The 144,179-nt window shown below is 47.0% G+C and overlaps 1 protein-coding gene and 1 long non-coding RNA gene across 12 annotated transcripts; one reads left to right on the forward strand and one right to left on the reverse strand.

The window, feature by feature from the left end:
- The first annotated feature begins 2,505 nt into the window (after positions 1–2,505).
- LOC102410517 (core histone macro-H2A.1) lies at positions 2,506–84,527 on the forward strand. 10 transcript variants are annotated; one of them, XM_044947638.2, is made up of 9 exons: positions 2,506–2,629; positions 13,515–13,719; positions 35,353–35,459; positions 35,904–36,101; positions 58,708–58,818; positions 66,100–66,199; positions 72,763–72,852; positions 75,274–75,448; positions 79,302–80,445. In XM_044947638.2, exons 2-9 carry the CDS (start codon positions 13,548–13,550, stop codon positions 79,549–79,551), a joined length of 1,203 nt encoding a protein of 400 aa, XP_044803573.1. In that variant the 5' UTR covers positions 2,506–2,629; positions 13,515–13,547; the 3' UTR covers positions 79,552–80,445. The 10 variants fall into 10 exon arrangements, with proteins under 10 accessions (XP_044803573.1, XP_044803572.1, XP_044803575.1 ...); XM_044947637.2 differs by lacking the exon at positions 2,506–2,629 and adding an exon at positions 2,842–3,040; XM_044947640.2 differs by lacking the exons at positions 2,506–2,629; positions 66,100–66,199 and adding exons at positions 3,176–3,377; positions 67,926–68,016.
- LOC123335081 lies at positions 57,039–75,274 on the reverse strand. Of its 2 annotated transcripts, XR_006553384.2 has the most exons (4): positions 74,734–75,274; positions 58,240–58,358; positions 57,855–58,010; positions 57,039–57,174 (listed from the first exon to the last, which is right to left on the reverse strand). It is a non-coding gene; the product is annotated as an uncharacterized LOC123335081 (long non-coding RNA). The 2 variants fall into 2 exon arrangements; XR_006553385.1 differs by lacking the exon at positions 74,734–75,274 and having other exon boundaries at positions 58,240–58,368.
- Positions 84,528–144,179: the final 59,652 nt, after the last annotated feature.

Consider the following 144,179-nt stretch of genomic DNA (forward strand, 5'->3'; position numbering starts at 1 on the left):
GAAATGATGGGATATATCTGATTTGACACATGGTGAATGTGCAATAGGATGGAAAGAAAAACCAGTCTTGTAGGCTTGACCCACTTCCACATCACCAGGGAAACAAACTTAGAGACCAAAGCTAGGGTCGAGGTAAGCGAATTACTTCTTGGTCCGCTAGGGTTGCAGATCTCTAAGACAATCTTGCCCTGTGTTTTGCCTTCAGCATCACTTACGGACCTGGGGAGGAGGAAGCCTCAGGTCTGTAACCACTAGGGCAGCAGCAGGCTATAGGTGTCTCCCCCTCTCCGCACACGCCTGGGCTTTCCTCCAGCCCGGTTGGTCTCTCCGGTTAAGGTTTCCAGGAATACTGTACTGCTTACATTTCAGACCAGAACCTAGGCAGTGTGGGAGTGCACCTAGAGGGTTTTTCTCCTGGAAGGAGACTGGTCCACAGCAGGCATTCAGCAAGTGTTTGCTGAATGACTTACTGAGTCTGGCATCCTCCTGACTCGCTGTGGCCTACAGAAGCCTCACCTGGTAGCTGGCCCCTGCAGAACTGAGGGACCTCCCCAAGGAGAAGGGGAGCACAGAGCAAAGGTGGGTGGTGGTGGTCTCTGTCCCTCTTCTGAGACCTCTCTGCAGCTTCCGTGGGGGAATCCTCACACATCCTTAATGTTTTGTTTTTAGACCCGAAGAATCATCATTTCTGCAGTTTCATCTCCTGTAATTCTCCTTTCACTCATTCTACAACAGCCTCACACTTTAAAAGTTGAGATATTATTGACATTATAACATTGTGTGAGTTTAAGGTGTACAACCTGTTGATTTGTTACACTTATATACTGCCATATGATTACATAGTTAACACCTCTAACATGTTACACATTATCTTTTCTTGTGAACACACTCACTGTACTTTGATTTCAGAGATGCTTCTGTCTGCCTCATTTGCTGTTCCTGTGCTTAGAATACCTCCCCCACCCAATCCCCCAGATATCTACTTGGCTTGCTCCCTCAATTCCTTGGGCTTCCCTCATAGCTCAGTTGATAAAGAATCCACTTGCAATGCAGGAGACCCCAGTTTGATTCCTGGGTTGGGAAGATCCCCTGGAGAAGGGATAGGCTACCCACTCCAGTATTCTCGGGCTTCCCTTGTGGCTCAGCTGGTAAAAGAATCTGCCTTCAATGCAGGAGACTTGGATTCTATCCCTGGGTTGGGAAGATCCTCTGAAGGGAAAGGCTACCCGCTCCAGTATTCCAGCCTGGAGAATTCCATGGACTGTATAGTCTATGGGGTTGCAAAGAGTCAGACACGACTGAGCGAATTTCACTTTCACTCCGTTCCTTAAATGTCTCCTTCTCAATGAGGCCTTTTCTAAAATTTGAAGCTCCATCCCAACTTATATCCCTATCCCTCTTCCTTGCTTTGTCATCGAGCCCAAGCTCATATTGCTTGCTACATGACAGGCCAGTAAATCGAGAGATGAGATGTTGGGAGAAGGAATGGTGACTTATTTGGAAAGCCAGAAAACCAAGAAGATGGGGGACTCTTGCCTCCAAAGAACCATCTTGCCTGAGTTAGAATTCAGGCTTCTTTTATACTAAAAGGGGAGGGAGTAAAGTCAAACATTTCCTGGTTCTGGTCAGCCTGGAAAGGGGATGTGTTAATTTCTTCTTCCAAGAAGCCATTCACAGGTGGGCCTGGTCAGGATATTTCCCTTGAGTTAAATCTTAAGACAGAGTTACCAGAAATGGGCCATTTTGTATAATTTAAGCTTATAGGCAACACTCCTTTAGTGATTAACTTGTAATAGAATACAAAAGTTTCTTCCCAGTTACAGCTTTATTTTTCTGTATTGCATTTACACCATCTGATACATCATCTCTTTTGCCTGTAATCTTTCTTTCCCAGCTAGACTGCAAACTTCTGGAGTTCAGGGATTTTTGCCTGGTCTATTCACTGCTTCATCTTCATCACCCAAATTGATGCATGGCACGAAGTATGACCACAGTAGTTAAATGAATTAATGAATGTATGAGTGGCATGTATTGGACACTGCTTTGCAGACTTTTGCAGTACAGTGTAGAGCATCGTGGTGAAGGTAGGTTACCACCGTTGCTACAGGGGCAGCCTGAGGGAAGGGAGTGGTCATTAATGACTCATAATCTTCCACCACCAACTCAGCAGCCTCAGAACAACTCTGCAGGGTCTGTATTATTATCTAAATTTGGTTCAGCTGGGTGCTAATGCCTCCCCCCTCCCCCTCCGCCTTTGGTGGATGGAGGGGAGAGGAGGAGGAGCCGGAGGGCTCTTGGGATGGGTCACTAAGGTCTTAAGGCCAAAAACCAATTTAGAAATACAAGTTGGGTTTTGCAGCGGGCCCCTCTTGTTGCTTGTCTCAATCAAACCTAAATTAATTTTAAAAAATAAAGGGAAAGGGAAAATAATTAAAAAGCAAACAAACAAAAATGTGTGTGATGATAGAGAATCACTGTTTAGTGAATCTCAACTTGGGTCCAAGAGCGAACATTTGCTGAATCTAAGTAAAAGACTTCCATGCAACAAAGCAAATCCAGACTTCTAGGGGTCACTGCGAAGAACTCCAGGGGAGCCAGATGCACAACAGTTGGTCGTGGGGAAGACCAGGTTTGATAAGGGCTTGGGTCCAAAGACAGCGGGAGGTTCTGAGGTGCGAGGGAGGTTTGCATTGGTTGGGGAGGGGAAAATGCTTGCTGATAACAGCAGTTTTGCCTCCCGCCCTGCGTCAATGAGAAGGCTTCTAGAGATCGGCAGGGAAAGCCGCCCTCCCCCACCGCCCTCCCCACCACACCCCACCCGCTCCCAGTAGGCCCTCAATAACTGTTCCTCTAGACGCACAGGCTGGGACGCACGCTGGAGAAGTGCCTCTGCCCGGGGTCCCGACCTTTTCCCAGGACTTAGCTCAGGGCGAGTCCCCGGCTCGGGCGGGACCCTGCGTGCGGCGTCCAGGCCAGGTGACAGAGGACCAGAGCTGGGGCCGCCATGCGGCCGGGGAACTAACCCACCGACGTCCAGGAGGTACAGCACGGAGGGCCCCCGCGCGCGCGGCTGCGGGCTTGGGGTCAAGGCTGGGGCGCCCAGGTGGCGCGGGAGGGGTGGCCGGACGCATGGGGACGGGATGGGATGTGACGAGCGGCGCGCTGTGCATTGTGGGAATCCCGGGGCCGCGGCGACTGGTTCCAGTTCACTCGGCAGCGGAGCCGGGCGGAGGGGGCGATCGCGGGGCGCGCGGGCGGGAAGCGAGGAGGTGGGCGGGCGGGCCAGCGAGGAGCGCGGAGAGAAAAGGCGCGAGCGGCCGAGAGGGCACAGGCCGGACACCTTGCTGCAGCTGCCGCCGCCGCCGCCGAGCCGCCCCGTAAGTGCCCCCCGGCCCCCTCGCCGCGCCGCGTCCCCGCAGCCCGGGTCTGGCTGCCCCGCTCTTACTGCCGAGGGTGCATGGGAGCGGCCGGGCCTGGCGGGCACCTGGCGGCGCACTGCCGACTTGGGCTGCTGGGTTCAACACGGCCCACGCCGGGGCCTCGCGCGCGCACGGGGCCCTCCCAGGCCCTGCCCGGGCCGCGCGGGATCCTCTGGTTTTGTTCAAAAAGCAAACCCGGAAGCCAACTTGTCTTAGAACCGGGTCCTCCTGCCCGCGCCTGAGCGCTTTTGTGGCCAGGAGACAGCCCCGGCTCGTGCCCCGGCGACCCTTCCTGTAACGGGCTGGCTGGACCCGAGGCCGGGGGAGGCGTCGCGGCGGGAGCCGGTCGGCCTGGGCCTGGGCGCCCGGGAGCTGTTGTGCGCGGAGTTGTACTTGGTGAGGCGCCCGCCCGCTCGTGAGTTGCCTGCCCGGGGCACAATAAGTCGGGCTCGAGCCCCAGGTAGAGGTGGTGTAGGCGTCTGGGTGGTGTGCTGGGAGAGTGGGATGGGGGTTTGGGGGATAGTTGCAAGAGTGGAACCAAGGCGGGGCGGGGAGGGATTTGTCCAGGGACTGGCTGGAGAGGGGCCACAGGAACCCCCGCTGCCCTCTCGTTTTATGATCAGCCTTTTGTTTGCTTTGTGGTTGGGAGGTGTTGTTTGGTTTTTTTTTTCCCAAGGTAACTCCAGAAGGCTGTAGGCTCCTCGAGTGGAGAAGGCCAGGAGGGAAGTCTCTCGCTGGGGGGTGGGGTGGAGAGAGGAGGTGAGTGCGCAGGATGCTGCTGGTCATGTCACCTGACAACAGGTGTGCGGGATGGCGCGTCCCACCTGCACTACTGCAGGGACCACAGATCACTCACGAAGGATCTTGTCAGTAGATTGCTTGAAACGTTGTTTTAGACAAGATGTTAGGGAAAGATACTTTCCCGAGTGCGGAAATAAGAGACACACAGCTGAGACAAGCCTTAAATTCAACAATTACAGTTACCACGAAGTCCTTGTAAGACTTTAATAATCCAATAAACAGCGTATAAGAATAGACAATTAGAGGGGCGCTCCTGCTAGCTTCTCTCTCTCTTCTACCTATGTGGTTTGAGGTTTCATCATTAAAAAGGGGTAAGTGCTTTGTTCCAAGATTTCCTGCTCCAAGGACTCAGGAAATTTTGAAGTTTTAAATTTCAATGAGTGGGAGACTCTATTTGTGAATTAGAGGGAATCCACCTACTCCAGGCCACCTTTAGATTACTGGTCTGCTTTCAGAGGCGTTATTAGCTATGAAATGGACACTTCTTTGCTGCACCTGGAATTAATACCCATGTACACTACTAACCAAAGCTGGGCAGCGGCATCTCAGTCTTGCACAAGAGGCTCCCCAGTGAGGAGAGATGTATTTTTCAACCTATTTTTCTTTCTTCCTCTTCCTAAATCCTCAAGACTTGAAAATCTTATTTACTCTATTTTTAGGAGGAGAGTAGGAAATCTCTCCACTTTGTTACTCTTTTGATCTCTTACCATTGTTAATACTGATCCTTCGATAAAGGTATTTAGAAGGAGGGAGGGGGTTAAATAAGTGAAAATTGTTTGAGGCAGGGCCTTTAGAATGAGGATGGGGTGGCTTATGTTTTATTAAACTTTGAGTTGTCTAGACCATCACACACTACATTCTATACTTCATACAACTATAAGTCACTGGCTTGGTCTATACCCAGTGGGCCAGGGTCAGAGAATGGTACATCTCAGGCTGCCATTTTTTCTGGTCCTCCAGATAGCAGATCTCTGGAAGACCCTTTCATCTCTTATTTCCAAGAGAGGCTTGGACTGCATACATGAATTTTGGGACCTACCTCTAATATCTTCAAAGTTAATGCTACCCCAAGCCATTTAAAGGAGGTTTACTTAAATAAAAGCCCAAACTCACAAAAGCCCAACTTGACAAAACCCAACAAGAATCTATATGTGGTATTCATCAGAATGTCAGCAGCTTCTAGTTCTCTTTGGATTGTGGCCTTGGATTTGTGTCAGCTTTTTCAGAGCCCTGTTCTTGGCACATGGGCTGGGAAAGGGCAGAGGTCAGTGGGGCCCATGTCTGTCTTATAGGTCCTTCCCGAGTTCTGTAGGTTTAGAAATACGTTGGGCCCTACCTCAGCTCTTATGAGTGAGCCCAAGTGGTTAATTCTTCATTCCAGAGAATTGCATAGCTTGTTAGCTGGGATCAAGCCTTCTAGATCAGTGTCTTGCAGTCTTCAGGGAATATTTCTTGGGAATCAAGTCTCTTGGGGGTCAAGCACTAGGGACAGAACTGGATCAAGAAAATGTCCAGTTTTGCCATGTCCCCCTACCTCCTAAGAGGGGAGGGGGCTGGAGCTTGAATCAATCACCAGTGGCCAGTAATTTGGTCAGTCATGTCTTCTATGTAATGGAATCTCTGTAAAACCCCCAAAGGACAAAGTTCAGAGAGCATCCAGGTTGATGGACAAGTGGAGATTTAGAGAGTGGCACACTTGGAGAGGGCGTGGAAGCTCCATGCATGCCCTTCCCTGGACCACCCTATGTATGTATCTCTTCCATCTGACTATTCCCAAGTTATATCCTTTTGTTAATAAACTGGTATGTAGTTGAAAAGAAAAAAAGAAATGTCGAGTTCTTACCCTTGGGAAGCTGACATGAGGAGCAGAAGGCAGGCAAGTGTGCATTGCAAGGTCAGTGCAGGAAGCCACAGTAGCTCTCATAGCAGCTCCCAGGACAGTAACCTAGCCAGGAGCAAGCCCTTACTCGGCACGGAAAGATCAAGTAAGAGTTGACTGGGCAAAAGAGGGCAGGTAGGGACAAGTGTTTGAGACCTGGCCCATTTGTGCGAAGTCTGAGAACAATGAGAATAGAGGTCACATGGGGGAACTGCCAGAGGCTCAGGAAGTTGTGGTTCTAGAGGGAAACTAGTGAAGCCAGAGGGCAAAACAGACCAAATCACAGAGGGGAATCCTGATCAGAAACACACTGAGGGATTTAAACTTCTTCCTAAGAGCAATAATAAGGCTGCGAAGGCTCTGGATAGGAGGAAAATGTCTTTTCTTGGGGATGCTTCATCTGTTCAGCAAACACTGAATAGCTTCTAGATGCTAAGCCTGACGAGGGTCTTGCCCTACTGAAGCTCACATGTTCCTCTGATGGCCTTCCACTGGGGTGACTGTCTCCTAGTTGGCACGTCCTTTAACAGGGAGAGGAGGTTTGAAGGAAAATCTCCTTGCGAAGGAGGCAGGCAGTGCCATACCAACTATTGAAATGTAGTGCTGCTTCCTTTAGTGTCACTCAGGATGCATACCACAGAGTGGATTTGCAGAGGTGAACATTTTAATCCCAGACTGCCTTTCTGCTAACTGTTCCTGCTTATAGTAAATAACACTCTTCATTTTGGCTTTTGTTTTTTCCCACCACTAAAATCCTGACACATGAGAAGAGTAAAATCTGCTGGAACAAAGTGTTCGGTTTAAGGTTTATTTATTATCTCAATTTGTCCTTTTCTTCTTGTTTGCAGTCCCTTGGTTCACTGAGGATGGACCGTAAGTTCTTTAGTAATCCCTTTCATTTTGTGGTATAGTGTTTTATGAATGGAGAGAGATGTTTTTCGTGATTGGCCAAAGTACCAGAACAAGTCTCTGTTCTGAGCCAATCAGAGCGCATCTTGTGAACCCCAGCTCTGGGAGTGATAGTTGTGCAGTAGATCCGCATGCCTCTGGGGACACGGCAGCAGTGTCACCGCTGATCGTTTGGTATGATGGGAGTAGATGGAGGAGAATGCTGCAAACAGGATTAGTGTCCTGCACTTGAGAATTGAGTGTCTCAGGTTTGCCTTCATAATTCGAGTTGATGGGAAGGAGACAGATGCATGTGGACATGCAGGCACTTATCCACTGGCAGGGAATGGATGGGTCAGTCCTCACTCTGTAACAGTGACCTGAGCGCGGATAGCTCAGATTCTTTCATCCTTGGGGGCCAGAGATAGGGCTGTCTGACCAGCAGCCCCCCAGCAGTTCTAATCAATATTTTGCTCAAGATCAATATGCACACATTCATTGCTTAGATATAAAAGACTTTACCATTGACCATTCCAATGGTTTCGTGAGTGCCCTGATTTTTTGAGAGTTTTCTAGGCGGCAGCTTTAACAGAGGTCAGCATCTTACAGATATGAGGAAGGTAAGTCTTTTCTGCTGGTCTGTGTTACTGTGCCTGTCTTAACAGCAAAAAGGGAGATTGCTGGAGTCATAGGATGGTCACCGAAGGCCTCTGCATGCTCATACCTCAGCCATCAGGGAAATGGTGGTGGTCCCTTCTTGGGAATCCCCAAGGTAGCCCCACAAGCTTCCTGAATTTTGTGGGTCTGGGCTCCCACATGAATGGTCCCAGAGAAGCTCCCGGATTGGTGTCTCACTTGTCACATTTGAGTCCTGTGGTCCTGGCAAATGCAGCCCTCATTTTTGTCAAGAGAGCCCCCAGCCACTGTAACTTATCATTTACCACCCAGCTAGCACTTGAGGGCCTCTCAGGAACCAGACCGGAGAAGGCAATGGCACCCCACTCCAGTACTCTTGCCTGGCAAATCCCATGGGTGGAGGAGCCTGGTAGGCTGCAGTCCATGGGGTCGCTAGGAGTCAGACTCGACTGAGCAACTTCACTTTCACTTTTCATGCATTGGAGAAGGAAATGGCAACCCACTCCAGTGTTCTTGCCTGGAGAATCCCAGGGATGGGGGAACCTGGTGGGCTGCTGTCTATGGGGTCGCACAGAGTCGGACACGACTGAGGAGACTTAGCAGCAGCAGCAGCAGCAGCAGCAGGAACCAGACAGGGTGGTAGGTTCTAAGAGATACAGTCGGTGAGCAGAGTGGCCTGGTCCATCCCATCAAGACAGGCAAGAACAGAGACAGTGGTGATACAGTGTAACAAGTGCTAGGAGTGGGGTAGGTGGCTTTAGAATATTTGTATAAGTTGGATCCAGCATGACAGTCAGGGAAGGGCTGGAAACTGCTTGTAGAGAGCCTTTTATATAAGACTGAGAAAAACAATTTTACGTATTTCAATGGTGGCTGAGGTTCATTAAAAGGGATTTCTCACCGGACTCAGGGGCCGCTGCAGGAATGTCTACTGAGTAAATAGAGTGATTCAGCCTGGTGGAGCCCTCATGTGCTGGTAATAGGAAAGATAGGCCAGAGTTGGTTGGGTCTTGTACAAAGCCAGAGTCTGGGCATGGGGCTGCTGCACACTAGACTAGAACTGGGGGCCACATGGCTCAGCCACTGCAGAGAGGCAGAGGAGGGAGCTCCTTGATAAATCTCCATCATCAGAGAAATGTTGGATCCACTAGGCAGAATCGCCCCAGCCTGAGGGCAGGAGAGAGTGTTCCACACCGAGTGAGCGGCATGTCCCAAAGGGTGGAAGTGGGGATGAAGGTGGTTTGCAGCACATGGAGGAGCCAGTTGTGGTGCCCTGTTGGCGAGAACAACAGTGTAGTAGGGTGACCCTTTGCCCTCCTTGCCTCTGTTCCCCTTCCCTTTGTTTTCTTGTCTGTCTGATTCACGGGATCCTCACAGCCAGGCATCTCATTTGTCCTGTGCTTTGAGGACAGATCACGATGTCGCAGTCACATCTTGATCATTGGGGGGCTTGTTGTCAAAGACCTGCTTCTCACTGAGCCTGGCTCTTCTCTGTAGAGCCCCCTCCGCCTCTGTGTCTGTGTGAACTTTGGGTTTCTGCAAACAAGGTTCATGTCTATTGTGATTGATTTATAGCTGGAGGAGTTGCAGAGATAAAGACCACAGAGATCCCTTCAGGATCAACCACAAAATCTTCATTTCCTGATCTGATAACAGTCAAGCTAATGTTCAGTAATGAACAGATGCCAGGGTTGCCTGAAGACCTATCACTGTCTTCAAAGCATGTGGAACCCTCTGCAGGGCTGAGGGCTTCTGGTTTGCTGAATGGGGTGCCCTCCTGGCTGATGAATCCAGGAAGGAAGGACACAGTTTTGTCAGTTTGGCAGGGTACTGTTGCTGTTTCTCCTGTGAACAAGGTCAGGGCCCCAATGAGAAGCTGAATGCATGGGAAGCCACTTTCTGCATGACAAAGGACTGTCCACCTCTCAGAAAAGGCTCGACGCAGGACGTGGGTCAAAATAGGCTTTGACTGGTCACTCAGACCCTGGCTTCAGGGTCAGCTCTCAAGTTGGTTTGTCAGGTTACAGAGACTGGCTGTTTCCTCTTTTCTCTGTAGGAAATAGCTGGAGGACATTTTCCAACCTCTCTTGCAGTAGGTGTGGCCATGTGACCATGTTCTACTTGGTAGGTCATGATCAGGAGTGGTGTGCTCCACTTCCAGACCTGGCCTCTGAAAGCCGCCAGGTATTTTCCTCCATGACCCTTTACCTCCAGTGGTAACCCCAAATTGTGCATTGAAGGGTGGGAGGAGTCTGGACCCATGGATCATCCTGCAGAGAAACTCCAGTCAAGGACTTTCCCCAGGTGAGAAATAAGAAGTAGGGGCTTATTTGTTACAGCAGCTGGCCTAGGATATATAGGCTCTCAGTGGTAGAGCTGTGACTTGAATTGGGTTAGTCTGACTTTGGAACTCAAGTTATTAATCGCAGTGCTCAGCAGCCACTTCTGTCACAGCTACTCTTCCCACCCTGCCTCCCCATGCTGGTGCTTGGCGTTAACCGACCTTGTCTCCTAGACTTCTGAAGAGCAGGATGGACCTGCCACACTCATGCATTTATCTGGAGTTTGCACTGCTACAAGGCGATTTTCCAAATGATGTTTTTAAAATCACCATACATTATTGGATATCATGAGGCTGCGTGGCTCAGGTAGAATTCTTTCATAGCTGTGGCTACAGCTTAGGGATTTACTGCTAGAAGTGCAGCAAGAACATGAGGAGGGGCAAGGAACAGAACTTCCTCAGGGCAGTCTTGGGGAGGGAATGAAGACTCAGGGCTGTTTTATCAGAGGAGTCTGGTTCCAAATGAGACCTGAAGATGGCTCTGACGTTTAAGCACTGATGTATAAGGTCTTTCTTGGAACCTGGGGACCTGCAGATGACTGCAGCACCTGGCATGGAGTAGGTCCTAGTTGAGTCGAGCTAGGGAGGCAGGCACACATAGAGATGCCAGGGTATGTAGTGTGGGAATATGGAGCAGTGAACAATCCAGTCCATGGTCGGGACCAAGAGGAGAGGTTGTGTGAGCATCAATTCAGGTTTGGCAAGAGGACGAAGGGTGTTTCAGGCAGGAGAAGCAGCATGTGTAAAAACATTCTGGACATGGCTTCACAGGTCAGGAAGTCAAGGGCAACTTGGGCATCTGAGCCCAGGCAGGGATGATGGGAAGCAGTGCTGAAGAAGTAAAGGATGCTGTTTGTGGCTGGCTTGGGAGCTGGAGAGCCAGCAAAGTGGCAGAGATCCTCTGGCATCCATGGAGAGAGACTAGTGCTGTGGAGAACAGGCGAGGAGCAGGAGCTGAACCAAGGCAGGGAGGGCAAAGAGAAGGGAAGAGGCTTGTGAAGTTATGGAAGTGGGTTCAACAGAGCCTGGCTAATGACTGGGAGCTGTGGAGGTGGGCAGAGAGGTAGGGACACACTGGCCCCTGATTGGTAGCTTGATGCATGATGTTGCCACTGCTGGGGCTGAGAAACCCACAGGAGTTCACATGGGACTTAAAAGCAGGCCCTGCCGAGGGCAGTCAGAACAGAGCCCTGGGGCTCGGCAGCCAGGTGTACACTGGGATAGGGACTCGGGAGTCACCAGCTTGTTGACTAAAGACTCTTGGCTCGAATCAGAGGGGATCCCCAGGAATGTTACTTTTGAAGAATAGGCATGTCAGGTCCCTGGGTACTAGTGGTTCCGGTCTGGGACAGGACATTGTCCGATTCCCACAAAGTCAGCCCCAAACATACCCAGGCAGGTCCACCCAGAGACAGAGCTGGAGTCTGTGCACCAGGAAGAGCAGGGCTGAGCTGCATAAACCATCCCTGGTCACTGGCCTCTCCTGCTGGAAGAGGGGAACCATTAAAACTCTCAGTCTAAAGGTCTGGGGTTAATCTGTGCAACATATTTGTATTAAAGCCAAAGACTGCTGGGAGCCCAGATCCAACTTTTCCCTACAAACACATGCACACACAAGTACAAATACCATTTCCTGCTCAGAATGAGCGTGGGCACCTGTTTGCCAGGAATGTTTTAAAACAGAGCTCATTACAGAAGAAGTGGAGCCAACTATTTGTTTCAGAAAAACCAGACCCTTCTGGGACTCTCTTTAGCAATCAATGATCAATTAAGCCTAGGTACCTCCCTGGACAGGGTGAAATACAGGGTTCTCATCACACAGGCCTTGCGCTCCCTTAATTCTGATGAGCCTGTCAGAGTACCCAGAAATTCTGCCTTCTCCTGTTTTGGCCATCTCTGTCAGGCAGACCATCCAAGATGGTCTTGAGGGTCATACTGATGTTAGATATGGACCATGTATATCTTGAATGTAGGGTTGGGTGTCAGGAACAAGGACTCCTAACTCTGTGACTTCCACGGAGCTTGACCTCAGTTTACCAGTAAATGGGAGACTTGACCGTTTGGTTCAGTGGTCTGAGCATCTGTGTCTTCCAGGGAAGTCTTGTCTGGTGCCCTGGAACAGGCTGAGGCCTCTCACAGCCCCTTCCGCAGTGCCCTGCACTGGCCTTTCACAGTTCCCATTTGAGTGACTGAGGGTTATGTAGTATTTCTTGTGTCCACCAGCTCTGGGAGAACAAGGCCCCATCTGCCTTGTGCATTGTCGTCTCTGTCCCAAGCGTGATTCCTTAAGTGCATACGTGAATGACTCGATGCTCCTAGTAAACGTCTGCGACCTTGCTGTGTGGTACTGTGCCAGGAATAGTCAGGGGCAGCCCTTTGAGACCTCGCGGTGTGACGAGAGAGAGAGGGAGGGTGGGGGAGCGTGTGTATGTGCGCCCATCAGTGCCGTGGTGTGAAGCACATAGGAACCCAGAGGATGGAGCACGCGGGAGGGTTGGCAGAAGGCAGGAAAGCGTGAAGGATAAAGGAGGTCCTGGCTAAAGGGCACGACTACTGTGGAGGAGGACATTTGGGGGTACTCCCTGTGTTTGCGTTTAGACCTCAGGAAGGAAGCACAGGTGAAGCTCGATGGGTGTGGCAGGCCTAGATTTCTAGGGCATTGCATGACAGGCCAAAGGTTCTGATTGCGTCTTGGGAATTGTGGCAGCAGGGAAAACTTAAGAACAGTACCACAGCATATTCAGATTTGTGTGCATGGAGACAGCTCAGCCAGTGAAGAGCAGGTGGATTAGAGTGTGGCCTGTGGTGGGAAGGCCTTTTCAGGACCAAATGTGTGATCATTTGGTTAAGATAGTGGTGACCTGGGTCCAGTTACAGTCGGGGTGGAGAAGAGAGGACCCTACAAGAGGTATGGGACATTTTGGATGGTGAGTGGGTCGGGGAAGAAAGGAAGGACTCTCTTTTCTGAGGACAGGCCTGACTAGCAGTCAGGAAGTGCTCAGAGGGCCTCATATTCCAACCTGGCTGCCCGTTTAACTCTTGTGAGCAGTTCTTGCCTCTCACAGATAAAGGACTACAAGGGAGAGAGGCTGCTCTCATCAAAAAACCTAAGTGTCTGACTTAACGTCTTCATTGTAGAGGCAGGTGACATAGTTTTCTTTTATCAAGTGTTCAGCAAATGTATCAGCCCTGGTCTCCAGTGTATGAAAATACAATTATTAAACAAGCATATAGATCTCAGCCAAGAAACCCCATTTTCTTTACATCATGTGGCATAAAGGCGAGGCACTTAAAAGCAGTCGTTGTCAGAGTAACGTTTAAATGGAAGTGGCTGATAAAATTGATGTCATGGTATAAAATGTGAAAAGCTAAGCCATTCTTTTTTCCAGGGCTGAAGCACATGGGTGGAATGCAGAAACTGGGCTCGCAGGGCTCCGCGACTAGGCGGTGGCATCTGCCAGCACAGCCTGTTTCTTCCAGGGCCCAGAGGGTGTGGGGAAGGGGAGATGTCCCCAGTAATCCTGACCCGAGCATTCGCTTGCCTCCACAGTGAACTTGCTGATCCATCTCCAGGGCCACCGCCATGTCCAGCCGGGGTGGGAAGAAGAAGTCCACCAAAACCTCCCGGTCCGCCAAGGCGGGAGTCATCTTCCCCGTGGGCCGGATGCTGCGGTACATCAAGAAAGGCCACCCCAAGTACAGGATCGGAGTTGGGGCGCCCGTGTACATGGCTGCCGTCCTGGAGTACCTGACAGGTGAGTGTGCCTGAGTCACTGTGGACACACAGCTTCCAAGGATTGGGAGGACCTTGTTCATTTATTTTGAAAATGTTCAAACCTACGGAAAAGTTACAAGAACAGTGAGTGAACATTTTTACCTAGATGCACCATCTGTTAACATGTTGCCCCACTTGCTTTCTCTCTCTCCACTCTGTGTGTGTGTGTGTGTGTGTATGTGAGTGTGTGTGCATGCATGTGCATGCACACGTGTGCATTTATTTCTGGCTGTTACCTGTTTGGTTGTTACCTATTATAATAATGTCTGTTTTGAAATTTCCTCAATTGTCCCAATAATGTGCTTTATGAATTTGTTCTATTTTCTTTCCTGATCCAGGATCCATTTTAGGATCATACATTGCATTTGTCTGTCAGGTTTCTTTAGGTTTATTTAAAAAAATTCCCTAGTTTTCAAAAAAAATCTCTGATGACATGGATGTTTTTGGAGGGCACAGGCTGGATATTTCACAGAATGCCCTTTAATCTGTGTGGGCCTCAGGCTTGGATTCAGGTTAAATGTTTTGGCGGGAGAATTCCGTAAGCGATGTTGAACCCTTCTCTGGCCTCGTGTCAGGAGGCCCCTGCTGTGGGTTTGTCCTGTCACTGTTGATCTTCACTTTGGTCACTGGATTAAGGTGGTGTCTGTGCATTTTTGCACATCCTGGATCGCAGCCTTTCACCCATGGCGTTAGCATTCCTTGATGATCTTATTACCAGGATCTGTTATCACTGGGGTGGTTATAAAATAGTGGTTTTTCTATTTCTGTCCTTTCTCCTACATTTATTAGTTGGCAGTCTTCTGCTAAGAAGAGCTTTCTTTCTGCCCTTCCCTTCTTGTCTTTTTTCTCTATCAATGCTGGTTCGTGGATTTTTAGAATTTAACATGTTATGTACTGCCATGTCTTTACTCATTATTTTGGTCACATTGTCTCAAATTTGACCTTCAGGCTGGATTTTAGCCCTTCTTCCCCTTCTCCATCACTCTGTACATTTCTTTTCTTTCCAACAAAATGAGATATTCTCATCTCCTCCTGACCTTCCCCTGTCCCAGTCTAGGAATCAGCCATCCCTCTGGGGCGAGGTGGCGGGGGGTGGGGGGTCCTTGGTCCTTTTCCCAGATAAAATGTTGTTGGTCTTATTGGTGACTCCATAGCAACTGTGGGAGGTCAGCTGGGCAGGATTCACGCCCACCCCCCTGCAACCCCAGCCGCCATTTTTAGTATTGAGGAAACCAACCTCAGGGCATAAAAAGATTTGCCACGTATAACCAGGAAGTACTTGCAAAGGGGCACATCCTGCTGTCCCTTTGTAATGCTTTTACCAATTTTTTCTCCATACATCATCAGGGCAAGTGGCAGGTGGGGGCAGCTATCTCTCTAGAGAGAAAGGAGAGCCTGACTCAGCAAGACAAGGCTGGGTTGCTCCCTGCTCTCCCAGCCTTCTCGTTAAGACAAGACCCAAGGCTTCCCCTCACAACCATGAAGGTTCTAGAGTTTTTGTGTTCTGTTAAAAGTGTCTAGGCATAAAAAGTATTTGGGGTTCTAGTTGTGAGGCCTTTGCACGTATTTGGAACTTGGACCCTGTGCTTGTCAGAGACTCATAGGTGGCATGCCTGGTAGCATGACATAGGCATGGTTCTTCTCACTATGCAGATGAGGAAACAGAAGCCCAGAACATAGGTGTCACACCCAGGAAAACCACATGTAATGCTGGCAGTTGGCAGGGGAGACCAGGGGAGAAGTCACTGGGTGGGACCCAGAGGAGACTGTTAAGGTCTGGCTCAGCAGTTTACTGCTGTGTGACCCAGAGTCATTTAACCTCTCCGGATCCCAATTTCCTTTCAACTCATTTGGAGACAACAGTCCCTGCTTCACCAACTCCAGGCTGCTGTGAGATCCAAAGGGACTTTGTTTGAGCGCAATGGGGAAAGCTGACATGATGTGTAAATCCAGCCAACCTGTGTTTCCTGGCTCCTGAATCCTATGATGCCCCTGGCACAGGCATGACACTGGGCTGTTCACAAACACATTCATTAGGTCAAGTACCACAGCAGTTTCATTTCTTCCATCAAGCTCCCTCTTGTTAGTTAGCAGGGCATTGGTGGGGGCATACTGCTGCTCCATCATGTTTGAGGCCACAACTGTCTGTGCCACACAGAAAATCTGTATGTTTTCCTTGTCATGTCTGGTTGGCTCTGAAACTGAGCGCAGCGCACATGAGGGCCAGGTCAGCAGGTTTTTTCTCATGGGGGCCGGGCACCTTGACCCTGAACCCCCCCCAACTGTGCCCGTCTCTGACTGTCCTGGGTGCAGTAGTGGTCCCAAAGTGGGGTGGGAATGATCAGGGCGGTCCAGTGCTAGAGCTGGCCAAGTCACTTAAGGCAAATCCTTACTCTGGCGTTAGCCATGTTAACCCCTGTGTATTAAAAAGTAATACATATTTTGAAATTTTACCAAGTCCTTCCAGAAGAGCTATAGTTAGGTGAATCTGAGCCATCTTCTCTGCCTACACAGTGTTGAGTCATTGGAGTGACCACTGCCCGGGGCCCCAACTTGTCATCTGGTCTGTGGGATGGGGCCTTGGGGGATGTCCTGGGCCCTCGGTGCTATACTTGATTACTGCTAGCCGCTTGTGTCCGGTTGTCTGATGGGCAGGAGCTGAGTTTCAGGGCTGCATCAGTGGAGCGTTGCTGCACTCCACCCATGAGCGTTGCTGCACTGCACCCACGCCATGACTGCTCTCAGGAGGTGATCCGTCCTGAGCCCCTCGGGCTGGGCTGTGGGAGCCCATCTGCCTGCTCAGAACTTGGGCTTTGGTCCCTGAGAGAGAAGCAGAGGTGGCCCAGCTCTCTTTCTGCTCTGCTGTTTGCTCCTGTTTCACAGAAGACCCTTTCCCAGTCATTTCACATGCTTACTGAGTGCCTGCTCTGTGCCCAGCACTGTGCCAGCTCCAGAGCACAGGAGTGGCTGGGGCAGAAATAGTCTCTGCTCCATGGAGCTCATGCTCTAGTCTGGAAGGAAGAACCAGCCAACCCAGATGGTTCCGGACTGTGCCAAGTGCTGTGGAGGCTGTAAACAGGCCAAGGAGCCCCAGTGCCTGGGGGCCTGGAGGTGAACTGACCCAGGAGGGTTTTATTTGAGGAGAAGACATAATCAGCTGAGATCTGGAGAGGGAGATGGTGCCATCCAGCCCCGTGAGGGATAGGAAAGAGCTCTGCCACCTTCACAATGCACCTGCTGGGTGCCATCCTCTTCCCAGAGCTGGGAAACGCTAATGTAGCTTCGGGCTTAGACACTGTGCTCCAATACATGGCATCTGAGCAAAGTGCCACCCATTCCACAGGTCCTCAGGAGAGCTGCATTGTGTCCAGTGCTGAGAGTGAAGCCAGAGCAAGACCTCCCCTGACCCCCAGAAGCTTTGTCCAGAGGCAGGTACAAACCAGGAAAAGGTGGTGATGATGCAGGAACACATGTGCTGAGATCAGGCTTCAGAAAGCTTTTCCTGGAGGATGTGTGTTAACCTGCTGACCAGAGCTGCCCCGCTTGTCTAGTTGTCACCTGAAGGGTCCCCCTGGAGGATTTGTCTCCTTCTCTGACAGGTGGCACACAATTGCAGGCATGGTGATGGGGTGCGACCCAGTGCTCTTCTGACATGGCTGGACCTGGCCTCCTGTGAGAACACCCTGGTGGAGAGTTGAGGAGGGGTCTGGATGCTTGGGTGCCTGAGCTGCAGGGCCCACCTAGGACCAGGTAGCTCTGGAGCAGGGAGCTGACATCTCCGGCCAGCCTGCGGCACCACTTGGGGTGCCATGCTGTCCAGTAGAATCTGGTAGGGGCAGCAGAACCAGGTGGTTAAGAGTAGGGACCCTGGTGTCAGAGCTGCTGTTTCCTCATTATGGCCTAGGTAGCTCACTCACATCCCCAAGCTGTAGTTCTGTTATCTGTGAAATGGGGGTTACAGTGAGTGCCATGGACTTACTGTGAGGTGGGAATGAGAGGGTGCACGCGAAGTGCTTTGTTGGGTCTGCACAGTGTAGGTGCCCAGCTGTTAACCTGGTGACATTAGGGTGACAGCAGAGGGAGTAGTCCTGCTCTGGCTGCTGAGGTGACTGAGGGCGCCCGCTTGCCTTGGGGATTCTGGTGGGGCTGTCCCTGCCCACTTGGGTCGCCTGCTTGCCTTGGGGATGCTGGTGGGGCTGTCCCTGCCCACTCGGGCGTGGTGTCCTTTCACCAGGCACCTGCAGAATGCCCTGGCTGTTACAGAACTGCTCCCTCTGGTTTATTTCAAGCTGCCATTTGACTCCACTTCCTAAAGCTGGCTTAGACAGTAAACGATCTGCCTGCCAATACAGGAGACTCAAGTTCGATCCCTGGGTCAGGAAGATCCCCCAGAGAAGGGAATGGCAACCTACTCCAGTATTCTTTCCTGGAGAATCCCATGGACAGAGGAGCCTGGTGGGCTACGGTCTATGGGGTGGCAAAGAGTTGGACATGACTGAGCAGCTAACACACATACACGCCTAAAGCCAGACTCACCCTCAACACCAAGGTGCCCTATTACCAAACTCTTACTCTGTCTGGTGTTGAAAGCTACTTCTGTCTTGAGCTCTTGGCACACTCATGAAAACCTTGGGGGGTTTTCTAGTTAACTGAGAGCTGAGCATGCCCAGCCCTGGGCCTGGGTTAGGCCAGAGCTGAGGCCAGACCAGCACAAGAGCATCAGGACAGACAGCAGCCCTGCAGACCAGGGGCCATCAGAGTCCAGATAGACGATCCCCTGTGAAGAGCATGTCTTCAGGGGTGAGGGACCATGCAGTACTCCTCCTTATGGTCTGCTCCAGGCTGGGGTGCTTGTGGGAGGAGGTTGGGGCCTGCGTCTTCTCTGAAACTTGAAGCTGGCGTCTGTTTCTCCTCTTGGGTGCAGAGCCCAATCATCTGCCAAACTTAAAAGGAATAGGCAACATCTGGAACAGGCTTGAGTCTGGCGACCAGACAGCTCCTTCCCCAGCTCTCTGTGTGCCTGGCTTTGCAGCCCTGCTGACTCTTCCCAGAGCGCCTCCCGAGGAATGTTATGCTGTCTGCTGGGCTTCCTGGTGCCCCAGCACAGTCCATTCTCCACCCCAGGGCCCTTGACCTTCCAGCCAAGTGGTGATAGTAGCCCCAACTCTCAGGTTGCTGTGAAGATTGGTATTGCATCTTATGAATTTCGCCAGCATTCTTAGTAAACACTAAATAAATTATAGATAAAAAGAAGTATTATCATGGGGAAACTGAGGTAGTTTCTTTGAGGCATTGTCTTTGCTCTGGTATTACTGTGGTACTTCTTTTCTTAAGTGATATTTAGAGGAACTTGAATTCAGCTTAGCTCAGAAAGCCTCTTTGGAGTCTCTTCCCTGTGCCCAGCACAGCCCTGCTCAGTGCTGGGAGGTTTAGGAGATGTGAAATAGGAACATGTGACATGTTTTTTGCCCTAGGGAAAGTTGATGTTGGGAACACACAAGTCCATAGACCAGTAAGGGGATAGGGCAGGTCTAAGGGACAAGTTAAAAGCACTGGAGTCCTACAGTGGGGGTGGTAGGAGGGATGAAAAGTATATGTGGAAGAGTAGAAAGCAAGCATGCCATGACTAGATGGATGCAAAGCGCCCTGGGTCAACACTGCTCAAACGGTGTTCAGCAGAACCCAGGTATTTGGTGAAATGTAAGAGGTAGTCCATCAAAACACCGGGCTGTGTGGGTGAAACTGGGAGATGGCTGTATTCACATTCCCTGTTTTGAGATGGATATGTGAATACCTTTTGTTGAGTTCCTCAGTAAAGCAACTGGTTTTAGTTTGGGAACCACTGGGAAATAGCTTTCTTTACTGCAGCACTTTTGGGAGCCTTTAACATGTGGGTGTCCTTGTGAATCCCCAAGGGGAGAAACTTAGATATATAGTGGTTCCCAAACTTTTATCAGAGAGCCTTTCAAGAAACAGCTATGCTATAAACACCTTGCGTGATGTAGTGTGGGGACACTGGTGGTTTAGGATGTGAAAATGGGACCATGAAGAATGCCAGCTAAAGAAGCAAAGCTTAAGGCCACCATGGAGGATGCTCTGTGGTCTGGCTTGTGGCACTGAGGTGCAGAGCTTGTCTAATAGCTCAGGAGAGCTAGGTCTGCCACCTCCATACAGGGCTCAACACATTAGAAGGTGCTTCAGCGTTTGTGCCATGAGGCTGTGGCCTGGGGACGCTGTGCGCTTATTCTGCTAAGCTGAACCACTCACTTGCTGACTTGGGGAGGGCCCACCACTCTTCAGGGCTGTGCTTGTCACTGAGGTGCCAGATGAGAGTCCTTGCCCACTGGGCTTACCCTGGAGGGAAGTGCCTTTGGAGTCCCTCACCCAACTCCTGAGAGGACAGACCTGGTTCCTGGTCATCAAATCCAAAAGGATGTGCAATGACATCTTTTTTTGGGCGGGGGAGTCTAGACACACTACATAGCTTGATCACACAGCTGCCAACCTGCCTCCTGGGATGTAAGCCTGTTTGCAAAAATCACATCTATTCTCAGTTGATTTCTGGACAGTAAGGAGGATGGGAATTCGCATCTCAAGACTGAATGTCGACACTTTGTAATAAGTGTAGACCCTCTCAAGTTGATCACTGTGAGAGATCTGTTGATTTGGATACCCTGCTCTGGTCTGTTTAAAAACCTATGGTCATAGTATATTTCTACCTCTTATAGGATAAGGCCATGCCTACAATTTTTTTTTCTTCTGTCATCTTTGGCTGTAAGCTACAAAATAATGAAGACATCCAGGTTTGCATATTCTTCACCTACCAGTCCCTTTCCGTTTCCCCATTCCCTGCCCCTCCCCACACCCTATGTTTCAGACCTCGGTCTAATCTCTCCTATCTCCTGCTAGTGACCAGGAAGGACCTCCACACACTTCTAGCAGGCACCTGGCGTCTCTCACAGCAGGTGCTCCATTCTCAAGCTGTCTGTAGGAACTAGGCTAACCATGGTGAAGTTTTCAGGGTCAGGTCCTGGCCTGGGGAACAAGCAGGGTTCACCCGGGGGACCCTTATGGCCACTCTGCAAACTGGATGTGTCCTAGCCCTTGTGCCTGACTACATCCTGTAGTAAAACCCCAGGGAAAAGGGATGGTGTTAAAGATACACCTCTGCCTGGTGTTAGCTAGTAAAGTGATCATCCTCATCCCAGGTTTTTAGTTTGCTTGCTTTCTGATCTATAACTCAGGTCAGCTGTTGCATATCCCTTTGGTGTTATTCATTGTCTGCATTCCATCCCTGCCCCCCTCTCTTGTAGATATGACAGGGAGAGGCCTCCTCTGTCAGCAGTGTGTCCTGTTACACAGATATTCATTTCAACAAACATCCATCATACTTGGCATTTCTGGCCTGGGAAAGAAAGGATCCGACAAGCCTGGAAGATTAGGGTAGGAAGAGCCTGCAGTTGGCTCTGTCACTTACCTGGCCTTTGTTACCGCTTTCCTATCCGGAACAGCCAAGTGTGTCCTGTACTCACACAGCTAAAAATAGGGCAGGGAGAACAGGACAGGCTGGCTCTGTGATGCTCGAAGCCCTCTGAATGGCTGTCTCTCTCGCTTGTTTCCGTGGCCACCCAACCTTAGACTTAGACTTCTGGCCAGGACCCAGCTAACTCTTCTTGCTAGAGACTTCATGTATTCCTGAGGCTCCCAGAACCCCACAGGGCTCACTGTTCTACAAAGCCTGTCAGCAGATGAAATTGGGGTCTCGGGGGGACTGGATTTTAATAAGCCAGAGGGTTACAACCAGAAAAAAATCGGAAACACAGAAGTTGAAACCCCAGTGTGCTGGGTACCCAGTGTGTGCACACTATATTTAAATGTATGTTCCCTTTTCCAGTTATGTGAGTAATTTATGTCTGAAAATTTAAGAAGCGAAAACTCATAATCTCAGTGCCTAGAGATAGCAGCTGGCACCGAATGCCTTTTGTGTATATGTGTACATGCACGAAAGAGAGTTAGATTTTAGTCTGTTTTTATTAACATCTGCTCTTGATCACTGTACGTGATCATATGAAGCAAATCATGAAGTGATTAAGCGGGGAGCTACGTTGGCAGTCCTAGATGATTCCGTGGTGGATGAACCTTCAGGAGGTGCTTGGAGAAGCAGCGGTTTAGCATTTGCCATCCCCCTGGTGACTTGTTGTCAGATGGCCAGCCTGTTAGCTACCCAGGTAAGTCGGACCTCGGGGCCGAGGCCAGGCATGGAAAGCACTGAGGAGTGGGGCAGCCTAGCGCCCCACTTCTCCATCCACGGGGGTGGCAGCACAGCGTGAGGACGTGCTTCTCCCAGGGCCTCCTGAATCTGCTGCAGAGGCCAAAACCTGAGTTTTTATCTGGTCCTTCACCCAGTCCTCCTAAGGAGGCCATGCGGTTGTCCAGGAGAGTGTAAGTGTGATCTGGGCACCCTTCACAAAACAATGGCCCCATGTCCCCTGCTCTCCCAGCCCTATGGGTTAGACCAGAGAAAGGAAAGGTCTCATTGCTTTCTTTTGCAAATATTTTCTCCTGCTCTGTGACTTATCTTATTCTCTCAACACTGTGTTTCACAGAGCAGAAGGGTGTTTTTTTTTCTTTTTTTTTAATTAAAAAAAACCTTTCAATTCTTTCATGCATTGTGCCTTTGGTGTTGTATCTAAAAAGGCATCACCGAACCCAAGATTATCTAGATTTTTCTCCTATGTTATCTTCTAGGAGTTTTATAGTTTTGCATTTTACATGTAGGTCTCTGACCCCTTTTGTGTTAATTTTTGCAGAGAGTGTTAGGTCTGTGTCTGGATTCAGTTTTTTGCATACGGATGTGCAATTGTTCTACCACCATTGGTTGAAAACTGCTGCTTTCTTGAAGATAAGCTGCGTGGCCTAGTAAACCTCAGTGGTCAAGGAGTCTCGCTGTTACTCCATTATTTCTCTTTGAAGGGTGGTATGCAGCTTTTCATTTCTGTCATTGGGGTCTGCATGTACTTAGATGAGTTCTCATGAGGGGTTCTGTTTTTGCCTAGGCTAGTGGGAAGGCTCAGAGCGCTACACAACTGATTCTGGATGTGGGCAAGGAAAAGGGTGTGAGCCAAAATGTGCATACCTCTTTCACTTCAGGCCTTCTGCCTGGGTTCACTTTACATACATCCTTTAGAACGTCATTGACTAAGATCTTCTGGTGGTAAATTTTCTCTGATTTTGAACATGTCTTTATATCTTATCCATAAAGTTTTTAGCTGTTATTTCTTCAGTGTCTCTAGTCTCTCCCTATGGAACACAAATTAACGATTTGTTAGTGGTTTTTCTAAGCTCCATATCTGTTTATCTCATTCATATTTTTCATTTCTGTCTTTTCAAATTACTTTCTGGATAATTACTTCAGGTCTGTCTTGTAAAACTATCTCCCACTTTACTAACTCTCTCTTCAGCTGTGTCTTACCTGTTATTTAATTCAGTCACTAAATTTTTAATTTGTTTTGTTATTTTTTAGTCTAGAAGTTCTGTTTAGTTCTTTTGTGAATATACTTGGTCATTCCTCACGATATCTTGTTTTCTCTTCATTTTCAAATTTTTCTTTATATTTTACACATATTTTTCTTTGTATTTTACACACATTCTTATGTATTTATCTGAATAATTCTTTTTTCCCAAGCTTTATTAAGGAATAATTGACAAATATAATTGTATATATTTAAAACATACAAAATGATGACTTAATATGAGTGAAATGATTAGCCATTTTATCTGAATAATTTTAGTATCAGAAATTTTTATGAGACTGTTTTTGCTGGATTTTGAGTTATTGTTCAGAGTGTCTACCTCTCTCCAAGGCTGCAAAGGAATTCCCTCATGCTCTTGCTTAGTACTTCTTATGGTTTAATTTTTTACATTTTTACTTTGACCCATTTGGAATTTTTCCTGATATAGTGTGAGAGAGGAATCAACTTAATTTTATTTCATATGGTTACCCATTTATCTCAACACAATTAATTGAGTATTCCAGCTTTTCCCTGATGATCTAAGAGGCTGCTTTTATCATACATGAAATTTCTATATATACATAGGGCTATTTCTGGACTTTCTTTTCTGTTTCAATGGTGTGTTTATCTTGTTATACATTTTATAAGATGTTTCTCATATCTGGCAGGTTTTTCACTGTTTTAATTTTTATAGAAAGTAATTATTTTCTTTGGGCTTCCCTGCTAACTCAGTTGGTAAAGAATCCACCTGCAATGCAGGAGACCCGGTTCAATTCCTGGGTGGAGAAGATCCCTGGAGAAGGAATAGGCTACCCACTCCACTATTCTTGGGCTTCCCTGGTGACTCAGATGGTAAAGAATCTGCCTGCAGTGCGGAGACCTGGGTTTGATTACTGGGTTGGGAAGATCCCCTAGGGAAGGGAACGGCTCCCCACTCCAGAATTCTGGCCTGGAGAATTCCACGGACAGAGGAGGCTGGCGGGCTACGGTCCATGGGGTCACAGAGAGTCAGACATGACTGAGTGACTAAGCACGCAGCACATTATTTTCTTTAATAAGTAATATATACCAATGATAAAAATCATGTTCCCCAAAGACATACAGTGAGACATGCATTTCTTTCCCTACTCTCTTGCACACCCAGGTCTCCTCCCAGGGGACAATCAGTATTGCCAGTTTCTTATATATGCAATATATGTTTCTAAATATGTCCCTCCCCCTTTTCATTTTGAAATACATCTAAAAAATGTAATGCCAAAAAATAATAGTTGCATGTGAGATGCAGAGACTGACGTGTGTACGTGTATCTGAGCCCAAATCTGAGGGTGTTTCATCTGCCTCTAACCTGCCCCAGCATCCCTGTTCCATCCTACCCCCCACCCCCCTGAGCCAACCTCGCGTCCTGACTTGAGACTGTGAAGGGCGGCCTGCCTGGATCCTGGGCCATCCAGGGGCTGCTTCCCCTGGGGTGACAGCTTTGTAGTTCACACTGCAAGCCATGGATCCTGAGTGTGTGTTCTAATCCATGAAACCAGGCCAGTGCCTCAGATAGTGTCCCTGCACTTCCATCCTGCGTCACTCTCTAAATGCTGCCATGCTTGTTCAGTGGTTTAGTAATTCATCTGTAATGACCTATTTGTGAAAGAGTTACCAAGCTCTGACCAGGTACAAGATTGTGAGCTGGGTGCCGTGTGGGGTGGGGGGGGGGGGAGCCGGGGGGTGGGTCTGAAGAATCACTGTTGATTTCAACAGATGTGTATTGACTGTCTGACGGGCCAGACATTGCAGAGGACATATTAGTGACCCCAGGTCTGGGACTGTGCCGTTCTCACCCCTCTCTCATCATTGTATACTCTGCTGCTCAGCACTTGGATTTTTGTTGAAGGGGAAGAAGACCAGTTAGGGGAAGGATGAGTTTCTGGAGGGGAGGGGATGGTGCTAATGGCAGATGCTACCAGGAAATTGGTAAGAATGAGAGCTGAACTAGACCCCTGGAGTTTTTAATGATGAGTAATTAGGATTAACCTCAGGGCATCATGGCCCAGCCCAGCCTGAGGATGGGCCAGTGGCAGAGCAGCTGTTGGTGGCAAACAGGAAGACACTGGGGGTATTTCAAGAATTGATCTCGCACTCCCGCCAGAAAAGGATGTCTCAGCTGTACCTCGCATCGCAGAGGGAGCCAGGAGCTCTGGTTAAAGTGGCAGTGTCCCAGGAGGGGTGCTCAAAGTATACATACCCCCGGGTCCCCCTGTGAATGAACATCAAGAATGGCTTTAAAGGAACTGCTAACTTACTGAGAGGAAGAAGTGGGTAAGAATTCCACAAATATCTCTTCTCTCAATATCTTCCTATTAAAATTATCAGTAACTAATAAAGCATATGTATAGCCCCCTTACTTTCTTTCCCTGTCTCAAGGCTTCTGTGTCTAGTCAATCCAGCGGAAAATACTATAGAGCAAAAAGCCACTCCTTGGAGCTATAAGTAAGTTCTAGCAAGTAGACAAACGCCAAGGGGCACTGACCGCAGGCGGCCTCCCTCTGCCTCCTGGCCTGTCTCTCCCCACCGCCCCTCCAGCTCTGGTGCCCGATGATGACACCTTCTCCTCGGGTTTGCCAGGCTCAGCAGCCTACAGCTCTGACCTGCCTCCACCTTCCCTCCTTCCCTCTCTCTCCTTTCATCTTCCACCCTACCTTTTTCCTTTTCAGACAAGTGCCCTCCATCTAGTGGCCAGAAAGCGTTATGTTCCCTGGTACTTCGAGAGGCCTGTGGGGTCTCCCGGGGGACCTGTATCGAATTGCCTTGATAGAAGACTTTTATATATGTCTTCCTTAGAGAAGGCGGCTCCATCTCTGCCAGAGCCCACATTTCTTGCCTGCAGAACTGTGAGAACCACATGGAAATCCAGGGTCTCTGGAAAAGGTTAGCTTTCGGTTTCCCTTGCCGGCAGTGTCCTGATTGATGCTCCCTGTGGTAATTGGTACCTGAGGTAGTCTTTGGTTAACAGCTCTCTGTTGGCTCTGTAAATCTGGATGTTGACCGCCAAAAGTCAGTGTCTGCTGTTCATTCAGAAAATGCCAGTCCTTAACTCCAGTAGCATTGTTTTCTTTGCCCTTCCACCTCTGCCCCAGGCCCTGGCAGTCTCCCTCCCAGATTAAAATTGTGGCTTGTCAAAATGTGAGTTTGGGGGCACAGAGGGCAGTGGTTGAGTGCAGGCAAAGGCAGGGCGGTTTAGGTAATAAAATATCTGCCATACATGGAGCGTTTACTGTGTGTCGGGCATTGGCTAAGTGCTTTACATCGAGTAACTCACTGAATCCACAAACCACCTATTTTGCTTAGGAGGAAACTGACGCTCTGGGAGTTTGAAGTACTTCTCGAAGGTCACTGAACACAGTAACTCATCTCTACTACTACTACTAAGTCGTGTCAGTCGTGTCCAACTCTGTGCGACCCCATAGACGGCAGCCAACCAGGCTCCCTCATCCCTGGGATTCTCCAGGCAAGAACACTGGAGTGGGTTGCCATTTCCTTTTCCAATGCATGAAAGTGAAAAGTGAAAGTGAAGTCGCTCAGTTGTGTCCGACTCTTTGCGACCCCATGGACCGCAGCCTACCAGGCTCCTCCGTCCATGGGATTTTCCAGGCAAGAATACTGGAGTGGGGTGCCATTGCCTTCTCCTAACTCATCTCTAGCAGAGCATTTCTGTAGGCTCTCAATGGAGCTGAAACCTTAGCTGTTAAAAGGAGAACGCTGGACTTGGGACCACTTAGTCCACTTTGCCTCTCCTCTGGCTTCAGCAGATGTCTCCAGAAGATGGGATATGCCCAGTCCTCCACGCTGGCTCCCGTCCTCATAGCCCAGTTGGGGAGGCAGGCCCTTTGCAATTTCACATGAGTGCTAGAGGGCACGTGGTGTGGATGTGCCAGGCGGGAGACAACCCCGTGGCCTGGCATGGGCGAAGAGGACAGGGGTCCTAAAGGATGAACCTGGAAGGACACGTAGTCCCTGACAGGAAGGAGGAAAGTTGAGGGCTTGTGGGAAAGAAGTGCATGAGCACAAGAGGGGTGATGCTGTTGGAGTGACGGGTGCTGGGCTCTAGGAAGGGGCAGTCTGACCAGTGTGGGAGGAGCTGCCTATAGCAGCAACAGGACACAGAGGTCCTCGGGGAGAGGCTTGCAGATGGCCGCAGTGAGGAGAGCGGAGGGCAGTGCCCAGTCAGTGTGGGGTGGCTATAGTGCTCAGCAGCACCGAGAGTGGACCAAGAGCCAACTGAGAGCCAGAAGGCTTATTCGTGATGTCCTTCATTGTCCTCTTAGTGAACAAGAGGTGGAATCCTGGGTGACAGAGCTTAGACAAGTCCTTAGACCAGTGGGCCTCGCACTGGGAATCCATTTGGACAGATAGAGCTGGGGCAGGGCTATTAAAGGTGACCTCAGGCCCCTTCTAGGGGACCTCCCCTACTATGACACCCTTATGTGGCTCTAAAAAGTCATTTATGAAAGAACCTAAAAAGTCTTAATGTGCTCAGATTTTTTTTTTTTTTTAATCCCAGAAGCATGATTAAGCATGCCAGGACAGATGTCAAGGCGGGGGGTGCTTATGACACGCAGTTGCCAAGGCCAGTGGGGTGGCATCTAGCATAGTCGCTTCTTCTCGTTTATGCTATGTATTCAGTTTATTTTTTACATTTTGAAAAGATAAATTGCGCACAAGATAAGCTCAGTCAGCGCCCAAGTGGGTAGAGCAAAATGTCTCCCTCAGACCTGGTCGCCAACTCCACTCCCAGGCAGCAGAGCTGTGCCATAGCTCCTAAATGGCGTGTGTAAGCACGGGCGACAGGCATCGCCAGTGACGGGCATGCACCTCCCCGCAGGATGGCAGCCCACCAAAGCCCCACTCTACTCCTTGTTTCCGCTTCAGAAGTCTGTCTCAGAAATGGCACCATGTCAGGGTTCTTTAAATGAGTTTCCTCTTTACATCACACTCCTCAAATCTTTTCATTCCAGCAGACATCTCTGATTGTTCACCCCTTTCTGAGATAAATTAAGAACAAATGGCTATGATTTTCCATATCAAAAACAAACATACATATTAACCATCTCCTTGTAAATGAATTTCAAGTCCTTGAAAGCAGTGAGCCGTGCGGAGAGGGCCCTGCCCGGCTGTCGGCCAGGCCTCCGGTTAGAGCAGGTTCCTCTGGCCTTCCCCAGCCACCTTGGCCTCCCGCCTTCCTCCTGGGGCCTCAACTTGTGCTGCCTCAGCAGCTGGCTCTGCTCCTGCCCACCACGCCACCCCCTGCCGGGTCAGACAAAAGCCCCAGACCCCATCCCTAGGCAGAGGCTGCCTGTGGGGCCGCCCTGGGTGCTGCGTAATATCAAGGCAGGTCTGGCAGCACTGAGGTTAAGCAGGTTCAAGTGCATTTTTCAAACATATGTAAACTGTTAAGTGTAACAGCAAAGGGTAAACTATCAGGGGAGGAAACACCAGGTTTTCCATATTGCATCTCTCCTCCTCCTCTCAGCTCTCACGCACATCCCATCTCTCCAGCCAGCCAGACAGCCAGTTATTTTGATAGAGGACATCGAGGAAAAGAAAGAGTTTTCTTCTCCTAGAAATCAAGCCTGCTATACTCTATTAAGAGATAAAAGTGTGTGGTTGTGGCGTCAGTATTTGGAGTTGACTTTTACCGAGCGTTCTAAGCATGTAATTTGGTAACTCATTAATTCTCACAAACCTAGAGGTGACCTCACCCCCTGTTTATAGAATGGGAAACTGAGGCACGGGTGTTTCTTGGCAAATCTCACAGCTCAGGGCAGGAGCTGGGATTCGCACCCAGCTTGTCTGACAGCATGCCCCCGCTTAACCATGGTGCTATGTGGGGCTGCAGCCACCATTGAAGATGGACCCAGGAGGTGAGCTCACACAGACCCTCCAGTGATCTGGGGAAGGAAGAGGAAGACTTTCCTGAAAGGCAAGATACTCAAGCACCAGACTGGGTTGGCGGGTTAGATGATGGTAATATTTGCCAAGAATCATAATCTTTTTCTTGTTAATGTGTATAATGCAAAATTACTAATTATTTATTTTAAAATGTGTACAAGAATTAGCTTACTTTAGAAACTTGATACTAAGCTGCATTTCTTTCTTACTGGGAGACTTGGTGGGGAAGGTGGGATACTGGACTACATGCTGCCACCTGGACCCTGAGGAGGGGGGTCTGTCTTGTGGGCGTAACAGCAATGGCTGAGTTTGTGTGAGACTCAGAACATCTGCAGAAAAGGGACAGAATGGCTCATTGCTGCAAAATACCCTGTCCTCTGCCCAGAACATAACACCCCCAGTTACTGCTGTTCTGGGCAGAAGACAAGGTATTTTATTTTCCCTGTGGAATCACTGGTTCCTTGGAGGCCCCTGGGACAAGCAGAGTGGAGGCGAGGCCCTGGTGCTCCAGGCCGATGGCTCAGTGGGCTTCAGTTCCTGCCACTCATCACCCGAAAAGGTGGATTCTGGGCTGCCGAGGGAATTGGAGGAAACTGGTGCAGTCAAGATGCAGGAAACACTTAGCAGTCAGTCTCCGATTGGGGTTGATTGGGTTAAGGCCTTCCAGAATAGTGTAAAACAGCTCTGAACTCAATGAACTGCTGATGGCAGCCTGATGAATGGAAAGAAATACAATAAACAGATTCCTTGTCATGTTGTTGGCTTCATAGCAAATATCTGTGTTCTCCCTGGGATTACGTGAACATTTGCTTTTCTTTGATTTCTGGTTGTTCTTTTTAATATTTCTTTTGTGAGAGAAGACGCTTCAAACAGTTCTGTAGGAGCCCCCAACTCTTGCCTTTGCGAGGGTTGTGTTTAAAGTTTGGCGCAGCCTCCACGCATCACCTGTTAGTTGTTAGGGGTCTAATTCTGCAAACCATGACTTCATCTCCCTGAAGGAAGATAGACACAATGCTTCAGTACAACAGATAGGACTATATGCAAGACGCTTGGAGAAGGAAAAAAAGACACTAAGCCTTTGGTCTCTGGGTGAACTTGGAAAGTAGACCTGTCAGAGGCATTCACGTTCAAACAGCTGGGCTGTAGCCGAGAAGGCTGCCAAATAATGCTGTTACTCAAGGCTGTGGGGATCTCATCAAGTGGCCCTAAAATGGTCACATTCCTCATGGCCAGGGTATGGTGGGCCCAGGGGTGCCTCTGCCCTGCCTGCTGCTCTGAGGAGAGAATAAGGTTGCATCACTAGGCATGTGATGGAGCCAGTGGCTCACCACTGGCCAGGGACTGGCCAGGAGTTGGAGCCAGAGATACTCAGGTGTTTTACCAATTAGATCTTAAAAAGATCTTAGAACAGGAAACTGGCACACGAGTTGGCTAGTGTAACTCATCATTCGACCTGACCCCTTTGCAGTGTCTGTCACTGCGGAACTTCACCAAACTGAGAGTCCTCTCAGAGGTGACCCCCCAGGCTCTGAGCCCCAAACCTGTCCCAGCGTTGGTCATTGGTGACAAAGTTAGAGGGGGTGCATACCCTGGTCAGGGGTCTGTTTCTTTTCCTGCTAACCACTCTCTGCTGATTTCTTACAGATTCCATTTGTTTCGGTTACAGTCTCTGCACTGTGGCTCCTGAAACTCCCTCTGAGGCAGGATCCAAGCACAGAGCACTGCAAACCATGGAGAAAAGAATTTTCATCTGTAAATGTGGTGCTTGTCTAGTTCTCTTTCTCAGAATCCCTTTTCTCTCAAAATAGACAGAAGCAAAAAAAATTTAGAGACACACAAAACCTTCTGAAATACAAGATGAATCAAGTGCAGCAAACCCTCCCTGGTAGGAAGGCATGGATTCCATTCAAGTCTAGGTAGAGCTGAAGCTGGCTCTGGCCTGGCCCAGGAGGTGCCCATCCCCCTGGGCAGTGGGTACAGTGGCAGGAACCCAGGCATAGCCTTGAGCGTAGGGCTTCCACAGATGTGTCCTTGCTATCATTTGCAAAGCCTAGGATCACTTAACTAGGAAGGAAACTTAATCAGGAAATCTCCTTTAGTGGCGTGTGCCCTGCCCCAAATCCTGAGCACTCAGCGCCCTCTCTCCCGCCCTCCTGCAAACAGGCCCTGGAGAGCAGATGGGAGCTGATCCATCTTGTTGAGCTGCTGGCATTTTGCACCTCTCCTCCCCCCCTGCAGCAGGCAGCCCTCTCTTAGCCAGGAAAGCCCTTTACGATTGCCGTTTCTAAAACTGGACTGAGGATGAAAGAGGGGAACATATTACTGAATCCTTGGCAAGGGGCGAGTTTGTGCTCTGGGTTCCTGCTTCTTTCTGGTCTCTTGTCAACTGCCCCAGCCCTCTGCCTGCCGCAGTGCAGGGGTAGGGTGGAGCCGGGAACACACTTCTCATAAAAGGTGTGTCTCTGAGGTGCTCCATCTTGTGTGTCCCTTGACGAAGGAGTTGCTATGGTAACTATCCATCTGGAAAACATGCAGGAGTAAACAGAAGATAAAGCTCTGGCTCAATCAGCCAAACTGTGAACCTCTGCCCTTCTTTGTTACCCCATTTGATGCCGCTCCCTCCCTCCCAACAGGGCTGAGGGTCCACTCTTTGAAGATAGGGAGTGGGAGGGCCAGCTGTCTTGGTCTTCACAGATCAAAAGTGAGCTGGAGTTTTGCAAAAAGAAAGGGGTTTTCTGGCTCCTTGGTGAAAAGGCAGAGGAATGACACAGGAAGGACACTTCAGCCCAGCTATTTCCAAGGTGCTAGATGCTCCTCGCCGCACTGCACACACCTCCCCAGCCCCTCCATGTCCATCTCGTCTGGCATCCCTGAGTCCAGGCTGAATTAGCAGTTGTTGTCACTATTTAGTTGCTCGTCGTGTCCAACTCTTTGCAACACTATGGACTGTAACCCGCCACGCTCCTCTGTTCATGGATTTCCCAGGCAAGAATACTGGAGTGGGTTGCCGTTTCCTTCTCCAGGAGATCGTCCCAACCCAGGAATCGAACCCACGTCTCCGGCATTGCAGGTGCATTCTTTACCACTGAGCCACCGGGGAAGCCTTGAATTAGCAGTCAGCACAATCCTTGAGATTTCGCAAGTGGAGAGACTTGGGCCATTGGAGATTTTCCCCATAATGTGAGAGTGTAGGGGTGTGTGGGGGCTGTGAAATTAGTGGCAGTTCAGGGGATTTCCTGGAGAATTGATCTTATTTCTCAGCTGTGGGTGCTGCTTAGTGGGAAGCACGCTGCTTCTCGTGCTTGTGTTCCATACTGCCTGTCCCTCACCCAGATGCTGGAACACACTTGGAGTTCTGGTGACCCTTCCCCACCCTCCAGGTCTTTGCAATTCATCATTACCACCTTCCCCACAGGAAAAAAGCTAAAGTAGTGATGCCAAAAATAAAATGACCACATCCCTCTTCCCCCTACCCCCACCAACGGCCACTGTGCCTTCTCTTGGGGAGAGCCTGCACCAGTACTCTGGGCAGGAAGAGGAAACAGGCCACCTCCACTTTCCCGAGAAACCGTAATTTCAAACGATCTTCTTACCACAGGGATGGGCTTAGGGCACTACTGTGGATTTCTCTGTCTCTTTCTCTCTGTCTCTTTTTTAATGAGGGCCTGGTAACGGATTCTTAGCACATTATGGGGACAAAGTTGTAATCCCCCAGCCCCCTTCTGTGTATTCCTGCTGTAGATAGTGATGGCCCCATGCTTCCTGTGGCCTCCCGGTGGAGAAAGGCTGGGGAGGTGAGGGGTGGGAGAGGTCAGGAAGCCAGCCAAGCGGGCTGCAGCCCAGTGGTGCCAGCAGCCCCTCTCCAGCCTTCCTGCCACATGGCTGCCTGTGGTGGCTCTCCTTCCTGTGCCCTGACTCCTAGGCTCTGGGCTTCTGCTTGGCTTCCTCCAGGCGGTGAGTTGGACAATAGTGTTGTAGGTACACTGCCTCCTCCATGAACGGGGCAGAGTGGAGTTCAAGCTGGGCTCATTTCTGCAGCTGGACATCAGGTCACTTGAGCATCCCAAGCACTCTTTCTTGCTTGGTCATGATAGGGTCATCTCCTCTGGGCTTTGGCATACGCAGCCAACCATCAGTTTCAGGGAAGCTTCAGTAAAATTGACAGGGGATCCTGGTACTCAGACTGTTTGGGGAACAGTCCTGTTGAAGCTAATGGATGAAGGTGGGAGGTGTATTGATTATATCCCCTTCCTCCCTGGGCCTCACTCTAGTGACAAGCACATGCACATAAGGATCCCTATGACCTGGGAGCATCAAGCAGGCAGAGCCTCAGTGTCCCTGGTGTCCACTTATCATCAGTGCAGCGATTATTGAATTCGTGCCTTGGATTGAGGGGAACCCTCCTGATCCAGCTATGGGTAGCCAAGCAGCTGTTCAGTTTGACACACGGACTCATTTTTGCATTGGGTTCAGCTGTAACAGTGGTTTAACATTGTAAACCATGTAGGTTTAGTCACTAAGTTGTGTCCTACTCTTGCCACCCCATGGACTATAGCCCATTAGGCTCCTCTGTCCATGGGATTCTCCAGGCAAGAATACCAGAGTGGGTTGCCATTTCCTTCTCCAGGGTAAACCATGTAATATTGTAAAATTTAAATATGTGATTTTAATGTAGCTAGAATTTTTTTTCCGCAGTTATTTTATAATGATGCCAAGTTTTAACTTTGCTGGACAAGTCTAGTGTTTACAACATAACTTTGAATATTATAAATCCTTTAGTACGAGGAAGAGGCCAGACTTGAGTTGAGCCCAGAAGGGTGGGCTAGATGGATGTTGCAGGCAGGGCTGTGGTGTGGACAGAATTGCAGAAGTGGGGATGTAAGACACATCTGGGGACAGTCTGCATTTCTCATTAAGAAAATGAGACGAAAGTAACAAGGTTGACAGTTCACAAAGAGAACTAGGCCACCAAGGAGGGAAAAAATATCTCTTATTGAAGGGCATTTCCTCATTTCTCCCATCTTTGGTGCTTTTGGAGACCTGTCGTCTTGTCTGCTGAGACCTTGTCCCAAAAGATTGGTCAGTAACCTCTAACTTAGCACCAACTATAGATCAGGCTCATCTCCTTCTGGGTTCTTAATTATTTTGTGGAAAATGTCAAATATACAGTATGTTGAGAGAGGAACTCTGACGTCTTACTCTCTCACGTCACAGTTGGACTTAACAGGTGTTAACTTTAACACCTTTGTTATGTCACCACATTTGTTTTCCTCTGTAGACTTTTTCAGAATTATTTGAGTAAATTGCAGATACCAGGGCCCTTCACCCCTAAATACTTCAGCATGTATCTCCTAAGGACAAGATGCTCCCTTCAGAGTGGTAATACTGTTATCACACCCAAGAAAATCAGTAATTCCTTTGTGTCCACTATCCAGCCTACATTCAAATCTCAGTTGTCACCAGAATGACTTCTATAACTTCTTTTGCAATCAGGATCCCATTGAGTATTGACACTTTGTATCTGGCTGTTGTGTCTGTGTAGCCTCTTTTAATCTACTACACCCCACCTCTTTTCTTTTATGTTTTTATAATGTTGACTTTGTAAAGGGTGCAGTCATATCCTTCTAGTTTTGAATATGAGTGTGCAGGCCTTCAACACTGATTCTGTTACATTGATTCTGTTAACGGAAATGTACTGAGTAACATGCCACCTCCCCCTGACGTCCCATAAACCCCTGCATGACTCCTAGCTCAGGGGCCGCACTGCTGGCCCCATGGGGTTGATGCTGATGATATCTGGCATGCTGGCTGTGGGCAGCCCTGTTCTGGGAAGAAAGTTCAAATCTGAGCTCTACCACCCCTCACTGAGGGCCTTTAGCTGGTGGTCCTTTCTCCTCTCTCAACCTCAGTTTTGCATGTCCACAACAAATGGGTTGGGCCAGGGGTCTCCCTTATCCCCCTCAGCTTTGCCTCTCAACACCTTTGTGACTTGCCACCAAGTGTTTCCAGGCAGACCGCCTGCAGCTTCATGGCTCAGGGTAGGGTCAGGACACTGCCACCTGCTCCCCTTCCCGACACCAAGAACAGGGGATTTGGGAGGGTGCACACAGCTCTCTGATGCTATAATGTGACCATACGCCCTTCCTCTCCTTTCCCCAAAGCGGAGATTCTGGAGCTGGCTGGCAACGCAGCAAGAGACAACAAGAAGGGCAGGGTCACGCCCCGGCACATCCTGCTGGCTGTGGCCAACGATGAAGAGCTGAATCAGGTATGGGGCTCTCCTCTGCCTCCCCGACCCAAACACCCCAGCAGGCGGTCTTGCGGCCCAAGAGCTGTCTATCCAGAGGGAGGGTGGTGTTTGGCTGGCTGTCAAGGGTGTGGACTGCTTGTGACTGTTAGCCACTTCCCTGCCCTCCCCCCACCCCCCATGGCAATTTTTCCCCAAGACTTTATTGGTTGGGGATGGGGGGAATAAAGAAAGATATTTGACTCTCCTGGAAGAAAGATGGTTTGGAAACTCCACCCGAGTGAAGGAGTCTGAAGGCCTGCTCCCTGTGTAGTGAGCCAGGGTCCTGTTAGCATCCCTGTAGATGCCATAGAGGAGAGAGCTCTGCCAACCAAGAGCAGGAGCATGGGTGGGGAGGATTGACTTCTTGAAGGTCATGGACGGGGTGGTCCGGCTCACTGTCTGCTCATTTGGTTTTCCTGCAAGCTGCTAAAAGGAGTCACCATAGCCAGTGGGGGTGTGTTACCAAACATCCATCCAGAGTTGCTAGCGAAGAAACGAGGATCCAAAGGGAAGTTGGAAGCCATCATCACACCACCCCCAGCCAAAAAGGCCAAGTCTCCGTCCCAGAAGAAGCCCGTGTCTAAGAAAACAGGGGGCAAGAAAGGGGCCCGGAAATCCAAGGTGAGTATGTGATTTGGCAGAGATGTGTGAGGTGTGGGGCCAGGCAGGTGCAGGTAGGTGGGGTCACAAGGGTGCCCCTTCCTGCTGAGGGCTCATTCCCCTCTCGGGGTGGGGCCTATGGAAACAAATGCAGCTGACGACAGCTAGTCCAGCTCAAGTGGCCAGAGTCTGGATGCAGGTGGGAAACCAGATTTCCCTAGGCAGAGGTGATGTGGGGAGGTGCCGGGGCAGATAGCCCCAGGCTGGAAGGGGCCGGTGCCTGCCCTTCGAGGCGATGCCCACGCCTGTGGGGAGGGACCTGTGTGTGCAGGAGCTTCCCTGTGTGAGCAACCATCAAGTCCTGCCCAGAGGTGCCGGCTGCAACGCTTGCCGTTGACATGTCAGAACTGTCGTTGTGTTGCCATGGCTTCGTGTCCTCTTCCGAGCCTGTTGTAGCAGGAATGGTTCAGACAGTTAGTTCTTTGAAATGATTGCCTTGTTAGGAGGAAAATGGATGTGTTGTCTGGGCTCCTCCTGCCAGACCCAGTTTGAACTGAGACTAGGCCATAGGTGCTGATCTTGTGGGGAGCGAAACCTTCTCGTGAGTGTGACCTAATGTCTTCTGGAGTAGGGCGGGCCAGCTGATCCCAAGCCATGATCTGGCTCATCCGCCCTCTGGAGGCCCACGCCTTTAACTGGTTGTCCTCAGCCGTCTGAGACTCCCGGGTAACTGGGGCGCATGCTCTCTGTTCCTCCTTGCTGGGCCCTGCCTCTCTGCTGTTGTCACAGACTCCAGGACCGGCAAGCTAGGGCCAGTGCTGCTCTGTGTTTAGTAAAATGGAATCTGAAGGCTGCCCTGTCCTGTGGTGTCGTCTCAGGAGTCATCCTTCCGGCCCCCCAGCCAGACTAAGGAAATTCTTTGTGGCAGAAGGTGGCTTTCCTATTTTGTAAGTCACATCCCCTTGGAGATGCTGTGAGGGGTCTAATGCAGTGTCAGTGTCAGGACGTTTCTACCAGAGCCCTCACCGGAGTGAGATGCTGAGACACCTTCCCAGGACAGGTCCAGGAGCCCTGACCCAGGGCCACACACCAGCCCGCGCTCCCAGCATGTCCCCTCCTCCAAGCCCGTCCACAGATCAGGCAGGCCTTCACCAATGGAGGGGCACCTTCTGAGACCTCTAACCTCCCACCCACATAGTTCGTGGACTCTTTAGCTAAGGTATTAAGGGGCTATATTTTTTGTTCACCCGTCTGTATGTAGACAGTCACTTCCCTCATTCCCTCAGTTCAGTTACTGAGTTGTGTCCGACTCTTTGCGACCCCATGGACTGCAGAATGCCAGGCTTCCCTGTCCATCACCAACTCCTGGAGCTTGCTCAAACTCATGTCCATTGAGTTGGTGATGCCATCTCATCCTCTGCTATCCCCTTCGGCCTTCACTCTTCACTTTCCTGAAAACTACAAAATCTAAATTCTTCTTGCCCACAGAGCCTCTCAACCCCACCCCACCCCACCCCGCACACCAGGCTCAGAATCACTCCCACTTCTTTGAGAGAGAAACCTAGTACTGGAGAGTGTCCTATAAGTTATTTCCAGACACTGCAGTCCACCCAGCCCACAAGTCCTGGAGGAGGCTCGGGGCAGGCTAGGGGCAGGCAGGGGATTTCACAGAATGCTGTTACTCATTCCTGCTAACTATAAAATTAACAGATTGAACTGTTTTTTTTTTTTCCCCTTACAACATTTGTGTTTGTGGGGAGGGGCAGGACAGGGCAAAGCCAGTGCATCCTGGCTTTTTTAAATGTTAAAAAAGAAAACAGAGATGCCAAGTCCATCATCTCTTGATTGTGGGCCTCAGGGAGCTGGCTGCCCACAGAGCAGGGTCCACTAGGGGCAGAGCTGCGTCCCTGCACGTAGCCTTCCTGTGCCGTGGCCAGAGTGTGGCTTTGCTCACGTGGGCCACTGCTTCTTGATGTCTGAGCACCTCTTCAACTCCAGTGTGTCTGGCAGTCCTGGGTTGAACCTGATTCCCTATCATCCCCAGTCTACTGCCATAGTTTTTGCCCCGTGAGTTTATGAACTTCACAACCTACCAAACATAGGGAATGCTTTTTCTTTCTTTTTGAACTCAAAATACAGAGGGCGTGTGTGTGTGTGTGTGTGTGTGTGTGTATGTCTTTAGCTTCTAGTAGCTATATTTGGAACTCGGTGTTTCTAATAACCATATGCCAATAATCACTTGAACACTCAACTTCTCCCTTGATTACAAAAGCAGGAAGTCTGTTATGGTGGTCTGTTTTTCTTCTACACAATAAAACACATTGTCTGCTTACTGTACCAGTATTTGGCTAACATTAAACCCTGGGGGAAGCTGAAATTGGAACCGTGAACAGCTAATTTTCAAAACATTTGTTTAATGTAAATTGTGGTGTCAGCTCCCAGAAACAGCAGAGAACCCTGCATCTCCAGGTTTAAGTGGAATGTTCTGAAAATAACCTTTCCAGAGACATGCAGAAAAAGCCTTAGTTACATGCTAAAGCACTTGTAGTGAAAGGGAGTTGGTATTTTTCAAGTGTCAACACTTGAATTCCAAATCATAATTTTTCCCCCAATTCTATGTAATTGGAAGGTTTTGAAAGTCTGCAGTTGTGACAGCTGAGTCAGCTATAGTGGAAACTGTTAGAGAAGGCGACACAGCCCACCAGGTGCTGGGCGTCCAGGGCCCTTGCAAGTGCCTTGGGGTTTCTCCTTCTAATTGGGTGGCCTCAGGTGAGTCTGTGCCTCAGTTTACCCCACCTAGTGAAACAGTGGGTTCCATTCCAGCCCTACAGTTTAGTGACTTTAATGAATATTTGTGTGGGTAATGTGTGTGAGTTTGGACGGTATGAAAGAGTATGTGGTAATAAAATCTCACTCACACCACAGTCCTCCCACTTCTCCCCAGAGCAGAGTTTTCATGCACCCTTTGAGAAAGTCTAAGCACATGAAAGCATATGGATATATAAAGCCTTCCCGATACTACTAGCTTTAAATACATATGTACACACACACATACATCTTTCAGTTCAGTTCAGTTGCTCACTCATGTCCAACTCTTTGCGACCCCATGAACTGCAGCATGACAGGCCTCCCTGACCATCACCAACTCCCAGAGTCCACCCAAACCCATGTCCATTGAGTTGGTGATGCCATCCAACCATCTCATCCTCTGTCGTCCCCTTCTCCTCCTGCCCCCAATCCCTCCCAGCATCAGGGTCTTTTCCAATGAGTCAACTCTTCGCATGAGGTGGCCAAAGTACTGGAGTTTCAGCTTTAGCATCAATCCTTCCAATGAACACCCAGGGCTGATCTCCTTTAGAATGGACTGGTTGGATCTCCTTGCAGTCCAAAGGACTCTCAAGAGTCTTCTCCAACACCACAGTTCAAAAGCATCAGTTCTTCGGTGCTCAGCTTTCTTCACAGTCCAACTCTCACATCCATACATGACCACTGGAAAAACCATAGCCTTGACTAGACGGATCTTTGTTGGCAAAGTAATATCTCTGCTTTTGAATATGCTATCTAGGTTGGTCATAATTTTCATTCCAAGGAGTAAGCATCTTTTAATTTCATGGCTACAATCACCATTTGCAGTGATTTTGGAGCCCAAAAAATAAAGTCTGACACTGTTTCCACTGTTTCTCCATCTATTTCCCATGAAGTGATGGGACCAGATGCCAAGATCTTAGTTTTTTGAATGTTGAGCTTTAAGCCAACTTTTTCACTCTCCTCTTTCACTTTCATCAAGAGGCTCTTTAGTTCCTCTTCACTTTCTGCCATAAGGGTGGTGTCATCTGCATATCTGAGGTTATTGATATTTCTCCTGGCAATCTGGATTCCAGCTTGTGCTTCTTCTATGCCCAGCCCAGCGTTTCTCATGATGTACTCTGCATATAAGTTAAATAAGCAGGGTGACAATATACAGCCTTGATGTACTCCTTTTCCTATTTGGAACCAGTCTGTTGTTCCATGTCCAGTTCTAACTGTTGCTTCCTGACCTGCATATAGGTTTCTCAAGAGGCAGGTCAGGGGGTCTGGTATTCCCATCTCTTTCAGAATTTTCCACAGTTTATTGTGATCCACACAGTCAAAGGCTTTGGCATAGTCAATAAAGCAGAAATAGATGTTTTTCTGGAACTCTCTTGCTTTTTTGATGATCCAGCGGATGTTGGCAATTTGATCTCTGGTTCCTCTGCCTTTTCTAAAACCAGCTTGAACATCTGGAAGTTCATGGTTCACATATTGCTAAAGCCTGGCTTGAAGTATTTTGAGCATTACTTTACTAGCGTGTGAGATGAGTGCAGTTGTGAGGTAGTTTGAGCATTCTTTGGCATTGCCTTTCTTTGGGATTGGAATGAAAACTGACCTTTTCCAGTCCTGCGGCCACTGCTGAGTTTTCCAAACTATTGAATTTTCCAAATTTGCTGGCATATTGAGTGCAGCACTTTCACAGCATCATCTTTCAGGATTTGGAATAGCTCAACTGGAATTCCATAACCTCCACTAGCTTTGTTCATAGTGATGCTTTCTAGGGCCCACTTGACTTCACATTCCAGGATGTCTGGCTCTAGGTGAGTGATCACACCATTGTGATTATCTGGGTCATGAAGATCTTTTTTGTATAGTTCTTCTGTGTATTCTTGCCATCTCTTCTTAATATCTTCTGCTTCTGTTAGGTCCATACCATCTGTCCTTTATCAAGCCCATCTTTGCATGAAATGTTCCCTTGGTATCTCTGATTTTCTTGAAGAGATCTCTAGTCTTTCACATTCTGTTGTTTTCCTCTATTTCTTTGCATTGATCGCTGAGGAAGGCTTTCTTATCTCTCCTTGCTATTCTTTGGAACTCTGCATCCAGATGCTTATATCTTTCCTTTTCTCCTTTGCTTTTCACTTCTCTTTTATGAATCTTATTCCCCAATGATTTGGCAGTGTGGTTTCAGTGGTTACTGGTGCCAGCTTTGTATTCCAGTTCTGATAGTTCCTGGCTGTGTGACTTTGGAAAGTTTATTTCTCTAGCATCTCAGTTTCCTCATCTCTAAATTGGAGGTATGTCACAGGGTGGTTGGGAAGCTTAAAAGACAATCCATGTGGAATGCTTGCAGCAGTGTCTGGCACACATCAACTGTTTGTCTTACTCCCTTGGCAGTTCTTGTTCATCTTGGCATGTGAGCTGCTTTAGTATCTCATGGTGTGACCCCGGTTACTGATACTGTAAACCGAACCAGTGTACCCAGTTCTCTGTGGATTGTTCCTTGTGTCCATTCGGAGAAACCGTGCCATAGTGACCATCACTGTGCCTGGGTCTCCGTGTGCAAGTCATCTGTAGGAGAAAGTCCTCCAAGTGGACTTGCTGAAGGAGACAGTGTATTTTTAACCTTGATGGCTGTTACTCACATATGCAGCATATTATCCCATTAAGAAATTTTGAAAGTTGCCTTACTGTTTTCCCGTTTGATACTTGAGTTGTTGAAGGAAGATGCACGCGTGTTTTCTCGTCAGCGTGTGCTTGTTCCCCTTCTTGGTAGTGAGGGTATAGCACCTCGGTGCTCAGTGAGCTCTGGTCTGGTGAGGGAGGCAGAGTCATTACAGAAGCGGGGTGGGGGTGTGTGGCTCTCTGCCCGCGGCCAAGTGCAGTGAAGTAGGGCAGTGTTGCCTTTCATAGCTGGTCAGGGGAGGCTTCTCTGGGAAGGCCACACTTGGAGGAGGAGGTGTCTAGGCATTCCAGTGACAGAGAAGAGAGCTCATGGCACAGGGCGGGAGCACGCCTGACTCCTCCCAGAGAGAAGGGGGCAGGCCTTCGTGCGGGGTCCCCAGCACATCATAGAAACCTGGGGACCATTCTCAAAACAGAACACTGAAGATTCAAAGGAAACTGTGCCTAAATCTTCCAGGTTGAGACCCCTTGTCAGAAGGCTCGCCAAGATTCACAGGATAATATTTAGGGCATCGCCAGGAAGATAATTTTTGCCAAAAATTCTGATAAAAAGTTATCTCACCTCAGATTTTTCAAATATATATCCATGCTACTGCCTCAACTGAACTCCACCCTCATGTGTGAATCACTCTCCTTGATCAAGAAAATACACTTGCTCCTTTTTGCCTGGCAAAAAGCCCAAGATGATTTTGGGAGGGTGCCTCTTTCTTTTTTGAGAAATATTTTAAACTGCAAATGAGGGATGAATGTTCTGGTAAGGGATGCCAAAGAAAGGGATGGGTTCTTTTGTGAAGATGCCATCCTTGCAAAATTTTGCTGACTTTTTAATGAAATTTCCAGAGATTCAAACATCAGAGCAGATGAGACTTGGCCGAGATCATTAAGATCTTTTTTTGTACATTTCTGTGTGTTCCTGCCACCTCTTCTGAATATCTTCTGCTTCTGTTAGGTCCATACCATTTCTGTCCTTTATTGTGCCCATCTTTGCATGAAATGTTTCCTTGGTGTCTCTAATTTTCTTGAAGAGATCTCTAGTGTTTCCCATTCTATTGTTTTCCTCTATTTCTTTGCATTGTTCACTTAAGAATGCTTTCTTATCTCCCCTTGCTATGCTTTGGGACTCTGTATTCAGATGGGTATCTCTTTCCTTTTCTCCTTTGCCCTTCACTTTTCTTCTTTTCTCAGCTATTTGTATAGTTAGTATTCATTGTCTCATATATTAAAAAAAAGTTTTTTCTCCTGTGATAACAACTCTTAGGACCTGCTCTCAACAAATTTCCTGTGTTTCATACAGCAATGTTAACCATAGTCCTCATGTTGGATATTACATTCCTAGTACTTATCTGATAACTGGAAGTTTGTACCTTTTGACCACTTTCCTGCAATCCCTCCTCCCCCAACCCTCTGCCCCTAGTAACAGATCTGATCTTTTTTTCCTGTGAGTTTGGTTTTCTTGTTACTATTTTTTAAGATTCCACATGTAAGAGAGATTATACGGTATATATGGCATTTTAATTTCTCTGACATATTTACTTAGCAGTGCTGTCCAGGTCCATCCATTTTGTCTCGAATGGCAGAATTTCCTTCATTTTTATGACTGATTAATACTCTTTTCTGTTTATATAGGGGGTATTAACTATACCCCCTATATATTAACTATACTACAAAGTGTGTCGTACTTTATCCATTCTTCCATTGGTGGCCATTCTGGTTGTTTCCATATTTCTATATCTTGGCTATTACACGTAATGCTGCAATGAACGTGGAGCGCATATGTCCTATTGCAGACAGATTGTTTACCAGCTGAGCCACCAGGGAAGCCCAAGAATACTGGAGTGGGTAGCCTATCCTTCTCCAGCGGATCTTCTAACCCAGCAATCGAACCCATTTCTCCTACATCGCAGGTGGATTCTTTACCTGCTGAGCCACCAGGGGAGCCCTTATATCTGTTTGAGTTAGTGTTTTTGTTTCCTTTGGATGAATACTCAGAAGTGGAATTGCTGAATCATGTGGTAGTTCTATTTTTAATTTTTTGAGGAACCTCCACAATGTTTTCTGTAGTGGCTGCTCCAATTTATGTTCCCATCAACAGTATACCAGGGTTCCCGTTTCTCTGTATCCTCACCAACACTTGTTATTTGCTTTCATTTTGATAATAGCCACTCTAACAGGTGTGAGGTGCTATATCATTATGGTTTTGATTTGCATTTTCCCTCATGATTAGTGATGTTGAGCACCTTTTCATGTACTGGTTGGCCATTTGTGTGTCTTCTTTGGAAAAGTGCTCTTGAGTTTTTAGCTCTTGCATTGTCAGAGTTTTTATATAGGTCCATAGGTTGCCTTTTCATTTTGTCAATTGTTTCTTTTGCTGTGTAGAAACCTTTTAGTTTAATATAGACCTACTTATTTATTTTTGCTTTTGTTGCCTTTTCTTCTGGCATCAACTCCAAAATCCTTGCCAATACAAATATCAAAGTGCTTACTGTCTGTTTTCCTCATGGAGTTTTATGGTTTCAACTCCTTTGTTCAAGTTTTTAGTCTATCGTGAGTTGATTTTTGTGTATAGTGTAAGATAGTGGTGCAGTTTTATTCTTTTCCATTGCTTGTTGAATTTCCCCAACAGTATTTATTGAAGACACTGTCCTTTCTCCATTGTATATTCTTGGCTCCTTTGCTGTGAATTAGTTGACCATATGTGCCTGTGTTTGTTTCTGGGCTTGTTATTCTGTTCCATTGTCTGCTTTTTGCCAGTGCCATACTGTTTTCATAACTACAGCTTTCCTATGTAGTTGGAAATGAGAGAACAAGATGCCTCCAGATTTGTTGTTCTTTTTCAAGACTGCTTTGGATAGTTGAGGGTCTTTCATGGTTCCACACAGATTTTAAGATTGTTCTATTTCTTTTTAAAATGCCATTGGAATCTTTTTCACATTTTACTGTTTTCTTTTTTTTTAACTGAAGTATTATTGATTTATAATGTTGTTAACTTCTGCTGTAAAGCACAGTGGTTCAGTTACACACACACGTTTATGTATGCATTCTTTTTTTAAGAGCACATTTTTATCTTTTAAATTTTATATTGAAGTATATTTGATTTACATTGTTGTATTAGTTTTAGGTGTACAGCAAAGTTATTTTTGTTATACACATACCTGTTCTTTTATTTTTTTAATTGGGGTATAGTTGCTTTACAATTTTGTGTTCGTTTTGCTGTACAACAAAGTGAACAAACTGTGTATACATATATCCCTTCCCTCTTAGACCTCTACCTCTCTCCCACACCCCATCCATCTAGGTCACCACAGAGCACTGAGCTGAGTTCCCTGCTTGGTTATTCTGACTGATGAGAAGTGATAGCTCATTGTGGTTTTGATCTGCATTTCTGTAATAATTGGTTATGTTGAGCATCTTTTCATGTGCCTTTTGGCCATCTGTATGGGCTTCCTAGTGGCTCAGTGGTTAAAAAAAAAAAAAAAACTTTGCCTGCAATGCAGGAGTTTGCCTGCCAAGCAGGAAACATGGGTTCAATCTGTAGGTCAGGAAGATCACCTGGAAAAGGAAATGGCAACCTACTTCAGTATTCTTGCCTGGGAAATCCTATGGACAGAGGAGCCTGGCAGACTACAGTCCATGGGGTCACAAAAGAGTTGGCTATGACTCAGTGACTAAACGACAGTAGTTGTCTTCTTTGGAGAAATGTCTGTTTAGGTCTTCTGCCCATTTTTTGATTGGGTTGTTTTTTTGTTATTGAGCTTCATGAGCTGTTTATATATTTTGGAGATTAATCTTTTGTCAGTTGCTTCATTTCCAAATATTTTATTCCATTCTGAAGGCTGTCTTTTTGTCTCGTTTATGGTTATCTTTGTGCAAAAAGCTTTTACATTTAATTAGGTCCCATTTGTTTAGTTTTATTTTTATTTTCTTTAGGTGGTGGGTAAAAAAAATATCTGCTGTGATTTATGTCAAAGAGTGTTCTGCATATGTTTTCCTCTGATAGTTTTATAGTGCCAGGTCTTATGTTTAGGTCTTTAATTCATTTGGAGTTTATTTTTGTGTATGCTGTTTTTGTTCAGTCTCTCAGTCATATCTGACTCTTCATGACCCCATGGACTTCCTGCTGCCCGCCAGGCTTCCTTTTCCTTCACTGTCTCCCAGAGTTTGTTGAAACTCATGTCTGTTGAGTTGATGATGCAATCCAACCATCTCATCTTCCATCGTCCCCTTCTTATGCCCTCAGTCTTTCCCAGCATGAGGGTCTTTTCCAGTGAGTCGGCTCTTCACATCAGGTGGCCAAAGTACTGGAGCTTCAGCTTCACCGTCAGTCTTTCCAGTGAATATTCGGAGCTGATTTCCATTAGGATTGGCTGGTTTGTTTTAATTGCTGTCCAAGGGACTCTCAAGAGTCTTCTGCAGCATCACAATTTGAAAGCATCAATTCTTAGACATTCAGTGTGGTGTTAGAGAATGTTCTCATTTCATTCTTGTACATATAGCTGTCCAGTTTTCCCAGCACTGTTTATTGAAGAGACTGTCTTTTCTCCATTGTATATTCTTGCCTCCTTTGTCATAGATTAAGTGTGTAGCTTTATCTCTGAGCTTTCTAGTCTGTTCCATTGGTCTATATTTCTGTTTTTGTGCCAGCACCACACTGTCTTGATGACTTAGCTTTATGCTATAGTCTGAAGTCAAGGAGCCTGATTCCTCCAGCTCCATTTTTCTTTCTCAAGCTTGCTTTGGCTATTTGGGATCTTTTCTGTTTCCATACAAATTATAAAATTTTTTGCTCTAATTCTGTGAAAAATGCAATTGGTAATTTGATCTTTTCTGTTTCCATACAAATTATAAAATTTTTTGCTCTAAGTCTGTGAAAAATGCCATTGGTAACCTGTAGGTTATTTTGGGTAGTATAGTCATTTTTGCAATATAAATTCTTCCAATCCAAGAACATGGACTATCTCACTATCTGTTTAGGTCATCTTTAATTTCTTTCATCAGTGTTTTATAGTTTTCTGAGTACAAGTTTTTACCTCCTTTGGTAGGTTTATTCCTAGGTATTTTATTCTTCTTGTTGCAATGATAAATGGGAATGTTTCCTTAATTTCTCTTTATGATCTTTTTTTGTTGTTGTTGTTCTTCAATTTTATTTTATTTTAAACTTTACATAATTGTATTAGTTTTGCCAAATATCAAAATGAATCCGCCACAGGTATACATGTGTTCCCCATCCTGAACCCTCCTCCCTCCTCCCTCCCCATTCCATCCCTCTGGGTCGTCCCAGTGCACCAGCCCCAAGCATCCAGTATCGTGCATCAAACCTGGACTGGTAACTCGTTTCATACATGATATTTTACATGTTTCAATGCCATTCTCCCAAACCTTCCCACCCTCTCCCTCTCCCACAGAGTCCATAAGACTGTTCTATACATTGGTGTCTCTTTTGCTGTCTCGTACACAGGGTTATTGTTACCATCTTTCTAAATTCCATATATATGCGTTAGTATACTGTATTGGTGTTTTTCTTTCTGGCTTACTTCACTCTGTATAATAGGCTCCAGTTTCATCCATCTCATTAGAACTGATTCAAATGTATTCTTTTTAATGGCTGAGTAATACTCCATTGTGTATATGTACCACAGCTTTCTTATCCATTCATCTGCTGATGGACATCTAGGTTGCTTCCATGTCCTGGCTATTATAAACAGTGCTGCGATGAACAGTGGGGTACACGTGTCTCTTTCCCTTCTGGTTTCCTCAGTGTGTATGCCCAGCAGTGGGATTGCTGGATCATAAGGCAGGTCTATTTCCAGTTTTTTAAGGAATCTCCACACTGTTCTCCATAGTGGCTGTACTAGTTTGCATTCCCACCAACAGTGTAAGAGGGTTCCCTTTTCTCCACACCCTCTCCAGCATTTATTGCTTGTAGACTTTTGGATCGCAGCCATTCTGACTGGTGTGAAATGGTACCTCATAGTGGTTTTGATTTGCATTTCTCTGATAATGAGTGATGTTGAGCATCTTTTCATGTGTTTGTTAGCCATCTGTATGTCTTCTTTGGAGAAATGTCTATTTAGTTCTTTGGCCCATTTTTTGATTGGGCCATTTATTTTTCTGGAGTTGAGCTGTAGGAGTTGCTTGTATATTCTCGAGATTAGTTGTTTATCAGTTGCTTCATTTGCTATTATCTTCTCCCATTCTGAAGGCTGTCTTTTCACCTTGCTAATAGTTTCCTTTGATGTGCAGAAGCTTCTTTATGATCTTTTATTGTTAGTATATAAGAACAAAACATTTCTGTGCATTGATTTTGTATTCTGCAACTTTACCAAGTTCATTGATTAGCTGTAGTAGTTTCCTGGTGGCATCTTTAGGATTTTCTATGTATACTATCATGTCATTGGCAAACAATAACAGTTTTACTTCTTCTTCAATTTGAATTCCTTTTATTTCTTTTTCTTCTCTGATTGCTGTGGCTAGGGCTTCCAAAACTATGTTGAATAATAGTGGTGAGAGTGGACACCTTTGCCTTGTTCCTGGTCTTAGAGGAAATGGTTTCAGTTTTTCACAATTGAGAATGATGTTTGCTGTGAACTTGTGTATGGACTGTATTATGTTGAAGTAGGTTTCCTCTATGCCCACTTTCTGGAGATTTTTTTTTTTTTAAGTCATAAACGGGTGTTGAATTTTGTCAAAAGCTTTTTCAGCACCTATTGAGAGCATATGGTTTTTATTCTTCAGTTTGTTAATGTAGTATGTCACAGTGATTGATTTGCAGATATTGACAAATCCTTGCATCTCTGGGATAAATCCCACCTAATCATGGCATATGATCCTTTTGATGTATTGTTGGGTTGGTTTGCTAGTATTTTGTTGAGGGTTTTTACATCTATATTCATCAGTGATATTGGCCTGTAATTTTCTTTTTCTGTGATATCTTTGTCTGGTTTTTGGTATCAGGGTGATGGTAGCCTTGTAAAGTGAGTTTGGGAGTGTTGCTTCCTCTGCAGTTTTTTGGAAGAATTTGAGGAGGATGGGTGTTAATTTTCCTCTAAATTTTTAATAAAATTCACCTGTGAAGCCATGTGGTCCTGGACTTGTGTTTGTAAGGAGTTTTTAAGTCAGAGGTTCAATTTCAGTACTTGTGATTGGTCTGTTCATATTTCCTGTTTCTTCTTGGTCCAGTCTTGGGAGATTGTACCTTTCTAAGAATTGTCCATTTCTTCTAGATTGTTTATTTTCACTGGCATATAGTTGCTTGCAATAGTCTCTCATGATTTTTTATGTTTCTGTAGTGTTTGTTGTAACTTCTTTTTCATTTCTACTTTTATTGATGTGAGTCTTCGCCCTTTTTTTCTTGACGAGTCTGGCAAAGGTTGGGATTTGATAACATCGCAAAAGCACCTCTCTACCACCTTGTTGTGGCTTCTTCTTTTCTTTGAAAATATCTTTTTTTGGTAGGTTCTATTTTTTGTCAATGTTTGCTCAGCAGTTGTGATTTTTTTTTAATTAAAAGATTTTAACAGCAACAACATTTTGTATTGGGGTATAGCTGATAAACAGTGTTGTGGTTGTTTCAGGTGAACAGTGACGGGACTCAGCCACCATATACATGTGTCCATTCTCCCCCAAACTCTCCTCCCATCCAGGCTGCCACATGACATTGAGCAAGTTCCCTGTGCTCTACAGTAGGTTTTTGTTGGTTCTCCATTTTAAATATAGCAGCATGTACACGACCTTCCCAAAGTCTCTATCCTGTCCACCTGGCAACCATAAGTTCATTTTCGAAGTCTGTGAGTCTCTTTTCTGTTTTGTAAGTTAGTTCATTTGTATAATTTCTTTTTAGATTCCACATATAAGAGATGTCATATGATATTTCTCCTCTGTCTGACTTACTTCACTCCATATGACACTCTCTAGGTCCATCCATATTGCTACAAATGGCATTATTTCATTGCTTTTAATAGCTGAGTAATATTCCATTGTACATATGGACCACATCTTCTTTATCCATTTCTCTGTCGATGGACATTTAGGTTGCTTCCCTGTCTTGGCTATTGTAAACCATGCTGCAGTGAACATAGGGGTGCATTTATCTTTTCAGGCCATGTTTTTCTCTGGATATATGCCCTGGAGTGGGATTATGGTCATATGGTAGCTCTATTTTTCATTTTTTAAGGAACGTCCATACTGTTCTCCATAGTGGCTATACCAATTTACATTGCCACCAACAATGCAGAGAAGGGTTCCCTCCTGTCCACACCCTCTGCAACATTTGTTGTTTGTGGATTTTATGATGATAGCCATTCTGACAGGTGTGGGGTGATATCTCCTTGTAGCTTTGATTTGCATTTCTCTAATAACACAATGTTGAACATCTTTTCATGTGCTTATTGGCCATTTGTATGTATTCTTTGGAGAAATGTCTATTCAGGTCTTCTGCCCATTTTTTGGTGCTACTTCATAAGCTGTTTGTAAATTTTGGAGATTAATCCCTTATCAGTCACATCCTTTGCAAATATTTTCTCCTTATCTGTGGGTTGTCTTTTTGTTTATTTTCTTTGCTATGCAACAGCTTTTGAGTTTAAGTAGGTCCCATTTGTTTATTTTTGCTTTTATTTCCATTATTCTGGGAGATGGATCAAAAAAGATGTTGCTGTGATTTATGTCAAAGGGTGTTTTGCTATGTGTTCCTCTAGGTATTTTATACTGTCTGGTCGGACATTTAGGTCTTTAATTCATTTTGAGCTTATTTTTGTGTATGGAGTTAAGGAATGATCTAATTTCTTTACATGTGGCTATCCAGTTTTTCCTAGCACCGTTTGTTGAAGAGACTGTCTTTCCAACATTGTGTAGTCTTGCCTCCATTGTCATAGGTTCGTTGACCATAGGTGCATGGGCTTATTTCTGAGTTTTCTGTCCTGTTCCATTGATCTATATTTCTATTTTTGTGCCAGTACCATACTGTTTTGATGGCTGTGAGTTTGTAGTTTAGTCTGAAGTTAGGGAGCCTGATTCCTATGGCTCCATTTTTCTTTTTCAAGATTGCTCTGGCTATTCAGGGTCAGGTCTCCATACAAATTTTGAGGGTTTTTTGGTTCTAGTTCTGTGGAGAATGCCATTGGTAATTTGATAGGGATTGCATTGAATCTGTAGATTGCCTTGGATAGTACAGTCATTTTGACAGTATGGATTCTTCCAGTCCACAAACATGGTATATCTTTCCATCTGTTTATGTTTTCTTCAGGTTCTTTCATCAGCATCTTAGTTTTTGAAATAAAGGTCTTTTGTCTCCTTAGGTATGTTTATTCCTAGGTATTTTATTCTTTTTGATGCAATGGTAAATGGAATTGCTTCTTGAATTTCTCTTTATGATCTTTCATTGTTAGTGTATAGGAATGCAACATATTTCTGTGTATTAATTTTGTAACCTCCAACTTTACCATATTCGTTGATGAGTTCTAGTCGTGTTCTGGTAGCATCTCTAGGGTCTTCTTTGTACAGTATGATGTCATCTGCAAACTCTGACTGTTTAGCTTCTCTCCCAGTTTGGACTCCCTTTACTTCTTTTTCTTCTCTGATTGCTATAGCTTGGACGTCCAAAACTGTGTTGAAAAAAGTGGTGACAGTGAATATCCTTGTCTTGTTCCTGATATTAGAGGAAATGCTTTCAGCTTTTCAACACTGAATATGATGCTAGCTGTAGGTTTGGCGGTTTGTCATGTGTGCTGTGCTGTGCTTAGTTTCTCAGTTGTGTCCCGACTCTTTACAACCTTATGAACTATAGCCCGCCAGGCTCCTCTGTCCATGGGGATTCTCCAGGTAACTGGCCTTTGTTATGTTGAGGTATGTACACTCTATGCCCACTTTCTGGAGAGTTTCTTTTTATCATAAACAGGTGCTGAATTTTGTCAAAAAATTTTTCTGTGTCTTTGAAATGATCATATCCAATTTGTTGATACGGTGTAACCCATTGATTGATTTGTGGATGTTGAAAAATCTTTGCATCCTAGGGTTGAATCCCACTTGATCATAGTATATGATCTTTTTAATGTATTGTTGGATACAGATTGCTGGTATTTTGTTGAGGATTTTTACATCTGTGATGTTCATCAGTGATATTGGCCTGTAATTTTCTTTTTTTGTGGTATCTTTGTCTGGTTTTAGGATAAGGGTGATGGTGGCCTCATAAAATGAGTTGGGAAGTTTTCTTCCTCTGTGACTTTTTGGGACAGTTTCCGAAGGATAGGTGTTAACTCTTCTCTAAATATTTGATAAAATTCACCTGTGAAGCAGTCAGGTCATGGACTTTCATTTGCTGGGAGGTTTTTAATTATGGTTTCAATTTCAGTGCTTGTGATTGGTCTGTTCATATTTTCTATTTCTTCCTGGTTCAGTCTTGGGAGATTGTACCTTTCTAAGAATAGTCCCATTTCTTCTAGATTGTTTATTTTCACTGGCATATAGTTGCTTGCAATAGTCTCTTATAATTTTTTATATTTCTGTAGTGTTTGTTGTAACTTCTTTTTCATTTCTACTTTTATTGATTTGAGTCTTCTCCCTTTTTTTCTTGATGAGTCTGGCTAAAGGTTGGGATTTGATAATATCACAAAAGCACCTCTCCTACCATCTTGTTGTGGCTTCTTTTCTTTGAAAATACCTTTTTTTGGTGGATTCTAGTATTTTTTGTCACTGGTTGCTCAACAGTTTTGATTCTGATGTTTTCATGAGAGGAGGTGAGCTCAGGCCCTTCTATGCCACCATCTCGCAGAGATCTCTCTCCATTGGAATTTTGATAGGAATTGTAATGGATCTGTCAATTACTTTGGGTAGTATGAACATTTTAATGGTATTAATTTTTCCAATCCTTGAGCATAGAATATCTTTCCATTTATTTGTGTGTTTAATTTCTTTCATCAATGTCTTATGGTTTTCACTGTGCAGGACTTTCACCTTCTTGTTTAAGAATAATCCTAGGTATTTTTTTTCCTTTTAATGTGGTCATAAATTGTTTTCTTAATTTCTGTTTATGATAGCTCATTATCAGTGTATGTCTTGAAACACCGCCGAAAACCATGTATTGATTTTTTTTGTCCTGCAACTTTACTGAATTCATTTATTCTTTTTTTTTGGTGGAGACTTTAGAGCTTTTTGTGTATAATATCATGTCATGTTCAAATAGTGACAGTTTTACTTCTTTCTTTCTGAGTTGGACGCCTTTTCTTTTCTTGCCTGATTGCTGTGGCTGGAACTTCCGATACTGCACTGAGTGAAAGTGCCAAGAGTGTGCATCCTTGCTGCGCTCCTAACCTTAGAGGGAAAGCTGTCAGCTTTTCACCATTGAGTCTGATATTAGCTATGGGCTTGGTGTATATGATCTGTCTTATGTTGGGGTATGCTTCTTCTGTACTTACTTTGCTGAGGGTTTTTCATCACAAATAGATGTTGAAGTTTTTCAGTTGCTTTTTCTGTATCTATTGATGTGATCATGAGTTTTATCCTTCATTTGTTGATATGGTGTATCACACTGATGGATTTGCAGATGTTGGACCATTTTTCTATCCCTGAAGTAAGCTCCGCTTGATCATGGTGTATTATTTTTTTAATGTATTGTTGAATTCAATTTGCTAATATTTTGGTGAGCATTTCTGATCTGTGTACATTAGGGGTATTGGCCTTTAATTTTCTTTTGGTGGTGTCTTTGTCTTGTTTTGGTAGGATAATGCTCTGTCTCCTTTACACTTTAATAAAACTTTATTACACAAAAGCTCTGAGCGATCAAGTCTCGTCTCTGGCCCCGGATTGAATTCTTCTCCTCCTGAGGCCAAGAATCCCAGCATCTTTGCATGGTTCAGCAACAACCTTTCAGTAGCTTGATAGGGATTGTGTTGAATCTATAGATTGCTTTGGGTAGTATACTCATTTTCACTATATTGATTTTTCCAATCCACGAACATGGTATATTTCTCCATCTATTTGTGTCATCTTTGATTTCTTTCATCAGTGTTTTATAGTTTTCAATATATAGGTCTTTTGTTTCTTTGGGTAAATTTATTCCTAAGTGTTTTATTCTTTTCATTGCAGTGGTGAATGGGATTGTTTCTTTTGATTTTCTGGAAGGCAGATCTGTCCATTGATGAAAATAGGATATAAAGTCTCCTATTATAATTGTGTTGCTGTCTGTTTCTTCCTTTAGGTCTGTTAATATTTGTTTTATAAACTTATTTGCTCCTATGTTAGGTGTATAAATATTTACACATATTATATCCTCTTGTTGGGTTGACTTGTTTATCATTTTGCAATGTCATTCATTGTCTGTTGTTGTTTTAAAGTCTGTTTTGTCCCATAGCAGTATAGCTACCTTGGCTTTCTATTGATTTTTGTTTGCATGGAAAATGTGTTTCCGTCCCTTTACTTTCAGTCTGTGTATATTCCTACATCTGAAATGGGTCTTTTGTAGGCAGCACGTCAATGGGTGTTATGTATTCATCCACTCAGCCACTCATTGTCTTTTGATTGTAGAATTGAGTACATTTACATTTTAAGTAACTATTGATAGGTATGTATTTATTTCCATTTTAATTGTTTTTGTCTGTTTTGTAGTCCCTCTATTCCTTTATTTTCATGCTTTCTTCCTTTGTGGTTTGATAATTTTCTTTAGTAGTATGCTTACATTTCTTTCTTTTTGCGTATCTGCTGCTGCTGCTAAGTCACTTCAGTCATGTCCAACTCTGTGCGACCCCATAGACGGAAGCCCACCAGGCTCCCCCGTCCCTCGGATTCTCCAGGCAAGAACACTGGAGTGGGTTGCCATTTCCTTCTCCAATGCGTGAAAGTGAAAAGTGAAAGGGAAGTCGCTCAGTCGTGTCCGACTCTTAGCGACCCCATGGACTGCAGCCCACCAGGCTCCTCCATCCATGGGATTTTCCAGGCAAGAGTACTGGAGTGGGGTGCTATTGCCTTCTCCTATGGGCTTATTCTTTACCTTGAGGCTTATGTATAACACCATAACAGTCTATTTAAAATTGATAACAAGTTTGATCCCATTCAGAAGCTCTACACGTTTACTCTTCCCTCCATTTTACATTTCTTTGCTTGTGTGTGCTTGCATGCGTGCTAAGTTGCCTCAGTCGTGTCCAACTCTTTGCGACCCTGTGGACTCCTCTGTCCATGCCAGGTGCCTTTGTCCATGGGATTCTTCAGGCAAGAATACTGGAGTGGGTTGCCATACCTTCTTCCGGGGATCTTCCCAACCCAGGGATAGAACCCATGTCTCTTGTGTCTCCTGCATTGGCAGGCAGGTTCTTTTCCACTAGCACCATCTGGGAAGCCTCTTCTTACGTATGTCCTTAACTAATTACTGTAGTTAGTTATTTTTCGTTCTTTTAACTTTTATGCTAGCTTTATAAGTTAATAATCTACCACCTTTGCTATGTATTTGTAAATCATTACCAGTGACACATACTTTTGTAGATTTTCCTGTTGGTAAATTAGTGCCCTTTCCATTGAGCTTAAAGAAGTCTTTATTATTTCTTGTAAGGTGAGTTTAGTGGTGATGAACTCCTTTAACTTTTGCTTGTCTGGAGAACTGTTATCTGTATTCTTCACTTCTCAAGTAGAGCTTTGCTGGGTAGAGTATTCTTAGTGGGAAGTTTTTTTTTTTTTTTAAACTTTTAGCACTTAGGAAAATCAAGGCATTTCCTTCTGGCCTGCAAAGTTTTAGCTGAAAAATCTGCTGGTAATCTTATGGGTTTTTTTGGGTAACAAGTTGTTTTTTCTTGCTGTTTTAAAGATTCTCTCCTTATCTTTAACTTTTGCCACTTTAACTATAATGTGTCTTGGCATGGATTTCTTTGCATTCATCTTATTTGGAACTCTTTCAGGTTCCCAGCAGGATTTTCTTTTTTATGGCTAAATAATATTCCGTTGTATGTATGTGTTTGCGCATTTTCCTTATCCATTTATTTGTTGATGGGCACTTACGTTGTTCCCATGTCTTGGCTATTGTAAATAATGCTCCACTGAACATGGGGTGCCGATATCTCCTCATAAAATGTTTTCATTTCCTTTGAATACATTCCCAGAAGTAGAATTGCTATAGCACATGGTAGTTCTATTTTTATTTCTTGAAGAATCTTTATATTTTTTTTTCCCGTAGTGACTGGACCAATTTACAGTATGGGGCAACAGTTTTAGTGCAGATGACCGTATGCAAATGAATGCTTGCTGAAAATTACCAGTTTTAATCACCACAGGCTAAGCTTTGTAACCTGACTGCATAGGCAGCTGCTGGCTTGTATGAGGCTCACAGGGAGCCTTTCAGGCCCCTCCTCCCAGTAAAACCAGTTCCAATTCCCAGATGCCTGAAATTCTATCATTTAGGGCTTTCTGACCTCTTAAAATTCATGTATCCTTGGACAGAAGCAGTAAATCTTTGTCTACTTATCAACTGCACTCCATTCCCAAGCATTTACTGAATATCTCCTGTATGAATGGTGTTCACTGGGTAGACCATTGGCTTTAACAGTTTTTTGCTCACATACTTCCTAAAGCAGTTTTGAAAATCTTCATATCTCATACATCTAAAATTTGACAACTAAACTTCTCATACTAATAAATTTAAATCTCTATAAAGGGCATAATTTTGATATAAATACTGAAATTTAAAAAGAAAGCTCTTTCATCACTCATTTAAATGTATCCAAGTAAATCTAATTACTGTGATGGTTTGATATACCATAAAATACACAAGCAGGCTCTTTTTTAACAGTTGGAAAATCTACATCATTTTTCTCCTTTGAGCCTTGTTTCCCTTCCCTTTCCCCAGAAAATTTTATCCTAACATAATACATTTTTCTTTGCTTGTACTGTGTTAGTGATTTGCACAACAAAAGTAATTAACATAAATTTAAATTCATTTTGAAAAAATTTCCTGTGATCATAAAAGCACTAAATGTTATGGTTTGCACAGGATTGGATAGTTATCATCTTTATTAATAATACACAGTTGATCAAGCTGATAAATACTCAACACATTTTAACTATTGAGAAAGTAAAAGTTTTTGAAGCTGTATCATGTCATAGGATTGATTCAAGGAAATAGTTTTTTCAATTAACTTAAGTACCCTAAGATGAACATTGCTTATTGTAAAAATGAATCATCATCCTATATTTTTATACTTACAGGTACAGTGCCTGGAAAGTCTTGCTCAGAAAAATAATTAAATGGGAATGGAAAGGATTTTGTTATAGCAACATCACTCAATCCTCTAAACTCTTTCTGAGTTACATGCCAACAATCACATAGTAATCTGTCATCGATTTGTTTTAATGTTTTATTTTAGAATTGTTTTAGATTTATAGAAGTTACAAAGCGCGTATAGAGAATTTCTGAATATCCCTCACCTAGTCTCACTGTTGTTAACATCTTCCATAACCCTGTACGTTCATCACAACTGAGAAACCTGCACTGGTACTCTACTATTAATTAAACTCCATCAGTCCTTTCTTTAATGACGAATCAGCTGCTAACTCAGTTTGGTATTTCTTCAGTTTTGTTGAAAGCACAGAATTAGAAACATCTGACTTGTGAAAGGATTTGTCATCCAGCCTTTGCCTTTCTTGTTTCCTGGAAAGTATATCAAAAAAGGCTTTACTAAGACTTACTATGTAATTGTTGGTTATACCTGTTTCTCTTTTACTTGTCAAATTTGATACACTCAAATTGTTAGGAGAACCAGAATAGCGATAATTTTAATACATCTTTGCTAATACCATGTTTCTTAATAAAATGCTTTCTGTCTTATCATTTATATAAACACCTTGGAGCATCAAATTTAGCTCATTTAATTTATAGAAAATAGTCCAGGTTAGCCATGTAACCTAAATGCGAAACCAGTCCTTATATTTAAAGCACTTAGTAAAACTAGACCTTACTTTTCAATGTCAGTAAAAAATGTTAATATGTTAATGAATTTGAGTATTAAAAGGGCAAATGGATAGGGCACGGGCCTTGCCCTGAATTTACTGTCCAGATCCTTCCTTTGGGAAGGCATAGCCATTTATATTTCTCACCCCCTACTTTCTTGATTTGCTCCCATTAGACCATCCTTCAGGAGTGATGTCCTTTTTGATAATAATTGGGGGAAGAAAAAAAGTGAAGTACCTAAACAAAAATTGCCATTGTGCTCACCTTCCTCACTCGACAATATATCTAAATATAAAATAAATCCCCAAATGAGCCAAAATATCCATTTCTAATACATGCCTCATCCTTAAGAGAAATGAAAGACTGAGAAAGGCACGTACCCCTACTGGAAGGGTGGTGCGCCACGCAGTATCCACTCTTGGGATCTGAGAAGTAGCTGTGAGGGGAGTCCCAGCATGAAGCCTTGATTGCTGCTTAGATCACTCTTAGGACTGATCCATTTCAGGAAGAGGTAAATACTTGAGGAAGCTGAGGATCTGGAGAGCAATTAAACATACACAACATACCCTTGCAAGGCTCTTGGAAACCCCAGGGTGTACATCCTTCAATGTGAATGATGCCAGAAAGAGGCCCAGGAGCCTGCCAAGAGTCATGCCCACTGCTGGGGGTTGGAGCATTTCAAGGGGGCAGATCAGCTCACCAACGGCCCCCATATGGAGGCTTCTCCAAGGCGGGTCTTAGTGAAAGAAAGTGGGAGAATCTTACCTCATGAGCTGGAGAGCCTTGGAGGGTGATGGTCCTTGGTCTGCTTTTTTGGCTCTTTGAGAACTAAGTACCCAGAGCAGTTTGTTTTTTCCTCTCAGATGTGAATACTGTACAGGCATCTAGAAAGTGAAGACCCTGAATTAAGAGACATTTACTTGGTCTACAGTTAATACAAGTGTTTCTGTTGTAAATTATCACTGTGAAGTTTTGCCTTTAAGCAGCTTTTTTTTTTTTTTTTTTTTTTTAAGATTCTGAAGTGATGAAAATACAATTTAGCACTCTGTATGGAATGCTTGGGCTTGAATGCAGGCCTGCAGCCCCCAATGCTGAGAGCTGGTAGTGGTTTAGGTTCCTGTTTTCTCTTGAGTATTATGGGCAAGGCTTCCTTTTCACCTGTTAGAAAAGCCCAGATTCACATGGCGGCCTCCACCTGTGCGGGCCTCATACTGACTCTTCTGTTTGTGTAAGAAGAAGCAGGGAGAAGTCAGCAAGGCCGCCAGCGCCGACAGCACGACCGAGGGCACACCGGCCGACGGCTTCACCGTGCTCTCCACCAAGAGCCTCTTCCTCGGCCAGAAGGTAGGCCAGCGCTCTCCCCAGTCTGCTCATGTGCCCTGGGACTGATGGGTGCCTCTCCCAGCAGAAAACCTGCCTGCGGACCACTCCTGGCCTCGTGGGCTGGCGGAGAGAGTAGGGGCGGGCAGCTTTAGGAACGAACTAGGGGAGGGCTGGGCCAGGTGCTGAGGGGAGATTGGCAGGTGGGGAGAGGAGATATGGTGGTGAAGAAGAGGGACAGGAGCTCCTGTGGGGCTGGAGACACCCTGGGCTCGGTCTGTGGAAGGAGCTGCGTACATGGGAGGACCTGGCCATCCTATAATCTTGGCCAGAAAGTCAAAACCAGGGCCTGGAAAGAGAAAGATCTAGCTGGCAGCCCAGGCATTCTGGTGGATACTGGAGGTGGAGCCTTGATCCAGGGGCCGGGATTGTTGCTAGACACACCGTGCCACCTGAGGAGCCCTCAAGCCAGTTGTTTGTTTGTTTTAACCATGGGCAGTATGTTTTCAGCTGCCCCAGTGGTGCAAATTTGCCAGGACACTACATGGTTTTGTAACAGATGATTCACTTTTGTTGAAAATAAAAATGATGCAAAGGCTTTTAAGACCTCAGGAGGAGGGTTAAATTTCTCTGTTAACACCAAAAAAGGGGGTGGAGAGACAGTGGGAATTACTTGGCTGATTTTTTTTATTTTTTATCCTACATTAAAAAGTATTAAAGGCATGGATTTGAACTTCCACGTAAATTGCATTTAGTTTGAATGTGGTGAACAACTTGGTCCTGAAGCTGCATCATTTTTAAAAGCTCACCGTCAGTTTTCTTTTGCATCTCAGTGACACAGTCCTCCTGCTCACTTCATTGCAAGCCTCCTCCTCCCCTCCCGCTTCCTGTCACTAATTGCACTCAGGCTCTCATGATGCAATTCCTGTGGTGGACTCTGTGTTCCAGCAAATAACCATTACAGTGTACATTTTATAACCATTGTCTGTATTTTGTATGCATTTTTCAAAGGGAAAATATACGCAGCACTAGTTGTCATCTTAAGGTCTGGGGCTTTGAGAGTTTTTTGTGTAAAATATTTTTTATTGATAAAATTTCAGCACAGCAGTGAAGGCAACCACCTGGGTTTACTTTCACCCTTTAACCTGTCCTTTGGGTAATATATTGAAAGTTAATGTGACCTGTCACCCAGATTGCTTTCGTTTGAACTAAAGTGTGAAAACGCTCTGCGATTTAAGGACTAGCTCCAGTGTGCTTTAGATCCCCAATGCTATTAGCCGGGACTTGGAAGCCTGTTAAACAGGTACAACAGTTCAGCCCAGGAGCCACCCTCTCCCTCACTCCTTCCCCTGCCCCACCCTTGGGTGCCTCTCCCTTCCCTGTGTTCTTCTTGCTCTCTCCTGCTGCTTACTCCAAAACCAGCCTCAGATCGGAACTCCTCGCACCCCCTTGCGGGATCCCTACAGCGGCAGTGTTCGGCTGTACGGCGCCTGTGTACACATAGCAATGCTCTTCTTGGCCATGGGATCAGGGCCTCATGGGCTACATATGAGGCCTGGGAGGGAGCCAGCAAAGGCTGCAGATTGATGGTTAGCATTGCTGTGACCGAGCAGCGCCACCTGCTCCGTGATGGGTATAGTCTGGCCTCTGACCTCAGGGCAGCACCACAGGCAGGAAAGTACCGGAAAGTACAAATCCAGTGAACACTGACTACACCCGACTTAGGTTGGAAGGGGAAGTCCAAAATGCTGTAGAGAGGCACTGATACTCTAGAGTAATTTACAGGTGTGTTATCTAATACTATATAGGAAATACAGGAAGAAGGAAGCAGTGGGCTTGATAGTAAAGCTAACATGGCTGTTCGATATCTTGACTTTTGGAGGGAAAGCCTGAAAGGATGGGCTGAGCTGGAGCCCAGTGTAACATGGTCAGCTGTGAGAGAAGGGGCTGAGTGCAGAGCTGGAAGAAACACCCACCTTCTTTCCCGTCCAGCTTCATGACCCCAGATACACACATCCAGGATGAGCTACCCCAGACCCAGTCCTGTAGGCACCCTTTAGCAGAGTAAACTGTGTCTCCCCAAAAGTGCTGTCACAGAGTAAATCAACATCTCAAGTCAGCTGGGGCACCCTCTTAGAAAATAGTGTCCTTGGAACCCTGAGCCCCTGCAGCGTGAGAAAGGGAGTAAATGTTCCTAGTTAGCAGCATTACTTTGAAGCAGTACTTTCTGGCCCTCTGTTAGTTTTTACTGTTGGGTGCAAATCATGGCATTTAGTGCAAAAGGGGCCTGAGCTGTCAGACTGACACACAGGAATTTTCACACAAAGCACATTTTAAAATGTCATTAGTGCAGGCACTAGTTTTGACTTGGATTTTTGGAAGTGTTTCTGAAAGGGTGCTTCACAGCGATGGCTGTATGGTACCCGGTGTTCTACGAGTCTTGTTTTCCGCCTGTGACAGTGACACCAGAGAGTAGTGCAGGCAGGCTGAGGTCAGAAAGGTGAGACTGCTCACGCCGGTCCTCACAGGCACAGTTGCTAAGCTACGCGCAGGAGAAGCTGGCCCGGGGCTTAGGAGCCGGGGCTCTAATTGTTGATGATGATGTGTTTCACATACAGCTGTCTCAGGAGTAATCACTCTCATTATTCTTTGATTTTACCCAGTGTTCACACACATTGTTGAATTGTTTTCCAAAGGGAAACGGTGCTGCGAATCCAAGTTGACTAGATGTGTTTGCTTTGTGATTCAGTGGAGATTCTCAGCGTCTTTTCAGAGATTTAAAAAGCTTTATGTTCAAAAGCAGTACTTCCAAGGGCTATTATAAATCTTGGTCAGTGGTAGTAAGTGCTGTAGACTTCCCTGGAAGAGTCAGTGTTACTAGAAGCGGCTGGGAAGGCGGTGTCAGGAGGGCATGTGTGCGTGCCCTCCCCGCCCACACCGCACACTATCAGGATTGCAGCCAAACCCCTGTAGGCTGCTCGAGGCAGGGGTAGGCACCAGGGGTTTTCTTCCTCAGATCCAGACACCCTAGTCCCGGGGGCTAGGGAATAGTGAAGAGAGAGAGGGCTCTTGAAGCAGCAACATGGAGGAAAGGCCCACCACCCCCTTCCACCCTACGGCAGACTGTTGGCTTCTGAGACAGTTTAGGACACGGGCGATCCCATGCTTTTCCTCCGGCAGTGTCCTGAGTCCTTATCCTCGGGTGGCACATTCTAGCCTGAAATGCACCAGATGCCACCACCAGGCCTGAGCCTCTGGGGGATTCAGACCAGGCATACCTGCAGGCTGGGCAGCATAGCACAGAGGAGGAAGCCCCTTCACCTGAGAGGCCGGGGCGGGAGTGGGTCCTGAAGCAGGCCCTGGAGACACGTTGTGCTCTGCGAGGAGGTGGAGACAGTTCTGTGGAGGACCTCTGCCTCTACATCCACCTTAGTTGAAGTGGACCTGAGGACAGGAGAAGAGTTCCATTTTATGTGGCGGATACAGGGAAAGAAGTCTTCTTCCTCGTCCATTGTAAGGGAATGAGAGAGACAAAGCTTGGACTATGACAGTCTATACTCAGTGAGTCACTCAGATGATCTTTAATACTGTTATTCCCTAAAATTGAATTTCTGATCACATATGTTAAAAATAAAAAAAAAGGATTGTACTGCTTCCTTTAGCCAAGGAGGTCATGTCAAGATATCCCAGATGTCCTTCCAGTAGCACCAAGCCACCAGCTCCTTCCTTACCACAGGCAGGCTGCCTCCCAGCCAGCTCCTGGATGGCCAGGTCAGCTCTGAGCCACCCCAGGTCCCAGCCAGGACAAGGGAAATTTCTGAGCTCTGACCTCTCCGTATCCCTGCTTTCAGGGAAGCAGTTTGTTCATCTCATCACAGAGTTGTGTCTGGATGTTTGATGTTCAATCCCAGCTCTGTTTGTGGGCCTACAGAGACCCGAGCACTGTCTTAGGCATTGGGTGGCCCTCTCTCTGCCTTCAAGGAGCTTACACCCTAATGAGTTCACATCAGAAGTAGACAACAAGGATTCACTAGGCATAACTCCTCGAGGGAAGACTGGGGACCCTAGACATCAGAGGCTGGCTCCAGCAGAGCCCAGTGACCTGGGCATCATCAGGTCCCCATGGTGGAGGAGATCCTGAAGGACCCTTGGCTCAGTCCCCTTTCCCCAGCCCCATAGCCAGGTGGGACCCCCTTTCTGCTGTATACCCAGTGATGCTCTTTGGTTACTTTCTCCAGTGGCCAGTAGTCTTCACAGATATTTTAAATTCACCATTCTGGGATTTAAAACTTAGTTTTCCATCTTTTGCAATATTAAGACAAGGAAGTGGTCACCTTACTCACATTCCAAAATCATTAACAAGCCTCCCCACTCCCAGAAAATCAGACTCAACTTGGGAATGTTCACAGTGCCCCAGACATCTGATTTCCCAGCCCACAAACACCCCTGCTCTGCCATGTGCTTCAAACAGCTGTGCACCCCTTTGGGTGAGAGGCCCAAGTGGATTTGACCCGGGGTGGGTCTTGGGGGGGCGGTCCTGGGACCTCCTACTACTGGACATCTATTCTGGGCCTGCCAGGCCTGTTGGCATATGTCCTCTGCACATCCAGATCCTTTCCAGGCATGTGCATGTGCGGCCTCTACTTGTCCTCCTGTCCAGGGGAGCTTCTGTCCTTGTTCGTGATCAGATGATCAGATCACTGTCGGCTTCTGCACCTGGTCCAGCCTGCCCAAGCCAAGCTGATTGCCCATGTACCTTTCCAGAGTGCCTGAAGCAATCTGTCCTCTCCCCTCCCCATTCCTCTCCCCGACACAAACACAGACTGGGCCTCCCCCAGGCACAAACATTTTTAATAGCAGTACTGTTTTGTGGCTCAGCCCCTCACCCTGAGGACTTCTGCTGAGCCTGGCACCTGGCAGAACAGAGTTGGGAAATCAAGGCTCGGTTGTGGGTGAGACTGAAGGTGCACTTGGTTAGCTAGGGCTTTTCCATGCTAGGGGCAGTGGCTCCCTGACAGGCAGGATTCTGTGATTCCAAGAAGGGGCTGCTTCCACTCAGAGGGAAGGTGAGCCCAGAGAGAACTCGGAATTCTGTTTGCAACCTCTCCCTCACTTCAGCAAGGCCCTGAAGCCCTATGGTTTCCCCAGAACACTCCTCCCCCTAAAGAGCAGGGGGCAGTTCTCCCCAGGCAGAGGCAGAGGCAGAGACAATTTACCAGGGTCTCCCTGGCTAGTTGAATCAGAGCCCATGGAAATAGCTGATTTTCCATTGAGGCATTTCTGAATACAAATCCAGAAGTACCTATACAACTAGGGGGAAAAACAGCATGAGTTTTAAAGATTTAAACATGTATGACTTTAAAACAAACCAAAAAAAAAAAAAATCTCCTAGATGTCTTTAAAGCGTATTCACCCATAAAACCAAGTGGACTGTTTCCCCTGCCCACCCCACCTTTCTCCTTTCCATTCCTCCTGCTAGAACCTCCTGTTGCTTCACACAGTGTGAGTTTTTATTTTCGGTGGAGGGAGCAGGGAATATTGGCTTAATTTGAGCTTTTATAAACAGCTTTTGCTTGATGTCATATGCAATACGTACATGATACATAATCAAACCCTTTGCCTTGTCCTGAAGCTTCACTTGCCTTACTCTGAGATCACACCCCACCCACACCCCTTCCCCTTGAGCACAACCATGAGTATCCTCGCCCCAATGCCATCCCTTCTGTGCCTCTGTCCTGGCACCAGGGCCCACATATGCTTCTGAGTGCATCACTATGTGAGGTCGCCTCAGTGGGCATCCTCCAGCTGCAGGAATGTCAGGGCCCCCGATCACCCTGCAGTGCTGAGAATCGCACCGCAGAAAGTGTAAGTGGAGAGAACTTGGGCCTCTTCTCCCTTTGAGCCCTAACTAAAGATGGGCCTCCCTTCGCTGTGGCGAGGCCTAGCCAGGGTCCTTCCCTGACAATAAGACCAGTTCATTTCCACAACTTTTAGTCTAAGCAGGTCCCTGTTTTGAGAATCTGCTTATTGCTTCTGGGAATCAGAAATGGGGGGCAATATTTCTATTGCTTATAGAATGCCAGGGTTTGGTTTGTTTGTTTAGTTTTGTTTGCACAAAATGGTCTGGCCCCAGAAATTCAGTCACTTGGAGCTTGTGGCCAGGAGCATCCCGGCCGAGTGTCTGCATACGGCCCTTTCCTGGGGGGTGAACGCCTGCCCCACTGGGCCCAGGGGGTGTGGTCAGCTCCCCAAGCCAGGCTTGCAGTTTGTCTTGGTCAGCAGCTCCTCTGGGGGCTGCTTGGGCATGGCTCTCTGTGTAGCTGGTCGGAATTTCTGTCACTGAAGAACAGCCATCTTCCCTGGGAGAGAGTGAGCACTCCGCTGCAGGCCCTTGGGCCTGAGAGCAGGAAGGGGAGTCCTGGGCCAGCTCAATCCCCCTGCACCTCTGACAGCCAGTCTAGAACGTAGATCCCTCTCAGAGTGAGGGTGGCTGTGGCACCAGAATAGCAGCGGGGAGGCAGGACGTGCAGTGGCGCTTTACAAGGACTCGGCTGGTGGGGTATTCATAAAAGCCACTCAAGGAAAACACTACCCATTGCGCCTCGGAGTAGCCTCACCAACAAGTGAACCCAGTTTAAAAGACATACTGTCTTGATGGAGAACTGCTGTGTTTCTTCCTGGGTTTGGCCAGATCTTCAGCATCACATAGCTAACAGGCATATAAAATTAGATATTACTAAATAACAGACCATTCTTGCTCCTCACCACCCCCGAGCAGGGCACGGGAGCCACTTAGCCAGTGTTCACAGTGACATGAAGAGCCTGAGAGACCCATGGCCGCTTGGAAGAGAAGGGCAGAGCTGCTAGGGGTTTGCCCAGACCAGCTAGGACTTCTGCAGCATCCCAGTGCTCAAAAAAGAGGATGGCTCCATATACCTCCTGACCCTACCCAGCCCTGAGGAGTTGACTCTGGGTCCTGACAGCTGCTGTACCTTGGCACCCAGATCTTGGCACCCACCTTTTAAATGAAGGTAGACGCCCCAGTCTGACTTGGCTTAGGCTTCCCTTTGGCCCCAGGCATCACCAAACAGGTTCTGGACCCTCAGCCTAGCTTGCTTCTTTTTAGCATCCTGAGTGGCATTTGAGTCTTTTGTTTGAAACAGATTCATTTTAGCCAGAGTCCCTCTTCCCCTTTGTGCCCAGTGCACCTGGAGTAGCCCCTGCCCTTCATCTATATCCCAAGGCTCCCATCTCTGTGACTTCCCAGCTGTCCTGTTATTTCCCACCTCATGCTTTTCTTTTCAGCTGAACCTTATTCACAGTGAAATCAGTAATTTAGCCGGCTTTGAGGTGGAGGCCATAATCAATCCTACCAATGCTGACATTGACCTTAAAGATGACCTAGGTAATTGGGGATGGGGTTTGGCACCATCAGCTGTCAGTTGAAAAGTTATGGAACCCAGAATTTAGGCTCTTCATCTTCTCAAATTACAGATGGTCAAACTAAATTCCCAAAACCGAGATTAATATTTGAGAGTAGACACTGAATGTCTACTTACTCTAAGCCCTTCCAACTGGGAATGATGTGATTATGTTTTGTTAAGCCCTATTGGCTGCTTTCCCCTTGATTATAAATATATTTCCATCTAAATTCTCTTCCATAATGATCACACTGACTGCTGGTTACTTTGGGGGGGATTTTTTTAAAACTGTGTTTTTTGGTTTTTGTTTTTTTTTTAAGAATTGAAACATCTCAGGTCACTACAAAATGAGTTTCTCCATTTAAGCCTTAATTAGAAATGACAGTTAAAGCATGAAAACACTTGAGAAGGGAGACGGTTAAACTGCACATCAGGATATTATTAGGTGTCTCATCCACCAGCAAATTGGATTCCCCCAAATTTACCACGTACTGCCACTTCAACTTTTCCTACAACTGAAAACAGTATATGACTGGGTGCCACCTTCATGAATTATTTGGCTTGAGATGATATTAGAGAGAAGGCACTCATTCTCTTTCTGAGTGAGTTCCTCCACAGGAAAACTATGCCAGAGCTGTGGAGTCCCTGTCCAGGAGGGTGGACGGTTCAGGACAAGCTGAGAGGCAGCCCTCAGGAGTCCCACTCTGTGGTCTCACCTTTGCAGAGAGGAGCCGTCGGCTCAGGGCACAATGAAGGCTTCTATCTCCTTAGCTGTGAGCCTTGCGGGGGCAGCAGGCACCCACCAAGGCAGCCGTTTATCTGATACTGACTTAGGTATGTTTTGTGTGCCTTTAGCTTTCGTTTTTGGCCACCTTTGTAAAATGGCAGATTTCCTTACCGGGAGAGACGCCCATGCCAGAGCCCAGGCCCGACCCACACAAACTGGGTGCAGTAATGGGCTGAAGACGTGAAAACTGGGACTCAAAAATGCCCTGCTTGAACTTGTTTTCCAACTGCCTTAAACAGACACTTTCTTTTTTTAGGGGGGAAAAAAAATGCCCACAAGCTAGAAAAGGTGAGGATTCATCTATTCACAATATACATAAAAACAAGATTAGAATAAGAGGTAGGCCTAGAAAAATATTTTTACACATCTAAGGGAAAGAATAAAGAATAAAAATTCCTCTGTGCACACCTATACTGTTTTCTCCGTTTTCAAGAAATGTCCCTTGAAGGTAGACAAAATGATGAACTTCACAGGAATAAAAATCAAACCCTAAACGGTGACTGCTGCCGAGAAAATGGAGAAACTTGTTGTTTTGGTCGGCCTGATAGTCCACATTTTAAAAAAAACCAGATGCCATGTTTAGTAGCCTTCTCAGTGGGGTGCCAGTCTTACAGGCTTTTGCGAAGTGAAACGGGGCATTCGTTGTTCTTTCTTTTAACCTTTGGAAATGATCTCGTGTGTGTTTCTCTTTTTTTTGGACCTGTCATTCAAATGTTTAATTTAAACATGTCACATTTGATATCCCTCCCCCTCCTCCGCTCACCCCCACCCACACGTGCGCACACCTCGTGGACTGACTGCCCTTTGGCTCGTATGTTGGAATCGACCAGGTAGGCCAGCCCTGCCACTGGGGCCTTAGTAAATGTGCCTGTGCGTGGGTCTCGGTCCAACACAGTTGATATACATTTGTTTACCTGTTATAGTTGCAAGTTGTACAGGCTGACATTGCCTCGATCGACAGTGATGCTGTCGTTCACCCGACAAACACTGACTTCTACACCGGTGGTGAAGTAGGTAATGCCTAGCCGGGTGCTGCCGAGTGTGTGTGTGCATGGTCAGTGGGCCGCCGCAGACAGCTTGATCCTTTGACAGCTATGCAGGGCTGCATTCATTTCACACTTCCAGCTGTCCTGACCTTCCCCGGGTCTCCCATCCCCGGGTCGTGAATGCGGGAAGTACAGCTGACTGTCAGCCAGGCTACATCATGCCGCTCCCAGCTGGGCCCACTTCTGGTTTGGAAACTGGTTCAGCAACATCGTGTCCTCACTTGCTTCCTGAGGCACAGCTTTAAGCTGCCAGGGGGATGCAGCCCAATGGGCTGTGTGGCATCCATGACCGCTTCTGTGCCCTTCTATGGACCAGACACGCAGGAACGCCTGTGCACAGGTCTGTGTCAGAAGCACACTAGTTCCTGACAGTGGCCTTCAACCTTAAGTGCACGCTGGGGGAACTTGACAACCCTCTCCCACACTCATGTTCTCAGACCTTAAGTGCACGAAGGTCCCTTCATTCTGATGTCGTGTTTCTAGACACTCTTGAGAAACACTCTTCTGGACCCAGAGAGCCCCGCCCTCTCCCCAGCAGCTGACCCACATGGTGGCATCTGGCACTAAGTAGCTGCCATCTGGCCCTAAGTAGCTGTGGGTGGGGCAAGGCAGAGTGAGCAGACTGGCACAGACAGTGCCCTGCTGTGCCAGTGTGTTGAGGGGCTTCTGTAATGTGGGTGTGAAGGCATCTGGGAGTGATGGCAAAACAGTGCAGGTTTGGAGCTAGGTAGGAGGTAGGATCCTGAATCCTAACCTTACCATCTACCAGATTTGGGGCCTCGGCAAGTCACCTGACTCCTCCTCAGTGCCTTGGTTTCCCTATCCATAATAGTGTGAACAATGAGAACTGTGTTGAATTATGTTAAATCATGTAAGCAGAGCACCGTGCCTCACGTCTGGCTCGTGATAGGGGCTTGCTGTTGTCGTCTTGCTCTCAGGTGCATGTATGATTCTTACAGTGGGCGTGCTGATCCTGAGAGCAGCATTTCTGAGTGTAGATTCCAACACCAGCTTCCAAAGAGAACTGGCTACATTTCTATTAAGGACAGAAGTGAAGTCATCTTGAAGGATGAGGCTGTAGGGATCTGCCTGAGTGTCCCAGACACTAGCAGCACAGCGGCTTAGCAATCTGTCGCTGTCCAGCTCTGCTCAGTGTCAGTCACTAAGCCCGCTGTTCACAGTCTGCCCCAGCCACTGGGATTTGGGCTGATTGCTCTCCTGGGCATTTTGGATTTTGGATAAGGATGGAAAGACAAACTGGATGGAAAGTCGGGATTTGCCAAACCTGCTAGGCCCAAATTAAATCAGGCTGTAGGCAATTAAAATAAACTCCCCTTTCTCAAGATTTTGGAGGAGTTTAAGAGCTCCTAAATCAGGCAGCTTAAGCGAAAGATACTTCCTTTCTTAACCAAGTGAAAACTTGATGGGAGGGAAGCACTGATTTGGAGGAAACTAAATAAACAAACAGCTAAGGGCTTATCTTTTCAGCCAGGATTGGCTAAAGCCTGGGTTCATCCTGCCATCCTGGACTTTGGGTGAAATGGAAATTATGAAACTTGCTGGGCAAAAAAATCTTGCCCAGGGGAGAGAAAGGAAGGGCCAGCCTGCTGCTGCTTGGGAAGTCTTTCCTCAGGATTAGCCACACCAGGAGGTGGAGCTGGAGGTTTTGAGGCCAGCTGGGGTAACAGGCAGAACCAACTGTCCCCACCCCACAAGAGCCCAGTCCTTCATAAACCATGAATGGAACTGGTCTCCTTGGAATAATGACAGGGCTAGTGCTTTTCTCTCTGACACACATGCCCTTAACTCACTCATGTGCACAGGGCAGGGAAGAGTAGCCTCAGTGACATGTAATTAACCTGGGTCTGCAAGCTCTGCCAAGGCTACCTGGCACGTCACTCCCAGACACTATCAAAACAGGTCCAGACAACCTGACTGGCCAAGGAGCAAGATTGTGCCAGGACTAGAACTCAGGGCTTCCAAAGCCCACCTCTGTGCTTTTTCTCTGAACCAGTCCAAACTAGAACTGAACCCAGATCTCTTACAATACCAAAATAATGGTCAACCAGATTCACACATGGTCTCAATTGGTTCCAGCTCCTACTTTGATGTGTGAGAGGGGAAAAGAGGAAGCGAGGATGTAATCACTCCACTTCTCATATTTGGTGTGAATTCCCGAGTCCTGAGACTGCTGGAAGAAGGAATGCGAGTGCAGGAATGCTTAGCCCCAGTGATTAACTTTTACCCATCAAAAAGTTCTTTCTAACAGTGAAATAGACCACAGGCTGAGCCTGACATTTGTCCAAGCCTAAATTTTTGCTTAGGCTGTTTTGAACACTGATACTTATGCCTGCTTTCTAAGCATGAAATAATGTTCTTGTTCTCATGGGAGTAACACATGTTTATGCTTGGGGGCAAATAAGCCAATTGCTTTATGATTAACCCTGAAGTTAAGCCTAAAAAGCAAGAGTCTTACATTAAGAGTGTTGACAATACAGTTGAAATGGGCCTGTTTCTTGTTAAAAAGTACACGTGTGTCTACATGAACATGTGCATACATATGTGTGTGTAGGAGTCAAGTCCTGACCGGGTTGATTGCCTGCAATCTAGGATTCAATTTTTAAGTTTGGGAAATGCATTAAGTGTAATTTAACGTGCAAATTTCACTTCTAATTAAAGCAAGATTTAATTATAAGTAAAAATTTTAAAGTAAACACTCTTCCTAAGATAAAACACCTTTAATTATAAATCAGCCCATTTTCTTAAATTTTCTATTTCAGAAAGGTGTCAGTAGTATCAATACAGCACTGATTTAATCTTCCAAATTTCCCATTCCTCGTAAAGAGTAGGTAGACTAGAGAATGCGTCCTGAGATAGTCCTGCCTAGAGCATGTTCGTGTCCATCCCTCAAGCTGGAGGACGGATGAGGAGGGAAGGCCAGACCAGGCGTAGTTGGTCAGCAGTGTTTGGGATCCAGCGACTTTAGACTTCAGATTCATTTCTCTCAGTTGCATGGATGTTTCGGGTGATCCTGTAACTGGGCCTCACTCACCTGGGTTGTAGCCTCAAACTCTGCACTTCCCGGTGGTTGAAGCTGAGCCATGAGGCCCAAGCCTGCTCCCCTAAGCCCACTGGGCACTGTCCTGGATGCTGAACTTTGTCACGAACACCGGAGGCCGATGCCGCTGTCAGTGAAAGTCTCTGAAGCGGGCGGACGTGTTTTACCTCTGCACGCCTCTGCCATTTAAAGCCCACTTCACTGCTTTCCAGCACAGGTGAAGGCTTGTGGGCAGTGCGGGCTAACGAGGAGGGGCACTGGATCCCACCTCAGGGATCCCACCTTAAACTCTGCCTGAAAGCCAGGCCTTCCGCTAGCTGAGAGCTCCTTGTAGGTGATGGCCTGCTGCTCACAACCATTCAGGCCCCCAGACTTCGTAGAGTGGGCGGCTTATAGGCGGTGCTTGCCAGTAGCCCTTGTGCTGACTTATTTGTGACAGTGCCCAGGCCATCTGCTTTTCCTTCTAGACACTTCCTGGGGTTACTTCACCCCTCCACAATAACATGCTAATGAGGCAGGTTTCTCTAAGATAATCAAACCTAGTCATTCCAGGGTGAATCCAAAGAGAATCTGGGCTGGTGCATCCCAGTGCACCCTGACTGACCCATAACAGAATATGCCGGGGGCACCTGGAATTTTCCATGACAAACGGTGAATCTTAAGGGGAGTATTTTATCCTCTTGTGAGGAATGTACTTTAAAATGTGCACAGCTGAGGAAGCAGAGCTTAGGGAAGACCAAGGCCCCATGCTGGCCAAACTTAAAAGGATGATTCTGAGTGCTTCTCCCTAGTGAGACATTTAACGCACAGACCTTATTACAGGTGTCGATAATCATATTTGGGAACTTGGCTTTCATAGGAGGAATTGATTACTTAGTAAGTACCCTAATTCAAGAAGAAGTGCTCCCCAAATCCCATTTGATTGTTAAAATCTGGTCCTGAACAGATATCCTTCTTTCCAAGCTTTAAGTTCATCTTTAAGCTCTGTTTCTGATGTTGCCCTCCTTTACCTAAAACGATTCTGAGTCATTAGTGTGATTAAGGAAATACTGTCTGAGGCCATTTTTTTTTTTTTTTTTTTTAATTCACACATGACACCAAAGCTGCAAAATAGAAACTAAGCGTGGTAGTAGGGCTAGCCCAAAGGTGGCCAAATCTGAATGCTTTCTTCTGGGCCTGCTGCCAAGAGGAGAGCTAGCTGCCTGATGGGGGCCTGCTATGCTTCCTCTAAAACCTCCTTATTTGGGGGTTCTCCCCAGAGACAGGGAAGAAAATCCAGGGGGAGGCATCAGCCTTGGAAGCCAGCACCATCTGGTTTCTCACGCTGATGGAAAGCATGCGAGACAGGCGTGCTTGCAGAGAACAGGCGTCGCCTTCACATCTCTGGCACATCCAGGATCACCCCAAGTCACCCCCACATAAAGGGGCAGCAGAGGTGGCCCAGTGACCAGCCGTGCAGAGTGGTGACTGACTGATGATAAATCTCTTCTCAGTTCCACTTTTCTGACTCAGCCACAGCTTTGTTCCTATCTTGCAGCTGCCTGGGAATTTAGCTGGTCAGATCATTTTTAGTATGTAATCATCTGACATGCTAAGTGTCTGTGTGTGCCCTGGGACCCGGGGATGGCAATCTGACCTCGCCCTGTTCTTGTCTAGGAAACACGCTAGAGAAGAAGGGTGGCAAGGAGTTTGTGGAAGCTGTCCTGGAACTCCGGAAAAAGAACGGGCCCTTGGAAGTAGCTGGAGGTGAGGAGGGGCAGCACCCTGCTTATCTGGGAGTGGTACATGCTGTATCACAGAAACCATTTTACAGGACAGATTAGAATTCAGAAGTGTATGGGGTGTCTCCAAGATGGAGGCAGAAGAAAGCCTGGTAGACTTTTTATCACACACTAATTGTCAGGAGAGTTAAGGGTTGTGAAAATTGCCTTTCTAAAGTTTTTTCCTTATTACTTAAAATAGCTTCTAAATGTTTGATGTCTAGTCCTCAAATTTTAAGCAGTTACAGAAGCCAAACTTGGCAAATCTGAGAGCCGAGAATTATAGTGATACTGAGCCATCTGCAAAATTGCTGATGAGAGATGCAAATGAATCATTTCCATTCAGCCATCTGTGTTTTTAATGGGAGTAATATAAATACACATCTCTCATTTGCCAATTACACCTTTCCTGATAAGAGGGGTAAGAAAATGAAGTGTGAGATGAGGAGAATTACTCATGAGAACTCAAGGCAGGGCACTGCTCCCTGCTGCCAGCCTGGACTGGGGGATTTTAGGTGGACACAGGGTTTCCTGAGCACCTGAGAGGCAGGACAGGGGGCAAGGCTGGCTCACCCACCAGCTGTGTGAGAACACCATTCCCTTCCTTTCTCTCTGGGCTCGTTTCCTCTTCTTACTAGATGGTTCCCCAGTGCCCATTCCACATCCTATTTATGATTCTTAAAATGAATCTTAAGTATGGGCATCAATGGTTCCTAGGTCACACCCACACAGCCTTCTCTGAGGGTCCCCCAGGCCTTACACCTCCTTCCCCAGTGCCTGCACATGACCTTTCATCCTGGGCTAGTCATGGGTCCCAGCAGGAATAAGAGGGTGGCATTGCATTTGACCTCTGCTCTGCCAGTTCATTTCAGTTTTGCCTACAAAGGGCAAGGCACTGCAGAGAGTTTGTTGGGGCACAGTTACCAAGCTCTTGCAGGAAGTTGCCCTTGGAACTGCCCACACTGAACAGGGAGGACACGCACAGCATAAAGCACCCAGCCAGGGGCTCCTGGCCTTTCCTCAGCCCCCTCCTGGCGCCTCTCTGTGCCAGCCCGGCGTCCTTCCCATTGGTACTTCGGTTCAAGCCCGTTTGGTGGCCCTCAGCGGGAGGTGTGATGAGAGGGGGGCCCTGATGCTGCCACACACCATCTTAGCTGGCGACAGAGGAGCCACAGCTGGTGCCAACCCATTAGACTTAGCACAACTAAAGGTACGTTTGCTTGTTTCCAAAAATGAGAACACATTTTGATCTTTATTCTAAGATCTATTTTAGAAAATGTTTTAAAATATTTTTAAGTATGAAGGAAATAGATAATCACTGCTAACAGAGGTTTTATCTTTTCCAAGCATGGTTTAGCAGTTACTTCTCATGTGGGGCAGACCCGTGAATTAAGTCCCACAGTGTCAATCAAGCCCGCAGTTCTTGAACCAGTCAGCAGAGCCAGGACTCAAAGTCAGACCTGTGACTTTGGGTTCAGACTGTTGCTACTGCACCATGAGACACTTCTCACAAATCCCTCTTCTCTGGATTCTGCTAGTCAAATAGCAGACCCAGTAACAACCAAGACCCCTGGAAGCACTTGGGTGTTCTTCACAAATTGGGTTTAGGGAACATTTGATCAAAAAGGTTTGGGTGTCTTAGTGGAACGGTGGATGGAGACGTGAGTGTGCTCCTGTACAGAAATCTGGTAGGCAGCATTCATCAGATGCCTTGGTTCTAGAACCACCTTCTTTGCGCTGCAGCTTTTGGGATGGGAACCCTGGAACATGCTCTGGGAGCCAGGGGCTGACCTGTCACATTTCCTGGTGGGAGCAGACCCAGACCATTGTCTTTAGCTCTGACCCAGGGTGGAGAGAGAGCACACACCTGGAAAGGCAGGTCTGCCGTAGAGATCTTCAGCTGGAGAGAGGCTTCTCCTAGGAGAGGAAGAGAGTAAGATGGGAAATGGTTCCATCCTAAAAACACAGTCCAATTAATTCTGTCAAAACCAGCAGGATGGGTCAGTCAGGCAGAAGACTAGAACAGCAGACCTGCTATTTACTTTCCCAATAGGTTTATTCTGAACCATGTCTGAGAGATTTATAGATACATCATAATTAAATGCACATGAATCCACTTGAGGAAAAGGCGGTTGGAGACCCCAGAAGGCAATTAATTGGAGGCTACAAACATTCTGACACATTTGGTCAAGTTAGATGGTTAACGCTCTGCCTTCTGGGAGGGTAGGGAGAGTGTTTACTGTGACCTTGGCTAAAGTTCCTGGTGGTGATGCGTCCTAACGCCAGCTTCCCAGGTGTGGGGGTGGACGTCCCCCTTAGAGGGAGGAGGGTCTGGGGCGTGTGCTGGAGAGTGGCCCTTGCGCTTTGTGTGGGACCCCACTCACTGCTCCTCGCTCGTCCCCTGCAGCTGCTGTCAGCGCAGGCCACGGCCTGCCCGCCAAGTTTGTGATCCACTGTAACAGTCCCGTCTGGGGTGCAGACAAGTGTGAGGAACTTCTGGAAAAGACGGTGAAGAACTGCTTGGCGCTGGCAGATGACAAGAAGCTGAAGTCCATTGCCTTTCCATCCATCGGTAGCGGCAGGTAAGGGCATGTGGCTCTCTCCCCGGTGCGTGTGGGCCACGCTTGCAGAGAGCTCTGTGCACACGGTCAGCTGAGGCTGCGTCCAGCACTCTCTAGGCAAAGCCCCTTACCTGTGGATTCCCGAGCGTTCTCCACCCTCCTCTCTACCTGTGTCTCACTGCCCTGCGCATGAGGTGGATCTGACTGGGCAGGTACGTGAAACAGGGCTGCCCTCTCTTCCCAGCCCTGAAATCTCCCCAGGGAGACTTACAGAGGTTGTGGGGAACAGTACAACTGCCCCTGAGACAGACACACAACCCAGAGGGGCAGCCCTGGAAGGGTGGAGTTGTTGAACCTCTAATGGGGCAGGTAGGACTCAGCCACAAGCCCCCAACCACAACCCCCCCACCCCCACCCTGGTTGGTACACCCCAGATGTCAGCACATAACCCATAAGGTCCCTGCCTGTCAGCAGCACTGCGCTCGGGCCTGGCTGACCAGCCGAGTGATAGCAGGCAGACGAACCCCACCTTTGGCTCTAACCCCCTACCCTGTAAAAGAAACGTGATTGTCCCCCTCATCATGCAGCATCTCAGGACCGCTCAGACATTAAGGTGCTCTCTGAAAACAGCATGCTTTGAGAACTCTGCCATGAAGAAGGTGGGATGGCTGCCTCTGAGGCTGTGTCTCACTGCCCATCACATCTCCAGGCTCCTCCCTCCCCAGGGTCTGAGCCTCAGGCCTCTAGAAGCCTCACCCTCTGGACAGGGCACAGTAGCAAGTGGAAAGTGGCCTTCAGAGCTGCTACAGCCCAGGGCACTGTGTCGGCAGGTATCGGTCCCTGGGGCATCCTGCGCACACGGAGAGCCTTCCAGGGTGTCTGCCATCAGTGCCTCCCAGTACCTGAGGAGGGCGGGCTGTGCAGTATAGCATGGGTCCGGCACACTGACGCTCCATGACACGGCCAGCTACATTGTCCTCCTGGGCCAGAACCGTTCTTTGTGCATATAGAAAGCTGCTCTTCTCAAAGCGTTCCCCTTCCAAACCCACGAGGAGGACAGAGAGTGGACTTGGCTGGTGCACCCTTGTGCAGACCTTGTAATGCTGCTTCCCTGAACAGCGCCATCACTGAGGGTCCCACAGCCCACGTGCCAGAGCCGGCCCTGGGATGTCTGCCTGAGTGGAGCTTAGCCGCTGTACGCAGAGGGCCTTGCCTGTAGGCAGACGGGCACCGCGCGCCAGGGCCACAGTAGTCACACCAGAGGGCCCGACACGGGAAACTGTTCCCTGGAGCCTCTGCCTTTCCCCGTCCCCCTCCAGCAAGGACAGAAGGCGCATCCCCCTCCTGGAGCTGAGCTATGGGTGCCACACCTCCCCTCGGGCCCTGCAGTTCTGGGCAGTGGGAGGGGGCACAAGGGCCCCACTGCGGAAGCGGGCTCTCTTCTGGGGCTTACTAGCGAAGCTGGTGTGTGGGAGGAGGGACCCTGCACAGAGGACAAGGGAAAGTGCACGCCGCCCCAGCCTCGAGTCCCCGTGCTCACCCTGCCCCGTGCTCTGGCCCCTTCACCTGTAAGTGCAGGTACGTCCAGAATGGACGCCGTTGGTGTTTTGGATTGCCGTCTGTCTAGTTGCCATACGTCTTCATTCTGTTCTCTTCTGCCAGAAGCAAAACTTGACCATCATTTTAAAAGCCAATACCATGTAAATGCATATTGAAAAGAAAGCAAAGCTGACAGAGCTGGAGCATCTAACAGCCCTTTCGGCTGGTTCTAAGAGCACCCGGCAGACATGCACCCTCCATAAAGCAGTCAGCAAGCACCCAGCAGTGAATTTCCCCAGGGACTGACCCTACTCAGTCCCAGAGTCCTTGCAAGATTTTTTTTTTTACAACGTGCTCTTGGATCTGAGCATAATTAGCCAGCTTCCTGCTTCTCCCACTTTCACATCCTCCCACAGAAATTCTATTATTTGGCATGGCTGTGTGACCTTTGGGAAGTGAATCACCCTCTCTGTCCCTGGCCTGCCTTATCAGCTAGTGAGGCTAAGGGACTGCCCTTCCTCACAGACGGTTCTAAGGCACAGTTAATTAGCGTTTCGGATGCACTTTGATCTACTCTGATGAAAGGTGCTTCCGAGGAGAGAAGCAATAGAGGAGTCTTTATTGGAGGTAATAATTTCACGCTCTTTCATATGACTATTGGGAAATTTTTAATTGAAGCATAAAAGTCATGCCCATAAAAAGAGCATCTGTTATTAAAAACTTATTTACATTTTTCACAGAGTAAAATGTTTTAAAAAATAATCAGTTGAAAGCTTTTAAGAGGGCAGAATGCCAAAGACAAGCACATGTGCATTGCCGCCTGGCCCCACATCTGTGGGGCAGACCTTGCCCCACAGAGCCGTGTAAACAGCTGCCCTCCTTTTCATGAGCAGAGAATGGGATTACACCAGAGCCGGCCAGTAAATCACAGTGGGGTTTAGGAGGGGAAATAAAACAGCTTGTTTGTGGCATCCAGTGTCTCCAGCATAAAGTCATGCTGGAATGAAAACAATATAAATGCAAACAAACATGTTGGTGAAGGGCTGTGGGATCACTTTCTCTCAGCCAAGGCCCGGTGTCACGGGCATGTGGAGGCTGACCACACCCCTGCACTGCCTTCCTCCAGCCCCTAAGAGTAGGAGCCAATCCTAGAGCCCACTGAAGGCAAATGAGACCCCACAGTGTAGCCCCGGGCTCGGGAAATCGCCTCTGGCCCTCCTGTCCTTGGGCATCCTGCTCACAGTATTTATGGATCCCCCCCCACTCCCTCTGCTCTGTTTGACATTAGGGGACGACCCCTCTCCGGAGGGGCAGTACTTGGGGAACAGCTAGTGTGGGGCTTTGATTAAACTCTCCTTAGATTTATGAGCCTAAAAAAGAAAGCCAGTTTGTTTTCCTCAAACTATCATTTATGGCTGTTCATTGAGTTTCAGGAGTGGTGCTAAACCTCCTATCTGCAGTATCCTCACAGCAATCCCACAAGGTGAGCAGAACTGCTAATTCCACTCAAAGGCAAAGGGGAAGCTTAGAGCAGTTAAGTCACTCACCAGAGGCCACACAGCATGTACTTGCAGAGCCAGCATTTCAGCCAAGGCCCTTGGCTTCAGTGCGCTTGATGTTAGGCACATGGAACCCCCACCTACTGTCCCCTCTGGTCAGCCTTGCCAGAGGATCACACCACTCCTTGCGCACTCTCTGTGGGAGATTTTAGACAACCTTGGAAACACTGCTTGGAATTCCCTGACCTGCCCAGCCACAGCATCAGCCTCCCTGCTCCCTGGGCATGGGCCTTAGAAGACAAATACAAAGAACAGAGACAAACTCTATTGGGGAGAATTACTTACATGAGCCCTGAAGAGAAGGTAAGAGGCCTCTGGGGTGGGTTGTGTTGCCCCGGCCTCTCTCTGGCTTTGGAGGCATTGTGTTGGATGCCAATGCCTTCTGTATTTTAGCTTCACCCTCTTGTAACCTGCTGCTCTCAGCTCAGACCCTGAGAGCCTGGTCTTTACCTCTGGATAGAGTTGTCTCTGGTTGGAGAGTTATTCAAAGCCAGATAGAGCACAGGAAGGCCCAAGAGCACAGTGTGAAGTAGACCTACTCCCAGCAGACAGGGTCCACATGGGGCGACAGACACTCTGCCCGCATCACCCAAGCTACCCTGCCATCTTCCAAACAGCCGAGACAATTAAACAGGTAGCCTGGTCCATGAAAACCAGAGTCCACCTAGAAGCCACTTTTGTTCTTAGCCTTCAGGCTTGGGCCTCTCCAGCTTTCTTTGCCCTCCAGAAAATCCACCTGGGCTCTCCAGCTCCCAAGATACAGCCTCTCCCCACAGGAATCTCTGGGTCCCTGGTCAGCCTCCTCAGCACTGCCCCTGGCCTGCAGGCCTGCCTTACCAGGCCTGGAGGCCAAGCTCTCTGGAAGCAGGGACGCCTGGCAAAGCCCTAAATGAAGAGGGCTCAGCCCAGCTGGAGGCAGGAAACCCTCTTCTGTGCCACGTGAACCTGAATCTCTGCCATCCAGATGGGACAGTGGACAGGAAACCAGTGTGTACAGACAGCCCCCAGCCATCACTGAGCAGGTGACCCGGGAGGGCACCACACGGAGGTAGCCCATGGGGTCCACTTGCAACAGTCATGGAGACTGAGGCCTCAGACACAACTGGAGTGACTTCAGGGAAGTCTGATCAAGGCAATAAAAAAGGTCAAACTCTCTGAGGGGTGGGAAGCCCTTTCTCACAAAGCACCTTAAGCCACTGAGGGGCCACATGGAACATGGGGGGCTCCCAGCACTTGGGGAAGCCCACCTGCATCCCTATCGTCAGCACCACGTGGAACCTGCTTCCTAGTGGAGGAAGCTTGTGCTGAGAGAGGTCAGCATGATTCAGACTGGGATCTGACTGGAGTGGGAGCCCGTGTCCACCCTCACTCTAGAAGCGGTGGCAACTGGTCTCAGCCAGGAGGCAGACACAGCGCGGCAGCGGTAGAACACAGTGACTGGAGAGGAAGACCCAGCCAAGCAGAGAGGCAGCGGTTATTCCACCCACGAGGGAGCCCAGCCAGCCAGCAACTAAGCCAAGAGATGAGTGAGACACACAGAGGCGAGCACCTCTCTCTCAACTGGTCAGTGCTGCACCAGGAGGGCCGATGGAGCCCCTGCCCACACCACCGCAGTCAGTGGCTGACGGCCCTCCGAGAGAACTGGACGCTGCAGGCCTGGACAGCGGCCCTCTGGGCGCCTTGACTACAACTTTGTCAGCAGAGACAGCAGCAGTCACCCAGTCCCAGCTGTCACAGGGCCCGGGAGGCCATTTCCCACCATGTGTACCTTTAGAAAGACCCTGTTCCCACTTTACAGGTGACACTATTGATTGAGGGCTCTGTGTAGTATCTTGTTCAATGTGTACAGCCTCTCCAGGTAATAAATACTTGATTACCTGCCTTATTTCACCAGGTGGGGAAACAAGGCACAGAGCCAGGGCCCAGACTCAAGTCCTGTGGGGCTCCAGGCTGCTGCGTGCACACAGCTGCCCCGTCTTAAGGGTGCAGGGCTCTGCCTGTGAAAGCATCCACTTACACATTCCATTCCATTACAAATACTTCTAAGTGTGCCTACTAGAAATTGTTTTGAGGCCCTTCCTGAAGACAAGAGGAAAGCTGCTGCCACCTCCATTCCTTCCTGGTGGCCTGTGTGGTCCAGAGTGGCCACAGTCCCATGGCTGGGTCTCTTCTTCAGGCTGTGACTGCCTCGGACACAGGTCTGGGTTTGTCAGCAAGAGGTTTCCTGGAAACAGATCATGTTCATAGTCACCCAACAGCAACCTTGCAGGACAAGCCAGATCAGCCTGTGCTCCCTTAACAGTGGGGCATATAGGCCTGGGCACTGCAGCTCTATGACCTCCCCACTTGTAGGTTCTTAACCTCCGGGCCCACCATACAAGCTCAGATTATCAAGTCCACCCTGACTGTGTGTAGAACAGTGGCTCTCAGAGCATGGTCCCTGGGCTCACCTCATCAGACTTCCCGGCTGGAGCCCAGAAAACTGCATGTTGGCCACCCCTCCGTAATCCTGATAGAAGCTAAAGTGGAGAACTGTTGACTGAGAGGAACAGGGACTAATGTCCCTTCAGTCAGAGTCACACATCCTCCAGGGCAGAGGAATGGGAAGCTGGGGGAGAAGGTCTGTGTCAGAAAGTGCTGGGCACAGGTGCAGTGGCTGGCCTGGTGAGGGCGCCCCAGGGAGGCCCCGCCATGTCTCTGTACCACACCATCTCCCCTGGCTCGGGCAGAGCAGCCTCAGAGTGGCACGAGGGCAGCTCACGAAGCCCTGCCCAGAGCCAGCTCCAGTGGGGCACATATCAGAGGAGGTGAGCTGTGACCATCAGGCCACACGACAGAGGCCCTAAACTCGGCCCAGCTCACCTGTGCAGGTGCAGGCAAGGACACCCAGGAGGGCATCGTTAGTAGGGTGTCTGGGGCTGCTGGAGCCTGGTCTTGGGCTTCCAGTGCAGAGGCAACACCTCCCAGTGCTGCCCGGCCCCTACCTAGCCAGGTGGTGTGTACAGGCCGAGCTCTGCCTGGTCAGAAGCCCCTGGAGTTCCTGGCCTGAGTGCAGGCTGCCCCCAGCGGTGGGTGGAGCTCTGCGGTCCTGCCGCCACCCCCCACCACCACCCCGCGACCCCACTCCTGCCTGTCTGCCCAGCGGCAGCTGCCTCCTCATGCTTTTCTCATCAGGACCAGAACAAGTGGGATCGTTTTAATTGATGAGTTCTCCGGACAGCATCTGTATTTACAGCAGGAAAATAAACATTTGCTCTTGGTGAAATGCTTCAAGGGGGCCCTTATTCGGGTGACCCTGGGACCCTGTGCCTGCACGCTTGCCCCCAAAGTGGGCTTGGTCCCCCTTTGAAGAGTAGGGGGTGGGGAAGGAAGGATAGCCCCTCCAGGGTGTGAGCTGGGTGCCCCACAGCATACTCACCAGAGAGAAGCGCCAAAACAGAAGGTCGGCTTTACTTCGTGCAGTCGTTCCAGCCTGCGTCTTGTCCTGGACAGCATGGCCTCTGTGCTTCTTGACTCCTGTGAGGAGAGTCAGGGCAGCTGAGCCAGGCTTGTGAGAACAGCTTCTTGCCAGGCTGAGCCTGCAAGTCCCGGAGTGGGGCTGAGAAACTTCCTGCACTGTTCCCACCACCCTCCACGCTAGGCCGCCTGTTGGTCACCCCAACTCTGCTGGTGCACAGAGCCCCCAGGGGGTCCTCAGGTGGAGGCTGCCTGTCCGGAGCACCGTCCTGGCCAGAACACCTCTGCAGCTCTCCCTCAGCTTCTGACCGTGGTCTGGTCACAGGCTCATATATGCTGGCTGCCTCCAGGAGTGCCCTGTGCTTGGGGCGGGGGAACCTGTGAGGGAGCCCCAACTCTGGGGTGCACCTACTACAGACAGACTGGGAACAGGTCTGGGGTGATGCCTGTGTCATCTAAGAGTGAACTTCACTTCTGAAGCATTCAGGAGTTAGTAGGGGTCCATTATCAAGCTGAGCGAAGCCCTGTTTGATCGAAAGCAAGTTGCAAGAATGGTTTTCTCCTCGGCCCTGAAAGGCTCTGAGTGCTGACGAGATTAAGTGTGACCCTCCAAAAGAAGCTAAGGTGGTGCACGTCTCACAGCGCTTAGTGAGTGAGCCGGGGAGAAATCCTGTACCTGACACATTTGAAAGCCTCTCGCCTGGCAGCAGGCACACCATTCAAAGCAAAGTCAAGTTGGCCCCACACTTCACACTCCAAGGTCAGGTCAGATGGAAGACGGTAGACCTGCAGATGAACAAAGAAATCCCCGTGGATTCCAGCCCCTCACTCTTGCCCTCAGTATCCTGAACTGTAGACGGGTCAGTAAGAGCTTGAATCCAGGGCCATTATCTGCCCTATACTAAGCCTAGCCACAGTCCTGGATCCTGTGGGTCCCGCACCTGCAGTGTTGCCCAGGAACGGCCCCGGGCACACACGGAGCAAAGAGTGCTTATCCTGTTAGTTATGCCTTTCAGATTCTTGCCTGAGTTCTGAGCCACGTGACATTTACTTTAAATGGAATTGTATGTGAATTCACGTCAGTTTGGCCTGGAGACTTGGATGCTGTCCCTTGGGATGAAGAGCCTACTTGTCTCAGGGTTGTTCCCTCACACAGCTCCCTGACACTCAGGCCCATGGGGTGTCCAAGCTGGTGTGTACTGGGAGGAGGATATTCAGCACCCATGAAATCGGAAGGCCCATGGGGAGGGTGCAGCCCTTTACCGTGGACAAGACAGAGGCTGGTGCTTCCTGGAGAAGCTCCAGCCTCCATTACCCCTGAGACTGAGCCCCCCGGGGAGCCTTTGGGAGCCTGGGCTGTATCTCAAGCCCCATGCTAGTCCCAGTGATGCTGGGAAGAGAACCGTGAGTGTTCACACTGCCCACAAGAGACGGCACACACCCCACACGCCGCAAAACACAGACCTGTTCCCTTGCTAACTGCCTCTCAGAAAGCGTCATGGCACGCCCCCTGTTGGAGCACACAGCGTATTCTCCTGCAGGACACAGTTCGCCGCCGCCTCATCCTCCCCCTGCCCGGTGGCCCTGGGCTCTCACACCTGTGTCTGAGCAGCCAGAGGTTGAGGGCCGCTCGTGAACCCTGACACAGCACCAGGCCACCACGGCACAGGGAACTCGAGGGGCTCCTGGAGGGAGGAGGTGGCTGGGGAGGGTGGACCGGTGGCCGCTGTGGCCCTGTAGTTGCTGAGCCCTCGTTCTCTCTCTCGCAGGAACGGTTTTCCGAAGCAGACGGCAGCTCAACTGATCCTGAAGGCCATCTCCAGTTACTTCGTGTCCACAATGTCCTCCTCCATCAAAACGGTGTATTTTGTGCTTTTCGACAGTGAGAGTATAGGCATATACGTGCAGGAAATGGCCAAGCTGGACGCCAACTAGGCTGAGGAACTGCAGGCCAGCCCGCACCATGCCCCCGCCTCCAATTTGAAAGAAAGAAAAGAAAAAAAGAAATCCCCTCCACTCCTAGTGGGAGGCGGGAACCCTTTCATTTTTTTTCCCCCCCCGTTTTGCTCATCTAGGGAAAATAAGGTTTTGGTTTCCAGTTTAATTGTGTTTGACCTTCTAAAATGTTTTTATGTTAGCACTGATAGTTGACATTACTGTTGTTAAGCACTGTTCCAGACCGTGTCTGACTTTAGTGTAACCTAGGAGATTTTATAGTTTTATTTTAATGGAATCCTGCCTGACGCAGAGCAGTGGGGAGAGCAGTCTTCTACGTGGGGCAGAGCGCAGGAAGCCCGTTTTGTAACCGTGTGTCGTGGTGCTTTATTGTACACCCAGTGGCGTTCTTTTTACTATAATGTTCCTTTTTTCCTCCCCTCAAGAAGAAGAATCATGAATTTGCCCCAGACTTAATTTTTGTTTACTTTTTGTCTTAATGTTGGATTTGAAAAATGAAAGATTTAAAAGGCAGAACAGAATCTGTTGTCCTTAATTATATTTGCAATTTGGAATTTGTGTGAATTGATTTAGTAAAATGTTAAACTGTTCTGACTGGTGTGTTCCAACTTACTGTGCCCTTGAGTCCTAAGTCGGTTTCTCTTATCACAGGAATGGGGGACCCTGGGTGGGGCAGCCCACCCTGAGAAATATTACAGTGGTCACTGCACCCTGGGGTAGGGAGAGCAGCCTCAGACCCTGATGGTCTCTAGGGGGGAGTTCGTATAAAGTCTCCTTTCATCCCATGACACCGGGCAAGGGTGAGATCCCATTTCATGGATGAGAAAGCAGATGTTCCAACAGCCATGTGGGTGGCAGGTGGCAGGCTGGTCCTCCAGCCTGGATCTCTAGACTCTGAGCTCTGCTTTCTCCTGCCACCTCCTCCCTCCTGACCATCTCTCTGACTCATGGCTGGACCCAGAGCCCCTGGGCCACTTACTTGCCAGATGGAGTGACAGAAGCCTTCAGCCCTCAACCCGCGCCATGCTCTTTCCTACAGGATGGGGTCCCTGTTACTGGGAGCTTTCCAAAGGCAAGGAAGGTGCTCTCACGAAGGCCCCCATCATGCTGTCAGCTTTTACAGCTGTGGGTGTTTAGGGATGATCCCTGCCACACTAGAGTAGCGAAACTTTGGCTATCTCAGCTTGTTAGCAAAATGCAGACACTCTGTGCTTCAGAAGGTACATTCACCTTAATCTCAATTTGCCTAAAAGGCACAGAAGACTGCTTTTGTCACTTTAAAAAAGAAACGTGCCTGATTCTAAAGCAGACTTTACCCAGGAGGAAATACATAGCACGCTGCATATCTTGGATGAATGTAAAGGATCATTTTTCCTTTCCACACTGTGCCTAATGAAATAAGAATAGAATTCCTAAGCCATCACACAACCAGCCTTTTCAATGAAAAACCAACCATGACACTTCTCACTCAAACCTGAAAGCTTTTTTGAAATTTTCCTAAACATAAGGTGTTATTAAGACTTACATTTTTCCCCCAAGATCTTTACTGTGTCTAGATTACATATTCCTACTTATTAATTATATTTTGGCAAAAAGGTTTTTATTTTTTTAAAGATGCATCTTCGGATCAACGTATACATACTACCATATATAAACCAGATAATCAAGAAAGACCTATTATATAGCACAGGGAACTATTCAGTATGCTCTAATAACCTAAATGGGAAAACAATCTGAAAAAGAATAAATACATGTATAATTGAATCATTTGCTGAACACCTGAAACACAACATTGTTAGTCGACTATAGTCCAATATAAAATAAAAATTTTAAAATAATAAGAAAAAAAGAAGATGCATCTTAAAAATGATATCATTTCATCAGTAATATCTGCATACGTCTGCCTGGACAAACCTTACTGAGTAGCATTCATCCAAGAGTGTTGTCTGCGCAGATGACATCTGTGATGTGGACGCTGGCTTCCAGGAGCTGCTTATTTGCTGTGTGTCAGGCACTGTGTTGAGTCTCTTACAGGTATCATCCATTCTGCCCTTGTGACAGCCCTGAAGGGCAGGTCCTTTTGTTAGAGCCAGTTTACAGCTGAGAACACAGACTGGGAGAGATTGAGTGCCTTGTGATCACACTGCTAATTAGTGATAACCAGAAAGGCCCAAGATGGCACACTAATCAGCAACAAAGAGAGGCCACTTGGCCTCAGTGCCATTTTCAACTCAGAGACTGAAACACAGATGGAACAGAGGTTTAAGTAGTTTCTAGGTAAATGGCATTTCCTTCGCCCTGGAAAAGGAACACCTTAAAACCCAGTCCTGTGTTTACCAGAGATCGGCCACTAGATGTCACTCAAAGGATGGGAAGCCAAGAGACGGGAGAGCTGCAGGTTTCTGCTCTTCGAGTGTGCACAAAAGAATAGACTGCATTCGTCAGGATTTGTGTGAATTATTTACCATAATCACCTAAGTGTCTCTAAACTTGCGATAATCCAGAGTGCGTTGTGCCCCTGAAATGTGGGCTCACTGAAGAAATTCTTCTCAGTGACACCGAGGGAAAGCACGCCAGCCCTTCGCCTGGGATCCCCGTCATCTCTAAACCACCCTGTCTGTTTTCAAAACTGAGATCAAAAACTGTTCTCTGATGTCGGCCTCATGTTTACAGGGAAAAAAGAAAACAGCTCATTACTTAAAAAAAAAAAATGGTATGAGTGCAAGGAACCACTTGAAACGTACACAGACCTCAAATGAAAAGTCTGCAGTTAGTAAAATTTACCAGAAGTGAGATTATTCTGGGAAGGGAGAAACCTGCAGCCTCTGCAGAGGTAAGGGCTGTCCCTGTCTCCCTGGTGCTGTGAGCTGTGTTGGAGGCAGGCTTGCAGTGAGCAGGGAGGGAGCCACTCACCCCACGGCCACCACGCCTGAGCCCCAGCCCGACCTCAGGATGCATCCGGCAACGCAGCCTGTGCCGGTGGCTGGGCAGACAACACCCCCTCCTGCTTATTTCTGAGGAGCAACCTTTGCCCTCGGCAGCTGGGCTCTGCCCCGAATAATCCAGACAATTTCTTCAGAAAGCCTATGAGCTTCCTTAAATGACATCTGAGATCTAACACAGTGCCATGGCTCCAACTGGGACCACACTGACAACTACTGTGTGAGTGTGTGTGTGTATGCGTGTGCATGTGGACACGTGTGTGTACTGGTCCTCTATATCCATCATTTCATCTACTTCTCGTGGCAAGCCTAGGAGGTTGATCATACCCTCCCTATTTTATAGATGAAAAAATTACAACAGAGAGGTGAAGTGTATCCCCCAAGCTATCAGTGTGGAATGGGGTTTGAACTCAGCTGTCTATGTCTATAGATAGAGTTCTTCCCGTCCCCTCTGCCCTGGGGACTGGCCCCTCCTATGGTATGCACTCCCAAATTTTACTCCAGTGAGACATGGCTTCTTGCCTATTCAACTTCTAGGTCCTATGCAGCTGGCCTGGGGGTATACCCAGAACCCGGATGATAGGCAAACAGAAACATGTATTTAAAACAATCCAGTGGCTTCCCATGTGGCATAGTGGTAAGGAATCTGCCAGCCAATGCAGAAAGATGCGAGAGACTCAGGTTCATTCCTTGGGTCAGGAAGATCCCCTTGAGTAGGAAATGGCAACCCATTCCAGGATTCTTGCCTGGAGAATCCCATGGACAGAGGAGCCTGGCGGGCTACAGTCCACGGGGTCGCAGAGAGTCAGACACGACTGAGCACATAGCACACATGCGCAGTGGGCTTCAAGGACTCACGGGGCACTTACTCTGAATGAGGCTCAGGCCAGGGCCTCCTGTAAGGACAGGTGAGACGCTGCCTCTGCCCAGCAGTGTGGGTGACCCACGGACTTAGCCACTGTATGGGCAGGGGCTTGGCAGGGGGAGCTGCACCCATGGGCTCACAGTGCTCAGGGAGACTTTCTGGGAGCAGACAACCTACAGCCAGGCTGTGTGGAGAAGGTTGGAATCTTCTAAGCCAAGACAGCCAGGAGATAGGGACGAGTGGCAGGACGGCACACAGGCATCTCTGTCCCAGCCGGGGAGGCTCGCCATGTCCCTGTGCTGGGAAGCCCGGGTCTGCGGCCTGCTCAGAGCCAGGCAGCCACGCCAGCCCTAGCTCTGCCCCATCCCTGCCCCCAGCATGTGGAGCTGTCCATCCATGGGTGTGTTTACCTGGGTCAGGTGACTGTGTTTGGTCCTAGATACAGTTAGCCCTGACAGAGAAAAAAGGCAAGAAGGAAAGAAGAGAAAAAGGAAAGGGAAGGGATGAGAACAAGAGATGCGCAGTAATTGCCCTCTCTCACTCCATCACATCCCTCAAAACCCTGAGGCCCCACGGCTGGTCTGTTGTTGAGTCTGGCCTTCCTGGAGAGGGTAGCAGCCTGGACCAGTCAATTCAGGGGGCTGGTAGCCTCCTTGTTTCCTTCTGTGTCATGCAGGCTGCATCCTCAGTCACCCTGAGTGGTCCAGCTCTCATCAGAGGCCACGGTGGCTGGGGGATGGCGTGGCCCATTTATTCTTTAGCAACCATGGTGTTTAATTTTCATGGCCAGGCGCCACTGACCGGTGTTATCTTGGGAGCTGGCCTCAGTGCCGCCTCGAAGTGATCCACCTGAAGGCACTGGGGGCGGGAGGAGGGTCCCAGGCCAACCCTGGCCGAGAAGAAAGGGAAACGCTCAATGGCAAAGGGTGAGGCCGCCTTTTCTTTGGCTTTTCTCCCATTTATAACCTGGCCCGTTGTGTTTGCTTCTGGGGGCCCCGATATCAAAATAATATCGCATGACCCTCCTGACAGGCAAGGCAATAAAACTGCTCATTAATCCCGGCCCCCATCACCGCCCCTCCATGCTCCTCAGCAAAGGTGTGTAAATAGACTGGCCTTTCCCTGACCCCTGAAAACCAACCCAGCAGGGCGCCTTTGTCAAACTCAGAGAAAGAATCTCAGAAACTCTCTCTCCATAGACGGCACTTTCCCCTCACTCCCCTACTCCCACTCAAGTGACCCACCATCACGCACATGTTCACTCATACCCATGCTCACATGTGTATGCACACACCCTCCCACACACGTGCATGTGCTCACTCTCACCCACCTAAGGCAGGAGACTCTAGGCCCTGTGTGTCAGAGGGGGCAAAATCAAGGGACAAACAGAGAAACATCCACCTTGAACAGAATCAGCCAGGACTCTCTGCTCTATAAGACAGCTTACCTTCCTGCTCAGCAAAGACCTCGCTGGCCTGTTTCACCCTTTGAATGTGCTGCTTCTGCTAACTCTCCCTTGAGCATGCTTAGAAGGGGCACCCACTGCTTGCCAGAGCCCGCTGGGGCCCAGCACCCACAGCAAAGGGGGCACCGTCACATGTCCTGGCGCACATGCCGCAGGTAATGTCATCACTGGCGAGAGGCCACCCGAGTCCTGAGCACAGACCTGGTATTACAAGGTAAAGGTCCCTGTTTGCACTGTGGGTTTATGATGACACTTTGGAGGCTTTCCTGGTGGCACAAATGGTAAAGAATCTGCTGGGACCTGGGTTTGATCCCTGGGTCAGGAAGAGTCCCTGGAGAAGGGAATGACTACCCAGTCCAGTATTCTTGCCTGGAGAATCTCATGGATGGAGGAGCCTGGTGGGGTCGCAAAGAGTCGGACACGACTGAGTGACTAACATTTTCACTTTTCACTAGGGAGGGCAGAAAGCTCAGAGTCCCAGGACGACACCCTCCGAATCTTCTTGTGTCTAAATCTAGGAAACCAGAGCCACGACCCCAACACAGAAGACCGTGGCCCCAGGATGCAGGCGGCCCGGGTGAGCCAGTCACATGTGCCTTGCTGGCAGGAGTGCCTTCCAGGCTGAGTTCTTGGGCAGGCGACCTTGATCCCAATGACCTGGGATGTCACATGGCCCTCAATTTCCATACACAACCTTCCTACAGATGAGCCTGGCCTCCCGGGCAAGAACCCTGGTCTCCTCCTAGCCAGGCTGATGGCACAGTCCCCACCAACCAACAGGAGGTTGGGCTCCAGGCCTGACCTTCTCGACATGTTCACCTATGCACACCATGCCCAGGCTGGCTGGGAAACCTGATATTTCTGTACCTTGAAACGACAAAGCTTCCTAAGCTTAGGAGAATAAATTAGAGTTGAGTTCAAGGAGGCTCAGCTGCGGCGATGGGCAAATTGATTTGCTTCCCATCTGGGAGATTAAATTCCACTGCCCCAAAATGGCAGCAGGGTAATGAGCTGTCAGTCAAACACTGCAGAGCTGGGGCCGTGCGCCTAATTGAACCCTGGCAGCTCCTCATTAGGGCCCCTCAGGTCTGAGCTACGGATTCCCACCTTGAGACGGCCTCCGAGCCCCAGAAGAGAAGCCACTTACTTACTTGGTCCTGCCACACAGCTTCTGTAAAGAGATGCCACCTTGGGCAAAGGCTGGACCAACTTCAGGGAACTTAGGCTCAGCCAAGTACTTACGACATGCTTGCCAACAGCCACTGATGGCCCTCCAGGATTTCATTATGAGCAGACCCTAACACCTGGAGGATGCAGACAGCATCCATTGAGGGACCCCAGGGAGCCTCACTTTCCAGGGGCCCCTCAGCTGAACCCTCCTCTGCCTCAAGTGTCCCCAGTAACCCCAGGGCTACTCAGAGGGCAGCACCCCGAAACCATCACCATACCCCATCACTTGGCCCTTTCCAGCACGCAAAACTTGCATACACACAGAGGGTTCAATCCTAACACACCTGGGGTGATGGTCAATGTCTCCATTTATAAAATGGTTAAGGATATGAGACCATCCATGGAAGTTTTAAAAGCTGTCTTCGAAGTCGATAAAGGCCTGAGAATGGAGGAAGGCTGGTTGTTCTCTCCAGCTCCACCTTCCACCTCCGCCCCTCTTTATACCTGTCCTGACTCTGTGTCAGGCCAGTCATATCTTGCTTGCAAGACTTGGCATGTGTCAGTTCCTTGGCCCCGAACACATGACTGCTGCCTTTGTATAACCCTGCTCGACCTTTTGGGTCTCTTCTCTTGCCCTTCCACCTCCTCCAGGAAGCCCTCCTGACCCCACCGTCTGGCTGGGTGTCCTTCCTGGGTGTAGCCTGCACACTCACCAGTGACAGCACTGTACCTGCTGGACAGCTGTCTGGCGCTGACGGCCATCTCCCCATCAGACAGCAAGTACTGTTCATTCACACACACCCCTGGAGCCCTCTGGGCTGAGCACCACACTCAGCTCTGATATACAGCAGTGAGCAAGCAAAGAAGACCCCACCCTCCCTGAGTGCCCTGCGGCATCCTCAGTGCCTCACCCCAGGGAAGAAGAAGGGAAGAGGGACTCTCTCTCAGGGTTGCACAAATCACGGTCAAGCCGAGCCTGCTGGGACCCTCGGAAGCCAGCAGTCAGAGTGCCTGACTCAGAGGGGAAGAAGGAGGAAGACCCAGGTGCATACGCCCACTCCTGGAGCTCCGGTTCTGGAGCAACACCCTACTGGGTCTCTGGCTCCGTGTGTGCACAGAGAGGCTTCAGAGTCAAGTCTGATGTTGGCACCAGACTTCGGCTGACACCAGCCAGCCGGCCGCACAGCTAACGGCAGCCTGGATCTCATGGTATCTGCTGTTTCCGCTTCCCTGGATCTTGATTTCAAAAGGGTGTGGACATGGAAACTTTCTGGCTAGATGCTAAATCCACAGTATCAATAGACAGGGACAGCAGCAGGAAATGTGTGCAGGAGAAACCTCTGTGTTACGGCGGCCGAGAGCCCTGGCCTGTGTGCCAGTGAGGCTGAGGTCACACCTTTCACAGGCAAGGGTATTAACCCGGGCAGGTGTCCTGGGTGGGCCATGGGCAGCATTTCCTGATGACCCCGACATACAGGCCTGAGTCAGGAAGCCTCTCACAGCCCCAGCCCCGGGACAGGACAACAGGCTGCAGCTCAGTCCAAGGCCTGGATCCTGGTCCCGTCAGGCTCCACACCAGCAGAGAGAGGCTGTGATCACAAGCTCATGGCGCTTGTCGGCCCTGGTGAATCTCCAAATGCCCTGGACAGGACGTGGGTCCGACCCTGAACTGCTCACACCACCAGGGTGCAGGGCAGGATCACCTGATGCCAGCCGCTCAAGACCCTGTCTGCCACCTCCATGATCGGGGGAAACCGCACTAACAACACAACCAGGGATGCGATCATGCACAGAGAAGCGGCAGCAGTATGAATGCTAGGAGCACCAAGGAGCCTGCATGCCTCCTCTTGTCAGACCTTCCCAATGACCCTGACAAGGAACAAGACTATCCCCACACTCAAGGTGAGGCTACTTGCACCAGAGAGGTGCAGTGACTTGGCCAGACCACACAGTAGGAACCTGGCTGAACAGGATTCAAAACCAGGAATAAGTCCCTCTCAAGTCAACTCTTGCTCCTTCTAGAACGCCCCACAATGGCCTCATAAGGTGCATTATCCCATTTCACAGATGAGGAAAACTGAGGAAGGGGGGGGGGGGTGGGCGGGAATCAGCCCCTTCCACGAGGCCATAGAGCCAGGGAGAGGCTGGCCTTGGACGTCCTCCTGGGAAGAGACCGGCTCCAGCGAAGCCTACACTGACTCAGGAAGCAGCACCGACTCTGCTCCTCTGCAGGCCGGGGACCTGGCCGAGGCCTTCCAGTAATTAGTGGGCTCTTGTTAAGACCCAGTCGCGCCGTGCCTGGGCCAGGGCTTGTTTTTGTTCCCAGGCGAGGCCCTCGCTGGAAGGCCAGGCGCACGTGCGCAGCCCCATAAATCCAGCCGGCGTCGCTCATTACAACGTTCCGCTTCACGACTCTGCCGCCCCAGCCGCTCGGGCTTCGCGGCCGCCGGGCCTCCCTGCAGCCCAGCTCGGCCGCCCCGCGCCGCCCGCGGCCTCAGACATGAGCTCATCCAGCGCGCGGCGTGTGAGGAAGTGGCCGGGCGGCGCTCTCAGCAGCGAGGGGACAATGTGCCCATTAAGGCTGTCAGCTGTCAGCCCCCCACCCCACCAAACACCGCGCCCCCTGGAGGCAGGACCACCCCACTCTGGGCCCCGCCCACCCTCCAGTGCATGAGAATGCGCCCCGGGGTGGGGCCTGTCCACTCAGGGGCTGAGGGTGGCCGCAGGAAGTGGAAGCAGGGTTGCGGGGGGTACCGGGGAGGGAGGCATGGGAGAAGTGGGCTCAGAGACCTAGCCCCTGATCTCCATCCTGCCGCCAGTGACTGTCCACCTCCCTGTGGGGTCTTGGGCTGGTCCCCCTGACCCTCTGAGCCTGCATCCCCACAGCTGTTGATGGGAAACCATGCCTTGCCTGGCCAGGAAAGCTCCACTCTGCAGCCTGAGACCTTGAGCCTCTGTACTTTGGTGTCTCCTCAGTCAGTGCAAAACCTGGCTCGTCTTTATCTCTGTGGTCTGAGGAACTGCTAGGGGATGAAGCCCCGACAAGTCACCCTGCCTCTTCCAGGGGTGGTCTCATCTGTTAAAATGGAGTTGGCAGCCCAGTGTCAGGGACAGATGCTCCATCAAAATGAGCTGCTTCTTTCTATTGCTCTGGTTCCCATAAAGGTCAGAAGCCTCATGGCTGTCATGGCTAGAATCCAAACTCTGGCTAGGGTCAGTGTTTGACAGTAGCCAGCTCATCTCCATGTGGCCAGCTTCAAGGGAACGTGGCCACGTGGTTATCAATACCATGGTCAATTCTAACCCAGCATTGTGTATGGCTGAGGGGCTGGTGTCATTGGCAAGCCCTTCCCCATCTTGTATTACCACAGCACAGAGAGGAGCTGGGCAATGCCCAGTTTGGGGGGAACCTTCTAAAACTGTGCCATCCAATGTAGCTGTGCCATTAGCTACATGTGGTTATTTAAATTTAAATTCATTAAAACACAATAAAATTAAGAATTCAGCTCCTTGTTTTCACTGGTCACCTTGTAAGTACTCAGTAGCCACTGCATCGGGCAGCTCTGTTCTAGAACATCAGTCCACGGCGCACTTCCGAGCAACACCCCAAGCTTTTCAGACTGTTTAGTGTGTGGAGCAACAACCGTGGCCGAGGCATTTCCACCAGCAAGTGTTTCTATACCGCCAATAATGACAGGGACAGGGACTGATAGTCGTGATGGTGGAGACAGTAAAACCCATGCACTGCTGCATGCCTCATATTTGTATTACATTTAACCCCCACCTTCCAAACGTGCTGCAGTTAGTGCCATATCTCCATTTTACTCAAGACAAAATGGACTTAAGAGCTCAATCAAGCAAGGCAGAGGGGCACAACCAGCTCCAACTGCACGGCCAGCCTCCCCTCAGGTGCGGATTTCCGTCTGACCCTCTGTGCTTTGACTAGATTTGCACCCAGAGGAATGCTTGCTCTTTCCCAAAAGTGCCAGTTCCCTTCTGGCCTTTCACGTAGCTCTGAATGTTTCTTCCTCTCAGGAAAGCTCAGCCTTATCTGCGAAGACCCCTCCTGGCCAGGGGGGCTGCCACAGCCCACCAGGCCCCCAAGTTCCTAGAGGGACCAGCTCAGTAGACCATGTGGGCAGACAATGGATGAAGCCCCTAGCTGTGCTGCCAGCCCTCTGCAGGGAGTGTGGCCCTCTGCAGGGTCAGGTCAGCAGGGTGCAAAGGGGCAGCAGGTGTCAGGTGGACATGCCACTGTATGTACCTGCGAGCAGGAGGCGCTCCTGCCCCAAGCCCTAGCTGTGGCCCATGCCGAGGCACAGGGAGCAGGACAGGGCAACGGTGGCTGGGCCCTTGGCATGAGCCCCAGAGCCTTCGTTCACTTGTCTGTAAGTCACTGAACAATTGCCAGGCATTGGGCTCAGACAGCCCACAGGCCTCAGGCAGCCCCTGAGTCGGGACCTCTCTGCCCACTGTCATGCGTCCACCGCAGCCATGCTGGCTAAACCAGGGCTTTCAGGCTTCGAGCTGAGAGGATCACACCCCCATGCTGGAGGCAGAGGGATGGACCTTGCCCTCCCCAGGGCCCGAGCCTACGTGTGTCTCGCTGAAGCCCTAGGACTCCAGTTTAAGAGCCTTTTTATAGACTTCTATAAAGGAGAAAGTGAACTTTTAACATGTTTGCACTCCACTAAGTCAATACGCATAAAAGGGACAACAGCTGAGCTTCCTCTGCACAGATGCGGTCCAGCAGGGCTGGAGGGCAGCGTGGGTGCCACCCGGCTGCCGCGGGCATCTGTAGCTGTTTCTCCTCACCTCTGGGCCTGCAGCGGGGCACCCACTTAGCATGCCACTGTCCACCAGACCATGGGCAGCACTAATGAAGCCGGAAAGCCCTCCCTAGCTGGGCTAATGGGTGGCTCCTGCCCTCACTCAGCCGAGACGGCCCCCCAGACGCACGGTTTTCATGGGAAGATTTAGAGGAGGGGAAATGCGGAAGCTGTAAAGTTTTACTAGGAATTCTCAACCATCCTCCCTTGGCCCCGACACTCACACTGCCCTTCATTTTTAAGAGAGCTTCCTTTCTGCTTTGAACTTACCCCTTAAATCTAAGCACCTCTGTGCCCGCCTCCAGGATCCGGGATGTGGACTCGAGCTCCAGTGATGCTCACCCAGGAGGAAGAGGACGAGACAGCTCAGGCATCCCAGAGGGCCTTCTCCTGCCCAGCCTCGCCCTGGAACAATCCCCAAGGGCACCGTCTGCCTGCCATCACGCCAAGGTCACAGAAGCCACGGTTTCACGCCTGTGATAGGACTTCTCGGGTCAGGTTTGCAGACATGCACACAGCTCTTTCTCTATTCACTCATCTGCATGAGCACCTACTAAGTACAAGGCCTCCTGGGCACTTGGTAAGCATGAACTCAGTGGTCAAGAACGCAGACATTTGAGTCAATTTCTGGGATCAAGTTCCAGCTTTGCCACTTATAAGCTTTAACCCTGGATAAGTCACTTAGCTTCTTTGACTCTATAATCTGTCTCTAAGATAGGAACAGTGATGTCCCCACCACACACACACCCACCATGAGGTTGCTGTGACTCTTATGCCCTAGTGCAGGCTTCCCACCTGGGCTTCCCAGGTGGCACTAGTGGTAAAGAACCCACCTGCCAATGTAGGAGACATAAGAGACGCGGGTTGAATCCCTGGGTCGAGAAGATTCCCTGGAGTAGGAAATGCAACCGGCCCCAGTATTCTTGCCTGGAAAATCCCATGGACAGAGAAACCTGGCGGGCTACAGTCTATGGGGTCACAAAGAGCCGGACACCACCAAGCATACACACAGTGCAGGCACTCCATAAATGGTAGCTTCAAGCCTAATAGGCCCATGAGGAGGACACCAGTCTCCCCTTCTGGAGAACAAGAGAAGTGAGAAGCTCACATGGGAGAAAGAGACAGAACTGGGTTTAAATCTCAGTTCTTTCACACTCCAAAGGCCATGACCATGAACTCTTTAGGACAGAACACTCCAGGCTGGAAAGTCAAGCAGGCCCTTTAATCAGTAAGAAACACTTAGTGTCAAGAAACTGAGCTGGAATTTTGTAATCAGCAACTCTACAAAGGAATCATTTTCATTTGAGTTGGCGATGGTTGTTGGGGAGGGGAGGTAGTGGTTTTTTTATAACGCTTTCCGGGCTCAGGGAGTTGGTCTAGTGTGTGGGGACAGTTTACTACCTGCTGCAGAAAATCAAACTTTCTCTGTGGGCTCAAACTCCAGAGTTAACTAACCGTGGCTCCAAGAGCCTAGGCCCTGCAGCCAGCAGTGGAGGCCAGGCCAACAGAAGTCCTCTGGCAGTGCCCTCAGGAAGGGGTGGGGTGGGGAGGGACTGAGGTAGGAGTCCGGCTGCCTGGCATTCCTCTTAAAGGTCTGACATCTCTCTGCCACATCCTAGTCTGGAAGCACCTGGAAAACTGACTATCTCTTTGCAAATTCTGAGAACTGTCTGCTAACCACCTTTAGGGAATTCTTAGTTTCTAGGAGAATATCTTAGAATCATTCATGAACTATTTTCTCCTTGTTTCTGAATGAAGCAAGACCTCCTCACTGTAAAGTCATGTAAAACACAGGCCTGTGGCAATACTCAGGCTTAGAATCAACTGGCAGTATGAGGTAGAAGTCAGTGGCTGGGTGCATGGGGAACCACCTGGGTAGCAGATGGGGAAACTGAGGCCCCAGTGCAGAGAAACCACTCAAGACCCAGCTACCAGCTTCATGTCAGTTCTGGGGAGGTAAGTGCCACTGTCTTGGTCCATCCACCTTTCTGTCTTTCCTCACTCTCCTTTATAACAGCCTTGAAATGCCCATGCTGCTGCTGCTGCTGCTAAGTCGCTTCAGTCGTGTCTGACTCTGTGCGACCCCATAGACGGCAGCCCACCAGGCTCCCCTGTCCCTGGGATTCTCCAGGCAAGAACACTGGAGTGGGTTGCCATTTCCTTCTCCAATGCATGAAAGTGAAAAGTGAAAGGGAAGTCGCTCAGTCGTGTCCGACTCTTTGCAACCCCATGGACTGCAGCCCACCAGGCTCCTCCATCCATGGGATTTTCCAGGCAAGAGTATTGGAGTGGGTTGCCATTGCCTTCTCCATGAAATGCCCATATCCCAAGGTTAATTGTCTGTGCTAAATTTTTCTTTAGATAAAGAGCTGATTTGTTTTTTCAAGTTTCTAAAATGTCAAGGAATGTGTGGATCAATCAGGTTCTGGGAGGAGGCCCCCCCTAGGAGCAAAGGCTGGCCTAGTCATAGAAGATTCCTAAGGCCTTAGAAAAAAGCAAAACACCAAAGCTGATGCACCCCCTCCCATCCCCTGTCCATCACCACAGCCTGCCAGTTCCTCTAACAAAGCCAGCTGCCAATCGCATGCTGTCTTTAGGGCTTGCTCTCTGACTACACCAAAGCCAAAGGCGTTTCTGATAAAAAACTCACAGATTCCACTCCTGTGCTAGCTTTCTCTAAAGGCCAGAGAGTGGAGTGAGCTGTCCTGTCTTCCCTGAGAGCACATGGAACCCATTTTTGGCTGGCACTCAGCCTTCTGGGAGCTCTGCCCTCTGGAACACTGATATAAAGCCAGAAATTGTTGATGAAGTGCAGCCAAATGGAGAGAAACTGTTGTCACAAAGCTCACAGTTATGACCTGGTAGGAAAAGGGGGCTCCATTCCCCGTCAGTGAGGCCTGATCTTCCCTCAGGGGCCTGCTATCTTTTCTGTTTGCTTCTGATCGGCTGTTGGACGCAACTCTGAAGGAAATGAACACTGAGAAGATATAAGATGCTCACAAAGACACGCCAGCGGAGTGTCCGGTCGTGGCAAGGGAAGAAGTGGAAACCAATGCAGACAGCAGTGTCCAGGGCCCCAGGCAGAGGCTCTGGGGCGGATCCAGGAAGGCCCCATGCTCATCGTCTCATTCAGCCCCCTCAGGCCTTAGTGTCTGGAGTTGTTTCCCATTGCTACTGTAACAAATTATCTCTAACTTAGTGGCTTAAAACAACACATGCTATCCTACGGTTCTGGAGGTCAGAAGTCCACAGTGGGTCTCACTATATGAAAAATCAAAGTGTCACCGGCTGTGTTTCTTCTGGGGGCAGTGGGGAGGGCGGAGGGAGAACCTACTTCCTTGCCTTTTCCAGTGTCAAGAGCCCGCCTGCAGTCTTTGGCTCGTGCTTTTTTTTTTTTTTATTGTTCAGTTGTATTTTATTAATAAATGTATCATAATTTGTTTATCCCAGTGGTTCCCAAACTTTTTTTTTGTATTTTATGCATTTTTTTAAAATTTTATTTTATTTTTAAACTTTACAAAATTGTATTAGTTTTGCCAAATATCGAAATGAATCTGCCACAGGTATACACGTGTTCCCCATCCTGAACCCTCCTCCCTCCTCCCTCCCCATACCATCCCTCTGGGTTGTCCCAGTGCACCACACTGAGGAAACCAGAAGGGAAAGAGACACGTGTACCCCAACGTTCATTGCAGCACTGTTTATAATAGCCAGGACATGGAAGCAACCTAGATGTCCATCAGCAGATGAATGGCTCGTGCTTCTTCTGCCATCTGCAAAGCTGGCCGTGTAGCACTTTCCAACTGCTCTCTGCCTCTCTCTGACCTCTGTTTCTGTCATCCCACCCCTTCTGTCTCTGACACTCCTGCCTTCCTCCCTTACTTATAAGGGGCCTTATGATTACACTGGACCCAGCCATGTAACCTCATCTCCAAATCCTGAACTTTATCACATCTGCAAAGTCTCTTGTGCCATGTAAAGGTGATTAGGATTGAGCACCTTTGGGTGGGAGGAGGGTATTGTATTCCATCTACAAGAGTCTGTCCTCATAGATCTCGGGGGCATAAGTGGCCCACACACCCCCAGGAACAGGGAAAGATGGACTTGCCATCAAGAAAGGGTTAGCGGAATCATGTGTGTCATGCAAGGAAGGAAATCCAGTAGATGAAACATAGCTTTCCCTGCAAAGTGCTTTCTCCCAGCATCACCCGATGAACATGACTCTGAGGGCCCAGGGGCACAAGGCCCCTCTCCTGGGCCAGGGCTGGCTCCAGGGTCAGGCATGCCCTTAGCCCTACTGGGAAATAGAACCCAGGCCCTCCACTACTTAACCCAAACCTTCCCCCATCAGGCTGCTGTGCCCCCACTCAAATCTTTCATGGTGCCACCTAACAAAGCTCCAAGCATGGGCTCCAGCCACTTAGTTTTGGACCAGTTTTTGACCCTGTGAAGTCCATGCCAGGGGGTGATGTAGGGGATGCAGAGCCACAGAGGGCTGGAGGAGCAGGCTCTGAGCAGCCACACACTGCAGCTCCCGTGGGATACACACAGCAAGCAGGCTGAGAACAGGCTCTGGAGTCCATGAGTCCAGGATCAATGCCCACTTCTGCAGCTGGCTGAGCCTGCAGATCCTGACCCAACCCCAGTCCCAGGCACAGTGCAGCCTAGTGGGTAAGTATCTACCCTCCCCCAAATGTCAGACATGGTGGCTTTCTCTTAATTCTCTCTGAGGTCCTGGTATGCCTGCTCTTTCTCCAGATTCTCATCCCTGGCAGCCCAGGCTCCTCTGCAGCTTTCTTCCAGGAAAGGCCCTTGTCTCCTGACCTCCCGGAGGCAGGCAGGGTAGACCAGCCGCCTCTGAGTGAGGAGCAGGAGAAGACTGGCTCACCTGCTGGGCTTGCTGGAGAACCTACCAGGAGGGCTCTCCCCCTTCAACCACCTGCTCATCCCACTTGGCCTTTCAGATGCCCTCCTCCCAGAGTGAGGGGCATCACTGCGCCAGTATTGGTGGCTGGCAACTCACTTTCTACATTGGTGCTCTGAATTATTGAGCTTTATGGTCTGAGCTGTCATCCTGACGCTCAGACCAGAGCCAACGGAAGTCAGCACCATGGACTCCAGGATTCCTTAACACCGACCACGATGACACCAACAACAGGGAGCACTGACTGACTGCTTAGCATGTGTCAGGCCTTGTGCAAAAGGCAGCAGCAACAACGGGGGAGGGCACTGCTGTTACTCTCACTCACAAGGTGGGGGGAGAGTGAGCCTTTGAGAAGTCAAGCAACTTGCCCAAGGTCACACAGGCAAGCGATGGACCACAACCTGAACCCAGGGTCCATTTTCTCTTCTTTTTGAAAAACTGGGGTGTAGTTGCTTTATAAAGTTGTACAACAAAGTGAATTAGCTATATGCATACATACATCCGTTCTGTTGTTTTCCTCTATTTCTTGGCATTGATCGCTGAGGAAGGCTTTCTTATCTCTCCTTGCCATTCTTTGGAACTCTGCATTCAGATGAATATATCTTTCCTTTCCTCCTTTGCTTTTTGTTTCTCTTCTTTTCACAGCTATTTGTAAGGCCTCCCCAGACAGCCATTTTGCTTTTTTGCATTTCTTTTCCATGGGGATGGTCTTGATCCCTGTCTCCTCTACAATGTCATGAACCCCCATACATAGTTCATCAGGCGCTCTATCTTTCAGATCTAGCCCCATAAATCTATTTCTCACTTCCACTTTATAATCATAAGAGATTTGATTTAGGTCATACCTGAATGGTCTAGTGGTTTTCCCTACTTTCTTCCATTTCAGTCTGAATCTGACAATAAGGAGTTCATGATCTGAGCCACAGTCAGCTCCTGGTCTTGTTTTTGCTGACTGTATAGAGCTTCTCCATCTTTGGTTGCAAAGAATATAATCAATCTGATTTTGGTGTTGACCATCTGGTGATGTCCAGGTGTAGAGTCTTCTCTTGTGTTGTTGGAAGAGGGTGTTTACTATGACCAGTGTGTTCTCTTGGCAAAACTCTATTAGCCTTTGCCCTGCTTCATTCCGTATTCCAAGGCCAAATTTGCCTGTTACTCCAGCTGTTTCTTGACTTCCTACTTTTGCATTCCAGACCCCTATAATGAAAGGGACATCTTTTTCTGGTGTTAGTTCTAAAAGGTCTTGTAGGTCTTCATAGAACCGTTCAACTTCAGCTTCTTCAGAGTTACTGGTTGGGGCATAGACTTGGATTACTGTGATATTGAATGGTTTGCCTTGGAAACGAACAGAGATCGTTCTGTCGTTTTTGAGATTGCATCCAAGTACTGCATTTTGGACTCCTCTGTTGACCATGATGGCTACTCCATTTCTTCTAAGGGATTCCTGCCCACAGTAGTAGATATAATGGTCATCTGAGTTAAATTCACCCAAACCAGTCCATTTTAGTTCGCTGATTCCTAGAATGTCGACATTCACTCTTGCCATCTCCTGTTTGACCACTTCCAATTTGCCTTGATTCATGGACCTAACATTCCAGGTTCCTATGCAATATTGCTCTTTACAGCATCAGACCTTGCTTCTATCACCAGTCACATCCACAACTGGGTATTGTTTTTGCTTTGGCTCCATCCCTTCATTCTTTTTGGAGTTATTTCTCCACTGATCTTCAAGAAAATTAGAGATATCAAGGGAACATTTCATGCAAACATGGGCTCAATAAAGGACAGAAATGGTATGGACCTAACAGAAGCAGAAGATATTAAGAAGAGGTGGAAATAATATACAGAAGGACTGTACAAAAAAGATCTTCACGACCAAGATAATCACAATGGTGTGATCACTCACCTAGAGCCAGACATCCTGGAATGTGAAGTCAAGTGGGCCTTAGAAAGCATCACTACGAACAAAGCTAGTGGAGGTGATGGAATTCCAGTTGAGCTATTTCAAATCCTGAAAGATGATGCTGTGAAAGTGCTTCACTCAACATGCCAGCAAATTTGGAAAACTCAGCAGTGTTCACAGGACTGGAAAAGGTCAGTTTTCATTCTGATCCCTAAGAAAGGCAATGCCAAAGAATGCTCAAACTACTGCACAATTGCACTCATCTCACACGCTAGTAAAGTACTGCTCAAAATTCTCCAAGCCAGACTTCAGCAATACGTGAACCGTGAACTTCCAGATGTTCAAGCTGGTTTTAGAAAAGGCAGAGGAACCAGATTGCCAACATCGTTGGATCATCGAAAAAGCAAGAGAGTTCCAGAAAAAACATCTATTTCTACTTTACTGACTATGCCAAAGCCTTTGACTGTGTGGATCACAATATACTGTGGAAAATTCTGAAAGAGATGAGAATAACAGACCCCCTGATCTGCCTCTTGAGAAACCTATATGCAGGTCAGGAAGCAACAGTTAGAACTGGACATGAAACAAAAGACTGGTTCCAAATAGGAAAAGGAGTACGTCAAGGCTGTATATCGTCACCCTGCTTATTTAACTTATATGCAGAGTACATCATGAGAAACGCTGGGCTGGAAGAAGCACAAGCTGGAATCAAGACTGCTGGGAGAAATATCAATAACGTCAGATATGCAGATGATACCACCCTTATGGCAGAAAATGAAGAGGAGCTAAAGAGCCTCTTGATGAAAGTGAAAGAGGAGAGTGAAAAAGTTGGCTTGAAGCTCAACATTCAGAAAACTAAGATCTTGGCATCTGGTCCCATCACTTCATGGGAAATAGATGGGAAAACAGTGGAAGCAGTATCAGACTTCATTTTTTTGGGCTCCAAAATCACTGCAGATGGTGACTGCAGCCATGAAATTAAAAGACGCTTCCTCCTTGGAAGGAAAGTTATGACCAACCTAGATAGCATATTCAAAAGCAGAGACATTACTTTGCCAACAAAGGTCTGTCTAGTCAAGGCTATGGTTTTTCCAGTGGTCGTGTATGGATGTGAGAGTTGGACTGTGAAGAAAGCTGAGTGCCAAATAATTCATGCTTTTGGACTGTGGTGTTGGAGAAGACTCTTGCGAGTCCCTTGGACTGCAAGGAGATCCAACCAGTCCATCCTAAAGGAGATGAGTCCTGGCTGTTCATTGGAAGGACTGATGCTGAAGCTGAAACTCCAGTACTTTGGCCACCTCATGTGAAGAGTTGACTCATTGGAAAGACTCTGATGCTGGGAGGGATTGGGGCAGGAGGAGAAGGGGACGACAGAGGATGAGATGGCTGAATGGCATCACTGACTCGATGGACATGAGTTTGAGTAAACTCTGGGAGTTGGTGATGGACAGGGAGGCCTGGCGTGCTGTGATTCATGGGGTTGCAAAGAGTCGGACACGACTGAGCGACTGAACTGAACTGATACATACATCCCTCCCTCATGACCCTCCCTCCTACCACCCCCATGCCACCCCTCTAGGTCACCACAGAACACAAAGCTGAGCTCCCTGTGCTGTACTGCAGCTTCCCACTATTTGTCTGTTTTATTCATGGCAGCACACATCCGTCATTCCCAGTCTCCTCATCTTTCCCCCCGCCACCTCCCATATCCACATGTTCATTCTCTCCATCTGCATCTCTATTTCTGCCCTGCAAATAGGCTCATCTGTATCCTGGATCCACTTTCTGAAACTCTCTGCTCCCTGCCCTGGCATTTGCCCTCCCATCACAGAACTCTGCCCAGAGGCCCAGCATCCAGGCTGCTCTGCCCAGAAAGCTTTTGTGGACCTACAGTCAGCTCAGGGCACTACTGTGCAGCAGCTGAGCCTGCCCCTCAGCCCCCAGGCCACCCCCTCCTTAGACAGAGCACCCTGCCCCTGCTGGCCTGGGAAAGCCAAGGTGAGCACCGCACAGGTCTCAGTATCCACTGAGGGCAGCTTCCTTCTGCTCTGCCTCCAACATCTGCTGAAGCCTTCCCTCTCAGTGAGGGGGACACCCTGCTGCAAAGGAGCAGACTGCCTGGGGGCTGGGGCAGTGCCGAGGAGGAGACAGGAAATGTGGCTTGTTCAGAGACAAAGGTGTACGCAGACACTGCCGGGCTGGGGGAGAAAGTCTGAGCCAGACTTGTGTGTTAAAGCTGCTGTCATCCTTGGAAAATAATCTAGATTTCAAAAATAATAAAACACCTGAGGATCCTGGGCCCCCTGAGTCCTGGCTGGCGAATGTTTCGGGAGCAGTCAGGACTTGTGCAGAGGGAGCACCACATGGCCAAGCCCCATCCACACCACCCCCCACCCCTGCCTCTCAACCTGAAGAGTCCATGCTGGAGTCACCAGTGACTCCACACGCTGACTTTAAAGAAGACAGGGTTTGGGCTGTCCTGCCAGCCCCCACCACACCACCGCCCCCTGCCCCCAGAGAATACAGCATCTCTCTACCTCATTTAAAAAGCACACTTTTGAGTTTCTACAACCATCACGAAAAGGGACGAGGGGGAATGTCCCCTCAAGGCCCCCCTCATGGGTGCCCCCTGTCAGCTTGCACACGCACACTCAGACCCAGCTGCACAGGGCGGTACATGACGGGTCAGGCTGCTTCTCCTGCGGCCCGTCACAGACGGCCAGGCCCACCTGCGCCTTGGTTTCTAAAGAAGTGAAAATGGGGTAGGCCTGGCTTCTCAACCTGGCTGCCCACTACAAGTGTGACCTTGGGTACCTCCCTTGCCATTTCTGAGCCTTTCAAAAGGTTGTTGTGAGGATTAAATACGAAGGATTAAACAAAAGATTGTTGTGAGGATTATATAAGGCTTAAATAATAAGCCTATCAAAAGGTTGATGTGAGGATTAAATAGGATTTAAATCCATATTTAAATAGGATTAAATATGAGTAGAGAGGCACTAACATGGGACTTTTGCACACAGGAGGCACTCAATAAACTCACAGTCAGTACTCCTCTACCATCCCTCCTTGCCCATCCACCCTGTCCTCTGACGAGAATGCAGGGCACGTGGGCCTTTTCCTTCCTCTGGGTGGTCCTTGGGCTGCGTCCAGGACTGTGCCCCCCAGGCCTCTAGAGAAACAGGGCCTGCTGTGCACCCAGGAAGCAGTAAGTATCCCACGGAGGGGAGACCTTCTACCCTTGTGCCCGACCACCCTCCCACTATAAACATCCAGAAATGCTGGATTGGACACAATAAAGATAAATTTAAATGCAAAGACGAAGCAGAGGAAACCAAGAAGGCAGGGAGAGAGGCAAGGAACAGATGTGGGGACAGTGCTGTATGGAGGCCAAGGCCATGTGAACACTAAAGCCATGAGCTGTCCCTGGGCCTCTGCCAAACCCAGAAGCAGACACAAGCAGGAGGTCTGAACTGAGACCTCTGCCCAGACCCAGGACTCTGCAAGAGATCTACTTCCTCCAATTCGATCCCTGGGACAAGAGAACTGGGAAATGTGGCCGTCTCCAGGCTTGGCTCTGAACAGGAATTTACAACACCTTCTCAGTCTGGGAAACTTTTGGAAGGTATGCTGATTTAAAGTGACTTCAGGGATTTCCATGATGGTCCAATGGTTAAGACTTCACCTTTCGATGGAAGGGGTGCGGGTTCAATCCCTGTTTGGGGAGCTAAGATCCCACATGCCTTGGACTGAGTCGAAAAACCAAAAACAGAACAGAAGCAATATTGTCGCAAATTCAATAAAGACTTCTTAAAAATGGCCCACATTAAAAAAATAAAAGAAAAAGAAAAACAAAAGAAAAGTGACTTCAGAGAGTGGTATCCTCAGGCAGCAAGAGGAAGCACCCACAAAAGCTCCTTAGGGGATGCACGCTCAGCCCAGGCCTCTCAGGAAGCTTGCAGATTACAATCAGTCAGCTATGAACTCGCCATGAAAAATTACCAAGGACCCACAGAAGGCACCAGGAGTGAGAGTCAGCAAGAACAACGGCAGCAAAATTGGGCCCCAAGGACCAGACACTAAATTTGCAGATATGAAACCGAAATTAAGACCAGTGAGCTTAAACATAATGGAAAAAGAACATTTCAAAACTGGCCAGGCATACCTGAAAAAGAATCAACTTAGAATTTCCAGAAATGAAACATAAAATTAAATGCCCAATGAACAGTTAAAACACAGATGATGTGAGAATTAACTCACTGGAAAAGATCTAAACAAATAACTTAGAGACTGGCACAAAGATAGAATGGGATGGTGGGTGCGGGGGCGGGGAATGAAAGAACCGCTGTGCAGAAATAAGCCAGTGCTCACACTCTGTGATACACCATGAGATGAGCACACCCTCCATAGTGGTCGGCACTTCAGCCTGGAGCCCAGAATATTCAAAGAGTGGCATGGACCCAGACCTGACCCACAGCCTGGAGCAGAACAAAAGTCCTGCACATCCCAGAGTTAAAAGGAAGCATTTGTTTTTGCTGTAAGCCCTAAAGTTATCAGAAAGTATTGCTGCTGCTAGAACTAATACAGAACTTGGTGCCTAGGTGAGGGCCACTATGACAACCTAAACTCTGTGGCACTGGCTTTGGGACCGGGCAGCAGGTGGTAAGGAAAACTAAGCAGGGCTGGAGAAACGGCACTTGCGTTATGTGGTGGGAAAACTGCTGCCCTGGAAACCCGGAAAGAGATTCACCTCGAGTATTGATGGCTTCCCGTGAAGAAGTGTCATAAAAGATGATTCTGTGAGTGAGTTGGATGTTACTCACTGCATTTCATAGGGTGACACAGGAGAGAAGTGAGCGCAGGGAAGAACTGACCATGGGACCAGTTTGCACGCAGAATGGAGAGGCTCCCGAAATCCCCGGACTTGCAAAGTTGCAACATGGAACTGCTTTCTCACCAAGTTGAGGGTATGGCCATAAAGATGCAGTCTTAGGTCAAAGACCAAATCAAGGGCACAGGCTTTAAGACACTGTCTCAGAGCACAGATCGAATCACAGATGTGACCATCACATAGCATTTGCTAAAATCTGAGGGGATTAAGATCATACCTGGTAGATAAAGAACAAAATCAGGCTTTCCTCTTGTGGAAGCCTGATTAACTCAGCATACCTATAATTAAAGTGAGAGAGAAAAAGAGAGAGGCAGAGGGAAAGGGAAGGAGAGAAGGAGGGGCAGTCCTCCAAAGGCTTGTGGCGTATGCAGTTGGAACTCAAAAACATTTTTAGAGGTAAGTAATAAAAATACAATAAAATCAAACACATTTTAAAACATGATTCTGAGAGTGTTATATTACCATTAAAAATGCACCTGGGACTTCCCTGGTGGTCCAGTGGTTAAGAATCCTCCTGCCAATGTAGCGGACATGGGTTCGATCCCTGGTCTGGGAAGATTCCACATGCCACGGAGCAACTAAGCCTGTGTCCCAAAACTTCTAAGCCTGCGCTCTAGAGCCCATGTGTTGCAACTACTGAAGCCCGTGAGCCCTAGAGCCCATGCTCTGCAACAAGGGAAACCACTGCAGTGAGACGCTTCCACACCACGACTGGACAGCAGCCCCTGCTCACCACTAGAGAAAGCCTCGCGCACCACAACAAAGGCCAGCGCAGCCAAACATAGATAGATTTTTAAAAAAGCCTTTGTCTCCACCCACCCCCACTTTCCATAGAAAGTTTCTCGGCCACGGAAGGAAGGCATACATTCTAACACTCTCTTTGGAGGGACGCAAGGAGGGTAATGGAAGAGGGAGAAAATCCCAGGAGGTGAAACCAGGAGCCACGGAGAACAATGGATGTGGGTACTGCTCCAAGAATCAAGGAATCCAGGAATATTCAGGAAAGAATCAAGGACTATTGCCTACCCTCCCAAGAAGAGGATCTCTGTATTTTCCCAGAAAGAGGAATCTACCAAGGGCCACTGCTTTGCACCTCCCATTCTTCCCCTAGTCAACAGGAATAATTGTGGCACTTTGTCCCCATTTTTCAATTATACAATGTGTAGTTTTTCCTTTTGCAGGGGAACGGGCTGGGGTAGACAGCAAATACTTGTCTCTTTAGTTCACAAGACTCTGGACCAAGAGACCTGATGGAGATTACAAGACTCGGAGCCAGATTCTATCATTGGGTAAAACTTCAAACAGTCTTGGGGGGAAAGGAAGTGTGCTCTGCTTGAGGCTTAAAGTGGGTATTCGTGACTAGGTGGACAGACTGTGATACAGTGCATTGTTGCTCAGCAAAAAAATCATCTTTCCTCAGCCCCTTCCCTGAGTGAACAAGACTTCTCACCCACTGCTCTGGGCGTAGCCATGTGACTTTCTTTGGCCAATGGACTGTGAGTGGACATGAAGTACACTGAGTTTAAATGTGCTTCTGTGGTTTGCCTTGGCTTCTCACATGTCCCCGGTAACTGCTGTCCCCTCTGCCTGGATCCTGGGATGACAATATGTGGATCAGATCCAAATCTAACCCTCCATGTGGAATGGAGCCACCAAAGCCCAACCTACGAATCTGTAAGCAAAAAGTAAATGGTTCTGTCATAAGTACTTCCTTGCAAAATTTAATGGAAGATCGATTGAGAAAGTTTATTTATTGTATATCTCATCCGATCCTTTTTTAGGATTGGTAAAAGATATTAACCCTCAGATTTAGGAAGCCAAATGAATCCCAAGTAGAACAGAAAAAAAGAAACTCACACTTAGACCTACCACAGTGACAATGTATAAACTCAAAGAAAAAAAAAAATCTTAAAAGTTGCCAGCAAGGATGCCATTCATCCCCTGCCTTGCATGAACTCCATGCCTAGAGGTCTACATATGGGGACAGACACACCCTTCACTGAGGAGAGTTTCCAGGCAGGTGGCTGTGCAGGTATCATGTTATCTGGAAGGAACCTTACAGGGTCTCTAATCTGGCCCCTCAATGACAGATGGGGACACGGGGCTCCAAAGCAAAGAGAGGAAGTGACTGTGTAGATTGTCTCCTTCTCTTGGCGGATGTGAGAGTCCAGAGCGTCACTTCCCAGCCTGTGTTTCCTACCAGAGAAGGCTGAATGTGTCCAGCCTGGTACAGAGGGGTACACAAAGAACAGGTACTTCCCAAATCCATACGACAGGGCCTAGAAGAAGAAAGGGCTTTCCCTGATAGCTCAGTTGGTAAAGAATCTCCCTGCAATGCTGGAGACCCCAGTTCGATTCCTGGGTTAGGAAGATCTGCTGGAGAGGGAAAGGCTACCCACTCTAGTATTCTTGGGCTTCCCTGGTGGCTCAGCTGGTAAAGAATCCGCCTGCAATGCAGGAGACCTGGCTTTGATCCCTAGGTTGGGAAAATCTCCTGGAGAAGGGAAAGGCTACCCACCCTAGTATTCTTGCCTAGAGAATTCCATAAACTCTAGTCTGTGGGGTCGCAAAGAGTTGGACACGACTGAGCAACTTTCACTTTCAGAAGAAGAAAGGAGGGCCACTGAGGGCTCTGATGCATGGGCCCCAGACCCAGACCCTCTTTGGCCCATGATGGCTGCTCCTTGGAAGAAACTGCCTTCCACGTGGTGCCAGCTGGCTTCTGGGGCCTCTCCTGGCATGACATACCCTCGCTACCACTCCCAAGAGAGCACTCGGCCCACATTAAAACCAAGCTCAGCCAAGCAGAGGCATGTCGTACCCTATCAGAAAAGTCCCTGACCATCCCACCCATCCCTTTGGAATTACCCTCTCAGAGTGGACACGGCATGACTTCCCTTATTCCTCAGCTAGCCAAGGTTATTCTGAGGAGAGCAGCCAACATAAACACACATAAAAATGAGTACAGAAACCAAATTTCCAGCTTCAGGATGATGGATGTCTATTTGTGGGTGGTAGACCAAACATCTTGGGACAGGTTCCCATAGCCCAGGGCTATCTGCGCTGTCCACATTCCCAGTCCCAGAGGTGTCACTGGCAATGAGGGCTCTGGCCCCATGACAGCTGTCTTGAGGATATGCCCCCGCAAATATCTTCCTCCCAGGCCCTGACAGCTAAAGACAGACACAGCTGCAGGGTTCATGATGACCCAGCCTACAGGAAAGTGAAGAGGCTTGTGGAATGTGTGGACTGGCAAGTAAAGAAACAGCATTTGTCTCTGAGCAAAAGGGTCTGAGTCTGGATAGGTGACTGGGGCAATTATTCGGCTCATTAACAGCCAAGAGTTTGCTCATTTTCACTAAAAGGATCATCTGACTGGTGTTCCCCCCGGAGCCATCTCCCAAGCGTCTGTCTATGGACGACTCCCTCTGCAGGTGGCCTCAGCCAATTATTAACACTGGGCAACCTACCGGCTCCAGTGTTGACCAGAGAGTGTGTATTCTCATGTTGACCTGTCAAGTGACTCTGCTTTAGGAAAAGAAAGCGGATGTCCCCCCAAACCAAAGGCGGTCATTAGTTATATCCAATGCTCAGGCAATCTTACCTCTTCAAAGTATCGTAGGAGCCAGGAAATAGGCCACAAGGTCTCTGAGCAGCCAAAATACCGTCCCAGCTTCCATGTACAAAAGCCCATGCCCTCTCCTCATGCACAAGTCCCTCAGAGCCAGTGGTGCTGCCCCTAACAAGCTTGTTCCTATGGTGTCCTAAGCCACAACAGATTGCAAATTATAGGTGGGAGCTGCCAATAAGATCAAGCAGGACCACCTGCAGGTGGAATACAGGCCACAGCAAAAAAAAAAAAAAAGACAGCTACTAACTGACAGCAGACACCCAGGAAAAGAATGCAGAGCCATGAAACAGATCCACGTTAAAAAAGTAGCCTGTGACCATTCAAGGCAGGAACGGACGGTGCTACATATCCGATTAGCACAGAACAAGGTCTGGCTCATCATTGCATGCAAATATATTTTGTAATGTTTTGTTTGTTTGTTTGTTTGTTTTTGTCTTTATTGGATTTGTTACAATATTGTTTCTGTTTTATATTTTGGTTTTTGGCCACAAGCCATGTGGGATCTTAGCTCCCAACCAGGGATAGAACTGGCACCCCCTGCATTGCAAGGTGAAATCTTAACCACCGGACTGCTAAGGAAGTCCCTGAATGTTTTAATAGGAAACTACTTTAATGAATGAGTTTTACTTGAAATCATTACCACTATAATGAATGCCGAGTGGAGATTTTTTTCTAACCCCATCACTCCTTCTACATTGATCAGCTGGCATTCTACCATGATAAAGAGCTTTCTTTTCTGCATTAATTTAAACCAGTGTGGACTCATGGAATGCTATTTATTAGGTTTTAACCCATTACTATTATTATATAATATAATGCTCAAATGTCCCAGATTGCACCAGTGGGAGTCCTTTCAAGTTGACGTCCATGTTCTTTGGACATGTCCACATCATTCTTTGATCACCTCCATACTTTCTGGTAGGAGGTATTTCCAACTCATTGTGTTCTTTTCCTGCCCCACCCCTGGAATCAGCCATTTCTCCAAGCAGTCCTGGTCTTCTTTAGTGAAAACTGGCATTAGAAACCATTACCTTAGCAACCAGGTATGCTATTTGCTATGAGGGTGTTTCTATGCCCTCCTAGTAGAAAGAGCTCAGTAATATATACATATGTGAATACATATATATACATCATATTTACATATATGCTAATTTCTAAACTTATCTATGTTTAAAACCAAGTGTTTATACCAACACCTCCAATTCTAGGCTAACAACACTGGATTCAATCTCACTTTCCCCTTTCCTTATCTGTAACTCCTTCCTCTAATAGTGAGAAAACCAGCCTCGATTATCCTAATATATTTACTTATCTGCTCAGTCATCCCGTGCATAATCAAATCCTCAGGTCTACTAGGCTGCTACCAGACTCAGCCACCTTCCTCACCTGGCCTTGAACCGCTACCAGGCCACGACCCTGTTGGACCTGCATAAACACTTTTCTCCCCGAACAGTTTTAGTGAATTATAAATTACGATAAAATTAACCCACCTTATATCATTCAAAGGTTTGTACAGGGAGTTCATAGAACTGTGTAACCATCACCTAACCATCGTCTAAATTCAGTTTCCGAGCATTTCCATCTCTCTGGGGAGCTCCCCAGTGTTCATTTGCAGCCAGACCCCATTCCCCGTCCCCAGACCAACCACAGATCTGCTTCCTGTCTGTAGATTTACCTCTTCTGGAAATGTCATATAAGGGGAATTATATATCTTTTGCATATCATTTCACTTAGCACAATGTTTTTACATAATGAGGTAACAGACATCCATAGCTCCTTTTTACTACCATATCATATTCCATTTTAAGAATGTGTCATACGTTGTTTATCTGCTGTTAACCAGTAGACAGACATTTAGGTTGTTACCAGTTTGGGGCCATTATGTATAATGTTATGAACATTCATGCACAAGTCTTTGTGTGGATACATATTTTCATTATCTTGGGTGGTATGGTAGGCGGAATAATGGCTTCCAAAGAAGTCTAATTTACTAGTCAGCCAACTTTAATAAAGCAAGATTATCCTAGATTATTTTATATTATGTCCTAAACCCGCATGCTCATGCTCAGTCACACAGTCATGTCCGACTCTTTGCGACCACATGGACTGTGGCCTGCCAGGCTCCTCTGTCCATGGGATTGTCCAGGCAAGAATACTGGAGAGGGTTCCCATACCCTCCTCCAGGGGATCTTCCCGACCCAGTGATCAAACCCATCTCCTGTGTCTCCTGCATTGGCAGGCGGACTCTTACCACTGAGCCACCTGGGAAGCCCCCATGTCCTAATCTCTAGAACCTGTGAATATATGTTACATGGCAAGGGGGAATTTAGGCTAGAGATGGAATTATGGTTGCTAATAAACTGGTCTTGAGAAAGCAAGATTATCCTGGATTATCTGGGTAGGTCCTGTTAATTCACAAGGGTCTTTAAAAGTAAGAGAGGTAGAAGAGAAGGTCAGAGTGATGTGAGGAGGACTCAACCCACTGTTACTGACTGGCTTGAAGGTGGAGGAAGGCGGCCATGTACCAAGGAACTGTGGGCAGCATCCAGAAGCCAGACAGTTTCTCCTCCAGTACTTTCTAAGGAATGCAGCCCTGTGGACCCTTTGACTGTATCCCAGTCAGGCTCTGGCAGACCTCTAACCTCCTAAACGGTAAGATAATCCATTTGTGTGATTTTTGGTCACTAAGCTTGTGGTAATTTGTTACAGCAATGACAGGAAACCAATGCAGGCAGATACCTAATTGGGTTGCATAGTGTGTTTACATTTAACTTTTTAAGAAACTGCCACGCTGTTTTTCAAAGCTGCTGTAACATTTTACCTTCTTAACGGAAACATGTAATCTTGGTCAGTTTTAGAGCCCTGAAATGGTTGTTTTTGACAATTTGGTCCCGTGTTATTTGGGGAAAGGATTTGCCAAGGCTCTCATTCCCACCATACCAATGCCTGATGGGTTTTTGACTGAGGTACTGATGAAGGAAGGAATGAAGAAAAGAGAGAGGAAGGAAAGAGAGGCAAAGTATTTTTAAATGACTTATTGGCAATACTAGAGGGCAATAGATTTCAGGGTCTCGAACACCTGTCCCTCTTCTTATTGGCAGTGTGATGTGGGTTATCTCACTCCTATGAGTTCAGTTTTCTCAGTATAAAACAGAATAAATAATGTGCTCTGTCTCCCACATTTGTGACAAGAATTAAGATAATACATGGGAAATGCATATTCATTAATTGGCCTCCAGTAGCTACTTTTCTGGGCTCCAAAATCACTGCAGATGGTGACTGCAGCCATGAAATTAGAAGATGCTTATTCCTTGGAAGGAAAGTTATGACCAACCTAGATAGCATATTCAAAAGCAGAGACATTACTTTGCCAACAAAGGTCCGTCTAGTCAGGGCTATGGTTTTTCCTGTGGTCATGTATGGATGTGAGAGTTGGACTGTGAAGAAGGCTGAGCACTGAAGAATTGATGCTTTTGAACTGTGGTGTTGGAGAAGACTCTTGAGAGTCCCTTGGACTGCAAGGAGATCCAACCAGTCCATTCTGAAGGAGATCAGCCCTGGGATTTCTTTGGAAGGAATGACGCTGAAGCGTCAGTACTTTGGCCACCTCATGCGAAGAGTTGACTCATTGGAAAAGACTCTGATGCTGGGAGGGATTGGGGGCAGGAGGAGAAGGGGACAACAGAGGATGAGATGGTTGGATGGCATCACCGACTCGATGGACATGAGTCTGAGTGAACTCCGGGAGTTGGTGATGGACAGGGAGGCCTGGTGTGCTGCGATTCATGGGGTCGCAAAGAGTCGGACACGACTGAGCAACTGATCTGATCTGATCTGAGCTACCATTGCTGATAATGTTTATAATGGCCAGGTCAACAAGAAAAGGTTAAATTTTGTCTTCTCTGCTCTATTTAGGAAGATAGAAGGATGTGCAATTAAATGTAAAACACACAACGTGTAGACTCCTCAAAAGGCAAACTTTTGTTGTGGTCGGTATATTTTCCAAGTCATCCATGGAGCTCAGAAACCTAATATTTAACTACAGAATTTTATAAATCAACTGTTGCCAGTGACTATCCATACATCACCGTGTTCTTCCATTAATAACAACTCAAGATGTTTGCATAAGATTCTGACATCTTTTCTGTACATATTTCCACTTGGTCTTCAAAGTGGCCCAGAGGGTAGACAGAACAGGAATGATCGCGTGTGACAGCTTATGGAAACTGAGGCCCAGAGCTGTCAAGTGGTCCATTCAAAGTCCTACCGAGAGACGGTGGCAGAGCCGCTACCATTTCCTGCTCCGCGCGCTCCCCACTTCCCTTCCACCAACATGGTTTGCTCAGGGACTGTGGAAAAGAGTTGGGTTTACCAGATCCAACGAGGCTATTAACCCAGTGGATGGCCGTGAACACATGCTGACTTCATTATAGATCTGCTCGTCTTTCTGGAAGCAGCCATGCATGCCTTGGTGGAGATTCAGACTCCAAGAGTTCAGCTGGCATTCGTCCTGAGCCCACTGGCCTTTTTCAATACATCTGTGAACGTGGAAATGAGTCGAGGCACCCAAGGCCGGACAAGTCGAATACCCGCCGCAGTGCACAGAGAAGGCATTGCTGCTGGATTCACAGCCCTGCTGGCAGCTCCCCACACTCATCCTCCCAAAGGCAGACCCTTCTGAGAGCCTGCTCTCCCCACACGCCCTTTCCTGCCCACCGTCCCCGACATACCTTCACAATGGCCTCATGATGTCAGTGCTATCATTCGCCCCATTTCATAGATGAGAAAGCAGAGGTTAACAGCGAGTTAACTGACTTGCCTAAGTCACACAGCTGGCAGATGGTGGATCCAGGCCTCAAACTCAGGTCATTGAGACTCAAAGCTCCCTAAGGTCCCCATGCCTTCCTCACGCCTCGCTTGAGGGTCCTGGCTATAGAGACCTCCTCTGCCCACCTCACTATTCTCCCGTGTTCATTCTACACTCTGATCTGAAGAACAGAGCAGACAGACTGGATAACTGCCCAACACTGAGTAAGGGATGTGCCAGTCAGCCAACCAGGGTCATCACTGTGCAGCCTCTGCCCTCCAAGCTTCATGTACGAGGTCAATTTTGGATCAGAGGCTTTAAATCAAATAACCCTAAGAGGTAGTTTCCATGTGTCCAGAGAGCAATGCCTGAAAGTCTCACTGAACTTGTAAGTTTTCCTGTTGTTATTTCCATTCTGTTTTGACTTTTAGTTTTGCTGCTGCTGCTGCTGCTAAGTTGCTTCAGTAGTGTCCGACTCTGTGCAACCCCATAGATGGTAGCCCACCAGGCTCCCCCATCCCTGGGATTCTCCAGGCAAGAACACTGGAGTGGGTTGCCATTTCCTTCTCCAATGCTACTCTGAGAAAACCCAATTCATTAAATGAGTGATACTTTGTACTTTTAAGCCTAATCTAGCTCTGTTAGAGGGCATAGGTATAACTGAAGAGAACCAGGAAGTAATGGAGGGCCTGTTTCAAACCCCAGGTAGATGAGCCAGGAAACAAAGAACTGTTTATCCATCTCCTCCTTTCCTCCCACCCCCCATGCCCTGTGCACACATATGTGACCAAAGTTGACATCCAGCCCCAAAGGACATTTCCTCAAAGCCCCTCTCCAGGCTCTGTTCCCCAGGCTCAAGAAGGGCAGACACATCCCATTTGGACACAGTGACATTAGAGTGGGTCACACTGACAATGTCCCCAGAATGCCAGTGAGGGCAGGACATGGGTCCCCTTCATCTTCCAGAAAAACTGAGGAGCAGGCTGGACCTGCAGCTCCCTGTCCCTTTTGGCCTCAGGCTGCTCCACACACTTCCCAGGGTTGGGGGAGTGAGGGAGGCGGAGAACGGGAGCAATTGACATTCAGCAATTCTATGTTAGAGGGTGGGTCATTCACACTCACTCATTCATCCATCCACTTATTTATGGTCAACTCCGTGGCAGGCAGCACACTAGGAACCCGTGACCATCATGAGCACAGCACTTCACAATTTCCAAAACCATTTCACACACGTTCTCTTGGTGACTCACACAATGACTCTGTTTGGTGGGACAGGTATCATGCCCATTCCACAGATGGGCACACTGATGTCCAAAAGCAACCACCCAAGTCTCAGAGCAAGGAAGTAGGGAAAAAACCAGGCTAGGAACCAGAAGCGAGTAGGTGGGTAGACTTCCCTGCCCACCTCTTCGGTGTGGGGACAGCCCGTTGTCATCAGCAGCCACCTCATGAGCCCCTGCAGGACTGAATGGGGCAAAGCGTGAGCTGTGCTTTCATATAGCGCGAGGGCTCCAAGGACACCAGGCACTCATACTATGTTAGGGCCCCACCTGGACTCACAAAAGGGGCTCAGGACCCTCTCTCAGACAGACCAGGGCTGCCTGCCAGTGAGGTGACGCCTTCCCTGCCCTGACCCCCCAGGAAGAAAGCAGGAACTGCAGGGGAAGGCTCTTGGAGCAGGGCTCTGGGCCCGCCTCGTGGCCGGGCACTCCCGGTCCTCGCCTTTGTCTGCACCTCTGTAACTGAGAGGCCTGTCTAGACTGAGCGGCTACTAGAAGTAATCCCAGGAAAATCTCCCTGAAACCTGATCCCTGCCCTTATCGAGGGCCAGGCAGATTAGTCTGATTGACTGAACAATGGACGCTGGGGCCTTAACACGATCTCCATGTGTCTCCCGTGCAGAGAGGGCTCTGGACAGGCGCAGAACCCGCCTTGTGGAGGAACCTGTCCTGCGGGGTCAGCAGCCAGTCGGCCTCCTCCTGGCCTGCCGAGGGAAGGGACTGGGGGGACCTGATTCCACCAGAGCCGTAACAGTGGTCGTCAACCGCTTCCAGCACTTTGGGGCTGCTTTCCACAGCCCAGGGTCCCTGCAGGGCCTCGCCTGCCCCAGTGGAGAGAGCCTGTCACTATCACCACCTTCAATAACATCACCACCACCATCACCCCCCTGCTGCACAGACGAGGGGGCAGGGGGCCGAAGTACCTTGCTCAGGCTCAGACTGCAGAAGGTAATGGGAGCTAGCTCCAGGCCATTTGACACAGAGGCCTGAGCTCTTGTGCGCACTCTAGTCCTCCCTTGGCCCTTGGCAGCCGTGGTTGGCCAGCCGCAAGCCCTAGCCATTGTCCCAGATGCCCTTCCTGAGTCCTTCAGCAAAGACGTCAGGCCTGTGAGCCTCTCAACATGACCTTGGGGGAGCAGCGCTCTGTAAGGAGTTATGTACACCTGTGAGCCCGTGCCATCGCCCAAAGCGTCATTCTCTTTTGTTTCTACCTGAATCAGTAAGCTTGGGAAGGAACTATAAACCACGCAATGCTGCCTCCAGCAAGAGCCTTCCAGACTGAGTGAGCCTTGCACAGGGTAGAGCCGCCTGCGACACACGGGGGCCATCAGGTCAAGAAGGGAAGGGCCGCCCCACCCATGATCTGCTGGCCCTCGCCAAGGGGTGGCTGCAGAGAAACATGGTTGGTACATTCTATGAGCCCTGTGTCCTGGGAGGACCAGAAAGAGCGGACAAAGGATGAGCCCCAGTCTGCTGTCCCACGCCGTGCACTTGGGAGGCCTTTCTGTCACTGAGGTCAGAGCAAGGCCACCAACAGAGCAGCCGGGGGCACAAGCGCTCAAGTGAGCCTGACCTGACTTCTACCCCCCACCCCACAACTCTGTGTGACCTGAGACTGTCACCTGTCCTGAGCCACGTCACACCCACTTGAAAAATGGGAACACCAACCCCACCATCCACCATGAGCCCCTCTGTGCCCCACATGCAGGATGGGTGGGGCAGGAGAGGTGCCCCCACCCAGAAACTGCTGTGAAAACTCTGAGTTGATGGAACCTATAAGGAAATGCAAGCATCCGACAGCAAGTCGTGTTCCGTGCTATCCCGTGGAGTGAGTGCTGACACTACAGATCCCAGGACACCACCTTTTCAGGCAGCCCGCTCTCACTGCCCACTGCACAGGGGCAGAGTCTCATGTCCTGGACACCATCACCTGCCTGACAGAAGCCGCCACACTGGGGCCTCTTGTCACAGACAAGGAAACCGAGATCTCTTCAACAGCGCTCAGTGGAGGGGTTCCCATGGAAGCATTATCTGCTCATTAACTAGAGTGGATAACACTGATCCCCCAGAAATACCTCTTGGAGGTATTTTTTATACAACTTGAATACCCAGCTGGGGCCCTAATTCATTTTAGCAAATGGCATCCAAAGCACCTCTGTCTCTGTGATCTCAGATGGGATAATCCCTGCCCCTCTGGTTTCCTGTTGGCCAGGGAACACCTGGGTTCTCAGAGGCCCCTCACCTGCTCTCTTGCTGCATCCCTGTGGGGGCCTGATGTTGTCCCTAAATGTCCCCATACGCTACCCCAGCATCTCTCAGGACCACCCAGACCCTCCCCCAGGTGGCCCATTCGGTTGTCATCTTTTTCTGCCTGCCTCATCTCACCCAGAGGCAGCACCTTCCTTTCAAATCAATGGTTAGTTTTTTCCTGTGACTTTATTAGTAGGCAGGAAATGGCCACTAAGGCCAGCCCCGCTTTAGGGATGGGTCTGCTGCCAAGTGGAAGAAGGGTCTTGGAGATCCCCGAGACTGTGAAGCACCTTGGGTGCTGAGGACAAAGGGGCGAAAAGGTAGGTTTTCCCACAAGAGTCATCGTAACTAGGAGTAGCAGAATACCCATTGCATGGCCCATTCCCACACGGGCCATGGGGGAAGACAAACAACACGTGGCTGTCCCCTCTGGAACCCTGTCTGACCACAGCCAAGCTTGTCAGGGCCAGGAGGAGCCGGCGGAGGAGCGGTGACTGGCAGGGAAAGGGGCTCCCTACAGCAGGGCCCTCAGGAGGTGCTCTGAGCGCTGGGCAGGAGGTGGGGGTATTGTAGGGGATGGCCCGGTGTGAGGGAGGGAAGCTGGGGCAGGGAAGGGCCCAGCTCAGTGGGAGTCCCAGGGGCAGGGTAAGTAGTGCTCTGGTCACTGCGAATTCTGCACCATGGGAAAAGCAGGGCCACTGGCAGCTGGAGAGCAGGCCTGAGTTCTGGAAAGACCACTCTGTGACGTCAGTCCAACTGAGAGGGAGAAATATCGTGACAGCCTTATATGTGGAATCGAAAAAGAGATGGCACAAATGAACTTACAAGACAAAGACTCTCACAGACTTAGAAAATAAACTTACAGTTGCCAGGAGGAAGAGATCGTGTTAGGGACTCTGGGATGGACATGTACACACTGCTATATTTAAAATGGACAGCCAGCAAGGACCTACTGTACAGCACATGGAAGTCTGCTCAATGTTATGTGGCAGCCTGGATGGGAGGGGGTTTGGGGAAGAATGGATATGTGTGTGTGTGTGTGTATGTGGATGAGTTCCTTGCTGTTCACCTGAATCTATCACAACATTATTAATTGGCTATGCCTCAATACCAAATGAAAAGTTTAAAATTAAAAAAATTCTTAAAAAGTAGATCACTCTGGGGGCAGAGTGGTAAGTGGATTGGGGATGCAGGATAGAAAGAAGAATGCAGTAAAGAGACTACTGCAATATTTCAGGTGAGAGAGGGCTCCAGGGCCCACACTCTTCACCCGTTTACAAGCTGTGTGACCTTGGGCAGATTACTTAACCTTTCTGAGCTTTAGTCGCCTCCTCGCTGGAATGAGATTCTAACAGCAAGGCTGTCACGTGGATTCCACCTGATAATGCATGAAAAGCATTCACCACGATGCCTGGTCCACAGTAAATGCTCAATAAATGTTTGCTTAGAAAAACAAAAAGACAAAGACTGATTCTAGAGCCCCCTCCCTCCCTTTCCCAATCTCCCCAATCAATAAAAGCAGCCCTTTTATCTAAATCCCTGGGACCAAAGGGAAACCAAACACAGCAGCTGCAGCTCTGCCTCCCAGGACCCGTGCCCCCTCCCCGCCCCGGCCTGGGCTTCTCGGGTTGGGGCCCACCGCTGCCTTGCCTCTGTGGCCGAGGCAAGAATGCTGGCGCCGTGACCTGGCCATGAACCTTCCCCCAGTCTCCAACACGCACAAAAGCATTTCTTCTGCCTCAGCAAAGCAAGCGCCATCCAGCCCAGCGCACCCTGCCCACGGGGAGCCCGCAGAACTGAGGTGATCCATGCAGAATTATCCACCTGCCTGTTTTCGCTGACTCTTATCACCACTGGGCAGTGGGGAAAAAAAGAAAGAAAAATTTGTTCTTAATATTTATGACTCCGGTGGTGTGCTCATACACAGGGCAGAGTTCCTGCATAAAGCAGGGGAAATTCAATCCAGTGTAAAATGTGCTTGGTAGAGCAGTGGGTAACACAAGCCCTTGAAACCCTGAGAACTTTGGGTTGATCTTTTCACAACTGTGGGATCTTCCAGGTGGGCTGAGAGGTCAGGAGGCATGCATTCTGCCGACTTAGAGGGGAGCCAGATCAGGCCAGAATCTCAGGGACTTCAGAAACCAGTCCTGCTGGCTGCTTGTTGGATGGTGACAGCGGGGACCTGTCCCCTGCCACGGTCCTCAGTCATTCACATGTGGCAGGAACATGCACTCTGGACAAACGAAGGCAAGATGCCATTTCAGATACAATAAAGTGGGACAGTTTCCTTGGCCATCTGTGGACCATGATTTATTTTTGATGGAGAGATGCTGCAGAGAGAACATGGATTTGGGGATAAAATTCTAGGTTTCAATTCTGTTCCACAATTTGAAAGCAGCATTAATTCCCTAAGCTGACCCCCTCAGGCACTGGTAAAAGATGGAGCTGATGGGAGCTTCCTGAGTACCTGATATGAGGGCAAAAACTAATGCTCGTGAAGGACTGAGCCCTGTGCCTGGCACATCCCTGGTACTTCATAATATGCATCCCCTGCTCCCAATAACAGTGTGCACTTTTGAATCTGCACCTTTCTTCTCAAAGTGGGCCAGTGGATCAACTGCTTAGATAGAGCAAAAACCATTTTTTTTTTTTAATGAATGCCACTAGATAATTGAAATAACAAGGTTTTTTGGTTTTTTGTCCCATGGAAATTATCTAGCTGGCCTCAAGTTTCTGACATGTACAGCAGACACAGACTGGTAAACAAGGGACTTAGTGGCCCTGGACGAAAGGCCAGCCCCTAATCATATTTCCAGAAGCCGGAAGGACAACTTAGCCTTGGCAGAGAGTAAGATGACTACTGAGAACTAAAAATGTAATTCTCACAATACTCTCTCAGTACAGGGAAGCAAGCTAAAGAGAATCCCTGAAAAAGTAAAACAATCACATTAAAATGGTAACAATTCAAGGTTGTAATGAGTGTGAATTTACCCTCAGCCACCAGGGAAGCCCACTTTTAAAGGGTGCACACAACTATGTCTTTGGAGAAAAAAGGTTAAAAAATTTTTTTCTACTATTTATAACTCAGAAAGCCTAAAAACTCAAACTGAGGGATCTTTAGTCAGAACTTATATTAGGCCATACATATAAAGAGAGAGATGGCATTTTTATACATGTATTTTATATATACATATAAAATATTTATATATGTATGTATACACACACATACGTAAACCTGCAGTCAAGACCTTGAGTAATTCCGTCACCCTCAAAAGTTCCCTGGTACCCTTTTTACAGTCAGTTTCCCTCACCTCCAGCCAGCAATGAATGTGATTTCCATCACGATAGTTTTACTCGCGCTAAAACGTCATGTAAATGGAATCCTGGAAGATGTGTTCTTCCTTCACTCAGCATAATGTTTTGGAGAGTCATCCACAAGACTGTGTATTTCAGTAGCTTCCTGATCTTTATTGCTAGGTGGTATTTATTTCATTGTATGAATGGCCACAACTTGTTTATCTATTCACTTACTGATGAGCATTTGGACTGTGTCTAGTTTGGGGCTCCTAGGAGTGAAACTGCTATTAATATGCATATAAATGTCTCATGGTGGACATATGTTTCCATTTCTCTTGAATAAACACCTAGGAACGGGATACTGTTAAGTGCATATTTAACTTTAAAAGAGCTGCCAACCCGTTTCCCAGAGAGGCTGTACAATTTTACACCTCAACCAACCATATATGAGAGTTACACTTACCCTACATCCTCCCTAGCACTTGAAAATGTCAGCTTTTTTGGTATTTGACATATTTTCTTTTTCTTCAGATTTATTGAGGCATAAATTACAGTCAATAACACTCACCTATGTTACGGATACAGTTTGATTAACTTTGGTAATTATATATAGTCATGTAACCACAACCAGAATCAAGATACAGAACATTTTTATCACCAAAAAAGGTTCCCTTGAGCCCTTGTGCAGTCGATCCCCTCCCTTGTACCTTGACTTTCAGTCACCCCGATCTGCATTTTGTAACTACAGTTTTGCCTTTCCCAGAATTGCATGCAAATAAAATCATACAGTATGTAGTATTTTCACTCAGCTTCATGCTGTTTGAGAGTCATCTGCTTTGTTGTATGTATGAATATTTCACTCCTTTTTATTATCAAGTAGTATTCCATTGCCGTTGTTTAGTCACTAAGACACGTCTGACTCTTTTGTGACCCCATGGACTATAGTCCATCAGGCTCCTCTGTCCATGGGATTTCCTAGGCAAGAATACTGGAGTGGGTTGCCATTTCCTTCTCCAGGGGGTCTTCCAGACCCAGGAATTGGACCTGCATCTCCTGCATTGGCAGGCAGATTCTTGACTGCTGAACCACCAGGGAAGCCCATGGATACACTACAATTTGTTTATTCATTCACCAGTTGATGACCAGTTGATTATTTACAGTTTGGGGCTATTATGAATAATTCCTTTAAGAATGTTCTTGTACAACTCCTTTTTTTAAAGGGGGTGCATATTTTCATTATTCTTGGGTAAGTAACAAGGAGTTTAATTGCTGGGCCACATGGTAAACATATGTTAAACTTACACAGCCAAACTCTTTTCCAAAGCGGCTGCATGATTTTGCATCACCATGCAGAGCAATGCTAACTGCTCCACATCTTCACCAACATTTGGCATCGTCACTCATCAAAATTTTCAGGGAAATGACCATAATGATGGAATAGGAAGACTCTGATCTCAACTCTTCCCACAGACACACCAAAATGACAATTATTTTCAGAGCAATTATCAATCAGAACAACCTGAAGGCTAGCAGAAAAGATTTTCCACAACTAAAGATGTAAAGAAGGAATCCCATGAGACGGGTAGGAGGGATGAAGACGTGGTATAGTCGAGATCCACACCCCTGGGTAGGCGGTCCACAACAGGAGGACAACCACAATTATGGAGGTTCTGTCTAAGGAGTAAGGGGTCTCAGCCCCACATCACACTCCCCGGCCCATGGGCCCTACACCAGGAAGATGAGGGCCCAGCATATCTGGCTTTGAAAGCCAGCAGAGCACGCTTACAAGACAACCAGATGGCTTTAAAAAACAGAGACTCCACTCTTAAAGTGAAAGTGTTAGTCATTCAGTTGTGCCCAACTCTTTGCCACCCCACAGACTGTAGCCCACCAGGCTCCTCTGTCCATGGAATTCTCCAGGCAAGAATACTGGAGTGGGTTGCCATGCCCTCTTCCAGGGGATCTTCCCGACCCAGGTATTGAGCCTGCATCTCCTGCTTTGCATGCAGATTCTTTACTGTCTGAGCCACCAGAGAAGCCCACTCTTAAACAGTGCACACAAAATCCCACACACTCCAAGGCCCTGTGTAGAAGCAGTAATCTGAGAGGAGTCTTGGTCAGACCTACTTGTTTAATCTTGAAGAGTCTCCTGAAGAGTGAGAAGACAGCTGTGATCACCCTGAGATACAGATGCTGGCAGCAACCATTTTAGAGAACTTGTCCTACCACAAGGACATGGGTGCTGGCAAGTGCCGTCCTGGAGCCCTTCCTCTATCCTATAGTGCTGGGGGTTACCCTCCCATTAGCTAGTCAGCACTCGTCCCAGGATCCTGCTGCATAGACATGTGGAAACTCAATCCCATGAACACCAGATCAGCACCATCCCTAAGCACCTCTAAGCCCATCATCCAGCTACCTCAAGGGTCAGCCCCACCTACCAGTGTATCCAGAGTAACTGGCCTTGTCACAATAGAAGGACCCATGCATCCCACATAGGGGGCATCCCTGGAGCATACAGCTCTGGTGGCCAGAGGGGAATGTGCTGCTGGGCCCCACTGGGAATTTCCACATAAAGCCATTTCTCCGAGAAACATAACCAACCTATCTAATACATAGAAATAAAAACAAAGAATTATGCAAAATGAGGTGGCAGAGGAATATGTTCCAAATGAAAGAATAAGATAAAATCTTACAAGAACCAAGTGAAGTGGAGATAATCGATCTACCTGATAGAGTTCAAGGTAATGATCATAAAGATGTTCAACAAATTCAGAATAGGTGAACACAGTGAGTATAACAAAGTGCTATAAAATATAAAAAGAATCAAACAGAACTGAAGAATACAATAACAGAAATAAAAATACACTAGAAAGAATCGACAACAGATGATACAGAGGAACAGATCAGCAAACTGGAAGACAGAGTAGTGGAAATCGCTCAAGCTGAACCTTAAAGAGAAACACATTTTCACAAATCAGAACAGCTTAAGAGACCACTGGGACAACATCAAGCTTCAGTTCAGTTCAGTTCAGTCACTCAGTCGTGTCTGACTCTTTGCGACCCCATGAATCGCAGCATGCCAGGTCTCCCTGTCCATCACCATCTCCCGGAGTTCACTCAAACTCATGTCCATCAAGTTGGTGATGCCATCCAGCCATCTCATCCTCTGTTGTCCCCTTCTCCTCCTGCCCCCAATCCCTCCCAGCATCAGAGTCTGTTCCAATGAGTTAACTCTTTGTATGAGGTGGCCAAAGTACTGGAGTTTTAGCTTTAGCATCATTCCTGCCAAAGAACACCCAGGGCTGATGTCCTTTAGAATGGACTGGTTGGATCTCCTTGCAGTCCAAGGGACTCTCAAGAGTCTTCTCCAACACCACAGTTCAAAAGCATCAATTCTTCGGCGCTCAGCCTTCTTCACAGTCCAACTCTCACATCCATACATGACTACTGGAAAAACCATAGCCTTGACTAGACGTACGTTTGTTGGCAAAGTAATGTCTCTGCTTTTCAATATGCTATCTAGGTTAGTCATAACTTTCCTTCCAAGGAATAAGAGTCTTCTAATTTCATGGCTGCAGTCACCATCTACAGTGATTTTGGAGCCCCAAAAAATAAAGTCAGCCACTATTTCCACTGTTTCCCCATCTATTTGCCATGAAGTGATGGGACCAGATGCTATGATCTTAGTTTTCTGAATGTTGAACTTTAAGCCAACTTTTTCACTCTCCTCTTTCACTCTCATCAAGAGGCTTAACCCTAATGTACATACTATATGGGTCCCATAAGAAGAGGAGAGAAAGGGACAAAGAACTTACCCAATGAAATAACAGCTAGCCTCTTGGAAAAAGTGATCTAGTGTTGTCTGGGTAGTAGCTCTTTTTTCCTTGTCACAGATGACACGGCAGCACTGGATTGCATTCTCAACAGCTGCTGCAACCTTCATGTACCATTCTATATTCAGGTCCTGTGCCTCACAACGGAGAAGGCAATGGCACCCCACTCCAGTACTCTTGCCTGGAAAAATCCCATGGATGGAGGAGCCTGGTGGGCTGCAGTCCATGGGGTCACTAAGAGTCGGACACGACTGAGCGACTTCACTTTCACTTTTCACTTTCATGCATTGGAGAAGGAAATGGCAACCCACTCCAGTGTTCTTGCCTGGAGAGTCCCAGGGACGGGAGAGCCTGATGGGCTGCCATCTCCGGGGTTGCACAGAGTTGGACACGACTGAAGCAACTTAGCAGCAGCAGCAGCAGTGCCTCACAAACAGTGCCTCCTCAAATAAAGAAAGTCCCCTTGCCATTTCCTGCAGCATGAATTCCTTCAGTTCTTCAGTTCCTTCTTCCCCTTGTCTCTCTTCATCTTTGCTCTGGGCCTCCAAATCCATATTATTGCCTTGCTCCACTAACTCAATTATTTTCACTTTGGTTTCCATCATTATCTCAGTGTTTCTTAGCAGTACCAACTACACTGACACTGACTGTACCCTTGTTTCCTAGGCTTGAAATAAAGATACTGTCCTGCCATTCGCTATACAGTAATTTACAGTAAATTACACAAAGGCACCACCACCTGTAGAAGATGCACGTATGGAGATGTACGTCAGACACGTGAACTAACTTACATGATTGGATATGTGAACACACATTCACATCTTTGAAGGTTCAGTATGTAGAGGACTTACTTTACTCACAAAACAATGATTTGTGACACACTATATTAACAAATTGAAGAATGAAAATCATATGACCATCTCAATAGGTGTGGAAAAGTTTTTTACAAAATTCAACATCTCTTTATGATAACTCTCAACAAAGTATATATAGAGGGCATATAATTCAACATAATAAAGGTGATATATGACAAACTTACAGCCAACATCCTACTTGGTGGTGAAAAGCTTAAAGTATTCCCTCAAAGATCAGGAACAAGACAAAGATGCCCACTCTTGATATTTTTATTCAACATAGTATAATCAGATAAGAAAAAGAGTCCAAATTGTAAAGGAAGAAGTAATGCTGTCACTATACTCAGATGACATGATACTACATATAGAAAATCCTAAAGATACCACCCCAAAACTATTAGAACTAGTAATTCAATAAAGTCACAGGACACAAAATCTATATACTAACGATGAACTATCAGAAAGAGAAATTAGGAAAACAATCCCATCTAAAACTGCTTCAAAAATAACAAAATATCCAGGAATAAATCTAACTAACAAGGTAAAATACATGTACTTGGAAAACGATAAGATACTGATGAGAGAAATTGCGCATGACACAAATGGGATGATATACCATGTTCATGAACTGGGAGAGTTACTATTGTTGACATAATCACACTACTCAAGGCAGTCTACAGATTGAGTGCAAAACCTATCAAAATACCAATGGCATTTTTCATAGAACTAGAATAAATAATTCTAAATTTCTACAGAAACACAAAAAACCTTGAGTAGCTAAAACAAGGCTGAGAAAAAAGAACAAAGCTGGAGATATGTTCCCCAGTTCCGTATTATACTAGAAAGCTAGAGTAATCGAGAGTATGCTACAGGTACAAAACAGACAGACAAATCAATGGAACAGAAGAGAGAGCCCATAAATGAACCCATACTTATGTGGTCAATTAATCTATCACAAAGGAGGCAAGAATATACAATGGGGAAACAACAGCCTCTTCAATAAATGGTGATGGGAAAACTGGGCAACTGCATACAAAACAATCAACTGCACTACTTTCTCATACCATACAGAAAAATAAACTCAAAATGGATTAAACACTTAAATGTAAGACTGAAACCATAAAACTCCTAGAAGAAAATATAGACAATTTTACCCTGTGGCATCAATCTTAGCAATATTTTTTGTATCTTCCTTCTCAGGCAAGAGAAACAAAAGCAAAAATAAATAAAGAGAATTCAGTTCAGTTCAGTTGCTCAGTCATGTCCGACTCTTTGTGACCTCATGAACTGCAGCATGCCAGGACTCCCTGTCCATCACCTACTCCCGGAGTTTACTCAAGCTCATGTCCATTGAGTCAGTGATGCCATCCAACCATCTCATCCTCTGTCGTCCCCTTCTCCGCCTGCCCTCAATCTTTCCCAGCAACAGGGTCTTTTCAAATGAGTCAGCTCTTCGCATTAGGTGGCCAAAGTACTGGAGTTTCAGCTTCAGCATCAGTCCTTCCAATGAATACCCAGGACTGATCTCTTTAGGATGGACTGGTTGGATCTCCTTGCAGTCCAAGGGACTCTCAAGAGTCTTCTCCAACACCACAGTTCAAAAGATTCAATCCTTCGGTGCTCAGGTTTCTTTATAGTCCAACTCTCACATCCATACATGACTACTGGAAAACAATAGCCTTGACTAGATGGACCTTTGTTGGCAAAGTAATGTCTTTGATTTTTAATATGCTGTCCAGGTTGGTTATAACTTTCCTTCCAAGCAGTAAGCATCTTTTAATTTCATGGCTGCAATCACCATCCACAGTGATTTTGGAGCCCCCCAAAATAAAGTCTGCCACTGTTTCCACTGTTCCCCATCTATTTGCCATGAAGTGATGGGACCAGAAGCCATGATCTTAGTTTTCTGAATGTTGAGCTTTAAGCCAATTTTTTCACTCTACTCTTTCACTTTCATCAAGAGGCTCTTTAGCTCCTCTTCACTTTCTGCCATAAGGGTGGTGTCATCTGTATATCTGAGGTTATTGATATTTCTCCTGGCAATGTTGATTCCAGCTTATGCTTCTTCCAGCCCAGCATTTCTCATGATGTACTCTGCATATAAGTTAAATAAGCAGGGTGACAATATACAGCCTTGACGTACTCCTTTCCCAATTTGGAACCAGTCTGTTGTTCCATGTCCACTTCTAACTGTTGCTTCTTGACCTGCATACAGATTTCTCAGGAGGCAGGTCAGGTGGTCTGGTATTACCTTTACTTGAAGAATTTTCCACAGTTTGTTGTGATCCACACAGTCAAAGGCTCTGATGTAGTCAATAAAGCAGAAATATATGCTTTTCTGGAACTTTCTTGCTTTTTCGATGATCCAGCAGATGTTGGCAATCTCTCTGGTTCCTCTGCCTTTTCTAAAACCAGCTTGAACATCTGGGAATTTCATGGTTCACGTATTGTTGAAGCCTGGCTTGGAGAATTTGGGGCATTACTTTACTAGCGTGTGAGATGAGTGCAATTGTGTGGTAGTTTGATCATTCTTTGGCATTGCCTTTCTTAGGGATTGGAATGAAAACTGACCTTTTCCAGTCCTGTGGCCACTGCTGAGTTTTCCAAATTTGCTGGCACATTGAGTGCAGCACTTTCACAGCATCATCTTTTAGAATTTGAAATAGCTCAACTGGAATTCCATCACCTCCACTAGCTTTGTTAGTAGTGATGCTTCCTAAGGCCCACTTGACTTCATATTCCAGGATGTCTGGCTCTAGGTGAGTTACATCAACCTAAAAAGCTTTTGCCCAGCAAAGGAAATCATCAACTAAATAAAAAAAGATGCCTACTGAATGGGAGAATATATTTGCAAATGATACATCTGACAAGGGGTTAATATTCAAAATATACAAAGAACTCATGCAGCTCAACATAATAACAACCCTCAAACAATCCAATTTAAAAATGGGCAGAGGACCTGAATAGATGTTTTTTTAAAGACATAGAGATTGACAATCAGTTCAGTTCAGTCACTCAGTCATGTCCGACTCTTTGCGACCCCATGAATTGCAACACGCCAGGCCTCCCTGTCCATCACCATCTCTTGGAGTTCACTCAAACTCAACGTTCACTGAGTCAGTGATGCCATCCAGCCATCTCATCCTCTGTCATCCCCTTCTCCTCCTGCCCCCAATCCCTCCCAGCATCAGAGTCTTTTCCAATGAGTCAACTCTTCTCATGAGATAGCCAAAGTACTGGAGTTTCAGCTTGAGCATCATTCCTGCCAAAGAATACCCAGGGCTGATCTCCTTCAGAATGGACTGGTTGGATCTCCTTGTAGTCCAAGGGACTCTCAAGAGTCTTCTCCAACACCACAGTTCAAAAGCATCAATTCTTCGGCACTCAGCTTTCTTCACAGTCCAAATTTCACATCCATACGTGACCACTGGAAAAACCATAGCCTTGACTAGACGGACCTTTATTGGCAAAGTAATGTCTCTGCTTGTCAATATGCTATCTAGGTTGGTCATAACTTTCCTTCCAAGGAGTAAGCATCTTTTAATTTCATGGCTGCAATTACCATCTGCAGTGATTTTGGAGCCCAAAAAAATAAAGTCTGACACTGTTTCCACTGTTTCCCCATCTATTTCCCATGAAGTGATGGGACCAGATGCCAATAGACACATGATAAAATGCTCAACAACTCTAGTCATCAGGGGAATGCAAATCAAAAGCACAATATACCACCTCCCATGTGTCAAAATGGGTATTATCAAAAAGATAAAAAATAAGTGCAGGCAGGGATGTGGAGAACAGGGAACTTCTGTGCACTGTTGATTGAAATGTAAATTGGTGCAGCCACTATGGAAAACAGTATAGACATTCCTCAAAAAATTAAAACCAGAACTACCACACAATCCAGCAATTCCACTATTGAATATTTTTCCGAAGAAAACAAAATCAACAATTTGAAAAGCTATAATCACCCCTATGTTCATTGCAACAATATTTACAATACTCAAGAAACAGAACCAATTGAAGTGCCCACTGACAGATGAATGGATGAAAAAGATGTCATACACACATGCACACACGCACATAGAGAATATTACTCAGCAATAAAAAGAATGAAAGCTTGCCATCTGCAGCAACATGGATGGCCCTAATGAAATAAGTCAAACAGAGCAGAACAAATACTGTATGATTTCACTTACATGAGGGAATTAAAAAACAAATGACAAAAACAAAACAGAGTAGAGGAAAGAGTAAAAGAGGCAATGAGGATTAAGAGGCACAAACTTCCAGTTACAAAATCAGTGAGTCACGAGCATGAAGTGTACAGCATGGGGAATATAGTCAACAACAGTGTAGTAAGTTTGTATAGTGACAGATGGTAACTGGACTTATCATTGTGATCATTTTGTAACGTATAGAAATAGTGAATCACTATGGTGCACCCCTGGAACAAACATAGTATTGGGTTTTTCCTGTGGTCATGTATGGATGTGAGAGTTGGACTGTGAAGAAGGCTGAGCGCCGAAGAATTGATGCTTTTGAACTGTGGTGTTGGAGAAGACTCTTGAGAGTCCCTTGGACTGCAAGGAGATCCAACCAGTCCATTCTGAAGGAGATCAGCCCTGGGATTTCTTTGGAAGGAATGATGCTAAAGCTGAAACTCCAGTACTTTGGCCATTCTCATGCGAAGAGTTGACTCATTGGAAAAGACTCTGATGCTGGGAGGGATTGGGGGCAGGAGGAGAAGGGGACGACAGAGGATGAGATGGCTGGATGGCATCACTGACTCGATGGACATGAGTCTGGGTGAACTCCGGGAGTTGGTGATGGACAGGGAGGCCTGGCGTGCTGCGATTCATGGGGTCGCAAAGAGTCGGACACGACTGAGCGACTGATCTGATCTGATCTGATACTTAACATTTCTAAAAGACATGTAATCACAGGACTCTAATAGGTTCTGCAGAGAACACATTTATATTGTTATAATGATATAAACGCTAACTATTGATATAATTAAAAGTATGATAAAATTTGGGAGAGAGGAAGAAGGGGTAGAAATGTTAAATCGTCATCTCTTATGACATTTATAAACTTAAACTGTGCTTCCCTTTTTGTTTTATTTATATGAGATGCTGTATTTTAACTAATCCTATTGCTGGTTATCATTTCACAACATAAAATATATCAAACTATCATGCTCAACACTGCAGATGATACAATGATGTATGTCAATTATTTCCCAATAAAATTGCAACAGAAAGAATATTAATCTAAAATGTACCTATTTAATAGCCTTTTAAAGATAAAGTAATAAAGATGAAATATATAATAATAATAATCATGACTGCACAAATTTTCTGAGAAACTTATCACTAAGGAGACAATAGAGATGCCTGTTCCTTTTGGCATCTTAGTATTTTCAGGAGGGAACAGTGTAAGTCAATTTGGGGATTAAATTGCAAATAAAAATGAAAAAAACCTGTTAAAATTGTGATCATTCTACTGGATGAGTCATTTCATTGAATCTTCCTGCTAAATATATGTGTTGAACATATAATCATGTGCTTATCATTCACACATACATGTTCTGGTGTGAACATATATGTATGTTGCTTATTTAATAAAATAAGGAAGAAATCTTGCTTATTTTAGCACTAAATATTCTGTCTTATTGAGTTGTAAAGTTCTTCACATATTCTGGCTGAAAGTCCTTGATCAGACCTGTGAATATCTTCTCTATTTGACTTTGTAATATGTCTTTTGCCGGGTAGAAAGTTTTAATCTTTATCAAATCCAATTTATACATTTTTATGATTAGTGATTTTTTTATGTGTGCCCAAATAAATTTTAACCTATCCAAATGTGGGGTAGATTTTCTATTTATTCTTCCAGAAGATTTTAAATGTTAGACTTTACATTTAAGCTCTGTGTATGTGTATGGTGTCAGGTGCAACAGGTCAAGGTGACTTTTCTTTTCCATATTGCCATCCAATGGGTATAAAGATGTTCCAATACCAATATTTGACAAGAATATCCACTCCCCACTGAATTGGAACTTTGGTTGAAAATTAATTGACTATATACATGGGTCTGTTTCTGGACTTCCTGTTCTATTCTTTTAATTTATATGCCTGTCCTTACATCAACACCACACTAGAGATTACTGTACTTTATATTAGTAAGTTTTGAAATCAGGTAGTTTAAATTCTCCAACTTTGTTCTTATTTTTCAAGATTGCTTTGGGTATTTTAAGACTTCAGTGTTTTTATATAAATTTTAGAATCAATTTGTTGATTTATTTTTTAAAAATTTGCTATAGCAAATTCGGATTGCATTACTTGGGAAGAACTGACATCCTAACTATACTGAGTGTTACCATCCATGAATATGGCATATCTCTCAATTCATCTAAGTCTCTTTAAATTTTCTCAGTTATATCTTGCAGTTTTACTGTAGAGGTCTAGCACATATTTTGTTAAACTTTATCTTATGTATTTTACGGTTTTTATGCTATTATAAATCTAACAGTCTCTTGAATTTTATTTTCTAATTGTTCCTAGTATATAGAAAAAAACTGAGTTTTGTAAACTGATCTTGTATCCTCTGAATTTGTTAAATTCTCTTATCAGGTCTAGTTGCAGCTTTATAGATTCCTTAGGATTTTTATGCATGATCATATCATACAACAATGACGACAATTTTAATTCCTCCACCCTTGTATGTCTCACTTCCTTTACTTGACTTACTGCACATGCTAGGATCTCCAGTTCAATACTGAAGAGATGACAGTGGACAACATTATCTTGTTTTTACGTTAGGAAGGATGTGTTCCATACTTTTCCATTATGAGAAAAGCTGATAAAAAGATGTTTTTTTAATCAGGTTGAAGAAATCCTTTTTATTTCTAAATTGCTGAGTTTTTATGATGATGATGGCTACTGAATTTTGTCAACTGCTTTTTCTGTCTTTGAGATAATCATATGGTTTTCTTCCTTTATTCTGTGTTAAGGTGACTTATATTGATTGATTTTTCAAATATTAAATCAACCTGTGTTTCTGAAATAAACACAGCTTGATCATGATGCATCATCTTTTTAAACACTGCTGGATTTGATTTGACAAGGTATACTAAGGACTTTTGTGTCCTTAATGCAGCAAATAGATGGGAAACAATGGGAAAACTGAGAGACTTGTGTGTGTGTGTGTGTATGTGATTTTATTTTTTAATATAAATTTATTTATTTTAATTGGAGGCTAATTACTTTACAAAAGTGAGAGACTTTATTGTGGGGCGGGTGGGGTTCCAAAATCACTGCAAATGGTGACTGTAGCCATGAAATTAAAAGATGCTTGCTCCTTGGAAGAAAAGCTATGCTCAACCTAGACAGCATATTAAAAAGCAGAGACATTACTTTGACGACAAAGGTTTGTCTTGTCAAAGCTATGGTTTTCCCAGTAGTTATGTATTGGTGTGAGAATTGAACTATAAAGAAAGCCAGTGTTGAAGAAGTAATGCTTTTGAACTGCAGCGTTGGAGAAGACTCTTGAGAGTCCCTTGGACTGCAAGGAGGTCAAACCAATCAACCCAAAGGAAATCAGTCCTGAATATTCTTTGGAAGGACTGATGCTGAAACTGAAACTCCAATACTTTGGCCACTTGATGTGAAGAACTGACTCATTTGAAAAGACCCTGGTGCTGGAAAAGATTGAAGGCAGGAGAAGGGGATGACAGAGGATGAGATGGTTAGATGGCATCACCAACTCAATGGACATGAGTTTGAGCAAGCTCCAGGAGTTGGTGATGGACAGGGAAGTCTGGTGTGCTGGAGTCCATGATGTCGCAGAGTTGGACACAACTGAGCAACTGAACTGAATGCATCTCATGTTGTCATGTTCATGCAAGATATTGATCTATAGTCTGCTTACATTTTTGTCAGGCTTTGTTACCAGGATGATGCTGTCCTCATAAATAAGTCAAGAAATATTCCTTCCTCATTCATTCTGAATGATTTAGTGTAATATTCCTGCTATTTATCTCTTAAATATTTGATAGAATTTACTAGTGAAATCATCTGGGCATGGAATTGTTCTATCCTTGTGGAGGTTTTTGAAAATATATTCAATGACTTTGGCAGGTATAGAGCTGCTCAGGTTTGGCAATGAGTTTTTAGATGCAACACCAAAATCACAACCCATGAATGGAATATTTGGTAAGTTGATTAAAATTCAAAACTTCTGCTCTACAAAAGACACTGTAAAGAGAATAAAAAAGAAAAGCCACAAACTGGGGGAACTCTTAAAACTCAATAACATGGGGGCGGGGGGTGGAAATTAGTTTTGCAAAATGAGTAAAAGACCTGAACAGACACTTCCCTGAAAAAGATAAACAGATGGCAAATAAGCATATATTCAACATTGTAAGTCATTAAAAATACATTTTATCATGTCTTAGTACACTCATATATATAATTTTATGTATAAATATAACATTATGCACTTTTTCTAATGCTATGCACTATGAAATATTTTCACTATACTATTTAAGAAGGCAGGAAAGTGATATATGTTATTTGGTCTTGACTGTGCTTGGTTTTAGAGATTGTTGCATAAGAAAGTAAAATTGTATTAACTCCATAATTCATTTCAGTGGAATATCCCATCCCCTAAAATGAGATTATCTTTAATTATAATTATCATGATAACTATTGTGATGATATTAATGAAAAGAAATATCTAGTAATATGCAAGCTATTAGTCACTTATATACAGTTAGTTCAAACTATAAATTCTACAAGACTCCACAGGTGAGAAAGCCAAGTGCCTTGATCTGTTCTGGTTGCCAAAAAAAAAAAAAAAAAAAAAACCAAACCACAGACTGAGTAGCTTAAAAACACAGTTTAATTTCTCATAGTACTTGAGGCTGGAAAGTTCAAGCTCAAGATGCCAGCACTTCCAGGTTCTAGTGAGAGCTCTCTTTCTGGCTTACAAATGGCCACCTTATCACTGTGCCTTCATATGGGTGGGATTAGGGGTGTGGAATTGGCAAGGAGCACATAAGCAAGCTCTCTAGTGTCTCTTTTTATAAAGGCAATAATCTCACCCTTATGATCTTCAGTTCAGTTCAGTCGCTCAGTCGTGTCCAACTCTTTGCAACCCCATGAATCGCAGTACGCCAGGCCTCCCTGTCCATCACCAACTCCCAGAGTTCACTCAGACTCACATCCATCGAGTCAGTGATGCCATCCAGCCATCTCATCCTCTGGCGTCCCCTTCTCCTCCTGCCCCCAATCCCTCCCAGCAACAGTCTTTTCCAATGAGTCAACTTTTGCATGAGGTGGCCAAAGTACTGGAGTTTCAGCTTTAGCATCATTCCTTCCAAAGAATACCCAGGACTGATCTCCAGAATGGACTGGCTGGATCTCCTTGCAGTCCAAGGGACTCTCAAGAGTCTTCTCCAACACCACAGTTCAGAAGTATCAATTCTTTGGCGCTCAGCTTTCTTCACAGTCCAACTCTCACATCCATACATGACCACTGGAAAAACATAGCCTTGACTAGATGGACCTTTGTTGGCAAAGTAATGTCTCTGCTTTTCAATATGCTATCTAGGTTGGTCATAACTTTTCTTCCAAGGAGTAAGCATCTTTTAATTTCATGGCTGCAGTCACCATCTGCAGTGATTTTAGAGCCCGATCTTATCTAAACCTAAATATCTCCCCAAGGATCCCATCTTCAAATATAATCACATCAGAGGTTATGACTTCAATATGTGAATTGGGGGGGAGAAAGAAAGTGAAGTCGCTCAGTCGTGTCCTGACTCTTTGCGACCCCATGGACTGTAGCCTACCAGGCTCCTCTGTCCATGGGATTTTCCGGGCAATAGTAACTGGAGTGGATTGCCATTTCCTGGGTGGGGAGGGGAGGGGGGACATAATTCGATCCATAGCACCAAAGTTCAGAGAAGTTATCCTGCCTGATCAATTAAGTAGTAGAGGCCAGGCTAACCCCTTGTCCACCTGACTTGAAAGCTCACATTCTCAGTAGACAGTATCTCCCAGAATCTGAGACAGCCTCTCAATTTTAGCTCCTGCTTTTACTGCTGCAGCATAAGCACTGAGGAAAGCCAAAGATGAGCAATCAAAACCTTGAGACAAGTTTTAAGAAAACTGTTTGAGCAAACAAAACCCAGAGCAGTTTTAAGAAAGAGCCTAGTGTCTGTGTCCACATACCCCATCCAAGTGCTCTCATGGAAATGCCAGGAGAGGAAGAGGCAGCAGAGCCTGGGGCTTGAGTAGATGGAAATAAAGGTGAATTGGGGCAAGAGCTGTGACGTTCTGGAGGACTCCTTTCTTTAGGTCAGGGACCACCCTGGCTTTGGTTCCCTCTAGTGTCTGGAAGCTCAAACTTGCCCTTTGGGTGGCCAGTGAAGAGTGGCCTCTCACAAGAATGTGGGGTTTGTTGAGGTGGCATTAAAAAAAAAAATCAGCTAAGTCTTCATGCCAGCCTACCAACAAGAAATACACTTTGTAAAGATTTAATCACATCCTCCTTACCCTCATGCCAGCCCAGGGCCCCATCTATTCTAGAACCTCATATTTAGGCAAGGGGGTAGGAGTCAGGGACATCCTTCACATCATTAGGTAATAAAACAAACACGATAAGCTGACATTTTCATACATTCTCAACGTTTTTCTTCATACCCATATCAAAATGTTCCAGTGTCAAAACAGCCAAACCAACAAGTCACAGATCAGTTTGGCACATTGAGTCAGCCATGACATGATGCTCAATGTCACACTTTCCTGGGTGATAACTAGTTAGTGTGACGGACACATTAATCCACAGCCCAGGCTCCCAGATCGGGGGAGAGGTCACCACCCAGGAAATGTGTACATCCCAGGGGCCTTGCTGTGAAGCTGCCTGTGCCCGAGGTGGTGGGGGGTGGGTGGGGAGAGGGGAGGAGTGCTTGGCAGAACCTTGCAGGGGGACCCTGGGAGGCGGCTGGAGTCACATGACTAATGGACCCTGGCACTGCCTATCCTCCAGGCAGACAGGGAACAGCACAGAGAGCACCAGACTGGGCCAGAGGCCCAGACTATTCCACCCAGTGACTCCCCAAGTCTCAGTCTTCCCTGCAATGAAACTAAGTGATCTTGGTCCTGCTCATTTATTAAATGAGACAATCTATATAAAGTGCTAAGTTCATAGCAAGTGCTTCAAAAATGTTAATTATTAGTCTCATCACACCATTGTCATCGTTTTCGTCATCTCCCTCCTCTACCTACCTTCCCTCTTCTCTCTTTTCTCCTTCTCCTTCCAGGGATATTGTGAGCCTTAAAGGAGATCATGGATAGGAAAGTGTACACATAGAAAATTTTAACTTACTGTAACTCTGCCATCTGTATAAATTAGGGAATGTAGGTTATCTATTCTTCAGCTACAATAGCCACAAGAATGAAACCACGATGACCTTTTGGTCTTAAGGTTTTAAAAAGCTCATACTCATCAAGGGTCTGACTTTACTCCAGGCCCATTTTTCTAAACAAAGCCTCATATCTTACATATAACTGCTCTGCCTGCAGTGGTTAACAACTGGGCAATGCTTCCAATGGGGTCTGTCCAGGATTGGAGCACTTCTAACACTGAACATAAAGAGGAAGCATATGCACAAATGGATGGTCATAGAGGTAAGCCAAGGCTCGTTTTAAGTCAAACTAATTGGAGCTCACTATGCCAGGGAAAGTTGACTGGCAGCTGCTTAATAAGAAATGTGCTATTTAAGTTTTCCATGTTTACATGAGGAGCGTATAGTGAGCACTTATTAGTCTTGCTTTTAATAAATTACATGTAATTTCCACATTCATATTTTTAACTATACACCCATTACTGGAATATAAGGTGCATGAAAATGGAATTTTTTGTCTGATTTTTTTAAATTACTATATGCCCCGTGCCTAGAATTAGGTCTCGCTCATGACATATACTAAATAATTGTTCAATGAATTAGCCTTCAAGTCAGGCATTTTCATCTAATACTTGATAGATGTGGCAATTCCAGCTCAGAGAAGTAAAATGGCCCTTGCAATATCAAACAGCTAGTGTGTAACCTGGAAAAGGTCAGTTTTCATTCCAATCCCTGAGAAAGGCAATGCCAAAGAATGCTCAAACTACTGCACAATTGCACTCATCTCACACACTAGCAAAGTAATCCTCAAAATGCTCCAAGCCAGGCTTCAACAGTATGTGAACCATGAACTTCCAGATGTTCAAGCTGGTTTCAGAAAGGGCAGAAGAACCAGAGATCAAATTGCCAACATCCACTGGATCATCAAAAAAGCAAGAGAGTTCCAGAAAAACATCTACTTCTGCTTTACTGAACTACGCCAAAGCCTTTGACTGTGTGGATCACAACAAAATGTGGAAAATTCTTCAAGAGATGGGAATACCAGACCATCTTACCTGCCTCCTGAGAAATCTGTATGCAGGTCAAGAAGCAACAGTTAGGACCATACATGGAACAACAAACTGGTTCTGAATTGGGAAAAGAGTACATCAAGGCTCTATATTGTCACCATGCTTATTTAACTTATATGTGGAGTACATCATGAGAAATGCTGGGCTGGATGAAGCACAAGCTGGAATCAAGACTGCTGGGAGAAATATTAATAATCTCAGATATGCAGATGACACCACCCTTATAGCAGAAAGGGAAGAAGAACTAAAGAGCCTCTTGATGAAAGTGAAAGAGGAGAGTAAAAAAGTTGGCTTAAAACTCAACATTCAGAAAATTAAGATCATGACATCCAATCCAATCACTTCATGGCAAATAGATGGGGAAACAATGGAAACAGTGACAAATTTTATTTTGGGGGACTCCAAAAGCACTGCAGATGGTGACTCCAGCCATGAAATTAAAAGATGCTTGCTCCTTGGAAGAAAAGCTATGATCAACCTAGTAGGATGTTAAAAAGCAGAGACATTACTTTGCCAACAAAGGTCCATCTAGTCAAAACTACGTTTTTTCTAGTAGTCATGTATGGATGTGAGAGTTGGACTATAAAGAAAGGTGAGTATCTAAGAATAGATGCTTTTGAACTGTAGTGTTGGAGAAGACTCTTGAGGGTCCCTTGGACTGCAAGGAGATCAAACCAGCCTATCCTAAAGGAAATCAGCCTTGAATATTCATTGGAAGGACTGATGATGAAGCTGAAACGCCAATATTTTGGCCACCTGCTGCGAAGACCTGACTCACTAGAAAAGACTCTCATGCTGGGAAAGATTGAAGGTGGGAGCAGAAGGGGATGACAGAGGATGAGATGGTTGGATGGTATCACAGACTCTATGGACATGAGTTTGAGTAAGCTCTGGGAGTTGGTGATGGACAGGGAAGCCCAGCATGTTGCAGTCCATGGGGTTGCAGAGTCGGACACGACTGAGCACCTGATCTGAGTGTATAACAGAGACTAGACCTGTACTTAGTCTTTCTGGCTCTATCTACCCCAAATATAATGAGACCAATGCCAGTTAATTGCTAATGCCCTGACACAGATCAAAGCAACAGAGACAGAGAATCAACCCTGCATGAACCTAGGAGGCAAGAATGTACTCCTTGTTGCACAGAAACAAAATCTTTCTGTCTGTCAACCTGAGTTCTCTGAGTCTGCATGAACCATGCAGGTGTAAGTTTCCAAAAATGAGCTGTCAAATGCAGAAGCCAGAGGTTAAAGCCCCTAAGTGAAAACTGGCTTAACTCCCATTCCAACTATGATGGAATGCGTCTACCACAGTCTATCCAAATGATGACAACTAAAGATGCTGGACAGAATTCAGAAAGCAGCTACCTGAGGATCTTGAAAAGCAAATAAGAGCAGGTGGTGTGGGAAGGAAAGTTAAAACCTGAAGTATAATCAGTATGATAGTAATGAGTTATGTGTTTTTATCTTTTCTCCCTTTCTCTCTTGTCTTATTTATTTATTTGGCTTCTTCAAGCCTTAGTTGTGGCATGCAGGATCTTCTTTTTTCATTGCTGCACATGGAATCTGTAGTTGCAGCATGCAAACTCTTAGTTGTGGCATGTGGGATCTAGTTCCCTGAGTAGGGAACAAACCCACAGCCCCGTGTTCGTAGCATGGAGTCTTAGGCACTGGACCACCAGGGAAGTCCTATCTCTTGGCTTTAACTGAAGGGTGATTCAAACTGGGAGACTGCAAAGTGATTGCAGGAAACAAAAACTCTAAGAAATGACCCTTTTGGCCAACGTGGCTCCTAAATTAAGCCAAAGAGTGTGGAGGAGTCTGCATTGTTTTTAATATCCTTTTCCCCTCATGGCCCCACCACAAGGCCAGCTCCAGTCTGAGAAGTTCAGGACCATGCAAAGGACATAATGCAGGCACCGAACCCCCTGCAAGAAGCCCGTCCTTTTGACCACGGGGAATCTTGTTGAGCAAAGTGCGCTATTTTCTTCTCTATTCTATGACTGTCTCAGTATTTTCTATAGGCTCAATCATGCAAAGCTGCAACAGTGTCAGTAGCTAAAGCAACAAGGGAACCCCAGCTTTCTAGACAGAGGACCAGACCAGGGCGTCTCTGAGAGCTGGAGAGTGTGGGGGGAATCCTATGGAGGAGGGATTAGGGAAAGGTGAGAAAAGGCTCCCCACAGAAGGTAAGGCAGAACTTGTCCTCTGAAGCCAACCAGACTGGTGGCATGCTAAAACAAAACAATCAACATTCTGCAGCATATTTTAACAGGACCTGAGCCTCACAAGCTAATATACAGGACTCCCTGGGTATAATACAAAATTACTCAACCTACCAAGAACTTGAGAATTTGACCAATTCTCAAAGGCAAAGACACTCAACAGGTGCCATCCTCAAGGTGAATAAGATGTTAGAATATTCAAGTCTTTCAAGCAGCTAGATAATCATTCTCTATGAAGTAAAGACAAACTCTCTTGAAATGAATGAAAAAATAGATGTGTTCAGCAAAGAAATAGAAATTATGAAAAGAATCAAATGGAAAATTTGAAACTGATAAATACAACAGGATTTTGTACAAGGATAATACAAAAACAGGATAAATACAAAGGATATTGAAATTAAAAACTACTGGATAGGTTCAATAGTAGGATGGAGATGAAAGAAAAAAAAAGAATAAGATCAATAAATATAGATCTATAAAAATTACCCAAACTAAAGAAAAGACAAAAATTACTGAGAGAAAAAATGAACAGACCATTAGGGATCTGTGTGTCAATTTTGAAAGGTCTAACGTTCATGCCATTGGGGTCCCCAAGGTAGAAGAGAAAAAATATTTAAGAAAAATTGTCCAATTTAGCAAATTTGGCAAAAAAATAAACTTACAGAACAAAGAAATCAAATACATCTAAAACAGAATAAATGCAAAAAAAAAAAAAAAAAACCCCACAGGTCATACAGACACATTAAAATCAAACTACTAAACACTAAGATAAGGAAAAAAGTCTTGAAAGCAGCTACAGAAAGCACATTACATGTAGGAGATTAGTTATTTGACTGCTCACTTCATATCAGAAGCTGTGGAGGCCAGAAGATAGTGAAATAACATCATCAAAGTGCTGAAAGAAACGTTAACGCAGAATTGTGTGTCAAGTGAAAATCACCTTCAGAAATGCAAAGAAGGGACCAAAAAGAGGTTGTCACCAGCAGAAGTGCTCCAAGATGTGTGCTGAAGGAAGCTTTCCAGGGTAAAGCAAACAATTTCAGTCCTCAGAAATGAAGAAACAGAAACAGGAAAGATGAATGCAATAGACTACTTTGTTTTCTGTTTAGGTTTTCAAAAATACACGACTGTTGAAAGAAAAAATGATCATCTACAGAGCCCTGAAAAAAGGAGTCAATGTATGTTTATATAATACCTATGACAACTATAACAGAGTGGGGAGGCTAATAAGTACCTTTTAGGTTGTAAGTTTTCTATATTGTACTTAAAAATGTAAAATACTAACTCTAAATAGACTGCAAAGTTAGGTTTATGTTGTATCATTTGTAATCACTTATATATATATAATTATAATGTTAGATATATATGAAGATATAATAAGCCAACACAAAAGTAAAAATTTTTAAATATTCAATTAATCCAAAAGAAGGCATGAAATTATATACAGAGGAGCCAAACAGAGAGAGAACACCAGAAAGTGGGCGTGGAGGGAACATACCTCAACATAATAAAGGCCAGTTGTGAAAACTTACAGCTAACATCATACTCAATGGTGAAAAACTTGAAAGCATCCCCTCTAAGATTAGGAACAAGACAAGGAGGTAACTCTCTCCACCTTTATTCAACACAGTTTTGGAAGTCCTAGCCATGGCAATCAGAGAGAAGAAAAGAAATAAAAGAAACCCAAATTGGAAAAGAAGTAAAACTGTCACTATTTGCAGGCAACATGATATTATACATAAAAGATTCTAAGGGTGCTATCAGGAAGTGACTAGAGCTCATCAATGAAGTGGGTAAAGTTGCAGGATATAAATTAAATACACAGAAATCTGTTGCATTTCTATACACTAACAATCAAAGATCAGAAAGAGAAATTAAAGAAGCAATCTCATTTACCATCTCATCAAAAAGAATAAAACACCTAGGAATAAACCTAAGAGGACAAAGACCTGAAATCCAAAAACTATAAGACATCAATGAAAAAATTGAAGATGACACAAACAGATGGAAAGATATACCATGTTCTTGGATTGGAAAAATCAGTACTGTCAAAATGACTATATTATCCAAAGCAATATTAGATTCAGTGCAATCCCTATCAAATTGCCAATGGCATTCTCACTAGAACAAAAAAAATTTAATCTATACGGAGACCCAAAAGACCCTAAATAGCCAAAGCAATTTTTAAGAAAAATGGGGCTGGAGGAACCAGGCTCCCTGAGTTCAGACTATACTACAAAGCTACAGGTAGTACAGAAGTAAAGAATCCACCTGCCAACGCAGGAGACGCAAGAGATATGAGTTCAATCTCTGGGTCGGGAAGATCCTCTGGAGTAGGAAATGGCAACCCACTCCAATATTCCTGTCCAGAAAATTCCATGGACAGAGGAGACTGGAGAGCTATAGAGCAGAGGTCTGTAAGGGTCACAGAGTCAAACATGACTGAGCACGCATGCATGCACAAAGCTACAGGAATCAAAACAGTGTGGAATTGCCACAAAAAAGGAAATAGAGATCAATGGTACAGGATATAAAATCCAGAAATAAACCCATGCACCTATGATTGATTAATCCACAAGAAAGGAGGCAAGAATACACAATGGAGAAAA

Source organism: Bubalus bubalis, chromosome 9 (genome assembly GCF_019923935.1).
Source record: "Bubalus bubalis isolate 160015118507 breed Murrah chromosome 9, NDDB_SH_1, whole genome shotgun sequence".
Taxonomy (NCBI): domain Eukaryota; kingdom Metazoa; phylum Chordata; class Mammalia; order Artiodactyla; family Bovidae; genus Bubalus; species Bubalus bubalis.

What these genes read in the sequence shown, in the direction of transcription:
- LOC102410517 (XM_044947638.2), top strand. Translation starts at nt 13,548, where the DNA reads ATGTCCAGCCGGGGTGGGAAGAAGAAGTCCACCAAAACCTCCCGGTCC. An exon ending in GCCTCTTCCTCGGCCAGAAG is followed by an intron (nt 58,819 to 66,099) that starts GTAGGCCAGCGC and finishes TTTTCTTTTCAG; the next exon opens with CTGAACCTTATTCACAGTGA. An exon ending in TGACCTTAAAGATGACCTAG is followed by an intron (nt 66,200 to 72,762) that starts GTAATTGGGGAT and finishes GTTCTTGTCTAG; the next exon opens with GAAACACGCTAGAGAAGAAG.